Genomic DNA, 144,179 nt, shown 5'->3' on the forward strand with positions numbered 1-144,179 from the left:
CTCTAGTATGCATTGCCGGTACTTCAAATAGCCGGCGCTACATATCCGAGGTGCTGGAGCCAGTTGTCCTTCCTTACCTTCAGGGCTCGGCCACAGCCGTATTTCAACAGGATAATGCGCGACCACACGTGGCACGCATTGTCCAAAGGTTCTTTGTCAATAACCAGATTGAGGTGCTTCCCTGGCCGGCTCGCTCTCCGGATCTTTCGCCGATAGAAAACATGTGGTCCATGGTTGCTCAACGAGTCACCCAGATTACATCCCCAGCTGCCACACCAGATGATCTTTGGCAACGTGTGGAAGCTGCTTGGGCTGCTGTACCCCAGGAACACATCCAACGTCTCTTTGACTCAATGCCGAGACGTGTGGCAGCGGTGATTCCATCAATGGCGGCTACTCTGGCTACTGATTCTGGCAGGAACCACACGTCACAGACGTCTGTAAACGTAATCATTTGATACTTGGTCAACATGTTATCTACAAAATAGATTTTGTTGTGCTACCTCTTGTCTTTCTTGGTGTTGCATTTACGGTGGCCAGCAGTGTATATACAAATAGTAAAACAATTACAATACATAAAGACACAGAAATGTCATATCTTCAGGTAACAAAATAAGGAAACAATTTTATAGTACAATAGATGGAAATTGGAGGATATGCATTTCCGGCATTACAGTACACCATTCCTTGATAAGATATATGGGGCAATCAGCAGAGACATGTAAACAAATCGGGTAACTTATTCAAGCTGTGTGTGTGGGTATTGAACTGGGGACCTATAAACGATGGAGAGGCTTCGTCCCACCGTGGTTCACAAGCCCACAGCAGGCCACAGCAGGCCACACCCACTTCACCGCCGCCCCACACCGAACCCAGGGTTATTGTGCAGTTCGGCCCCCAGTGCCCCCCCTCGGGAACGACGAGTGTAGCCCCAATGTTTGCACTGTAGAGTAATGATGGTGTACGCGTACGAGGAGACAGTCTTTGTGCAGCAATCGCCGACATCAGCGTAACTGAGGTGGAATAAGGGGAACAAGCTCACATTCGCCGAGGCAGATGGAAAACCTCCTTAAAAACTATCCACAGGTTGGCCGGCACACCGGACCTCGATACTAATCCGGCGGGCGGATTTGTGCCGGGCACCGGCGTGCCTTCCGACTCGGGAAGCTTCGTGTTAGACCGCGTGGTTACCCGGGAGGGCTATTCAAGGTGTGGTCATGTGCACGTCCGAAGACGATAGCTTCTACATTTCAATACGTCACGTACCCACGTCGATCCATTCTACTGCGTTGTTTGCAGTCAACCGGCTGTAACATATACACACCACTTTACTGCCGTGACATATGCCAGTGGTGGAGAGTCTTGTCACGCCAATGTAACAGTTCTACACCGTCTACCGTGCAAGAGTGAGTCAGAAACGAGAAGATGCATTCTGCTCGTTGACTTGGCCCCGTTTAGGTGCATGTTGGAGAAATTATTATACAACGGATGCTTACGTAGGAGGGCATGGGGTCCCTGGTATCTCTGCAGTTTTCTTTCTCCAGCCTACGATACGGAGACGTGCTGTTCGATAATAAACGTCTGTTTCATCGTGTACAGCACATCGCCCAGAAAGGGGCGAGGACGGGTCCGCTAATCCCCTTGCCCGGCAGACAAAAGAGTTGAGGGACGCTACCTGGAGGTTTCTGACTTGGGGTTTTCAGCCGTCAGACAGAGAGAGAGAATTAAGTTTCTACCACACACCACTTCAAACTGTAGTAAATACAAGAGATTACATTCTTTTGCTTCACTTGCAGTATCATTCAGCAGTCATTATCAATATCATTTTCATTATAACAACTACTCTTCTTGAATATTCAGAAATATCAAGTGACTCTATACTTGGCGATTAGTAATGTCACTTAATTTTAACTGTTGAATGAGAAGTATAATTGTAAAGGGTGACTCTGAAAAGGGTTCACTTTTGTTTTGGTGTATTGTAAAACACATATACTGTATTTTAAAAGTAATCTGACTTCCATCACACTTTATCCATGCTTTGGACTGGCTAAAGAGCGAAAGTCATTGATGCATGTTTAAAATCAGCTTATAACCATCATCAATATTTTTTAATTTTTATTATTTTTATATACATTGCTATTTACATTTGAACACTATTTTATCTATATACATCTTCTGATAAATACAGTCAAGTTTCTGTAGGTAGGATATGGTTTGAAGCATTCCTTGATCTCACCATCCTCTTCATATTTTTTTACTATTTTTCCCATCCTTTCATCACGTACATATAGACTGTTTTTTTTTTCGTTTACCTTCCATACTCAGTTCTGCCCTCATTAAGGCGCATGCTGAATTTCCTGCTTCTCTTTTCAGACACCTAATAAAGTCATTAATTTTCGAATTTGGTTTAGCAAGCATGTTATTAATTTTGTGGTGCCAACCTTCTACAGAGTTGGTTGTTTGCTGGTGCCGTTTGTAGCAACTCCAAAGGTTGATAGGGGTTTCTTCATTTTCCAACCATCTATCTACCAAGTAGTCAAAAATTCAGAAAATTTGGGGATATCCGGTGTATGTGAATGTATCTCCAGCCAACAATCACATACATCTTCAGGCAGTAGAAACGCCAGCCCAGTACACATGCGAACATGCTGTGTCACTTCTTCGTTTCCTTTGTATTCACGAGTAAGTCCTAGCTCTTGCACTTTTCTCCAGAGACACTTTTTCAAATGGAAATAACATCCATGAACTTCAGTTGTCGGAAATACAACTTAAATTGCTGAAATCGCAGCTGATTCGAAGTCAATGGTCACGTTTGCAGGCTTACATTCTGGAATTTTTTCCATCAAATTTCGCAAAAGACGGACGTACGTCTCTTTTCTTTTGTTTGACAGTAGTGTAAAGGCAACTGGATACATGTTTGTCTCATTATTTGTACTCCCAAAGTCGGCGTGAATGGTGTATATTTGCGAAAACTGTTTGCTGCAGCACTTGAACGTACCATCTGTAAAAAAGTCTTGTTTAGTCCTTAGAGCCTCTCTTTCTACCCTTCCACTAAAAACTATTATCCTCTCTCCTAGTTTGTCGTCGCTTAACAGAAAACTGCTACCATCGTTCATAGCTAGTAAATCTGCCTTTAAGTCAATTTCTTCTCTTGTCGATGGACCTCTCTCATTTCCCTGTGATTTTGCCCGCTGGTAGTACAAAGCTCTCTTCGTTGTTTGCTGCTCTGGCATTTCAGTGACAAAACCATAGCCTCGATTATGCAGGCAACCCAGCTCCTCTGAATATATTTTTGAAATAGACATCTCTTCGTCTCTTGCCCTCTTCTTTGCGTAGTTCAAAGTCTTCCTTACTTCCAACCAAGCGACATCCGGAGGTCCACATTGATGCCCGATTGAGAAAAGCACTGCCGAATCCTTCGTTTTCAGCACTCCTCGGCAGTGGTTTGGTCTCTGTCTTGAACAGCGCCATGTTACTGTCCCACCTTCTTTAGTTCTCTTCACTATGTAAGAATAACCTTCGTAGTGGCAACATGGCTTCCCCTGATTAGTGGTTGAAAATTCCACATCTGAACTACTGTGTCAAAAATACACGAATTGCGCTATGTGAACTCTTCGACAGCCAGAGTGGAGTGGCACTAAGGCTGTGTTTGTGTATCAGACAGTGGGCGGCTGTGCCTAGTACCGGTGGGGGGGGGGGGGGGTAGGGGGGGGGGGCAGGTCCCTGTGTTCGAGGAGCAGGTGGTTTAGTGTCATTAGGATGGCCCGGGCGCGGGTAAGCCCGACACAAAGGGAGCAGGTATTGGGCGCGAATCTCACACATTTCTGGTTGGCCGCGAATCTCACTGGGTGTGGTTTTCATAGGTTTGGTGACGTCCACCTCAAACGAAAGAAATCACCAACTTCTGTCAGACTGTTTTGAGGATCATTCCATGAACATTGCTTGCGTGGCTCCTGAGGTCACATGACCCTGACTTTAATCCTGTTTGTCACGTGCTGTGTAAGGTTTTCCAGCTTTGGGCTCAGATCTGACCAATCAGGGAGAGTTATGGGTGATGGAGGTGTGGTTATGAATCAAGATGGCTGCTCTACGCCTTCTTTGTCTCTTGGAATGTGTGTATCGATAGGTCACAACCGGTATCAGTAGGATCAGGATCCAACTTGGTAGGACCAAAAATTGTGTTTCTCATGTGTGCACATCCGTTGTGTTTCTCTCTTTAAGCGTAGTCAAAATGTCGGCACGTAAAACTTTTTTGATGGTACTGTCAAATCGGCGGGAAACACTGAGTAACCTTTCTCAAAAGAATTCTATTCAACGGTTCTACCTTTTGACCATTTTTCAATACGAAATTCTTCCAGTTTCTCGCAGATTGCTGTGTGATGTTCAACGTTAGTTGTATGAGCTTTCTACGTAATTTATCTATACATGAAACACTGAATGTTCTTAAACCTTCCTCCTCGTGTAACATGGACTTAAAGAGGTCGTATTCAGACTTAAGAAATCGTATTTAACTGCTGTGCAATACTGACTGACTATCTGTTGGCCCTGTTCTGCGCTTGTGAATAGTATCGTGAAACAAAACTTGAACCATAGTGAAATGCTGAAGTTGAAATAATGAAAGTGAACTTAATTAAATCGCAAAAGAAACTAGTTGTGTACTCATGGAAAACTGTTGTACTGAAACTCAATACTGAAGTATGTTATGAAAATTACGTAATATGAAGTGCAATATCTAACTTGAAATATCGACAAAATGAAATATTGTTCAACGTGGAACAAAATAATCGTTTAAGATTACCTTCTCTGTTCACTGTAAATTAATCTGCTTACTTAGCACAACACCTGAAAATTCTGACTTTATGCCGTTTGCTGACAAGAATGCAACGTGAGATCTGCCCTCAAAGGAAAGAAGCTTGCCTCTTGCTCAACGTGCTGTTTTGTGTCTTGTGTATCGACGTTCTCGAAAGCCAATTGAAATCAGCAAATGAAGCAACTAAACAATAGCAACCTACTCGCTACTGAATTTTTCCTTGGTTGTCAAAGACAATCTTTGTCTGCGTGCGGCTTAAGGTGCAATGAACGCAATACAAGACACTTGAAACGTCACTAAAAATGATGGAGGAGTGTTTTAATTCCAACAAAAGCGTTCTTGCAAAATTAAACTCTGATTATTGTTAAAAAGGAGTGTACAGCATAAGATGACTCTAACAATTACGAAATTCTTTCATTAAAAAAATTACTGACATTTAAACCGATTGTGTAATTTGTGACATAATGAAAGCAAAGAGATCAAACCAACACTTATCATGAATACTATTAGTTGTCTAAGAGACAAAAATTTCCTTCAATTAATAGTTCTGACAAACAAACATTTTTTTTCTTGTGCGTGCACAGCTTATCTTGAAATATTCCTTCAAAAATCTTCTCTGTCCATTCACTCAAGAAAATCTTCGTAATAAAGTACTTCAGATAATTTCTCCCAGATTCATAAATATCAGATCTCCTTCTCTAAAACTCAACTGCTGGCTACAGTGCCTCTAACAACAATGCCCTAGCGCTGTACAACTGACTGCCGACCAAGCGCACTACATATTACATTAAACGCAGGGTCAAGAATTTTATCCACTACTAGCGAGCGCGCTTATGCCTCTTTATCCCAGTACAGTGAAGGTGGAATATTTACAATGGTAGAAAACATATGAAAACATTACAACTGTGCGTATCTTTTTACAGAACCATGGCGGGATGGCGTGTATGGAATGTCCTGCACGAGTATATGAGTGGCAAACACAAAATCTGAGGATGTTTATTCACGTAAGAATGATCTGATCGAATTGAAAAGACCTATTTTTAACTAATAATTATGACAGCCGCATCTGTAATGCATGCTAGAAAGATTTGTGATGTTATGTGCAGATTTGTGACGTTAGGAACTTAATTATCGTAATAACGATAAGGAAAGTAAACGGTCTGCTATTTTTGTAGATGTTGCCGCTCGCTGCAGCGTAACATTCGATCACCCCCCCCCCCCCTCCCCCCGTCACGCGCCCCATGAATACCAAACACATTCACTGTTTTTCTGTTCTCCTGCACGTGGGCGTGGAAGAGCACAGGTAGATAGTGAGAGCTGGGTGGAAGGCAGCCTGTAACATAATGTATAGCTATGGATGCCAAACTTACTTGCCCCACTCTGTAGGAATCTTCCCCATCGTTACCCGTAACAGCAGAATTAAAAAGCGTTGTGAATGCGGCAGTTGATATGCAGGAAACCAAGGAAATATCAACACCTATTCTGCCTCAGTTTGGTAAGAGCAAGGTGGATGCAATGTGATTTCTTTTTCCAAGTAAATGATAAATATTTTGAACTGCTCGTATGCGTGAATGAATTCTTCATGTTTCTTGCAAGATTCCTCTGGAAATGATTTTACTATTGTACAAACGAAACATTAAATATGTTTTGGAAGTAAGAATTTACTGGGAATTAAATTTGTCAGGTTCTAAACGTGTATTACGTTAAGAAAGATTGGCAGCAAAATTAGAATTTATCTGCGGGCACATCGAGGGCACGGCAGTTGAGAAAATGCGCGGTGTTGCGGGTACATGCCGAACGTACCAAGGATTCACTCACGCTTTTCTCGGAACGTATTGGTTGCGCGAAATAAAAGACCGAATAAAACAGGAAATCAGTTTGTGTCCAGATCTGGAGGAGACAGAATACAAGAGCCCCACGAAGCTCTTTGAGGCTTTAATTAAAAAGTACCAGTTTCTTGATGTGCCACATAGTGACGGTGAAATAATTAAGTTCTGTTTCGCGAAACTGCCAAGCAACTACCAGCAAGCGCTTGTAGGAAAGTGCGGATCGAATATCGAAACAGTCAAAAGCCTTCTGCCCGAGTGGGAGCTAATTTTTGAAAAAGAAGGGGCGCATGATCGAAGAAAAGGGCAAAATAACTATTTCAATGGCGACTTTCGTGGAGCACCGCGCAATAATAACATCCATCAGCGTAATGGAAGATCCGGGAGGCAGGACTATAAGAGACAAAATTCAGGACGGCAGAATTACTGGCAGAGGCAAAACGATACCCGCCAATACGACACGAACTGCAGGCGCAGAGATTCAGATGAACAACGGGATGAGTCAAGCGAAATACGTTGTCCGAACCCGAGTTCCAATCTCCAAAACAGAAATGGAGGGCGAGATTGACGCCAGGACCATTCGGTTTAGGCTTGCGGAAAATCCGCACAAATACTCGGACAGAGCCGTGTACATATGCTGAAATATGAGGACATATCAGAGTTGCTGCTCAGGGAGCAAGAGACTCCAACCAGAGAGGATCTCTATCTTACGATTACTGTGACAGTAGGGGGCGTGCGACTACACGGAATTCTGTATAGTGGTAGTCATATAACTGCGATCTCTGATGCAGCATTTCAAAGATGCTCGCAGAAGGAAAGCTGGCCCACCTTGGCCATGAAAAAGACGAACATCAAGAGAGCGCTAGCAGAAAAATGCACTGAGGTCAACAAGCAGACGAGGTTTACATGTCAGGGGAACAGGCTACAGACAAATTTCTTAGTCGTTCAAATGGCTCTCAACACTATGGGACTCAACTTCTGAGGTCATCAGTCCCCTAGAACTTAGAACTACTTAAACCTAACTAACTTCAGGACATCACACACATCCATGCCCGAGGCAGGATTCGAACCTGCGACCGTAGCGGTCTCGCGGTTCCAGACAGTAGCGCCTAGAATCGTTCTTAGTCGTCCCGAATCTATCCATCGACCTGATAATAGGCATGGACATTCTAAATGAACGCCAAACTATCCTTGACTTAGGAAGAGGAGAGATTGTGCTAAGGGAAGACAAGATCTGTCATAGTCGCTATTTTTGGCTTCATTAAAACAGCAAATAGTTTACACTTTCAGCCAGAAGGCGAATACTTGTTTATAAAGAATGGTTAATGTATAATAAGGCGTCGCATAGCGACATTGGAATTTCCTAAATCATGTAATTCGTCGTCTTTGAGCGGCAATATAAGAATACGGTTCGATATGCTATCTCTATTTTGTTCGCTGGAGAACAAATGAAACCTTGAGCGCCAAACACTTGTACTGTTTTTCTTAATTAAGACGGGCGCAGATTTGTGGCGATCTGATCGAATTTTTACTAAATGTATAAAAACGGGTTCCGCCTGGGGGCTGTGGCTAAGCCATGTCTCCGCAATATCCTTTCTTTCAGGAGTGCTAGTTCTGCAAGTTTCGCAGGAGAACTTCTGTAAAGTTTAGAAAGTAGGAGTCAAGGTGCTGGCAGAAGTAATGCTGTGAAGACAGGGAGGGGAGTGAGTCGTGCTTGGGTGGCTCAGTTGGTAGAGCTCTTGCCCGCGAAAGGCAAAGGTCCCGAGTTCGAGTCTCGGTCCGGCACGCAGTTGTAATCTGCCAGGAAGTTTCTTAAACTGAGGCTGGTTGACGTCATAAAGCCCTGCTCGAAACTGGAGGGAACGGTCGCTATTGGCGCGAATGATGTTCTGAGACAGTGTGGGGGGATTTTGGAATCAACACTGAATGCTGATTCGCGGTTTTCGAGGATAGTAGGGAGTTGAGCAATCAATGTTGGCTTCGCTCCTGCGTTGCGCGGGTGCAGGGCATTCGGGATCCGATCGTCAGAGTCGGACGGTCTTGCGACTTAGTCGCACCTTTTCGGCTGTACTTAGAATTCTCGCACAGCTTTCGAGACCAGGGTTTGAAACAGAGTTGCTGCACAGCAGAAGTCGTCGCCTACGTCGTCAGAATGCTGCCTACCGACGACCTGGTACAGATTTCAGGATTGGTAAAGTATTTTGCGGCTCCGGCATTGTAGGACCTATCAATTTTTATACTGAAGTCCTCAACAGCACGCGCGCTCATTTTGCTACAAGTCCACCTTGCTTGTTTCTCCATGTGATCCCATTTGAGCTCTCACTACTAATCGCGATACTGCTATATAGTCGGGGGATTTATATTTGATCTATTGCATCATAGAGAGTAGGGGCCCCTTGTTCTCGAGCCAACTTTTATTCTCATAATAGGTTCAGTAAACCCTATCCTTTAACCTACTGTTTGTGTCGATAATCTCACTGTAATATTTAATCCGCATATCATTTCGTATATATATGCTTAAACTCATGTCCTGTAGTTCATTACGACAAAGTTCTCTTTTTCCCCCCTGAGTAGATTACGATTTTCATTAAAATATTGTGAGTGTGCACTCCTTATTTTACCAACTAGCAGGGTCTTCCATCATTTCCTTTCGTTACCATTGTGCGTATAATTAATTATGTGGTAGGTAAGGAGGGGTCGAGTGCATGTCTGGTTGTCATGCAAAATTCGTCAGAATTAAAGAGGTACAAACTCTTCTCCCCCCTGGCACCTTGCAAGTGTTCAACACGATAAATTAACAGTGCATTGCTGTATCGTTAAGTATCGTAAATAGATTATCTGAGGGAATAAAGAAGCATCTTACCTCTTTTTGTAGTGAAGAATTGTAAAGCTCTCAGTGACTCTCTGAAAGTTACCACTGATTAATTCTTATTCATTGAGATAAACTGCTTTCCCTCCAAAAGTGTCATTCTTTTCGCCCTTAAAACATGTTCTAAGATCACGCAACAATGAAGTGAAACTTTTCCTTGTCCTTCTTACAAAAGGAATATCTGTATTCTTTTCCCGTCGAAACTGAGAGAAATGGTACAGTGATTAAAGCATTAAGGTCAAATTTGAGGAATGGGCGAACCGACGTGCTAGTTAGCACACCGAAGTGGCATTTCAGAGAGGCGGCAGTTCACATATCTATCCAGGAATCCAGATTTAAGTATTCCATGGATGATTCCTTCGAAAAGGACACGACCCATTTCCTTCAACACCAATTCCCGACGTGAGTTTATGTTTCGTCCCCAATTTCCTTGTCGTTGTCGACATTAATCCCAAATCTACGTTTCTTCTTCGAATTTAGGAGGACCAGGGTGAAACCACGTCGGGTAATCCAGATCGCTTTCTGTGGTTTCTCTCAGTCACTAGAGAAGAATGCAGGGATGGTTGCAGTGAAATGGACGGAATTTAACTGCGTACGTTGCAAATGAAGTGTCTTTTTTAAGAAGACCGGTTTCAGTGTTTTGTATTCAATATTCTAGCTTATACGCATTATTTTATGTAACATTTTCATATGAATGAGCATTCATAAGCTGCATCCTAATACCTGCGCCTAAAGAAGTCGATAACGTACTTGGTCGTATTTTATGATGTTCAGTGGTTTTCAATCTCTTATAGTTACTGCATTTACGTACATCACACAGACTGTTCTTTTACTTCTTTTCTCATGCATTCGAATTTCACTGTCACAGAGCACATTAAATCAGTACTTCCAATATTGCTACGTTCATTTTTACTATACAGAGTTTTTTTCTTTATTGTTGTTTCATTTCCTCATTCCGATCATGGAAAAAGGTGGTCTGGCAGTGTTACGACATGCTGGTGATCGACCATAAACATTTCTACTCGTAAAAGTGATTTTAAGACGTTAAAAAGGTCAAGAAGACTAAATGAATTCTAATATTATTAAAATGACACCTATATGTTGATACTATTAAAAAATAGCTTTTGTTGTAGTAATAAAATAATTTGTTATAATAATAAAATTGATGAAGCATAAAAACAGAAAGACGTGCACGCAAGGGGTAATTTGGGAGATGACAGATGTACGTACAGATAGGCCTGTATACAGATATTTTTTTGTTTTCTTAAATTACTCTCCTTAAAAGACAGAGTATATCTATCTTCTGATGTGAAACCAGTTCCTTTTCGATGCACATGCTATTCTGATTCCTTTTATAATCCAGTGGTTTCATGACGTCTTACTGGTACCATACTTTATTGTTTCCTTGCGAAAGGAGGTGTTAAAGTTTGATACAAACCCATAAACAACAACATTACAGATTCAGAAATCTGCAACCAGTAACTTTTTTGAAACAGTTATTCATTCCATAAACCGGTTTTCGAGTTTTTTCTGGCTCATCTTCAGATGGTGCACGGGAGGTCTCGTGACCATTTGAAAGCGTAGTGCTGGGTGCTGGTTCTGTGGCAAGATGAAGGAACATGCTTCAGTGCATCAACGTGAGTAATGTTTGTATGGCGATTTGGATCAAGAAAGGAATCCTGTATTTACTGCCACAGTACAGACGGCTCTGTTGTTAATATCGATCTATCAGCTTCCACTGTGATGGACAATTGGTAACACATCACTCAATGTCCACATGATTTGTACGTATTCCTATACGCACCGTAGTTACGGAAATTACTATATTACGTCATAAATTGATTATATAAACCAGTTTTACATGTTAATAGAATGGAGCCTTTTAAGAATTCCCTAAAACTTTTTACAAAAATTTTTTGTTTGAAGATCACTACGATTTCTGATTTGGATTATCCTTTATATATAAATATCAGTGCTTTGAAAGCTCTTTCTTTTCGCCGGCCGCTGTGACCGAGCGGTGCTAGGCGCTTCTGTCTGGAACCGCGTGACCGCTACGGTCGCAGGTTCGAATACTGCCTCGGGCATGGACATGTGTGATGTCCTTAGGTTAGTTAGGTTTGAGTAGTTCTAAGTTCTAGGGGACTGATGACCTCAGATGTTAAATCCCATAGTGCTCAGAGCCATTTCAACCATTTGAAACAGGCAAGCAGCAGAAAATCATGTAAACCTTTTTTTTAAGAATTCAAAAATCCTAAAACTTCTCATGAGGTGATATATTGGAAGTAGTTATGCATGTTAAAAATGTATGCTGCGGAAAAGAAACATTTTTTCTCAAAATAGAACTGTTCACGATTACAGTACCAGGTCAAACAGACATTTTTTGCTAGTCTTTCCAACACCACGTTGTGCCTGTGAAGTGTATAATGGTTCAAATGGCTATGAGCATTATGGGACTTAACATCTGAGGTCATCAGTCCCCTAGAACGTAGAACTACTTAAACCTAACTAACCTAAGGACAGCACACACATCCATGCCCGAGGCAGGTTTCGAACCTGCGACCGTAGCAGTCGCGCGGTTCCGGACTGAAGCGCCTAGAGCCGCTCCGTCACACCGGCCGGCTATCAAGTGTATATCATGGAGAAAGAAAACTGTATAACAAATTACACAGATATGTAAAATCTCTGTCTCAACTATGTACCTTTAAAAAATCTGTGACATCCTACCAGCTGCAAAACTGATTTTATGGAGTCGGTCTTTTGTCTTACAGATGAAAACATGTAATTCATCTTTTTGACTGTAGAAGTAACTTGTAAATGTATTGTATACAGAGGTGACTGAAGTCGTGGAATAGTGATGTGCATATATGGGAGTAGTATCGCAAAGTAGAAAAGGGCAGTATTTTGGTGGAGCTGTAATTTGTATTCGGATGATTCATGTGAAAAGGAGTCCGACGTGAGTATGGCCGCACGACGGGAATTAGCAGACTTGGCACTGGAATGGAAGCTTCAGACGATCCATTTCGGAATTCGTTAGGGAATCCAGTATTCCGAGATCCACAGTGTCAAGAGTGAACCGAGAGCAGCAAATCTCAGTCATTACCTCTCACCACTGTCAACCTAGAGGCCGGCGGCCTTCAGTTATGGACCAACAGAAGCTGCGTTTATGTAGAGTTGTGAGTGCCAACAGACAGGCGTGAAATAACCGCAGGTATCAATATGGGACATAACGAGAACGTATCCCTTAGTACATTGCGGCGAAAGTTTTCGTTGTTGGGCCATGACAACGAACGACCGCACATCGACTGCAGCGCCTGTCCTGGGCGCGTGACCATATCGGTTGGACCCCAGACGACTGTAAACCGTGGCCTGGTCAGATGAGTTCCAGTTTCATTTGGTAAGAGCGGATGGTACGGTTCGAGTGTGCCGTACACCCAACGAAGCCATGTACCCAAGTTGTCGAGAATGCACTGTGCAGGCTGGTGGTAGCTCCGTAATGGTGTGGGCTGTGTTTACGTGGGATGGAGTGGGTCCTGTGATCGAACTGAACTTATCATTGGCTGGAAATGGTTATGTTCGGCCACTTGGAGACTATACTCTGCCATTTATGCACTTCATGTTCCCAGACAACAATGTAAGTTCTGTGGACGACAATATGCTATATAACTAGCTCACAGTTGTACGCGATTGGCTTAAAGAACATTCTGGACAAATGTAGGGAATGATTTGGCCACACAGATCGCCCGACATCAGTCCCATCGAACATTTGTGGGACATAACCGAGAGGTAATTTCGTCCACTAAACCCTGCACGGACAACACATTAGCAATTATGGACGGCTATAGCGGTAGCATGGTTCAATATTTCTGCAACGACCTGTTAAGTCCATGACACGCCGAGCTTCTGCACTACTCTGCACGAAAGAACGTCCGTCACGATTTGGGAAGTATCCTATGAGTTTTGTGACCTCAGTGTATAATCAAATTTGTAACTACACTGTTGTTGTTGTTGTTGTTGTGGTCTTCAGTCCAGAGACTGGTTTGATGCAGCTCTCCATGCTACTCTATCCTGTACAAACTTCTTCATCTCCCAGTACTTACTGCAACCTACATCCTTCTGAATCTGCTTAGTGTATTCATCTCTTGGTCTCCCTCTACGATTTTTACCCTCCACGCTGCCCTCCAATACTAAATTGGTGATCCCTTGATGCCTCAGAACATGTCCTACCAACCGATCCCTTCTTCTAGTCAACTTGTGCCACAAATTTCTCTTCTCCCCAATTCTATTCAGTACCTCCTCATTAGTTATGTGATCTACCCATCTAACCTTCAGCATTCTTCTGTAGCAACACATTTCGAAATCTTCTATTCTCTTCTTGTCCAAACTATTTACCGTCCATGTTTCACTTCCATACGTGGCTACACTCCATACAAATACTTTCAGAAATGACTTCCTGATGCTTAAATCTATACTCGATGTTAACAAATTTCTCTTCTTCAGAAACGCTTTCCTTGCCATTGCTACAGTACTGGCCATTAAAATTGCTGCACTAAGAAGAAATGCAGATGATAAACTGGTATTCATTGGACAAATATATTATACTACAACTGACATGTGATTACATTTTCATGCAGTTTGGGTACATAGATCCTGAGAAATCAGTACCCAGAACAACCACCTCTGGCCGTAATAACTGCCTTGATACGCCTGGGTATTGAGTGAAACAGAGCTTGGATGGCGAGTACTGGTGCAGCTGCCCGTGGAGCTTCAACACAATACCAAAGCTCATCAAGAGTAGTGACTGGCGTATTGTGACGAGCCAGTTGCTCGGCCACCATTGACCAGACGTTTTCAATTGGTGATAGATCTGGAGAATGTGCTGGCCAGGGCAGCACTCGAACATTTCCTGTATCCAGAAAGGCCCCTACAGGACCTGCAACATGCGGTCGTGCATTATCCTGCTGAAGTGTGGGGTTTCGCAGGGATCGAATGATGGGTAGAGCCACGGGTCGTAACACATCTGAATTGTAACGTCCACTGTTCAAAGTGCCGTCAATGCGAACAAGAGGTGACCGAGACGTGTAACCAATGGCAGCCCATACCATCACGCCGGGTGATACGCCAGTATGGCGATCATGAATACGAACTTCCAATGTGCGTTCACCGCGATGTCCCCAAACATGTATGCGTCCATCATGATGCTGTAAACATAACCTGGATTCATCCGAAAAAATGACGTTTTGCCATTCGTGCACCCAGGTTCGTCGTTGAGTACACCATCGCAGGCGCTCCTGTCTGTCATGCAGCGTCAAGGGTAACCGCAGCCATGGTCTCCGAGCAAATAGTCCACGCTGCTGCAAATGTCGTCGAACTGTTCGTGCAGATGGTTGTTGTCTTGCAAACGTCCCCATCTGTTGACTGAGGGATCGCGACGTGGCTGCACGTTCCGTTACAGCCATGCGGATAAGATGCCTGTCTTCTCGACTGCTGGTGATACGAGGCCGTTGGGATCCAGCACGGCGTTCCGTATTACCCTACTGAACCCACCGATTCCATATTCTGCTAACAGTCACTGGATATCGACCAACGCGAGCAACAATGTCGCGATACGATAAACCGCAATTGCGATAAGCTACTATCCGACCTCTATCAAAGTCGGAAATGTGAGGTACGCATTTCTCCTCCTTACACGAGGCATCACAACAATATTTCACCAGGCAACGCCGGTCATCTTATGTTTGTGTTTGAGAAATCAGTTGGAAACTTTCCTCATGTCAGCACGATGTTGGTGTCACCACCGGCGCCAACCTTGTGTGAATGCTCTGAAAAGCTAATCATTTGCATATCACAGCATCTTCTTCCTGTCGGTTAAATTTCGCGTCTGTAGCACGGCATCTTCGTGGTGTAGCAATTTTAATGGCCAGTAGTGTATTTCTGATACGGATCCAATTTGTTATACTAATTTTTATGAAATGTGTGCAAGTCGTAAAACCAACAGGTAAAAAGATTTTCTCTTTGGTATCGTGTGTGCGATATATGTATTGGAAAAGAGAGTTTAAAGACAAGTAAATAGTATAAGTAAATGACTTATTTGATTTCAGGTAATACAATGCTCTGTCAAATTTTGTCCTCATCGCCAAATCACCTATTTGACTTATTCGTGTAGAGTATCTCGTAGGACGCTACCTAACGAGACTGCCGGGTGAGCGAGGCCCTCGTCGAATCCACGTGGCGGACTAAAGCGACCGTCGGCTCGTTCACTGGCGAGCCCGAGTGCAGTTTTTAGGCGACTCCCAACACTCTTTTCGCAAAATGTTAGGCTGACAGCCACCTGTGCTTATAGCGTAAGGAACTTCCAAAAGAAAACATATATGAACATAAATTGTCCTGTTGACCTCCCAGATGGTTAGTTACGCCCCACCTTGAGCCGTGGTAAAAAATGCTGTTTTGAAGAGGGCGCCGCAGCGCGTAGTGTGAAGCAGTCGCCCTCCGTTTCTGGCGGTGGCGCCGCTGTGGCAATCGCAGTTTTGGTGTCTCCCTCTGATGGGAAAGGGGGAAGGTTGCCTCTTCACGTGCATTTAAGGGGCGCTATTAGCTGGCCAGTCTGTCAGTCTGGGTCTGTCTCTCGTCCGCATTTGTTAGGCAGTAAGAGAACTCAGCGAGTGGTCGCCCGGTCGGGGCTTAGTTCCTGCATCTGAGTCTGCGCTTTAGGCCGTCAGTCTGCTCGAGTTTGCTCGGGCAATGGTCATTGGCGGTTGGATCGATCGGTTGGTCGGTCGCGCACTGAGACACGAGATGACTTGTCCGCCTTGAGCGTCGGCGCATGTGAAGTAGCCACGTGAGTCCAGTGGGCCGCGGCGTATAGCGAGGCGTAGTGGCTGCGCGGTCGACACGAGAGCAACAGGAGTCAACCCACGACATCAGTCTGGCCGGCGCGAGCTGCGACGCCGTGAGACGGGAGATCGGCGCGCCTTCCTGCGTCCGTTGAAGCGGCTGGCAGCGGACGGTTCCGGAGAGCGATTTGGGGGTGCTGCGCCAGGTCTTCACCAGAAATCGCAGTTTATTAGAAGTTAAGTGATTGGTGATATGTTGTTTCATTTACTTGTTAAATTCTACTTATTTTCTTGGTGAGGTCACCAGCCGCCTTGTTTTGGGGTCGTCCCACCATTCTTCTCCGTCTGCCCACCCGCGGGAAGGTGGTTATTCATGAATTGGGTCGTCCCTATTTCCTTTGCTGAGTAGGGGTGGGTTAGATCAACCTGCGGTTCGGGTTGTTCGGTAATCTCCCTATGAATCTGCCGTACGTTAATAGCTGCCTCTGCCATGTTTGTCGGATTCGGTGTCTTAACGAATTTATTGCTTGAAGTGTAACGGCCTGTTTCCTGAAATATGTTTTTATCTTGCCTATCATCTTGAGAGGCGGTATATGTGTACCGTAGAGCTTGTTTGGCCAACCTTGTATAATTTTGTATAAGATTGCATTTCATGGGCTTTTATTTAAATGGTCATTTTAGTATACAAAATTGCCACACTTCCACTGTAAGACTTTTCTTAGAAGTTAAAATCAAGTTGCACCTTCGGTGCTAAGTTAAGTTTTTAATTTTAGTGTTTTGTACCATTTCCATCCCTTCTGCAGGGTGCATAGTTTGTGTGCTTGTGTGAATTGTTAAAACTTTGAGGTAATCTGGTGTGTTGCAGATTTGCACCTGCGTACTCTTTCAGAGGTTGTTGTGAGCGGTCGTGACTACGGCCGTGTCAAAAGGGAGCGGCAAGGTTCTCAGCCCGAAAGCTCGTACAGTCAAAACTTGTTTCTTTCTGCCTCTGAATAAATTGTAACTTGATTTTTGGAGGGTGCTTTCTGCTTATAATTTTAAATCTGTTTCTTAAAAAAAAAGGACTTTTAGAAATAAAATTCCCATTTGTTAAAAGCAATTTCATTTTGATTTCATCAGTTACTCCCTGGCAACTACTTCCACGCTCACACAGTGTCATTAAATGTGTTAATGCTTGATGAATCGCTAGTAAATGAAGTAAATTTCTTAAGAGAAAATTTTGAAAGTAATTTCACGGTTGACACCTTCTTCCACTCGTGACTGTTATCCCTGTTAAACACGTATTTTATCAATTGCGTTATTTTCCTAGTCCAGGGGACGTCAGCAGATAAGGAGTATCACACCAGCTGCAGTGGCGCGTAACGTCGGTCTCTTGCTTCACAAGCCGTCGCAGTCAGTGCGTGTGTGACTCCCTTTGAACAGACGTCTCTTTGCAGGGATGGGGAAAGACATCGACAACGGCGAACTGCAAACGTTAGAGGTACTGTGGAACGTCTACCCACGTACAATACATCAAACGCATCCTCCATTACGTGTTTACATAATTGCACACGGTCAGGACTAAAAAGAAAAATTTTCTAATACAAGCTGTTCGTCTCGAAGAGTGACATCCAATGACTCCAAATTCGACCCTCGTGCCCCACCTCCAAGGGTGTGACGTGACAGATGGCGCTGTAATCGACTAAAGTCAAAATGGGTAAAAAGCCGTTGAAAAGTGGTAACATCTCAAGAAGTACACATCAGATTATGGTCCCAGATCGTTAGAAATGCAATCATTTTCAAATCTTTAATGTGAAACCGGTTTTTATATCAAAAATACTTTACTTCTGGACAAATCGCACGATAGTCACTAATTTCACAAATAAGTGTTCTGCATATACTGCATGTGTACAAACTCGAGTGGCATCACTTACCGTAGCATAAGAACCACATGGGGACGACTTTCAAAACCGCTTGAATATTTGCAGTTGGATACAATAACAACAAGCAGCCTATGTAGATTTTCTTTCACAGATACTTTGCTATGATGAAACAAATCGCCAAACGAATAGGTTTAATACGCATTATTGGTAAGTGAAGAATCCCCATTAACTAAAACAAGTCGAGCACCATAAGTGAAAGAAATTACAACAAAAATGTGGACCAAGTAATTGCGTTCCGGAGAATCAAGTCTTTTTTGCTATAAAACCGGTTTCTTATTCAATATTTTAGCATAACACTCTTTCTACCTCCTGGGATCCTGATCTGATGGGTGATTGAACTGTTTTTAACGCAATTCCATTTTTGTCGATTACAGCACTATCTATAACGCACAGAAAAAAATTTTAATGCAAAAGTTACGAATTTTTCCTGGAGAATCCGCAACAGAAACTGGGGTTCCTTTTCCCTGTTTCAAACTTGACCCCCCCACCTCCTGGGGGTGGGATATTGGGATCGAGTTTGGTGTCATTGGATGTCCCCTGTCGAGACCAACAACTTTCATTGCAACCTTTTTTTTAATTCGATCCGTAGTTTTCCGCGTATTTCCAAAAATAGTTTTAAATTCCTGACCCTCTATAGCCCATAAGCCACTGACAGTGTGTGGCCAACATACTTGGTAGCAGCATTAACAGTTTCCAGTCCTCTTCGATTTGCGTGTTGAGCGAGGCAGAAATGACTGTCTGTATGCCTCCCTAAGCGCCCATATCTCTCTCGCCCTTTTCTCATCTTAACAACGCGAGATGTGTGACGGTGGCCTGCACCAACTTCTCCTTCTCTAAAATGAATTAGTCAATCTTTAAATCGTACCTCGCTACAGCTCTTTCTCACCCGATCAACCCCTCCACTCTCTGTTATCCTATAACACAGATGCAAGTAAGTTTAGAGGTGAAACTATGTCTGTACTCCTGAAAAGCACAAAATACAGTAGTCAACTCGCGTGTATCACTGATACCTCAATAGATATACAGTAAAATACTGACTCACGGGAAAAAATTGGCTACCTCCCTGATTTCCCTCCGTTTCGATGTCAACGTTTTCTCGCATCCCACTTGTTGACGCATACTGGATCCCATGTACAAATTGTTTCGCGCGAACCAGAACACACATATGTACTTCTTCAATTTCCCCGCATTTCGGCGTGCGATCAATTTATAGCTATTCCCTAGACATTTTTCGCGATTCTATTGATTTTATGTCAGGTCTGTCCATGCGATCACGGCGCAACCGCTCGTTCTGGGTTCTAAAATTGCCTGCCAACACCTAGCCAAAACGCACTAATCGGGAGGCGTAATGTAGCACTGTATTTGACTGTATCCAGTCACCTCCACATTCGAGGAGCGTTTGCTCTGTTTTCTGTTCACTTAGATGGGTCAGGACTAGGAAAGCTCTATTCTTTCATGAGACGTGGAGTGTAGCGGTCTTCTTCTGATCGGTTGGAGATTAATTCTCTAACGGTGCTGCAGGGCGGGTTGGTCAATGACTGTGTGAGAGTGCTCTGTGACTCCCATACGCAGAGAGATGGATCGTAAATTAAGTACTATGCTCGAGGTCTTAGAAATATGTAGAGCGCTGTGTCTGGTATAGTTTGACGATTTAAGTGTTCGAGAATCAACTGTGAATGGACATGCTGAGTAGTCATCTATCCGTGTTCGCAATGATACTCGCAAAGTAGAGAAGGGGTGGTCTAGCTATGATACTGAAATTGAGGAAACATGCTGTCACATGATTGGCCGGTGTTGAAGTTAGTGTAAAATTGTTCGCGCTATCAAGTTTCAAGTTTATTATTAGAGTACATGGATGGTGTCTTTTGCATCCCATCCCCGCATTGGTTAGCAGATAACGATTGACTGATATTGCTTGTTTGAGGTGGGGAAATAGTTTTCGTGGATGGATGGCAACTTCTGGGGGTTGCTAGCAGCGAAACGGTGATCGCGTACATGAGTGCCATATGAGGAATGAGTCGAAAGGGGACGCATAGTCGTCAGCTATTCCGTCTGTGTGAGTGACGAGTCTAAATGTATAGGTCGTCATTCGCTTTCGGACATCAGTTTGGAGACCTACGCCAACGCCGAAAAAGTCTTCTACGTTCGTTATGTTGTAAGTGGGTTTTTATTTAAAATATGCAGATGTGTGGCGTGTTATGGTAGTTGCAGTAACAAAATAATTTACACCGCGCGATGTCTAGTTTTCTGTGTGAGGCCGTGTATCAGGGCGTCTTAATGTTAGTTTAGAACATGAGACAGGCATGGAACTCGTGGCAAAAAAACGAAATGTATGGCGTTGTACAAAAACGTGTTGGTAAACAGTGTTTGAGCCAACTAAACAGGACCAGATGGAGCGTGTCATACGATAATTCGCCTTGAGAACACGTGATCAGACTTCAAAGTGGCCTCGGTGGTGACTGTATTTTTAATAGGATCGTGTCATAGACGCAGCAGGAGCAGCAGTAGTTCTAATATGTAGCAGTGGCAGTTTGAGGTGAGAGCTGGTAAGGAAGGGGATATACCGCTAGGAATGCTTGGATGGCTGCACGCTACACTATTGTGGGAAGTATTGCGAAATCTGTTTCCCCGCACTGGAGGCCGACCGCAGCTATGCGTCATTGCGCCCGCATCGGTGCCTTGGTGACTTCTAATTCGTATGAGCTGTTATAGTTCGTAATTTTTATCTGTTGGCCTGATTGGTTTGAAAGGACGTGGATCTGTAGTACTTGTATCTACTTTGGGGAACGTACGAAATTGCGTGCATTTCCACCGAATAGTTAAAACACGGTCTTGTTGCGGTAATTCAGGTCGTTCCGTTTCTACATGAAGAAGAATATAATAATTCCAATCCCAAAGAAAGCAGGTGTTGACAGATGTGAAAATTACCGAACTATCGGTTTAATAGGCCACTGCTGCAAAATACTAACATGAAATCTTTACAGACGAACGGAGAAACTGGTCGAAGCCGACCTCGGGGAAGATCAATTTGGGTTCAGTAGAAATGCTGGAACACGTGAGGCAATACTGACCCTACGACTTATCTTAGAAAATAGATTAAGGAAAGGCAAACCTACATTTCTAGCATTTGTAGACTTAGAGAAAGCTTTTGACGATGTTCACTGGAATACTCTCTTTCAAATTCGGAAGGTGGCAGGGGTAAAATACAGGGAGCGAAAGGCTATTTACAATTTGTACAGAAACCAGATGGCAGTTATAAGAGTCGAGGGCCATGAAAGGGAAGCAGTGGTTGCGAACGGAGTGGGACAGGGTTGTAGCCTCTCCCCGATCTTATTCAATCTGTATATTGAGAAAGCACTAAAGGAAACAAAAGAAAAATTTGGAGTAGGAATTAAAATCCACGGAGAAGATATAAAAACTTTGAGGTTCGCCGATGACATTCTAATTCTGTCAGACAGCAAAGGACCTGGAAGAGTAGTTGAATGGAACGGACAGTGTCTTGAAAGGTGGATATATAATAAAATTACGTAACTAAATTTTGTTTATTTATATATTTGTCGTCAAGGAACACAATGAAATCCCCTCTTCACTGTAGAGTAACACGCCGCTGGGGGAGTCAGTACTCTAAGGTAGAAAGGAATTTTGATCGGCAGCAGTGGAATAGATGCAGCTGTATGTGGCCTATCCAGATGACACTTTTAGGCATCTGCATTGGACTGAGACAGTGGTAATGTTTCCGCAGCTTTCGAAAACGAATTACCTTTGAATGCAGAAAACGAATTATGGCACGATACATCATTCTGCGCCATTTTGTTCTGGCTTCTCTAGCGGTGTGCTACGGTACTGTGACACGGGGATTTCATCGTGTACTGGGAGTAGAGACATGTAGCTGCGGACAAACGAAGGAATTATCCGAATGGGACGAAATTCGGGAGATTTGATATACATTTACAGACAAGCAGATTACTACAATTTCAGAAAGTTGGTTGTTTTATCCAAAAGGAGCAGCTTCAGAAATTGAGTATGTCCATAACACCTGAGTCCACCCCGGGTTCGTATTCAAGCAGTTACTCGTCTTAGCACTGACTGACAGGGTTGTTAGATGTCCTCCTTAGGGACATCGTGTCAAAAACGAAATGGCACTGCAGACCGTCACCGCTGGTTGTCGGACGGCATGGCAGGCGGCAATGATGTTGTCTAGGGCGTGGCCACACACATCTTCGTTGGTCGTTGGGGCCCAGTTCGAAGCGGAACTCACCACCAAAGCCAATTTTACTCCAGTGAAAGAGACCTGGTGTTGGTCTGGGATGCCATTTCTCTTCATACCTGGTCCCCTTTGGTTGTCTTCCGTGGCACTCCCGCAGCACTGTGGTACGTCTGCGACATTCTATGTCTCTTTTTGTTGCCCTTCATGGCAAGCTACTCAGGGCTTACATTTCAGCAAGAAAAAGCCCACCCTCACACAGAGAGAGTTTCTGCTGTTTGCGTTCGTGCTTCCAAACCCTACCTTGGCCAGCGGGGTCGCCCGATCTCTCCCCAGCTGAGAGCGTTTGGAGCGTTATAGGCAGGGCCCTCCAATCAACTCGGGTTTTTGATGATCTACAGAGCCAACTGGATAGAATTTGGCACGATATCCCTCAGGACAACACCCATCAACTCCATCAATCAATGCCAAACCGTAAGTTCATAGCATTTTTTATTTATTTATTTATTGATTTATTTAACCTGGCAAGATTAGGGCCATCAGACCCTCTCTTACATCTAACCAGGCATTCTACTTATTTTACATTCATACGTTTTAGTAGGCATGTTAAACTACATCTAGTACAAAAAGTGAAATAAACAATTAGAAAGGTACACCTGGAAAAATACATACATATAGAGTTTATATTCGTAGATCATAAGTACTGTTATAATTAGACATTATTGAAGAGACAAATTTTAGATAGGAGTGCTGGCAGCAGGGAGTATGAGGGAGACTCATGGTGAAGGGAGGAGAGGAATAGACATGATGAAACATAATTAAGGAAATATAAAGGAAAAGAAGATTCCCTGACTAATAGAGATAGATGAAGGGGAAGGCATCTCAGGAGCAAGATAGGAGACGCTAGCTTTGCTATTTGACAGATGAGAGGATTGGCCTGGTACATTAATTTTGTGGAGAACTTTATGAGGATGATAGTAGGAAATGCTTCAACTTCTTCTTAAAAGCAGCAGGAAATTGAATTTTGCTCAAGGTAAGGGGCAGTTTGTTCCAGAGGCGGACAGCGGCAACTGAGAAGGAGTTTGCAGTGTTTGTGAGTGGGTACAGTTAGGATACCAAATAAGAGTGACCTCGTGTTTCTATTATGATGGCATGACAGGTTTTTAATCTCTGAAGCAAGGTACTGGGGTGCTTGCGCGACGAGGAGTCGGTGAAGTAGACATAGAGTGTGGTAGTCACGCAATTTGTCCGGCCGCAGCCACCCTAGCTCGGAGTATGAAGCACTAACATGATCATATCGGCGAATGTTGCAGGTGTAACGCACACAGGCATTCATGGTTAGCTCTAGCCGTCTTTTGTTTTCACTACTCGTGCCTTGTTGAATCACATCACAATAGTGGAGGTTCGGTAGAACGAGTGCTTGCACGAGCTGGCGTTTCAAGTCCTGTGGAAATATGTTCCGAAACTTTTTGAGAGCATAGAGACAAGCAGACGTCTTTCGGCACACTGCGACTGTATTCTCCGCCCAGTTGAGATGCTCATCCAAAGTTACACCCAAGTTCTTCACTGTTTTCTGATATGGTATTGGAGTACCGTCGAGCAGAATAGGAGGTAGCCGTTCGCGGAAATCTGAACTTATTAATTTCTGATGGGCTATTAAGATTACTTGCGTCTTTTTTGCATTTAGTTTAAGCCCCAGGCTTTTCGCCCATGTCACTACCGAAGACAGATCATCATTTATCTGAGCGATTGCAGTGTTTACGTCTTCAGGTCTGACGCTTAGGTAGAGCTGGAGGTCGTCGGCATAGAAATGATATTTACAGGAGGACAGAACCGACGAAATATCGTTGACATATAAAGAAAACAAAAGTGGTTCTAAGACTGATCCTTGTGACACTCCCGAGGAAACATGTTTCCAGGAAGATTTTTCATTTACGCAGACAACACATTGCTGTCTGTCTTTTAAGTAGCTTTCAAACCATCTCATTGCACTATCAGAGAAATTAAGCTGTTGCATTTTTCTGAGCAATATATCAAAGTTAACAGTGTCAAAAGCTTTGCTGAAGTCCAGTAGCGTCAATATTGTTGCCTTTCGATTGTCGATGGCACATTTCAGGTCATCTGTTACTTTAATTAGAGCAGTGTTTGTGCTGTGATGTTTGCATGTTGGTATTCCGATTGATATGGGTATATTTATCGATTGTCATTTTTTACTTCTAGTACACTGTTGCTATTTGAGTTTGCGTACTGTAATTTTTTTCTTTTCGAGACAATCAGTGGAGCTGTGGACGTCAAAAAATGGAGTGCCAAGTATAGAAATCGAAACATGTCGGACATTTTCTTTTGTTTGAGTTAGGTAGAGGGGTGAGAGCAGCCGAGGCAGCAAGACACATTTGCGCCGTATGTGGGGATGACGCCACCGACAGAGGACGGCAAGGAAATGGTTGTCCCGTTTTAAGGAGGAACGTTTTGACATTAGTGAGTCTCCACATTCAGGAAGACCTTCGGGATGTTATGGAGCTCGTTTGAACGCATTTATCCACAACGATCCACATCAGAGTATTCGAGAACTGGTAAATGTGATGAACTGTGATCATTCCGCCAACGAACGACATTTGCCTGCAATCCGGAAGATGAATGGCTATCGCACGAGCTAAGCTAGAGCCACAGAAATCAGCTGTCTACTTGTTCGTAACCACTTGGCTCTTGAACAACACAGCCCATTCTACCTTGTATCTTTACCGGTGACGAGAAATTGTGTCTTTATACTAACATAGTGAGAAAAAAGGAATGTCTGAGCCCAGACAAAGCAGCAACTCCTCGTACGAAGACCTACGCACACTCACAAAAAAAATATGTATCTGGTGGAACAATGGCGGTGTGGTGCGATACGAATTGCTTCCACGAGGTGTAACCACCAATGTTGACATTTATTATCAATAACCGAGACGTATTGCAGACATTGAGCAGCGGTAAAAATTGCTGTTTTGAAGAGCGCGCCGCAGCGCGTAGTGTGAAGCAGTCGCCCTCCGTTTCTGGCGGTGGCGCCGCTGTGGTAGTCGCAGCTTTGGTGTCTCCCTCTGGTGGGAAAGTGGGAAGGTAGGCTGTTCACGTGCATTTAAGGGGCGATATGAGCTCGCCAGTCTGTCAGTCTGGGTCAGTCTCTCGTCCCCAGCTTGCTAGTCTGTCTCTCGTCCGCATTTGTTAGGCAGCTAGTGTCTGTCTGTCGTTCGGAGCTGCCTCTGTCAAGTTTGTCGGATTCGGTGTGTTGACGAATTTATTGCTTGGAGTGCAACGGCCTATATCCTGAAATATGTTTTGATCTTGCCTATCATCTTGGGAGGCGGTATCTGTGTACCGTAGAGCATCTTAATCTGTTTGGCCAACTTGTAGAATTTTATGGGCTTTTTTAAATGGTCATTTTAGTATATAAAGTTGCCAACCTTTCACCGTAAGAGTTTTCTTAGAAGTTAAAATCAAGTTGCACCTTCGGTGGCAAAGTTAACATTTTAATTTTAGTATTTTGTACCATTTCCATCCCTCCTACGGGGGTGCATAGTTGGTGAGCTTGTGTAAATTGTTAAAACTTTTAGTTTAAAGTAGTCTGGTGTGTTGCAGATTTGCACCAGCGTAGTCTTTCAGAGGCTGTTGTGAGCGGTCGTAATTACGGCCGTGTCAAAATGGAGTGGCAAGGTTCTCTGCCCGAAAGCTCATACAGTTAAAACTTGTTTCCTTCGCTCTGAATAAATTGTAACTTGATATTTAGAGGGTGCTTTCTGATTATAATTTTAAATCTGTTTCTTTAAAAAAAATGCTTTTAGGCTCTATTTAAGTAAATAAAATTACCATTTGTTAAAAAGGCATTTTAATTATGATTTCATCAGTTACTCACGGGCAACTACTTCCACGCTCACATAGTGTGATTAAACCTGTTAATGTTCTTCATGAATCGCCAGTAAATAGAATAAAGCATCAAGAAAATTCCTTGAAATTAAACCCACGGTTCAGACACAGTCCAAAAACAACGACCGGGAAGAATGCGCGTGTAATGGTGATAACGCGCGCCCGAAATCCTGATAGACTGACAAAAGACACTATACGCCAGTTGGCTTGGAGAATCATTCCGCATCCACCTTATTCATTTGATATTGCGCCCTCTGATTTTCACCTTTTCCGCGTCTAGGGAACAGCCTTCAACGAACTACCTTTCTAGACGAAAACGTGCTCCGAACTTGGCTCCATGGGTTCTTCGCCTCAAAGCGACGTGATTTCTACACTCACGGAATCGAAAAGTTACCCCAGCGCTGGCAGTCTGTTGTAAATAGTGAAGGAGAGTGTGTTACTGATGACTAAACTGCCTGTTATGTGCATATGTTTTGTTTATTAAACTTACGGAAAGATGCTACGAACTTATGGATCAACCTAGTAACTGCTTGCATAAGGAACGTAGGTGGACCAACGCGTTATTGACTTGCTCAATTTATGAAGCTCATTCTCCTGAATAAATTGCTCAGTTTTTCTGAAATTCTAATCGTTTGTTTTGCAGCGCATGTACATTTTATCTACCGATTTCCGCTTTCCGTCGCATCCGGATTATACTTACCTGGTGCGCCTTTGTTTTCTTTTGTCTTCGGGTGTATAACTGCAACGGCGGAATGTTTGGTAATGTCGAGGTATTTAACGACTCAACGCTGACCTGACAGAGCATATCTCCCATTGTACGTATTAATAATACTTCAGATACCCAATATTGACAAGAGTGAGTCATAGGCATATAAGAATTGAATCCAACAAACAAAAAAACCAAGAATTGGAAGAGAAGACAGTAAATAGAACGGGCTGAATGATTGTACACAGACATAAATAAATGAAACTGATTAAAATATTTTCAAAAGAAATTAACTACTTTTGCTGCAGCAAACAATGAACAATTAATAATTAGGCTCACTACTGTCAATGAGACTTGTAACTTTGCTGCTGTTGGTCACTGGAAGCTGGACTAGATAACTCTATAGACACACAAAACTGTTGCTCATTTGCTCTGCCAGCTAGATGAGTCTGTAGGTATAAAAAAATAAATGTCTGCGTGCTTTGCTGGGAACTCATTACTTTTCCCAGCCAGCGAGGGCGATAGTGAAACCCCTGTTTCATTGTTCATTTACAGGAGAGGACTGAAATTCCAGAATGCAGTAGAAAAACAAAGGCTGCTCCAGCATTCGAGGAGGTCCTGGACGCCATTGGGTCCAGGGGCAAGTTCCAGACGAGGCTGAACATCGTCTTCGTTTGCATTGCCTCATGCTTCGACATGATGAGTCTCAACGTGTTCTACCTGGCTATGCAGACTCCTGATCACTGGTGCTACGTCCCTGGCAGGGAGCTTTCCAACCTTTCGATTGAGGAGTGGAAGAACCTCACCATACCGAGGTTTGTAGTGGTAAATATTTTAGCTTACATCGATCGAATGTTCCGTCGGTTCTTGGTAGAATCTTTAATATTTTATGGATGAAAACACCCACAACTTTGAAGTAAAATTCTACACTATTTATTATTTTTTCACAAACCGATTTTCCGCTGTTATGCAATCATCAGGTACAAGGATAAGTGCGTGGTGCGGTGAAATTTTGTTGCATCATGTACACTCCTGGAAATTGAAATAAGAACACCGTGAATTCATTGTCCCAGGAAGGGGAAACTTTATTGACACATTCCTGGGGTCAGATACATCACATGATCACACTGACAGAACCGCAGGCACATAGACACAGGCAACAGAGCATGCACAATGTCGGCACTAGTACAGTGTATATCCACCTTTCGCAGCAATGCAGGCTGCTATTCTCCCATGGAGACGATCGCAGAGATGCTGGATGTAGTCCTGTGGAACGGCTTGCCATGCCATTTCCACCTGGCGCCTCAGTTGGACCAGCGTTCGTGCTGGACGTGCAGACCGCGTGAGACGACGCTTCATCCAGTCCCAAACATGCTCAATGGGGGACAGATCCGGAGATCTTGCTGGCCAGGGTAGTTGACTTACACCTTCTAGAGCACGTTGGGTGGCACGGGATACATGCGGACGTGCATTGTCCTGTTGGAACAGCAAGTTCCCTTGCCGGTCTAGGAATGGTAGAACGATGGGTTCGATGACGGTTTGGCTGTACCGTGCACTATTCAGTGTCCCCTCGACGATCACCAGTGGTGTACGGCCAGTGTAGGAGATCGCTCCCCACACCATGATGCCGGGTGTTGGCCCTGTGTGCCTCGGTCGTATGCAGTCCTGATTGTGGCGCTCACCTGCACGGCGCCAAACACGCATACGACCATCATTGGCACCAAGGCAGAAGCGACTCTCATCGCTGAAGACGACACGTCTCCATTCGTCCCTCCATTCACGCCTGTCGCGACACCACTGGAGGCGGGCTGCACGATGTTGGGGCGTGAGCGGAAGACGGCCTAACGGTGTGCGGGACCGTAGCCCAGCTTCATGGAGACGGTTGCGAATGGTCCTCGCCGATACCCCAGGAGCAACAGTGTCCCTAATTTGCTGGGAAGTGGCGGTGCGGTCCCCTACGGCACTGCGTAGGATCCTACGGTCTTGGCGTGCATCCGTGCTACCAGTGTTAAAGACTGCGATGGAGCTCCGTATGCCACGGCAAACTGGCTGACACTGACGGCGGCGGTGCACAAATGCTGCGCAGCTAGCGCCATTCGACGGCCAACACCGCGGTTCCTGGTGTGTCCGCTGTGCCGTGCGTGTGATCATTGCTTGTACAGCGCTCTCGCAGTGTCCGGAGCAAGTATGGTGGGTCTGACACACCGGTGTCAATGTGTTCTTTTTTCCATTTCCAGGAGTGTATTTTAAACTAGTGCATCTAGAGAGTATCTCCATTTCCAGACATGAGCCGCGCGGGATTAACCTAACGGTCTCAGATGCTGCAGTCATGGACTGTGCGGCTGGTCCCAGCGGAGGTTCGAGTCCTCCCTCAGGCATAGGTATGTATGTTTGTCCTTAGGATAATTTAGGTTAAGTAGTGTGTAAGCTTAGGGACTGATGACCTCCGCAGCTAAGTTCCGTAAGATTTCACACACATTTGAACATTTTCCAGACATGAAAAATGGAGAAGATAGGTTTAAGAATAAAACAAGAGGGGTTGTTTCAGTGTAAATGCTATGTCAGATTTTTCAACTAAGATAAAATAAAGGACGGGAAGACGAACTATCTCGAAATAATTGAAATTAATAAACATATATCCATCAGCCCAAGCTCAGTACTGAATGACCAGACACAGTTCCCTCACTCGCCACTTCTAACTGCAGATACTTCTCAATATCCCAGCCAGGCCATGTTGCAAATTACCCCCCTCCCCCAACCCCCTCTTACTCACATGCTCCGTTTCCGTCTATTTCAGTTACACAATTTCCTTTCTTGTGAAAGAAAAATGGTTTGTATAACCACAGCTGATTCACTTACCTCCTTAATTTCTCTACTCTATTTTATCGGTTTGTAATTTAGAAACTGTTAAAGAAAAAGTTATTTTGTTCTGCCACACCTTTCGAATATGTAAACAAAGTTTATTGTTCAGTTTATTTTCTTCTGTGAACAACAGTGGTAATTTGTATATGGTCCAGCCGGCCGCGGTGGTCTAGCGGTTCTAGGCGCTCAGTCCGGAACCGCGCGACTGCTACGGTCGCAGATTCGAATCCTGCCTCGGGCATGGATGTGTGTGATGTCCTTAGGTTAGTTAGGTTTAAGTAGTTCTAAGTTCTAGGGGACTGATGACCACTGATGTTAAGTCCCATAGTGCTCAGAGCCATTTGAACCATTTTTGTATATGGTCCATTAATTAATGTGTCACATATTTTGCCTTAGCTAAATAATCTTACATCGCATTTACACCGAAATAAAATCTGTTGTTTTAATCCTAAAACCTGATGTTGACATTTTTCAACTCTGGAAATGGAGATACTCTATAAATGCACTAGTTTAAAATATTTGCCCCAAACAAAACTTCACTGCACCACATACTTATCTTTGTACCTGTAGATCACGTAACAGCCGAAAACGTGTTTGTAAAATAAATAATAAATCTTGTTGAATATTACACTAGCGTTGTGTGTGTTTTCATTCATAATTTTGGCTTTCATCTACTAAAACTGCCTAGTAATTCAATGGAAAGTGAAACACACTAAGTACAACTTGTTATACATGTACGTACCGCATAAGATGATAAAAGATGGCAAAGACCAATCTTGCTTTAATGTTATCATTCAGAAAATGTAGCGAAAACAGAAATTGTTGCACTTTCAATTTGAAAAATAATAAACAGATAGCGCAACTTGCTTACCTATAATACGGTATGTGTGCATAGCGTGCAACTACTTTCTGTGTCAGATCTTGGAGAAAAATGTATTAGAAAATTCAGAGAAGTTACGGTTCTATGACAGATTTTAAAGGCAATGTTCGGATCCAAATCTTCCGTCTAGTTCTTCGCACAACAGTCTTACGTCCAAAATGAGAGTGGGAACATTAATCTCCAAATTTAAAAATGAGTTCCCGTTACGATATTTCTTCCGTAACGATGTCTGACTACCGTGTACACAAAAATAACCACTACCAGTACTGAAAAACTGTTTAGACAACTCACTACGAAGAGAGCTGCAGGAAAAAATTTCTGTTACAAACAACTTTATGGGGAGGGCAGTCACAGTTCAGAGGTACTGTGGATAATAATAACACCAACACTCAACACTCAGTAACCATTCGAATTATTAAAAAAATTATAACAATTAAAAAGTCAAGAATGATGGGTATTTCCAAATACCACACATCTGTATGAATGTGCTTTATTTCTACCATTTCAATCTTTCAATCTGCGATTTGTATTCTTGGCAGATAAACTTGAAATGCGTCTATAGTGACGTGAAACCGGTAGTTGCGAATAAAGCACCTTCATACAGCTATGCGGGTTTTGGAAACACCTCGTCATTCTTGACTCTTTAATTATTATAATTTTTATGATAATTCAAATGGTTGTTTACTGTCGGCTGTTGGTATTGTAAACTCAAACTTGTTTTTATATTGAATAAACAGTGAGAAGTACACCTTTTTAAAGCTTATCTTTACCAAGAATCTCGCAGTAAGAAAACCGATGCACAGATTCTATATCTACATCCATACTCTGCAAACCACTGCATAGCGCACGGCGGAAGACACTTCCGGTTTACAACGTTTTAAGATGTTCCTCTTTTACATTCGCGGGAAAAATCTGCGCTCTCTGTAATTAGTCTCATTTTGTCCATCATACGTAGGAGGTGCAGTATATGCCTAGATTCGTCAGTTAGTAGGAGATCTCGTAACTTTGTATGTAGGGTTTACAGGTATAATTGGCTTTTCCCTTAAGCGTTTTGCCAGCGGCCTGGGACGGAAGTGGGGGTGGGTTGGTATGAGGGTGGGGCGGTGGAGTTAAACACACAAAATCCCCCATACGACTGCACACAGTGTTACCTAAAACGTGCACATGGACCAGATGATTTTATGACCGAGTGTCTAGACCTCACGACCTGTTTCCTGTCTTTACTTGTTCTCTTGTTGCTGCAACCACCAACTAAAGGCTGATCCTGAATTTGTTATTTACTAATTAGCTGGAGTTTGAGGGGGCATATACACAACGAGGACCACAAATATCTGATAAAGACTCACATGTATTCTACCAGTACAACACAATAATGTGGTCTGCACTGTTCACACGAAAGATACAAATCAGTTCGTGCACGACAGTTGGCGTTTTTCAGAGAGTCATGTCCTGGGTTCTGTTGATCACAGAGATAAGGGCTCAAGTTTTCTGGATACTATTCGGCCTAGCGACCATTTGTATACGTACAGGAAGAACGACCATGCTGTAGTTTCTTCTTCTTCTTCTCGTTTTGGCCATGTGAGGACAACATTAATTCGGATCAGCTCGTTTCTTCTGGTCCCTCTCCTTGTCCAATACTGTTTCGTTCTCGTACTTTGCATCCTTCTTCGCTCTTCCGTCCACGATGATTTTGTTATGGGTCTAGCTCTGTTCTCTAAACCCGTGAAAGCCTGCATTTTTTCAACTTATAAATTACTCTGCTGTATTCTCTGGTTCCTTCATTCGCATTTCTTCCAGATACCTTTCACATATTGGGTCCAGCGCACTTTGGTTCTCTTTTTCACCAAAAACTGTACTATTTGCTGTGTTAACCTCCCCTGGTCAGTTATGAGGATGTGTCCGAAGATCACACTCCTCCTTTTCCTGGTGATGTCAGAGATTCTCTCTACCTTGGTGTATAGTTCTTGGTTCCCACGTCTTCTAAACTGACTACCTTCTGTTCTTCAAGGCCCCACTATCCCGCTGAGAATTTTTCGTTCCGCCAGTTTTAGTCACTTACGTACTCCTGTTGTTACTGCTGGACATAAGGCTATTCTGAACTACAGGGTCACATTTAAACCATACACACTTCCTCCAGTGCAGGCAAACTGGTTCTTCTGCTTTAGATGTGGTCTAGGGTGAATCTTACGCAGCTTACAACAGCACCATTTGTTCACGGGCGCTTCCTGAGAAAAACCATGACTTTTCGGTACCAAAAGTACTAGGTGTGGGAGGGACACTTCAGTAATATCTATTAATGGTAGTTCATAGAAATATGTATCATATGTCCTTAAGACGATGGTGTTGGGAAGCCTTGAAACTTTGTTCGAGATCACTATCCGTTAGCGGGATACAGAGGTTCATAGTTACCGTACTTACGCACATAAATTATGCAGTAATATCCGATGTGAGGCATGAATGTAGTTTTAGATGACGTAGTGAACACATGGCAAAGGTTCTAGCACCATCACAATGGTTCTGAGGTCACAAAACAACTATTTTTAGGCAGCAGTTTTTCATCAGTAAAACTTAATGACTTGTTGCTCTGTATGAAGCGCACTTCACGCCCGTGCAAATATGCCCAAAGTGTTACTGCAGTGACAAAAATGGGCTAAAAAGAGTCTTAAAATGGCTGAAAAGAACTTAAAATGACTGCCAAAAATTATGTAAAACTGGAAATGTTGCAAACACAGTCAAATACTTCTACTGATATTTTTTCTTGTCTAAGGTAGATATCACGAGTCGGTCGTTTCCGATGAGTCGCGATCGATGCGCAAAGTATCCAAAAAAAAAATAATAAAATATACAAAGTGCGCAACTTTGCTTCCGCCGTTAACTCCCCAACATTTGAGGCTTTAATGAAACAAATCGGTTACACATGTATCATTCAAAGTATTTTCCATCGCTGGCCACTACTTTCTCCCACCTTTCGGATGGTGTACGAATCCCACGCCGAAAAAATTGTTCATCTTTTGAAGCGATCCACGAATCGATCCAATTTGTGACTTCTCCATGAGATCGGAAGTGTTGGTCAGCCAGGCCATGCGCCATTGATCTAAACAGGTGGTAGTCAGAGGGAGCAGTGTCTGGAGAATACGGCGGGTGGGGTAGGACTTTCCATTTTAACGTTTACGTTTTGACCTCTTTTGCAACGTGGGTTCGAGAGTTGTCGTGCTGCAAAATCACTTTATCTTGCCTCTCGCTATATTGTGGTGGTTCGTCTTTTAATGCTCTGCTCAGACGCGTTAATTGCGTTCGAGAACGAGCAGCTGTGATTGTTTCACTTGGTTTTAACACCTCATACTACACGACGCCGAGCTGGTCCCACCAAATGCAGAGCATGATCCTCGAGTCGTGACTATTCGGTTTGGCCGTCGACGTGGAACCGTGTCCGGGACATCCCCATGATTTTCTGCGTTTAGGATTATCGTAATGAACCCATTTCTTATCCCCGGTCACAATGTGATGCAGAAATCCCTTCCGTTTTTGCCTCTGAAGCAACTGTTCACAAACACACAAACGCCGTTCAACGTCTCTTGGTTTCAGCCCACACGGGACCCAACTTCCTTCTTTCTGAATCATGCCCATAGCCTTGAGACGTTTTTAAATGGCTTGCTGTGCCCCTCCCACTAATAGTGCAAATTCTTCTTGAGTTTGACGCCAGTCTTCACTCAGCGATATCTCCAGTTCTGCACCTTTGAAAACATTCTCTCTTCCACCACTATCTACATCTACATCGGCATGGATACTCTGTAAATCACATTTAAGTGCCTGGCAGAGGGTTCATCGAACCACCTTCACATTTCTCTATTATTCCAATCTCGTACAACGCGGAAAGAATGAACACCTATATTTTTCCGTACGAGCTCTGATTTCCCTTATTTTATCGTGGTGATCGTTCCGCCCTATGTAGGTCGGTGCCAACAAAATATTTTCGCATTCGGAGAAGAAAGTTCGTGATTGGAATTTTGTGAGAAGATTCCGTCGCAACGGAAAACGCCTTTATTTTAATGATTTCCAACCCAAATGCTGTATCATTTCTGTGGCACTCTCTCCCATATTTCGCGTTAATACAAAACGTGTTGCTTTTCTTTGAACTTTTTAGATGTACTCCGTGAGTCCTACCTGGTAAGGATCCCACACCGCGCAGCAGTATTGTAAAAGACAAGCGTAGTGTAGGCAGTCTCCTTAGTAGGTCTGTTACATTTTCTAAGTGTCCTGCCAATAAAATGCAGCTTTTAGTTAGCCTTCCCCATAACATTTTATATGTGTTCTTTCCAATTTAAGTTGTTCGTAATTGTAATACCTAGGCATTTAGTTGAATTTACGGCTTTTAGATTAGACTGATTTATCGTGTAACCGAAGTTTAACGAGTTCCTTTTAGCACTCATGTGGATGACCTCACACTTTTCGTTATTGAGGGTCAACTGTCACTTTTCGCACCATTCACATATTTTTTCTAAATCGTTTTGCAATTTGTTTTGATCTTCTGATGACTTTACTAGTCGATAAACGACAGCGTCATCTGCAAAAAACCGAAGACGGCTGCTCAGATTGTCTCCCAAATCGTTTATATAGATAAGGAACTGAAAACACTACCTTGGGGAACGCCAGAAATCACTTCTGTTTTACTCGATGACTTCCCGTCAGTTACTACTAACTGTGACCTTTCTGACAGGAAATCGGAAATCCAGTCACATAACTGAGACGATATTCCATAAGCACGCAATTTCACTACGAGCCGCTTGTGTGGTACAGCGTCAAAAGCCTTCCGGAAATCCAGGAATACGGAATCGATCTGAAATCCCTTGTCAATAGCACTCACCACTTCATGTCAGTAAAGAGCTAGTTGTGTTTCACAGGAACGATGTTTTCTAAACCCACGTTGACTGTGTGTCAGTAGACCGTTTCCTTCGAAGTACTATGCAGGCCTACGACGTTCAAATCACCGTTCTTGAAGCGTTGAAACCACTGACGCCAAGTTCTTTCACTAATAGCGTCCTTACCTTACGTACTTGAGAGCATTCGATGAGACTCAGCCGCTGTTTTCTTCATATTGAAACTAAACAGCAACACCTCCCGCAAATGACGAGAATTAGGATCGTAAACTGACATTTTCAATCAAGAACAACTTTATGATGCAGACACAAATCGACTAATGTTTGAATGAGGTTATGTTGACTAAGGTCCAAGCTAAATGCCTGACGACTGCGATCTGTTTCTTTCGACCTATACTTACCGTTGTTGCCACCTATCGGCAAACGGCGGAAGCAAAGTTGTAACCTTTTAAATCAAATGATTTTGTGTTAACCTTACCTTGGGAGTAGTTATTTGTTGTTTACTTGTGTCAAAGTATAAAGAATTTGTTGAAGCATATCGATGAAGTATCAAAGTTTTGCTGCCCTATGGAACTGGTTTTATATAAGCAGCACACCTTGCCGTAGAAGGAAAAAAAGGGTGCCAGCGGAGGAAAACCCCTGTCGGAGCTCTAAAGAGGCGGCTCTGTTCCTCTTTAAAAGACTCTGACAGAAGATGTGGGGAACTAGCTGCCTCAACCGTCATTCCGGCTTCCTCATCAAAAATTTTGGCATGCGAACAAAATCATGCACTTTTGTGCTGTAAGAGAGTAGCAGAAAAACTAGATGGCAGTTATGAGTCGAGGGGCACGAAAGGGAAGCAGTGGTTGAGACGGGATTGAGACAGGGTTGTAGCCTATCCTCGATGTTATTCTCTCTGTATATTGAGTAATCAGTAAAGGAAACAAAAGAAAAATCTGGACTAGGAATTAAAGTCCAGGGAGAATAAATAAAAACACTGAGGTTTTTCTGATGACATTGTAATTCTGTCAGAGACAGCAAAGCACTTGGAAAAGTAGTTGCAGGGAATGGACTGTATCTTGAAAAGAGGGTATAACATGAACATCAACAAAAGCAAAGTGAGGATAATGGAATGTTGTCAGATTAAATCAGGTGATGCTGAGGGAATTAGATTAGGAAACGATACACTTAAAATTTAAAATAGTAGAGGAGTTTTGCTATTTGGGAAGCAAAATAACTGAGGATGGTCGAATTAGGGAGGATATAAAATATAGACTGGCGATGGTAAGAACAGCGTTTCTGAAGAAGAGAAATTTGTTTACATCGAGTATAGATTTAAGTGTCAGGAAGTCCGTGCTGAAAGTATGTGTATTTAGTGTAGCCATATATGGAACTGACATATGGACGATAAATAGTTTCGACAAGAAGAGAATAGAAGCTTTCGAAATGTGGTGCTACAGAAGAATGTTGAACATTAGATGGGTATATCACGTAACTAATGAGGAGGCACCGAACAGAATTGGTGAGAAGAGAAATTTGTCGCACAACCTGACTAGAAGGAGGGATCGGTTGGTAGGACACGTTCTGAGGCATCAAGGGCTCACCACTTTACCACTGGAAGGAACCATGGGTGATAAAAACCGTAGAGGGAGGCGAAGTAAGCAGATTCAGAAGGGTGTAGGTTGTGTTAGTTACTCGGAGATGAATGGGCTTGAACAGAATAGAGTAGCTTGGAGAGCTGCATCAAACCAGTCTTTGGACTGAAGAACGCAACGACAACAACATTGTGCTCGAACATTATGAATTACCTTGAAGAGAATGGTCTATTGACACACAGTCAACAAAGTTTTAGAAAACATCGTACCTTTGAAACACAATTGGCTCTTTTCACACGACAAATGTTGAGTGCTATTGACAAGAAATTTTAAATTTATTCCGTATTTACAGATTCCCAAAAGGCTTTTGACGATATACCACATGAGAGGATTTTAGTGAAATTCCGTTCTTCTGGAATATCGTCTCAGTTATGGGACTGGATTTATGTTTTCCTGTCAGACAGGTCACAGTTTGTAGTAATTGACGGAAAGTCATCGGGTAAAACAGAAGTGACTTCTGGCGTTCCCCAATGTAGCGTTATAGGCCCTCTGCTGTGCCTTATCTACATTAACGATTTAGGAGGCAATCTGAACAGCCGTCTTAGGTTGTTTCCAGATGATGCTGCCGTTTATAGTCTAGTAAACTCATCCGATCAAAACAGATTGCAAAACGATTTAGAAAAGATATCTCTATGGGGCAAAAATTCGCAATTGTCCCTAAATAATGAAAAGTATGCGGTCATCGAGATAAGTGCTAAAAGGAATCAGTTAAACTTCTGTTACACGATAAATCAGTCAAATCTAACTGTCTTAAATTCAACTAAATACGTAGTAGTGAGAATTACAAACAATTTAAGGAACACGTAGAAAAGTTGTGGGGGAGGCAAACCACAGGTTGTGTTTCATTGGCCGAACACTTAGAAAATGGAACACATCTGCTGAAGAGATTGCCTCCACTACTCTTGTCCGTCGTCTTTCGGAGTACCTCTGCGCGGTCTGGGATCCTTACCAGATAGGACTGACGGAGTACATCGAGAAAGGTCAGTACAGAGCAGCACGTTTTGTAGTATCGGGAAACAGAGGAAAGACTGTCACGGACATGATACAGGATTTGGGATGGACACCATTAAAACGAAGTCGTTTGTCGTTGCGGTGGAATCTTTTCACGAAATTTCAATCACCAAGCCGGCCGAAGTGGCCGTGCGGTTAAAGGCGCTGCAGTCTGGAACCGCAAGACCGCTACGGTCGCAGGTTCGAATCCTGCCTCGGGCATGGAAGTTTGTGATGTCCTTAGGTTAGTTAGGTTTAACTAGTTCTAAGTTCTAGGGAACTAATGACCTCAGCAGTTGAGTCCCATAGTGCTCAGAGCCATTTGAACCATTTTGAATCAATCACCAACTTTCTCCTCCGATTGCGAAAATATTTTGTCGACGCCAATCTTTATAGGGAGAAACGATCGTAGTGATAAAATAAGGGAAAACAGAGCTCGCACGGAAAGCGTTAAGGGTTCGTTTTTATCTTTTTCCAAGACACCTCCGTATAGCCGGATGGGAATCTGAACTTCCGTCCTTTCAAGTGCCACTGCAATGTGCTAAACATTGCATCATGTCACACAGTCGGGAACCTCTTCATGAGGAAACTAACTACCTGTTACAAAGATCAAGAAGTATGTTTTCAGTTACTTTCCTTTTTTTATCACTTTGTTGGCAACGAAACCTTCAGACTCGCACCAGTCGGTCAGGTTGATAAAGAAGAAGATAGGTGTTGACGCAACGACTTTGCGAGTGGCATGCGGATATTTCGAGAAAACCTATTACCCAGGCCCCTAGTACAATCCAAGTCGAAACAAAATATCTATATGAAAGCAGAATATGGCTAGACGTTTTGTCCGTTATCGATATTTGTCGAACAGTTGCTGTTCATCGTGTGGTACGTTATTGCAGGAAAAACAAAACAGAATGACGCTAGAGTCCAATAGCTCTCGCAGACGCACGACCACGAAGCTCTCGCTAAGTTAAGTGATTAATATTGAAATAAGAGCTAATTTAGTTAGTATTACATTTTAGACTAATGCATTTACTTCTTCGCTAGGATATCTATTTAAGATTTCGCTTTTCTGAGCGTATTTAATCGAGAAGAAAGTATTTCGTAAAGGCCTATAGTCGTTAGTTTTGTTTATATTTTAGGCGTAAATTTCGGGCGAGTGTAGATCTTTATTTTTCTGATTAGACTTAGCGGTTCAAAGTTAAACTAATTCGTGTCTGTTATACAGAGTTTAGGTTGTTAATTACAACTTTCGAAAGTAAGTTTAAAAGTTTGTTTAAATTAGCGTTTAGTTACGTATTAGTACAGGTTACGAAACTTCAGTGATCTTGTGCCAAGTTATACTCTGCTTTTGTGTAAATTTTGTGTAAATTTTCCATCAAACCATTTGTGACCAATGTGGTGGCTGCCGTAGAAACCTGAAGGAGGGGGTGTTATGTGAAGACTGTAGGTTGTGGTTTAATTGGGGTGAATGTAGCGGCGAGGAAACGGGGCTCTTCCATGACAATGTAGGTTACGTAGAAAGGACAGAAAAATCGCTGAACAGGATGCTAACATTTGTGTCCTTAAGGTTGAATTAGGAAACGCCAGTTTCGAATTATGTAGGCTAAGAGAGAAAAAAGAGATGAAGTGCTGGGAAAAGGTAGCAAGCAAAGGGTGAAAAAGGGAAACTGTTGAAAAAACTTTAGAAATTCCGTTAGCAAATCAGTTGGGCTTGCTATCTGAAGTAGTATGTAGATGAAGCAGAATATTAGCTTAAAGAAAAAAGGCAGGTTGGATAAAATCAGAACAGGAAAAGAATGATTCTACCTTTAGGTAGCAGTCATGGGACGGGTGTAGGCCAGCAGCTCCAGGAGAAATTAGGTGAAGTGTACCAGATCACAAGTTTTGTGAAACCAAGTGCTAGCCTTACCCATGTGACAGAAAACTTAGGCCAGGTATGCAGGGAGTTTGGGAAGGAAGATCAGGCAAGAACAATTAGGGGAGAAGGAAGCAGCTTGGCTATGAATCCAAGATATAGTATTAGGAGTGACCTGAACAAAATAGGACAAGAAACAGGAAACACAAGTGTGGGGTTTGTGGAGGTCTTTCATCGCCATCATCGCCCCTGGGTAGACACTGCTATAAAGCATGTTAACAATGAGCTGAACAGGATGCTCCGGACACTGGCAAAGTCCCACATGAGTGTTCTTTCAGTTGATGCTATTGGTAAGTGGAGATACACTACACATGGCTTGCACTTAAATAGGAAGGGGAAAGGCAAGTTAGCTATTCTGTTAGCAGTCACTGTAAGGGGGGCCACAGTACCACACAAGGGACGATCCCTGTGGTTAATGGGATCAGGCAGACAGGTTTTATAGGTTGAAGCCAAAGTCCAGACAGACAATAATCAAGAAAAATAGAATAAAAGAAGCTTCACGAACAGTAAATAGGGATAAAGCTAAGGGTAGTATCAATTTACTTCATCAAAATGTCAGGGGAATAAAAATTAAAGTTGATGAGCTGTGTTTAGATGATCTCAAAAATAAGAACGAGGTGGATGTAATTTGTCTGTCTGAACACCATGTAACTGTGGCGATGGAAAGTGTCAGTATAAATGGATATAATTTAGCATCTGACACTTGCAAATCAAGCATGGATAAAGGAGGAGTTGCCATTTACACAAAACAAGGCTATAAGTACAAAACTGTAGAAATTTTGAGTCGATCTTTGAAGTTTATGCATGTGTGCTACAGCTAGATAATGTAGTTTTGGCATTAGCAACGGTGCACAGGTCCCCATTAGGAGACTGGGAGATATTCACAAAAAGTTTCACTCCCTATTATGCTGTCTGTCAGACAAAAGGAATGAGTTATAAATCTGTGGTGATTTCAATGTAAACTTTCTAAGCAATTCTGATAGGAAAAGTAAACTAGAAGTGATAGCAATGACATGTAACTTAGAATCACTGATCAAGTTCCCTACGTGTATAGCTGAAAACAGTAGCACTCTAGCAGATAATGTATTTGCACAGCAGACACATGCTCTCCCCGTGACAAATGTATTATCAGACCATGATGCACAACTGATTAGTTTACAAAACTTAACATTGTGTACGGATCAGAAATCATTAAGTAAAAGTGTAAGGCTGGTCAACCCAGTATCTATAGGGCACTTCAGAGAAAGTTTAAGAAACATTAATTCGGGAGTTGTATATAATGAGCCAAACGCCGATGATAAATGAACCATATTCCTTTTGCCCCAAAAAAATTACTAAATGTAACGCCAAACAGTTTTCAAAGAAATGTTGGATCACTACGGGTATTAAAGTATCTTCAGAAAGAAAAAGAAAATGGTGTGAGGCAGCAAGAATTAGTAAAGACCCAGAAGTAATTTTACAGTATAAAAATTATTGTAATGTACTGAGAAACGTTGTCAGAAAATCAAAAAACCAAAAAATATATACATTAGAGATGAAATTAACAGCTCGGGGAATAAAATAAAATTACTATGGAATATTGTTAGAAGAGAAACATGGATATTAACCATTGGGGAAGGTAGTATTACTATTAAAGAGAATGAGACCATCTTAACCACAGTACATGGGTAGGTAATGTACTTAACAGCCATTTCTTAAGCGCAGGTGAAAAAATTAGTGAGAATAGTTCAAAAGAAAAAGCCAAGTAGTACATGGGAGAGTCACTTTTGAGAAAGCCTTGTCAGATTAATTTTCATCTAACAGCTTTTTGTGAAATAAGGAAAACCATTAAATCCTTGAAAAATAAATTTTCTGTTGGAGTAGGTGGCATGTCTAACAAGATATTTAAACAATGTGGAGCAGCTACAGCTGATGTTCTGAGTCACATCTGTAGTGAATCAATAACTCAAGGTATTTTCCCAGACAGGTCAAAATGTACCATTGTCAAGCCTCTCCACAAAAAAGTGCACACCACAGATGTCAATAATTACCAGCCAGTATCCTTGCTCACAGCATTTTCAAGAATTGTCGAGTAAGTAATATACTGAAGAGTGGTTAGCAATCTCAGCAGTAATGGGATATGTAGTAAATCACGTTTTGGATTTCAAAAATGCTGTTCCGCTGGGACAGGACTATGCAACTGCACTGCCCATGTGATAGAGTCTTTAAATAGTAACATGTCACCAACAGGAGTTTTCTGTGACTTGTCCAAAGCATTTCATTGTTTGAACTATGACACTGTGTTACATTAATTACAATCCATGGTATAAACGGAACAGTGTATGAGTGGTTTAAATGACACCTACAGAACAGGAGGAAAAATGTTCCTTTATATGGTTTACGTGGTATAAGGAAGCTTCCCACTTGATCTAACTGGGGTGAAATTACATCAGATGTTCCACAGGGTTCGATCATGGGTCCCCTTCTGTTCTTGATATGAAAAGAGAGACTAAACAGACGATGTTTACTGATGATACAAGCATCATTACTAATCTAGTAAAAGAAACTCCAATAGAAAATGACACAAATAATGTCTTTGGAAAAGTTATTGATTGGTTTTCTGCGAATGGGCTTGTTCTGAACTTTGATAAAACACAGTACATCCAATTTTCTACTGCAAGGAGTATAGTTCCTTCAGTAAATATAACACATCAACAGAAGTCAGTAGCCAGGGTAGAGCATACTAAGTTTTTGGGTGTACATATAGACATGGATCTTAACTGGAAAATTCATATTTTGTATCTCCTAAAGCGACTAGGTTCAGCAACTTTTGCTATCAGAATAATTGCTAGAGGATATAAAAATTAGCAAGCTAACATACTTTGCATACCTTCACTCTATGATGTCATACGGAATAATATTTTGGGATAACTCAACACTTAGGCAAAAAGTATTCACTGTTCAAAAAGAAGTGGTTAGAATAACATGTGGGGCTCATAGTCGCAAATCTTGTAGGCATCTGTTTAAAAGGTTAGGAATCCTTACAACAGCCTCACAGTACATTTACTCAGTAATGAAATTTGTCCTGACATTCATGAGTATAATACCAAAAGAAAGAAAGAGTTACACTATCCTCTACTTAAGCTATCATTGGCACAGAAAGGGGTAAAATATGCTGCTGTAAAGCTTTTAAATAAATTACCAAATGACATAAAATGTCTGACAGACAGCAGTGACAGTTTTTAAAAAAATTGGATCATATCTCCTTGGCAACTCTTTCTATACCACAGATGAATTCTTGAATAGGAATAAATAAATCAGTAGGTACAATACACACATCAGAAAAAGTTTTGCATCACCTCGGTTCCGAGAGTTCTGCAACCTGTACAGGAAAGTGGAAAAGAGATCAACACAAACATCATTTCCGCCCTTTTTACTGCTCATGAAAACCACGCATTGCATGTTGTAGTACCATACAGCGAGACCTAATGCGGTGGTGGTCCAGATTGCCGTACACACCGGTACCTCTATTACCCAGCAGCACGTCCTCTTGCACTGATGCATGCCTGTATTCGTCGTGGCATACTATCCACAAGTTCATTAAAGCACTGTTGGTCCAGATTGTTCCACTCCTCAACGGCGATTCGGCGTAGATCCTTCAGAGTGGTTGATGGGTCACGTCGTCCATAAACAGCCCTTTTGAATCTATCCCAGGCATGTTCGATAGGGTTCATGTCTGGAGATCATGCTGGCCGCTCCAGTCGAGCGATGTCGTTATCCTGAAGGAAGTCATTCACAAGATACGCACGATGGGGACGCGAATTGTCGTCCATGAAGACGAATGCCTCGCCAGTACGCTGCCGATATGGTTGCACCATCGGTCGGAGGATGACATTGAGGTATCGTACAGCCGTTACGGTGCCTTCCATGACCACCAACGTCGTACGTCGGCCCCACCTAATGCCAACCGAAAACAGCAGGTAGCCTCCACCTTGATGCTGGACAGTGTGTCTAAGGCCTTCACCTGACCGGGTTGCCTCCAAACACGTCTCCGACGATTGTCTGGTTGAAGGCACATACGACACTAATCGGTGAAGAGAACGTGATGCCAATCCTGAGCGATCCATTCGACATGTTGTTGGGCCCATCTGTACAACGCTGCATGGTGTAGTTGTTGCAAAGGCGGACCTCGGGAGTGAAGTTTCGCATCATGCAGCCTATTGCGCACAGTTTGAGCCGAAACACGACATCTTGTGGCTGCACAAAAGCATTATTCAACATGGTGGCGTTGCTCTCAGGGTTTCCTCGACCCACAAACCGTAGGTAGCGGTCATCCACTGTAGTAACAGCCCTTGGGCGGCCTGAGCGAGGCATGTCATCGATGGTTCCTGTCTCTCTGTACCTCCTCCATGTCCGAACAACATCGCTTTGGTCCACTCCGAGACGCCTGGACACTTCCCTCGCCGGCCGGGGTGGCCGAGCGGTTCTAGGCGCTACAGTCTGGAACCGCGCGACCGCTACAGTCGCAGGTTCGAATCCTGCCTCGGGCATGGATGTATGTGCTGTCCTTAGGTTAGATAGGTTTAAGTAGTTCTCAGTTTTTAGGGGACTGATGACCTCAGAAGTTAAGTCCCATAGTGCTCAGAGCCATTTGAAACATTTGAGCCACTTCCCTTGTTGAGAGCCCATCCTGGCACAAAGTAACAATGCGGACGCGATCGAACCGCGGTATTGAGCGTCTAGGCATGGCTGAACTACAGACAACACGACCCTTGTACCTCCTTCCTGGTGGGATAACTGGAAGTGATCGGCTGTCGGACCCCCTCTGTCTAATAGGCGCTGCTCATGGATGGTTGTTTACGTCTTTGGGAGGGTTTAGAGACATATGTGAACGTCAGAGGGACAGTATCTATGATACAATATCCACAGTCAACGGCTATCTTCAGGAGTTCTGGGAACCGTGGTAATGCAAAACTTTTTTTGATGTGTGTATATGCATTTTGTGCCATTTATGGCAGTGAGGTAGCAATTAAAAATTTGCAGCTTTAAAAAAAACTTTCATTCCTGTGTGCATATCTTATGCACTTAGCACGATCCACATCATAAAGGTTATCGTGAGATTGATCAATGGAACACGGAACTAACTAACTGAAGACACTTTTCTCAAAGAGTCAGGGCAACTTCAGCAAAAAAAAACTTAGCTAAATATAGCCGACCTTCGATTGGTTATGAAAATAGCGACGCAGGTCACATTATTCACATAGATTTCGGAATAGGAGTTCGGGACTGAACCATGCGGTCGACTGAGAACCAAAATATGACCTTACGGAGTATCTTCACAAAAATATGATCGGTCGAGGAGTTTTAAACCACTAGAACTCAACACGTCGTATTGGATTACGAAACAAAACATGAGTCTACGGAATATCACGCCAGTTCTAAATGAAAAGTAGAATTAAACGCATAGGTTCTTAATTGCACAAGCAGGCACACCTGATATTTGTCGACTACAGCGCCACCTATCACGAATAGGCAACAATAGTTTGAGTAAATCGGACATACTATTTGGTGTATAATCCGAATATGCAATAAGAATGGGGCGTTTCTGGTTTGAAAATACGAAATTGATCCCACTCGTGTCGGAAGAGTTGTTAGAAGGTGGCAAGTTGAAGCAAAGCCTTATTAATACTAACTTTTCGCCAATAACATTTTTTTCGTACAATGCCTCGTTTTCGAGATATTTTGCTGTCTCAAGTTAAAACAAGCAGCCTGTATAAAAACGGCCTAATGGATAACATCACAAGTTCCACGAGGCATTTCGCGAAAGATGCTGTTGTGTACAGAAAAGAAGCAACGTTAGAAAAGTGGAGTGAAATGAAGGAAAACCTGTAGAGAATCAACGTTTGGTGGAGGGATTGGTGGTTCACTGTGAACGTAAGTAAATATAGCGTATTGTGCATAAAAAGGTAGAAACACAATTTATTGTATGATTACACGATTGCAGAACAACCACTGGAAGCATTTGCATGCATAATGTATCCAAGAGAATGCGTACGGAGTGATTTGAAATGGAACGGCCAAAAAAAAAAAAACTAATCGCAGATAAGCCAAACCCCAACCAAATTCATTGAAAGAATACTAGGAAGTGCAGTCAGCCATTATGAAGATAGCTTACAAAACCCTCGTTCCACCAGTATTTGAATATTGCTCGCCAGTTTACGATCTGAGCCAGATGTGGTTGATGCAGAAAACGGAGATGATACAAAGAAGAGCAGCACGTTTCGTTATACATTCATTAGCGCAAAAGCAAATTGGAGATGCTCAGACAGCTACAGAACAAGGCTGTCAGCCGCCCGCTCTCTTTCGACCAATATAATTAGTGCTAAATATTGCGTTCTAATAGCAGAGAATGGGCTAAATGTGTAACCTCAGAGGTTTTAGGTTCGATAACTTGTCTAAACGTTGGTTACGCTTCGCTTTGTTTATGACCATTTGGCCACTTGGCTGTAGAATCGTTCGATTTTGTTGACTTATCTAGTAAATGATGGGAATTGCAAAATACGGCAAAGTACTATAGCTAAGTAACTGGAGACGACAGGTAGTAATCACTGAAATTAAATTAAGTTTCTTTTAACAAATGAAGTTGTATCACTTGAGATTTTCGGCCTTAGAATAAAAGAAATAAGACAGAAAGGGATTTGATAAGAAAAACTCGTCGGCAAGAGTCATCTATGTGTGAAGAGAAGCTAACATCACAGCTGATCTGAACAAAGCGAACTCCTGTACCACGGAGACATTACACATGGGCGCTTAGTTTCGAAGTCCGAAGTCACCATAACTTCAGAAAAATCAGAAATTAAACATCCTTATTTAACTGAAATAGATAATAACACGGCCAAATAACATCTATTTAATTTCTCTTTAGCGCTGCTAGCTAGTAACAAATTAATTTAAACAGAGTTTAGTTCTCTGCAGCACATTGCGACATTGTAAAATGTAATGTTTCAACTCGCTTCAGAGCCTTACACCTATCTAAAGTTAGAGTTTTCGCAGTCCGCCAACATCTGTCAGCCGTCGATGCTGAATTAAGTTGAGAACTCAACACAAAGCGTAAAACTTGGTCTTTCACGCACGGAGTGGCCGATACGTCGCACAAAATCTGTCTCTAGCACTGCCTATTCCGAACTCACCACCCAGACCACACACGATGGAAATTCCTTTTATGGCCATCATTCAGATACGGCAAAGAGAACGTTTTTACAGATAGCTCTCTTTTTTGTGGTTATTTGCCGCCTGGAAACTACATTATACGTCTTACTACTTAGCTAGTTATTGTCAAATACGTGGTGCATTCAAGTTCTAAGGCCTCCGATTTTTTTTTCTAATTAACTACTCACCCGAAATCGATGAAACTGGCGTTACTTCTCGACGTAATCGCCCTGCAGACGTACACATTTTTGACAACGCTGACGCCATGATTCCATGGCAGCGGCGAAGGCTTCTTTAGGAGTCTGTTTTGACCACTGGAAAATCGCTGACGCAATAGCAGCATGGCTGGTGAATGTGCGGACACGGAGAGTGTCTTTCATTGTTATAAAAAGCCAAAAGTCACTAGGAGCCAGGTCAGGTGAGTAGGGAGCTGTTGCGTAACGTTAGCTCGATGTGCAGGTGCGTTGTCTTGTTGAAACAGCACACGCGCAGTCCTTCCCGGACGTTTTTGTTGCTGTGCAGGAAGGAATTTGTTCTTCAAAACATTTTCGTAGGGTGCACCTGTTACCGTAGTGCCCTTTGGAACGAAATGGGTAAGGATTACGCCCTCGCTGTCCCAGAACATGGACACCATAATTTTTTCAGCACTGGCGGTTACCCATAATTTTTTTGGTGGTGGTGAATCTGTGTGCTTCCATTGAGCTGACTGGCGCTTTGTTTCTGGATTGAAAAATGGCATCCACGTCTCCTCCATTGTCACAACCGACGAAAAGAAAGTCCCATTTGTGGCGTTGGTGTGCGTCAACATTGCTTGGCAACATGCCACACGGGCAGCCATGTGGTTGTCCGTCAGCATTCGTGGCACCCACCTGGATGACACTTTTCGCATTTTCAGGTCGTCATGCAGGATTGTGTGCACAGAACCCACAGAAATGCAAACTCTGGAAGCGATCTGTTCAACAGTCATTCGGCGATCCCCCAAAACAATTCTCTCCACTTTCTCGATCATGTCGTCAGACCGGCTTGTGCGAGCCCGAGGTTGTTTCGGTTTGTTGTCACACGATGTTCTGCCTTCATTAAGCTGTCGCACCCACGATCGCACTTTCGACACATCCATAACTCCATCACCACATGTCTCCTTCAACTGTCGACGAATTTCAATTGGTTTCACACCACGCAAATTCAGAAAACGAATGATTACACGCTGTTCAAGTAAGGAAAACGTCGCCATTTTAAGTATTTAAAACACCGAGCGAGGTGGCGCAGTGGTTAGACACTGGACTCGCATTCGGGAGGACGACGGTTCAATCCCGCGTCCGGCCATCCTGATTTAGGTTTTCCGTGATTTCCCTAAATCACTCCAGGCAAATGCCGGGATGGTTCCTCTGAAAGGGCACGGCCGACTTCCTTCGCCATCCTTCCCTAATCCGATGAGACCGATGACCACGCTGTCTGGTCTCCTTCCCCAAAAACAACAACAAGTATTTAAAACAGTTCTCATTCTCGCCGCTGGCGGTAAAATTCCATCTGCCATACAGTGCTGCCATCTCTGGGACGTATTGACAATGAACGCGGCCTCATTTTAAAACAATGCACATGTTTCTATCTCTTTCCAGTCCGGAGAAAAAAAATCGGAGGCCTTAGAACTTGAATGCACCTCGTACACATTGGAACCTTTAGCAACACTGGTTTACACAAAGAAAACATGTTTGTAAATTAACATAAAAACTAAGGAAACAGTTATTCCGAAACGCCTTTTGACGACCTTTCACCTCATGCCCTCAAAATTTATAGTGCATGCCCCATAGGCTAGTTACATAGCAATTCATTAATGGCAAATTTAAAGAAAGTTAATATAATTACCGAGGACACTGAATATTATACAATAACTAAGGCAGACAACAGCTTGTGGATGTACCTACACCGTGCTGACTTCATAATACGTGTTACAGTGAAGAGTTGCGTCGCGCTCTCAAATTATAATACGAGTATAAACAAGCGTATTTCATTTGCCACGTTGTCTGAATTTGTTGCACCTCAGGTTCTCGTACAATTAATTCATTAAGGAATTAATTTAAATGACAGTTATTAATTTTGCTGTAACTTTCACAGTTTTTAGCATATAAAAATATTCTAAGTGGTGATGGACTCACCTCATGAATATGCTCAGTTTGGTGGCTTTGAAGTTAATGTAACGTTACTGGACAGTGTGACTCTAAATATCCAAGATTTCTAAGTAGACATACTGTATTTTATTTCAGTGACAACTCTCGCCATATTTCTTCCGTTCTGTGCATGCAGCAGTGCGGTATTTTGGCGGCAGAGAAATCCGCCACGTGTTGAGGGTGTGTTTACGCGAAAGCCGGTGGTTCTGCTTAATCTGCTGCCCTTAGGCTGGACCATCGGCACCGCAACTGCCAGGGAAGCGAGTTTGAAAACGTGTGCTCCTCGGCATGTGTTACAAGACACTTCAATAAAAGCTTTGTGTGCTACGGTTGGGTCACTGTTAACATTTTGAGAGCATACGTTTCTAGAAGGGAACCAGTGTGTTGCTTCCTTCAACGAATACCTAAAGAAAAGGTCACAAAGGTAAAAATGGTTCAAATGGCTCTGAGCACTATGGGACTTAACATCTGAGGTTATCAGTCCCCTAGAACTTAGAATCACTTAAACCTAACTAACTTAAAGACAGCACACACATCCATGCCCGAGGCAGGATTTGAACCTGCGACCGTCGCGGTCGCGCAGTTCCGGACTGAAGCGCCTATAACCACTCCGCCGGCACACAAAGGTAAACCTAGATAGTTTTGCCTCACACACACGCTTCCCAACTACCGACTTTTCCACGAACCATTCGTGACCGGAGCAGCAATTGCGTAAAGTAACATTGGTATACAACGTACCCTCCTCCACATACAGCAAAACGGCTTGCAGTGTGTAGATGTCGATGTAGATGTAAGAAACTTATAAAAGGAGACTCTACTTTTGAGAACCACCTCCTTAAAGAAGGCCATAGTTACAAGAACAAGATGAAAGAAGAAGCATTACATCACATCCACAAAGGAAGGAAGATGAACTGTGTTGAAACTACGGTCATTAATAAACACATGTCCATCGACCCGAGTTTAGTACTGAGTTTCCTCACTCACCACTTCTAACTGCAGAGGCTATTCACAGTCCCATCCAGACCATGTTGTGAACCACCCCTCTTACTCGCACGATCCATTTTCTTTTTCAGTTACTAAAGTTTATCTTGTTGTGTTAAAGAAAATTTTACTTTGTGTATTCGCAGCTGCATCACTCACCTGCTTAATATCACTATTATATCACGTCTGCTAATAATTTATGATCTGTTAATGACAAGATTATTTTGTTCAACAATATCTTTGTAATGTGTCACCAAAGCTTATTGTTAAACTATTTTCTTTTATGTACAACTGTTGTAATTTGTAGTACACTGGTTAATATTTCATCTTACTTAAATAATCTTACATCACATTTACACTGAAATGACCTCGCTTGTTTTATTCCTATTCTCACAATCCTTGATCCAACAAAATTTCACTCCATCACATAATTATTTTTGTACCTGATGATGGCGTAACAGCCGAAAACCGGTTCGCGTATCAAATAATAAATACTGTAGAATGTTACACCAGTGTTGTGCGTGTTCCATTCATAATGTAAGAATATAGTCGTTTCTCCGACGATTCAACAACTCTCTTAATTTGTTCACTAACGACGCTGTGTCTGCAGGAAAGTGTCATCTCTGGATGACTGCAGTACGGCCGACATCAGAGCGAATAACGGCATTGTGAGGTAGCATCTCGGACAACATATGTACCCATCTTATTATTAATTTGTAACCTACATAAAATGGTATGTTATGAGCCGCTAACAGACCAGCCATAGCAGGGCTGTGGTAGTCGGCCACTGGGCTCCGAGTACTGGTCGTTGAAAGTCGGCATCGTTCGGAACACTTCGTGTCGACTTTCCCCTGTTCCACATTGCCGCCACCTTCGGCGACGCCAAAGCTGTGACACTGTAATCGCCCGCCAAAGTTTTTCCGTGTTGTCTGCGTGGGCGGGTGATTAATTTGTTAATAACAGCAACGGTACTAGTATTTAAATGCATTATGTAGTATCAGACACGATCACAGACGTTTAATAAATGTTTTTTCAACATAAATTTCAGTCATCAGTTGTAAGTAAATTTTATTATCTTTACCGGTTCGACAAATTAATTCGACGAAACCGGTAAAGATGATAAAATCTATTTGAAACTGATTACTGAAATTTATCCTGAAAAAATAATACTACAGTTGCTGAAAATTACAGCCATGAATAAAATAACTGAATGTTTTCGATGTCATTTTCCTTCTACTCATTGCGTTCCATTACAACAGCCTTCATTTCATATTCCTTCCTATGAGAAAAGTACCACTCTTGAAGATGGCCGTCTCTGTAACGACAATTCGCAAATCAATGTTAGTTTCGTGTCAAAATTTACACCACAGCTGCCGACCATAATGGAACATGCGTGCCCATGATTTGACATTACTGAAAGACGAACTATAAAACATCGCCCTCTCACATCCTCTAGCCCTGCAGTGGCTGCCCTACTTACCCATCCACCCCTGAGTTAAGCGGCAGCCAATTTTATTTAGATGTTTTATGTAATGCATCATTTAAACAGGATATCTTGGCAGAACGCAGCTATAGCTACAAAAAGCACCAAATACCATATATTAGGCTCGTAAACACTTAAATCTGTAAGGCAACTGCTTGGGTTGGTTCGGACTAAAACAATGAACAACAACATTCCGCGGAGAGGAAACTTCGGTTTCTGATAGAAAAGTACCTTAAAGAAAACGAAATTCGTCTCTAATATTTATCAAAGTATTTAAAGAATTGCTCTGTAACAGTACACCTCACGCGCCGATCGCTTATTAATACTATTGATCTAACCTGCAGGTTAAGGTACACTTTGCGGTGAGTAAATGACTTACGCTGTTGCACAGTGGAGACTTCTTGACACTTCGATGGAATAACGTTCTGAACAGTGCTTTCAACTCCTGGCATAGGATTTAGTTGGAGTGGGGTTAGGGATGGAGGCTGTGCAAACGTAGCTTCAATTTTAACTTATCAAACATGGAATATTCTTCTTGCCAATACAGTATTATGAAATGAATAATTGCTACTCACCACATTGCGGAGTTGCTCAGTCGCAGACAGGCACCTCAAAAAGTCTGTCGGAAAGTAAGCTTTCGGGGAACACGGCCTTTGTCGGCAATAGCCAACATATCCACATACACTCACGCAAATGCAATTCACACACACATGACCAAAGGCTTAATGGCTTCAGCTACCAGAGACTGTGGTCATTTGTGTGTGAGTTGCGTTTGCGGGAGTGTGTGTGCGTGTGTGTGTGCGTGTGTGTGTGTGTGTGTGTGTGTGTGTCTGTGTGTGTGTTCTCTATTTTGGACAAAGGCCTTGTTGACCGAAAGCTCACTTTCCGACAGTGTTTATCTTGCGGCTGTCTGCGGTTCAGCACCTCCGCTACATGACGAGTAGCAACTATACTTTTCATGATGTTGTTACATTCCACCCTGGATTTTCCACTGTTTGATCTTGCCAGTACAAAAATGACAACAAAACAGAACTTATTTACAGGCCAGTGTATTTCTTGGAGGCAGGGTTCGACGAGAGAGAAACAGCATGAAATATCTTTAGCACAACGTAAGCAATTTCAACCAATTAGTAAAACAAAGCTACTTCAACCATTTATAGGGCTCCCTAAGAAAATTCCTCAACTCAGTGTTCTGACAATGTGACGTACAACACAGATCACCGTCACAGGTTAAAATAACAAAATAGTTTCCAGTAAACTGGCAAAAGCAAAATGTCACGCTCACAGCGTAACAATAACAAGGCCACATTCTGTACAATGGCACATACAAAATCAATCTCACTCACGGTGCATAAACAACAAATCAATCGGGCTCTCACATCTGCACACCCAGCGTACCTCAACACGACTACCATAACATGCTAAATCGTAACCACAGACCTCCCGTGTGTAATAGTACTGATCATCCAGTACACTCAATGCATAGCCTATTCTCTTTACTGTACATTGCATGCATCACTCGACCGACCAAAATACTACTGTCAGCCACTAAAGCAACCAGCTAGAGCTGCTCTTGCAATCTGAAGGCCTTCGTATACACCTCCACTGGATTCGCTGGTCTCTCAGCCGGGAAAAGGCACCAATCAACCCACTCAGTTGTTTGAGTCCACAGGGCAGCCACACCCCGCACGGACCGTTAGCGAGGCACTGTAGGCAGCTCCTTCTTGTACCAGCTTGGAGAAGGCTTCCTGTTCTTGGCTCCCCTCTCCTCGACTGCACCCATCCACAGCTCCTTCACCTCAGCTTCAGTGACGCTATTACCAGTCACACGTGTGGGGACCCCACCCTCTTGTAGTACAAGCGCGACAAGCTGCCTCATAAGAATTAGGTTTGCTAGACTATTAACTAACCACTTTCAACCACTTTTCATAGTCAGTTAAGCAGTATAGTAACCCCATAGTAGGTTATTAACTTTATCGTGCAGTGCAAGAGTTTGTCACCTTCTACTGGCAATATTAACTTATTTTATTGTACAACAAAAGTTGACGTATAATACACTTAGTCCCCTACAGGACCCAACACACAATCCATTCTGTATTTGTAAATCATAGCTTCCAGTCTGATGATAGTTTGTTCTTTAGCCAAGCTAAAAGTTTCTCGCAGGTGCATATCAAGGAAAATTTATAAACGCAATAAGATATCATCATTGTTCACTCCTGTGCTTGTGATTTGAAATACAAATTTATTATGCATGTTACTCTAAAACTAAATCTCATTGGTATTGAACCGGCTATTCCAACTTTTTTTTTATCATAGTTCATAATCACACTGTTGTTTTGTTGGTCCAGTTCATGCACACAGAAGTCATGGTTTGATGTTAGGTAGTCACATGTCTCAATTGTGTTAAAAGTCCCAGCAAAATCTTGCGTTAAACCAAGATCCTTAAGGTAAGTGTCATGTACATGAAATTGCTACACTATCCCAGGCAGCTCATCGTGTAGAATTTACCTCGTAGATAAGCTTTTTTAACATTGTACGCCATTCTTTCTCTAATTTTTCTTGTCAGTCGGTGAGTACACAGTTGTCGCACTCTGACAGCAACCTGATACATGTGCGGCCCGCATCCCTGTAATATGAGAAGTAAGACACGTACAAGTTTTAACCCTTTAACGGGAGCATTTTTTGTGGCGACTCAGCGAAGCTATTTTTTTTTTTTGCATCGAATTAGAATTGTGATCAATTTATTATATTATTTTTTGATAATTTTATTTTTGTGATTTAGGTCTAAAAATTATTGTGGTAAATATATCACCACAGCACTTTTTTAAATCTTACATTTTCGGTGGTAATCCGATTTCCCACTTGTGAGCTTTACACTTTGGTGGGAAGAAGATATCCCATTTCCATTTTATAAGCTGTAACATGTTGGCATTTACATGTAAAAAAATTTTAAGAAGACGGTGATTTCTTTTTATTTTACTTTATTTCAAAAATATTTACATTACAAATGTACAAGTAATAATTCTTTTTCAACAAAATGTTCAAATGATTGTTACATTTTCTTTTTATTTTCCATGAAACTGTCGGAAGAACGGTTCGATACACAGGGGTACGTTGCAGGAGCAGGATACATATTTTGTTCTCTTGTCACGAGCTTTTGTTGAACATTTTCGGCACCGTCTGTAGGTTCTTTCTAAAACAGACATATGATCGCCTACTTTTGCCAGTCGAACATGATCTGGTACGGTGTTCTTGTTTAGAATGGTTGCTGGACGTCCTTTTTTTGCGGGATGTAAAACCATCTATCAATTGTTTTGCGAGTAGTAATCGAAAGTTCAATTGATCATCATATCCCTCTTGTCCTTTATTAGTTTTGTACAATATAAAGGAATTTACAACGTCCATGTCTAATAGGAAATAGAGAATCCGATGCCACCACTTACGAGAACGTCGACCTATTGCATACCGTTCTCTAAGTTGATCAAAGTGATCTACACCTCCTAGTATGGTACTGTATGTTTCCACAGCTGTGGGACACGTAACCATGCTGGTTGTGCCATCCATATTCTTTCTTGAGACAAGTGCGGTTTCTCTAGGATTGTCTGAAGTTGTCAAAATAGTGACAGGTTTATTTTCCATCCATTTTATAGCTGCAATGCCACATTTGCGTTGAATCTGAAATTCTCTTCTTTTCAAGGTACATTTATCTTTCATCATTGAAGGAAGCCCTTTCCAGTTTGCTCTGACAGTCCCTATAGAGTAGATTCCATTGTTCAAAAGCATTTGCATTAGATTCACTATGGTGAAGAACTTGTCAAACGCTACTAAACTGTTATTATATTTCAGGTCTTGGTTGAGGCTAATGACTACACGCTCTCCCAGAGAATTTTCTGTACATCTGTCATTTGATTTTCCTGTGTAAATATCAAATTTTATGACATAGCCAGTCTTTGAATCTGCTTAACACCATACCTTGTATCCTCGTTTCACTGGCTTGAGAGGCATACACTGCTTGAGTGAAGACCGTCCCGTGAAAGGTATCATGCTTTCATCCACAGCCAATACCTTACTAGCAGTGTATGGCTTACGAATTGTGTTGTTCAGAAAGGTTATAAGAGGTCTGACCTTGTGAAGTTTATCGTGGTTTGGATGCCCTCTTGGAGGATTCAGCCTGTTGTCATTTATGTGAATAGTTTCACATATCTCTTTGAAACATTTGCATGTCATAGGTTTCGATATGTAAGGCTCACCTAAGGCAGGTTCTGAACTCCAGTAGTGCACTACACTTGGCAACACAACCACGCTCATCAAGATATTCAATCCAATCCAGGCCTGTAACTCCTCTACAGATAAATTTGTCCAGTTATTTGTTGACTCACTTACAGTCTGACCAGATTGCCGTTTTTGTTTCTGTTGCTCTGCATACAGATTTGTCTGCTGAACCACATACTACAGTATCTCATTGGTAAATAAAGTAAGGAAGTAGTCTCTGTGCTGTGTTTTGTCAATGGGTTGTTGACAACTGGCTCTCCTTTTGTATCAACGCGAAGAAAGTCGAAAACAGCAGTGTCATCGGACCATTCCCCATCTGCCAATGGCTCTTCTGCACTTACGGTACTGTCACTAGAAATATCGACGTCCATGGAGCAAGAATTGTTTGCACTGTTATTGATATTAGGTTGTGGACCAAACACGGATCAACGTCTGAAACAAATTCATCTTCTGACGCTTCATCACTTTCTATTTCAGAATCCTCAGGATCGCTAGGCAGTGAAAATAGCAACTCCGATGCTTCTTCTGGTGTGTATTTCTTACTATAGGCGTGCTTCTTTGACATTTTTGCTATGAAAAGCAAAGAAAGATTTTGAGGCGAACAATAAGTGATAATATGATATTCCAATTATATTTGCCACCAATATTAAAATGTGAAAACAGTAAAGCTATGAGCTGATAATAGTGACACAGACATATACTTCAGAAGCGAAGCAAACTCTTCCGACAACAGTAGTGATCCCGAGATACACACAAACCGATTGTGTACTACCACAAGATGTCAGGCAAATACAGCGGTGGTAATATTCCCAGAAGCATTGTGGTATCTCGACGTTTGTGGTAAGTATGCTTCCCAAGGACCACAAAAGACATTGTGGTATATATACTTCCCGAGCCCCTTTCAGAAACGACTTTTGGTGGTATGCATACTTCCCAAGAACCCTGGGAACATCATTATTTGGTGGGATATATATACTTCTCACAGCCCTAAAAGCTATGTTCAGCAACAAACAGAAACGAGGGGTAGTGCAGCGGACTACCACTAGGGGCCAGGAGCGTACGGAAGTGGGGAAACGTATTTCCATGAATGCAGTAAAGGAATACCATTAGTGGGAAATATATCTCTCACAGTTGCGAAAGGGTTAACACGTCAACAAGTCTCGACTTGTCTGGGGCCTTGCTGACGAAACAGATTTACGGCCCCCTTACATAATCATGATGTCACTTCCGATTATGCCATGTAAATTTAGAACAAGTCTTGACTCGTCTCAGAGCCTGCTAAGAATACATACACGTCTCAGCGCAGTTCCCTGTGACACGAGTGCGGGGAGAGGGATGGGGAAGAGATGGGGGAGAGGGGCAGCGAGTCTCAAGACCCACTCCTCTCCAGTTTCTGGAATCACGGTATGAAGACGTGTTAGAGGTGAACAGCAGGACTTATTGTTGAAGGGGGTCTGAATGCTCGACAGCTTGTACCACAGACAGTAAATCATGTTGTCATAACTTTCATGATCAGGGTTCCAACCCTTCAGGAGAATGGGAGACCCCACACTGCAGTTCACACCATAAACACTTTGAGAAATATACTAATCCCATAACGGCTTGCTGGTCCCCTGATTTGTCACTTACAGGGCACGCCTCGAACGTCATGGAAAGACATATACTTCATACCAAACTCTAGCCTCCAAATTATCATTTCTCATACTGATGTTAATGATTTACATCAATTCCGAATGGAATAAAAGATCAATCATTTAATTTTGTTGCTTGATGAACACCTCCACCGTCTGATATCGGAATGGTGCTTCATGATGTAACATTTCCCTTCTAGGTCAGTACATAAAAATGCTTTTGTTGCTCCAGTAATGTCTACTGTAACTTTTATCAGACATCTATCTGCATACTGGGTCAGACATTTTATGACGTCCACCAGATACCTACATTTGCGAAGAAGAAACAATGCTGCTCCCACTGCTAAGAAACTATTTCTCTTGGCGGGTTAGTCTACGATTATGTTTCCATTCCCGGTTCGTTGGTTGCGCTGCGACTAATCTGAACTTTCTCCGTCAACTCAGTCGCAATGGAAGCGCCTTTTACTATTAGCGTGTCTTAAGCTCATCTGAAAAAGAGCGTGTACGTGGGCTGAAAAAAAAATGTTCAAGCCTAATATTGAGACTTTGTGTACTTAGAAAATACGTTTAGTTTCTTGTAGATGTACCCAAGCTATTACCCATCTCCCTCCACAGACATTTACATTTTTGCGTGTACCATTGTTCAAAACATTTGTGCATTTCACAGCGTGAAGAGGCAATTCAAGGTCACAAAATAGTCACGTATTAATATGACGTGACAAAAAGTTCTTCAGTAATATCAAGAATCTCTCTACTTGTCTGGATGTAATTATTTCGGATATTTAGTTTTCCACTGTTTTCGCGTCACATGAGTACGCAGTGAGCCCCTCTTTTATGCCCTACCGCTATTTCCTCCTTGTTACAGGGAAGGGGCCTCGTTCAGCAAGTGCCTGATGTACAACCAGAGCGATGTGACTGACTTCGGCGGCAGCAGGGAACCTGTGAAGTGCCAGCACGGTTGGGAGTACGACGACACCTGGTTCTCCTTGACGGTGACGTCACAGATGAACTGGGTCTGCGACAACCAGCAGGCCGTCAATGACGTCTTGTTCTACTCACAGGTTATTGGAGTGGCGCTGGGGTTACTGTTTGGCTACATAGGCGACATGTGCGTAGCTGTTTTTTTAAGGCTGGTTAAATCCATCATGAATCACTTAATAATTTTGATTAATTCACGAAAAGACACACTCATTATTTTCAGTATATAAGAAGTTAAATTATTTTTGGAATTTATGACTGGTTTTTCAGTAGCGACAAATACGTAGTACATTCTTCACATGTCGCTACCGTTTGAGTCACTATTATAAGAGTACATTATTATTATTATCATATTAAAATGTAGACTTTCACGGCAGGAAATATTACGTCCATTATAATCATCCGGGCTGTTATGCCGTGGTCGGTTGATGAATTCTGTGTCAATTCCCAACTTTTCGTCTCCGACTGCGGGAGACATCTTCAAGGGGGTCCGTAGCTCGATGGAAGGTCCAACACACCCACTGGCCTTCTACTGACTGCCGCTAAATTCCGTGTCCGGGCGCCCCCGCGCCGCGGCGTGACGTCACGTGTTTTGAAAACGTCAGTGCAATTGGCCGCTGTCCGTCGCCGTCGATCGCCGTTGCCATCACCCAGTAGTGGGCGGGTGGTACACATCTTCTTTAACACCGGCATTCATAAATAATTAGGCCCGTAAAGAGCAATAAACAAAGTTTGAGGCGAAATTGTTTATAAAATTCAATAGAAAATTCATAACGTAAAGAACGCCACTATATAATATTTTGGGTAGCATCACACATATTTTAAACTAGTTAAGTTATACACTTAACTTGCAATAGTTTTCATTGTTTGCAACTTATTATTAACATTTATCGCCCATAATTAATTAATTATTATAGACATGAAGATTTTGAGTAGCGCAGTGTGTGGACCGCTATAGATTACGTCTAAAATCGGTGCTATATGCAGTTCTATGTTAAAACTTTGCAGCACAGATGTCAACAAACAAATTTGCGCTAAATGGCGAAATTTTGCAAAAACTAAAACTTGATTTATGGGCGATAGAATAATCCTAGAAATTAATGTAAAATAGCAAATGAGATGTACTTTTTAGCGCGGTGCCGATGGTGTACTTATTTCTGTCGAGGGATGTATGTATCAAAATTTGTAACCTTAACTGGTGAGATTGGTACTTGCATAACCAGGGGGGGTGGACATCCGAGCCTATATAAGCGAGTGGCCATCTTGGCCAGAGGTCAGTCGTTGCTCAGTCGTTTTGGAGGATGGGTGGCCCATGCGATCGTTTGAGAATTCTTTTTTGCGTCGATTTATTTCGACAAAGAGTATTGTTTAGTAGTGCAAGTGTGCAAGCATATATTTGATGAACTGGAAGCGCTACGATTATTTGTGGAGTACGATTTACGAGGTATACATCGTCATAAGTGAACATGTGGCGATCTGTGATTTCGCGCCAAAAATGTTAGAACAATGAGCACGATGGGAGTTGTGGTTCTGTTCGAATTGATTGAGTAATTTTCATTTATAACAGCCTACATTACTACTACTGGGGGCTCGGAGTCAAATTATTATTAAAGTGAAACTGTAAACCGTCTCACCAGCGTTAATTTCATTGTGTGAAAGAAAAGGACAACGCCAATAAATAGTAACTGAACTGTGTCGTGAAAAACTGATTTTGCTATAATAATCGCCTAATTTTTGTTCCCTAGCATAAACTGTACTCATGTCTGAGTGAATAATTAATTCATAAACAATAACAGTGTACCAATGCACCAAGTGTGGAAAGCATCCCCTGAGACTTACGTGAGAGCCACAATTTGCAATAACGTTTTTAACCAATATTTGTATATGCACACTCGTGAGAACTCTGCAATCGCCCTTTCTCATTTACCGCCCTGTCGCAATCTGTATGCAGTTTAGGCGTTTTGCGCCAGAGATTCGTGCTGCTCCAAGTAGTTGGAACTTTGGAGTCACTTCACTTCAGTCGCACGCTTTGATGCACCTTATCCGTACCGCAGCACAACTGTGTCTGCAGGAAACACGGAACATAACACTCTCTTCTGACAGTGTGCCACTCTTGTTTTCTAAAGTCCCTATGTGCTGTCCTTACAGCTTCAAGCGTCGGAACTGCCACAATCTCGTGGTGGGTGGTGGTAGTAATGTTCTGGCTCGTCACTGCAGATTCAACTCGTGATGGGATGTTTCTCTGCTTCTTGTTCTTCTTCGTCTTTTGTCAATAAGTAATGGCATTACGCTGAGGTGACAAAAGTCACGATATAGCAATATGCACGTATAGAGATGGGAGTAGTATCGCTTACACAAGGTATAAAAAGTCAGTACATTGGAGGAGCTATCATTTGTACTCTGGTGACTCATGTAAAGGTTTCCAAAGTGATTAAGGCAATGAGAATTAACAGACTTTGAACGCGGAATAGTGGTTGGAGCTAGACCCATGGTAAATCGTTTGAGAATTGAATATACAGAGAACCACAGCGCCAAAAGTATTCCGAGAACACCAAATTTCAGGCACTGCCTCTCACCAAGGACAACGCAGTGGCCGACGGCCTTCACTTAACGACCGAGAGCAGCGGTGTTTCCGTAGAGCTGTCAGTGCTAACAGACAAGCACCACTGCGTGAAATTATCGCAGAAATTAATATGGGATGTACGACGAGCGCAACCGTCGAGACAGTGCGGTGAAATTTGGCTTTAATGGGCCAGGGCAGCAGACGACTGACTTGAGTGCCTTTGTTAGCATCACGACATCGTCTTCAGCGTCTCTCATGGGGTGGTGACATTATCGGTTGGACCGTAGGTGACTGGGAAACCTTGGCCTGGTGAGATGGGTCCTGATCTCAGGTGGTAAATGGTGATGTTAGGGTTGAGTGTGAGCAGACCCAACGAAGCCACACACCCAACTTGTCAACAATGCACTTTCCAAGATGGTGGTGGCCTCACATTTGTATGAGTTGCGTTTACATGGAATGGACTGTGTCCTCTGATCCAACTGAACCGGTCATTGACTGGAAATGGTTTTGTTCGGCTTCTTGGAGACTATTTGCAGCCTTTCACGTATTTCACGTTCCGGAACAACGACGGAATACTACAGTTGTTCTCGATTGGTTTGAAGAACATTCCAGACAATTCAGACGAGTTCTCCACCCAGACCGCCGGACATGAACCCAATGGAACTTTTATGGGACATAATCGTGAGGTCAGTTTGTGCTCAAAATCCTGCACCGGCAACACTTTCGCAGTTATGGATATATATATAGTCCCAGCATGGCTCAGTATTGATTTCCAACGACTTTTTGAGTCAATACCACGCCGAGTTGCTACGCTCCACTGGGGAAAAGCATGTCTGACATGATATTAGGAGGGATCCGACGACACTTGTCACCTCAGTGTAAAAGCACTCCGTCTTCAGGCCACAAGTGGCCCATCGGGACCATCCCACCGCCGTATCATCCTCAGATGAGGATACGGAGAGGAGGGGCGTGTGGTCAGCACACTGCTCTCCCGGTCGTTATGATGGTTTTCTTTGACCGGAGCCGCTACTATTCGGTCGAGTAGCTCCTCAATTGGCATCACGAGGCTGAGTGCACCCCGAAAAATGGCAACAGCGAATGGCGGCGCGGACGGTCACCCATCCAAGTGCCGGCCACGTCCGACAGCGCTTAACTTCGGTGATCTGACGGGAACCGGTGTTTCCACTGCGGCAAGGCCGTTGCCCACCTCTGTGTAAGTGGGGCGCAATTAGGGAAAGCCACTGATATAGCTGACTCAACAAAGTGCATACTGTTATGACACTACACCTGGGAACGAGCATCTTGGAAACAGTGTAGCAGGTCAGCTGTTCACATGCTGCTGTTGTATATACGGAAAATGGATGAATGACTGTAGAACCAGGAGTAGGTGACAAGGTTTCGAATGTCCATATCTTGTCACAGAACACAGACGTTGCAATCTTGCCATAAAGCAGAATGGAATGTGGGAGATTTGCCCATAAAGCAGAATGGGCAGCGATCTGCGGGAGATCTGAAGACAGAGCGTAATGGTGGTGCAGGCACGAGGTTTTGGAGGATACCATGTAGCGTACATTGCTGAACATGGATTCTCTGTAGTGGGTGACCTCTGTGTGTTCCCAAGTTACTCCACCAACATCTTCAACATACCGTTCCATGGATGCAGGCTGGTGGAGGTATTACTATGCTACAGTGGACACTGATATGGGTTTTCGTGGGACCTGTGGCACTGTCGAAGGTATCGTGACATATGTGGATTGCATGTTTAGTGCTGTGGGCCATCTATATCCCTTCACGCTTATTGTGTTCCCGGACGGCAACGACATCTTCCACCAGGATAACTGTCCTTGTTACAAGGCCAATATCATACTGCAGTGGTTTCACGAGCGTGATTGTGAATTCATTTTGATATCTTCGCCACAAAATTAACATCAGTTCAGTGGAAAATTTTTAGTATACAATTGGGCAAATACATGCCATGCAGAATTGCTTATGTATGCGTTCGAAAGGGTGATCATGATAATATTCAACAGCTGGTCTTAACGCTTTGGCCCACCAGTCCAACTACAACTGTAAGCTTCATTCTGTGTTCTGCATCTTTTCTTTGAAATGAAATGAAATGTGCGTGTAACACTGTTGGCCGGAAATCCCATCCTGAGAAGTTCGGCCGCCAGAGTTCATGTACTTTTTTTTTGTTTGACGCAACTTCCGCGACTTGTGCATCACTGATGATGAAATAATTATGAGGACAATCCACGCGCACCCAGTCCCTAGTGGGAAAAATCCCCGACCCAGCCAGGAATCGTCCCAGGGCTCCATGGTCGAGAGTCAGCATCGCGAAGCAGAAGACCGTGAGCTGCTGACCGTAATTGTCGAGGAGGGGTAGGGAGTAAATGGAACAGACTAACAAAGATAAAGTTTTATATTATCTCACAAATAAAAACAAAAAAATTAACTTCACAAGTGCAAATTCATTTCATATTCAATGACAAAAAATGATGACTTGTAATTCATATATACTTATAATTTGTCTTTGTACGATTATCTGGTTTCTTTCCTTATCGGCTTCCCAGTCTCTTTCTTTCCTTTGCCAAAGCGACCTTCACAGTAGCACGTGGTGTTTCCTTTGTTGTTCTGGAAGACGACCAAAATTTCTATCCAGGCTAGAGGGTGCTGTTGGTTCCAACGATCGAATGTCTGCTCCCGCAACTAACAACTCATACTAACTTCCTTTTACAAATTATACTAGAGGTGTCTTCTGGTTGGCGACATTCGCGTACAAAATAAAAGCATTCACAGTAGACGTTAGGCAAACGGAAAAGAAAAGTTTTTTCGCCACTTCATTGTGTTTCTCGCGACTGGGTAGTAGCTGTGAAGCTGGCTGACACACGCTACACCGGCCTTGTCCATGATGTTTGCCTCCAGTGTTTTTGTACTTTTCCAAAAATAAAAAGAAGGAAAAAGACAGAACCTTTAGCTTCCTTGCTCTGAAGCTCGTTGGAAGACCTTCCTGTTTTTCATTTCTTCATGAGAGTTTACATGCACACTTATAACTCTGCTGCATCTAGAAGGCAAGATATGAACAGCTACAGCCATCATACAGTCGAAAGTCGTGGAGCACATGGGAAAGCACATTCCAGCAAATGGAAAAGCTGCGCGCCGGCCGCTGTGGCCGTGCGGTTATAGGCGCTTCAGTCCGAAACCGCGCTGCTGCTACGGTCGCAGTTTCTAATCCTGCCTCGGGCATGGATGTGTGTGATGTCCTTAGGTTAGTTAGGTTTACGTAGTTCTAAGTTCTAGGGGACTGATCACCTCAGTTGTTAAGTCCCATAGTGCTCAGAGCCATTTGAACCGTTTGGAAAGCTGCGCCGTTACGGGGTACAGGAGCCGTCCACACGGCCGACACAGGCGCCCCTTTAGCGTACGGCCACAGAGCCTAAAGTGTTAACAGTCACTCGTAAACTGTCTAAGGCCTTGGCTACTCCAGTCTCTGCTCTTTTCTGTCCCAACTACAAAGTCCATCAACATATAAGTGGAATATATCCTTTTATAAGTAGCAGCGCATAATCGTGGGAGTGTATCTGTTAGCTGGACTGCCCAGGACCTCGACACACGGGTTGAGCTGACTCTTGCTGACGTCAGGTACGGCCGACGCCCCCAGCAGCTGCTGTGCCTGTCAGCCCACGTGGTCAGCAGACTGCTGGTCGTCCTCGCTCCACACGTGCTGCCCCTCTTCATCCTGGCAGAATCCCTCGTGTCAGCTGCGGCTGGGCCCATGGTAGAATCGGTCTTGTCTGTCGGTGAGTGTTAAAAAAAACTGACGTAGCTGTTACAGTAATCTCGGCAGTACCAGGAAATCTTTAGAAACGTTACGGCAGTTTGCTCATTCCAGAACCTGGGAAAAGCACTTCAAATGCCTGAGAAGAAATGTAACACTCTCAAGGACTATGTTTAGCGGCGCCATGGTACAGGGTGTTTCAAAAATGACCGGTATATTTGAAACGGCAATACAAACTAAACGAGCAGCGATAGAAATACACCGTTTGTTGCAATATGCTTGGGACAACAGTACATTTTCAGGCAGACAAACTTTCGAAATTACAGTAGTTACAATTGTCAACAACAGATGGCGCTGCGGTCTGGGGAACTCTATAGTACGATATTTTCCACATATCCACCATGCGTAGCAATAATATGGCGTAGTCTCTGAATGAAATTACCCGAAACCTTTGACAACGTGTCTGGCGGAATGGCTTCACATGCAGATGAGATGTACTGCTTCAGCTGTTCAATTGTTTCTGGATTCTGACGGTACACCTGGTCTTTCAAGTGTCCCCACAGAAAGAAGTCACAGGGGTTCATGTCTGGCGAATAGGGAGGCCAATCCACGCCGCCTCCTGTATGTTTCGGATAGCCCAAAGCAATCACACGATCATCGAAATATTCATTCAGGAAATTAAAGACGTCGGCCGTGCGATGTGGCCGGGCACCATCTTGCATAAGCCACGAGGTGTTCGCAGTGTCGTCTAAGGCAGTTTGTACCGCCACAAATTCACGATGAATGTCCAGATAGCGTGATGCAGTAATCGTTTTGGATCTGAAAAATGGGCCAATGATTCCTTTGGAAGAAATGGCGGCCCAGACCAGTACTTTTTGAGGATGCAGGGACGATGGGACTGCAACATGGGGCTTTTCGGTTCCCCATATGCGCCAGTTCTGTCTATTGAGGAAGCCGTCCAGGTAAAAGTAAGCTTCGTCAGTAAACCAAATGCTGCCCACGTGCATATCGCCGTCATCAATCCTGTGCACTATATCGTTAGCGAATGTCTCTCGTGCAGCAATGGTAGCGGCGCTGAGGGGTTGCCGCGTTTGAATTTTGTATGGATAGAGGTGTAAACTCTGGCGCATGAGACGATACGTGGACGTTGGCGTCATTTGGACCGCAGCTGCAACACGGCGAACGGAAACCCGAGGCCGCTGTCGGATCACCTGCTGCACTAGCTGCGTGTTGCCCTCTGTGGTTGCCGTACGCGGTCGCCCTACCTTTCCAGCACGTTCATCCGTCACGTTCCCAGTCCGTTGAAATTTTTCAAACAGATCCTTTATTGTATCGCTTTTCGGTCCTTTGGTTACATTAAACCTCCGTTGGAAACTTCGTCTTGTTGCAACAACACTGTGTTCTAGGCGGTGGAATTCCAACACCAGAAAAATCCTCTGTACTAAGGAATAAACCATGTTGTCTACAGCACACTTGCACGTTGTGGACAGCACACGCTTACAGCAGAAAGACGACGTACAGAATGGCGCACCCACAGACTGCGTTGTCTTCTATATCTTTCACATCACCTGCAGCGCCATCTGTTGTTGAAAATTGCAACTACTGTAATTTCGAAAGTTTGTCCGCCTGAAAATGTACTGTTGTCCCAAGCATATTGCAACAAACGGTGTATTTCTATCGCTGCTCGTTTAGTTTTTATTGCCGTTTCAAATATACCGGTCATTTTTGAAACACCCTGTATAATATGTGCATACTAACGGCTTGTAGTATTAATGAGTCATTTGTCACGGTCTTTGTCGATAAGATAGCGCCCAGGAGGCCTATATGTGCGTCCTCAGCCTTGGCTCTGCAGGCAGTAACTGTGCTGAGTTTCGAGGTGAGTAGTGTTTGCAACATTCTTCATATGGCACAACCACGCCCCACTCACGAGAACGTACTCCACTTGAACGGCTTCAGCCTATTGAATGGGGTGCCATTGTGGGGATGTGGGAAGCTGAATGCATGTCTTGCCGGACTGCTGCACATGTTAGGCACAATATACCGATGGGCTGTCGCTGCTTTCATCAGTGGTCTCTGCGACATTCCCACACCTGTATACCGGGTTTTGTACATTCGTGCAGGGCAGACACGCGTCAAGATCGACGCATTTTGCGAGCAGCGGCGGACCCCGGAACATCATGCAGGGCCGAAATTGTGGCACACGTTGCACATGCTGTATCATGAGGCCTCATTAGCAGCCGTCTGCTTGCAGCAGGATTAAGTTCACACGTGTCTCTGGCCACTCTTGTGTCCTGGAAGAGTTGACTGCCGAAATGATTGGCACTCTGTTGTCTTCAGTGATGAGAATGGGTTCTGTCTGCGTGTGAGTGATGAAGTGTGGCGTAGACCCAGTGAGCTGCCTATTCCAGAGTGCATTCTGCCACATCACACAGGTCCCATCCCAGGCTTCATGGTGTGGGGGAGGTGAGTTACAACTCGCCATCACACTTGGTGTTTCTGAAGGGTGAAGTAACCAGCGCCCGCTACATCGGGCAGGCTATTATCCTTGGGCTACTGCCATTTCTACGACCCCTTCCAACAGGACAATGCACGGCCAGATGCGGCGGCTGCGGCGGCAACACGCTTCTAGTGGTGTAAAACAACTTCTCTGGCTAGCAAAATCACCAGATGTATCGCCAGTTGATCTTGTAAGGAACGTGTTGTAACTTAATCATTCTCCAGGATCTACAAGAACTATTGCCGAACTACAACAGAAGGCGCAAAATGCCTGCAGCAATCTATCGCTGGATGCTATTCGGCACCCTTATGATCGTTTTCATGCGAGAATACACGCTTGCATTGCCGCCAGAGGGGACACACTATGTATTGATGGAAATGTATATGCACCGTTTACTGTGTTATGTGTGTTTCATTTGGTCTGAATTTGTTATCATATCATATTGTCATACACTCCTACAATGGTCAACTACCCGTCACTTGACTTGTCAATTAAATGATGTTGATAGTGATGCATTTCTTCTGGCAGCATATATTGGAGGCCGGCCGCGGTGGTCTAGCGGTTCTAGGCGCTCAGTCCGGAACCGCGGGACAGCTACGGTCGCAGGTTCGAATCCTGCCTCGGGCATGGATGTGTGTGATGTCCTTAGGTTAGTTAGGTTTAATTAGTTCTAAGTTCTAGGCGACTGATGACCTCAGAAGTTAAGTCGCATAGTGCTCAGAGCCATTTGAACCATATATTGGAAAATACTATATGAAAGAGCCTTCTACAAAGTTGTCGAGCCAGAAACTCATAAAAAATTTTAAAATATATTTGAAATTTTTCTACACACTTTTATACTTAGCAGATAATGTACTGTAACATCCATTCAAACAGCAACAAATGGCGTTGAATTGCTTTAGAGATTTCCATAACAGGTTTAAGAAGCATTTCTATCTTAGGTATAACTGCTTCAAAAAGCAGCTGTTTCTGGGGCCTCACGCCCATAAAATACCCAAAAATAGTTTTTCATCACCTAAATCCGTGTTAACATGCATGGATTTAGTTTCTACAAGATCAATGAATAAAAGAATAAAAACCTAAGAAGGAAACATAAAATACTTATTTTATCCCTGCCACTCATAAATTATTAACAAGTGAGAAAATTTTTTTGAAATGAGGTTTATATAGTAAACAAAAATGTCTGCTACCACAAAATGTGAAGTTTTACTCAAAGTTGCTATTTACAAACAAAATACAGACATGTCCACTGGAGTGAACAGTATGCACGTGACAACTCTTGAGTCCTCATCTGTTAATTATTTCTTTTTTTCTTGGAAACTGAATGCAATTTGGGCACAGAGGTTCCTTACATGCAATATAAACATACTTAGCTTTCCTTTTGCACATTTCATAACGACATCCGTTTGCATTTTTTATGTCCAAAAGTTTCGGCCAATGATTCTGTTGCTGAAATCTCACTTCAGCTGCCGCTTTACAAACTGGTCTCTTTTTCTGGGATCTTGGTGTAGAAACAGGACTTCCTCTCCTTCCTGGTGCCTGTCCGTGTTTTCCCAGGTTTATGGAGGATCGTGTCACTGACGCCTTGAAATAAAGGTGACACATGTCATTTCTTGCCTGTCTATATTCATGTTTTCCGTGTATGTGTGAAAAATATCATCCTGCAAATTCTGTATAAAGCACATTCGACGATTAATCGTACATTACCCTCATATTCTGGCATATTGTATTAGCGAGTAAAGTTATTCACATTTGTATTTGACGATATCTGACTCGGGCTTTCCAAGCCTGTCCCTCGTCCTTGAAACCTGTGTCTGCAGATCAAAGCTTCCAGATGGAAAGCAGTTTCGGTGCCTTACCCGATTGCAGGCATATTTTCGTGAAACCATTATGTGTGCGGTAGTTTAGTTCTAGATAATTATAAATACAGTACTTGTTGCGACAACATATATTAGCAAATACCCAAATAACGTTGGAAATTCAGTAAAGGTCCATGCAAATACACTTGTCTTTTCATCACATTACCTTTCAAATGTAATATGTACGAAATAGTATGACTACTGTTTTGAAAAACATAAATTAAAAAAGTAAGCGGCGTTCGGCCCAGTGATTAACCGATGACGGAGCTCGAACACTAACCACATGACCACAATTATATCATGGTCAGAGTCGCAACGCACTGCTACATCACTGACGGGTAAAACATCTCTCGCCGTTTTCTCGAAATTCCCAAGTAGTACGCCTTACTATTTACACATTATGCTCTCCTAATGGACTACTAAAAGTGTACAAAGTTTGAAGTAAATCCACGATACGAACGTCGTGCCCTCTCCTTGTAACTTTAAATACAGATTACGCCTAATATAAAAGCCAATCATGTAAATGATCAGTATGAACCTGTTGACTTCGCAGTATATCACAGATGTGACCAGTGCTATATGTCAAGAAATAAACCAAAATTCATGAAAACTGATGGCAACTGGCTGCAAACACAGTAACAGTTTCAATGTGCGATGAACAAATGCCCTTGGCTTAGTAAGCGCTTCTCGTTTACGGCTTTAGGCTTTCTTTAAAAGTTAGTTATTGTGAAACCACTCATACTGCTATTGTGTCTATCCCGCAAGTGAACTACTGAATCGTCTCCGAAACATCTTTAAAGTGACGTCTGTGTTATTTGATACCTAAGATTGAAAGGATTTGACGGTGCTTCCTCGTGTTTCAGGTTTGGAGCTGACTGATGTCAAGCACCGCACTGCAGTCAACCGCTACCAGTGCTTTAGTGAGGCCGTTGGAATGATGCTTGCTGGTCTCGTGTCATGGGCAGTGCCCAATTGGAACTACTTCGTCTCGATTGCTACCCTCTCTTGTTTTGCGTTATTCTTCTTCTTCAGGCAAGACACGCAAAATAAAAGATGCATGGTGATGCGTAAAGATACAATAAATATTAACATATTATATTCTGAACGGAATGAACAACGGACGACGAAAATACACAGCTTTTCTTTAGTCGGCGAGTCTTGTCTACGGGCAGAAGTACGCCAGGAGATTATTTTTGCGAGTCAAGCGTGTAGAAAGCTGTGATGTGAAGCACTTAACGAGATACACAGCGTATCCGACTGTGTCGTATTATTGTAGAATAGAGTGTCCGTTGGTGCGTGTGTGTAATGGGACATTGCTCGCAATTAATAAAACTTTTCTCTGCATAATCTGCAGGGGCCAAAGATGTGTTGGCGTTGGGTATTCCCAAACAGCTGCCACGTACGTCATCAGCCATATAATGAGAGTTACATACATGTACTAGCCAGGCTCCTGTTCAGTGTACTTTGTCAGATGAGCATTGGGTAGTTTTAGAAAAGACTGACTTAAGCTCTGGTTTCAGTTTGCCCACAGTACAACTAAAACCCGAGGCAGCTAATTCTCACAGAAAAATGTTTGTGTAATGTGATGTCTCTACACTGCTTGTGCTTGTAAATGTGTGTGTGTGTGTGTGTGTGTGTGTGTGTGTGTGTGTGTGTGTGTGGGAGGAGTGGGGAAGTGGGGCACTGCTTGTAAATACACTACTGGCCATTAAAATTTGCTACACCACGAAGATGACGTGCTACAAACGCGAAATTTAACCGACAGGAAGAAGACACTTTGATATGCAGTTGATTAGCTTTTCAGAGCATTCACACAAGGTTGGCACCAGTGGCGACATCTACAACATTCTGACATCAGGAAAGTTTCCAACCGATTTCTCATACACAAACAGCGGTTGACCGGCGTTGCCTGGTGAAACGTTGTTGTGATGCCTCGTGTAAGGAGGAGAAATGCGTACCATTACGATTCCGACTTTGATAAACGTCGGGTTGTAGCGTATCGCGTTTGCGGTTTATCGTATAGCGACATTGCTGCTCACGTTGGTCGAGATCCAATGACTGTTAGCACAATATGGAATCGGTGGGTTCAGGAGGGTAATACGGAACGCCGTGCTGGATCCCAACGGCCTCGTATCACTAGCAGTCGAGATGACAGGCATCTTATCCGCATGGCTCTAACGGATCGTGCAGCCACGTCTCGATCCCTGAGTCAACAACCATCTGCACGAACAGTTCGAGGACGTTTGCAGCAGCATGGACTATCAGCTCTGAGACCATGGATACGGCTACCCTTGACGCTGCACGACAGAAAGGAGCGCCCGCGATGGTGTACTCAACGACGAACCTGGGTGCACGAATGGCAAAACGTCACTTTTTCGGATGAATCCAGGTTCTGTTTACAGCATCATGATGGTCGCATCCATGTTTGGCGATATCGCGGTAAACGCACATTGGAAGCGTGTATTCGTCATCGCCATACTGGCGTATCACTCGACGCGATGGTATGCGGTGCCATTGGTTACTCGTCTCGGTAACCTCTTATTCGCACTGACAGCACCTTGAACAGTGGACGTTACATTTCAGATGTGTTACGGTTCAAAAAATGGTTCAAATGACTCTGAGCACTATGGGACTTAACATCTGTGGTCATCAGTCCCCTAGAACTTAGAACTACTTAAACCTAACTAACCTAAGGACATCACACACATCCATGCCCGAGGCAGGATTCGAACCTGCGACCGTAGCAGTCGCGCGGTTCCGGACTGCGCGCCTAGAACCGTTAGACCACCGCGGCCGGCAGATGTGTTACGACCTGTGGCTCCACACTTCATTCGATCCCTGCGAAACCCTACATTTCAGCAGGATAATGCACGACCGCATGTTGCAGGTCCTGTACGGGCCTTTCTGAATACCGAAAAAGTTCGACTGCTGCCCTGGCCAGCACGTTCTCCAGATCTCTCTCCAACTGAAAACGTCTGGTCAATGGTGGCCGAGCAACTGGCTCGCCACAATACGCCAGTCACTACTCTTGATGAACTGTGGTATCGTGTTGAAGCTGCATGGGCAGCTGTATCTGCACCCGCCACCCAAGCTCTGTTTGACTCAATGCCCAGGCGTATCAAGGCCGTTATTACAGCCAGAGGTAGTTGTTCTGGGTCTGGTTTATCAGGATCTATTCACCCAAATTGCGTGAAAATGTAATCACATGTCAGTTCTAGTGTAATATATTTGTCCAATGAATACCAGTTTGTCATCTGCATTTCTTCTTGGTGAAGCAATTTTAATGGCCAGTAGTGTAGAATTAACTCCCACTTACTAAACTCACCATTTCTCCAACCAAGACCCGACAGTTTTCAATGCTGTCTGTAGGCTAAGACAGTGTTTGATGATTCCCAGTATTGTGCCAGGATAGCTGTGTGCCGCGCGGGTTAGCCGAACGGTCTTGGGCGCCTTGCCATGGTTCACGCGGCTCCTCCCTCGGGCATGGGTGTGCGTGTCGCCATCAGCGTATGTTAGTTCAAGTTAGATTAAGTGGTGTGTAAGTCTAGGGACTGATGACCTCAGACGTTTGGTCCCATAGGAACTTACCACCACCACCATCAGCTATGTCATTGGGGTGGATGTCTACCATCAAGGGGCTATTGAGGCTTCGCTCGTAGTATTCCAGCGCGCTTCCCTGAGGTGTTCCCGCCTATTTACCATATAGTGCTGACTGCTCGCCCCTATTCTCTTGAAGCTTTTGTCAGTGACGCAGGAGTTAGTGACATGTATGTACCCGTGCGGTATTATAGTGCCGTTCAGTTTTTACTCAACAGCACTGCTGAAAGAGTCCAATAGGGTGACGTTTCTGTAATTTTGTGGGAGGGAGTTGTCTTTCCCTGCCTTCCTGAACATCAAGAGCTTGGCTACATTCCAACGTACAAGGAAATTGTGGTGTTTGAGGATAGCACTCTTCATGTCTTTAAAATATTCTCATGTTGTGTGAATAAGCTGGGTTATGAATGCTGTCTGGACCAGTTTCTTTCCTAGGATGGGATACTTGATAGTTACCATGGTACGCCTGTTTCTGGGTGACCCTATGCTGGCGAACTGCGAACATCATGTTTCTCGCAGATACACTCCTGGAAATGGAAAAAAGAACACATTGACACCGGTGTGTCAGACCCACCATACTTGCTCCGGACACTGCGAGAGGGCTGTACAAGCAATGATCACACGCACGGCACAGCGGACACACCAGGAACCGCAGTGTTGGCCGTCGAATGGCGCTAGCTGCGCAGCATTTGTGCACCACCGCCGTCAGTGTCAGCCAGTTTGCCGTGGCATACGGAGCTCCATCGCAGTCTTTAACACTGGTAGCATGCCGCGACAGCGTGGACGTGAACCGTATGTGCAGTTGACGGACTTTGAGCGAGGGCGTATAGTGGGCATGCGGGAGGCCGGGTGTACGTCCCGCCGAATTGCTCAACACGTGGGGCGTGAGGTCTCCACAGTACATCGATGTTGTCGCCAGTGGTCGGCGGAAGGTGCACGTGCCCTTCGACCTGGGACCGGACCGCAGCGACGCACGGATGCACGCCAAGACCGTAGGATCCTACGCAGTGCCGTAGGGACCGCACCGCCACTTCCCAGCAAATTAGGGACACTGTTGCTCCTGGGGTATCGGCGAGGACCATTCGCAACCGTCTCCATGAAGCTGGGCTACGGTCCCTCACACCGTTAGGTCGTCTTCCGCTCACGCCCCAACATCGTGCAGCCCGCCTCCAGTGGTGTCGCGACAGGCGTGAATGGAGGGACGAATGGAGACGTGTCGTCTTCAGCGATGAGAGTCGCTTCTGCCTTGGTGCCAATGATGGTCGTATGCGTGTTTGGCGCCGTGCAGGTGAGCGCCACAATCAGGACTGCATACGACCGAGGCACACAGGGCCAACTCCCGGCATCATGGTGTGGGGCTGTACACCACTGGTGATCGTCGAGGGGACACTGAATAGTGCACGGTACATCCAAACCGTCATCGAACCCATCGTTCTACCATTCCTAGACCGGCAAGGGAACTTGCTGTTCCAACAGGACAATGCACGTCCGCATGTATCCCGTGCCACCCAACGTGCTCTAGAAGGTGTAAGTCAACTACCCTGGCCAGCAAGATCTCCGGATCTGTCCCCCATTGAGCATGTTTGGGACTGGATGAAGCGGCGTCTCACGCGGTCTGCACGTCCAGCACGAACGCTGGTCCAACTGAGGCGCCAGGTGGAAATGGCATGGCAAGCCGTTCCACAGGACTACATCCAGCATCTCTACGATCGTCTCCATGGGAGAATAGCAGCCTGCATTGCTGCGAAAGGTGGATATACACTGTACTAGTGCCGACATTGTGCATGCTCTGTTGCCTGTGTCTATGTGCCTGTGGTTCTGTCAGTGTGATCATGTGATGTATCTGACCCCAGGAATGTGTCAATAAAGTTTCCCCTTCCTGGGACAATGAATTCACGGTGTTCTTATTTCAATTTCCAGGAGTGTATATTTTGTTACGTAGACATATACACAGTATGTATAATATCTATTTGTAAGCGGGTACTTTCCGAGAATATTTGTTATTAGAATTTAGATAGCTTCTCAGTTTGTGCGGAAAAGGTAAGAAAAAAAGAATAGTTTCGCAGTTTGTGCGAAAAAGGTAAGGAAAAAGCCTCAGAGTAGTGGTTGCTTTTCGATACTAAAGCGTAGACCAGTGATTTGCTTTATAATCAATCCCAGAGATGTTGTTCAACGTAAATTGATAATTTGTAGTCTCTGATGTAGTGTGCACTGATATATGACGTTTCCCTTCTCTCAATAAAATTTTGCGATATTTGGATATTCGTCAAGTATTTTATGTTTGAGGTTTTCCTGTAGTATGCAGTTGACTAGTCCTAGCTTATGCTCTTTGGTTTTATGTATCTCATAATTTATAAAAACGCCTTTATTTAACTTCTTTCGGTTTTTTTTCCGCAAAGATAAAAACTAGAAATTTGCAGAAATATTTTATTCGTATCATTTAACTTCTTCACGTTTCCAAGATAAAATATTATTTTTCAGATTTGCAGTATCATAAACTCAGGCACAACGTATAGCTTTTGTGTTCCATCTTGGTTCATACGACAAATAAGCTTACACAACGAAATGCAAATGGCAAGTGAACAATGTAAAAGTTTGATTCATACATTTTTTCATGTCTTTCTTTTTACAACTACGATAATAATAGTCGAAAATAATATCTTCCAGCGATCGCTGGTTTTCGTGAAAGGTGTCACTCCAGTCCCAGTTCTTTCAGCATGGAACATAAAATACTAACATTTTATAATTATTTCGCAAAACTGCAACGGTTTAAAACGCTTTAATTATATTGTAAAAGAAATATTTACCTTATAGACAGCAGTGTGATCGAAACACAGTCACATTACATAGTCCATTTGATTTCAAGTATAGTTTGTGTGACGTCAACGTGGCGTGCCTAGGCAACAAGTGTAGTAGTTGTGTCTGATGGGTCAAAACTGCCCTGGAAGACTGTTCCGCCGGGTTCAAGAAGACTGGGATTCTATCTCCACTTACTGGTTCACCGTCCCGCCAGATTAAACACACTTCGGCAGGTGGCGTCCAACCCAGTGAGTGTCTGACCCCATTGTTCCACACGTCAATTCACACTGGGGGGTTTAGCGATAAGGTTTCCAGCAGCAATGGCACGCGCCGCTATATCGAGTACTCTATTTTTTATTGCCCTTGACAGGTGTAGACACTGATCTCTCAAGTTCCGTCACCTCTATTCCACTGTCTTGGGTGGCCGTTTCTCGATCGGTTCTGTCAACCTGTCGATCGGTACGACAGACGAAACATCTGATTATCTTAAACTGTCTGCGAGGTTCCGATAGCGTATGAATCACTAACTAGTGCGTTGCGTGTGTTCTTCTGATTGCTGAACATGATCGCTTCGAACCTCTTATGAAATATCACATTAGCATTCTGAAACAGGACCTATGTTTCCCTGCTAGAATGTTGTCCATCGATCCGTGTGAAGAGCGTTTTGACGAGTGTTTCGCTTGATAGCCACCCTTTACTAAGCTCAGTCACAAGCAGCTGTGTGATGAGAGAAGCTACTCTAATGACGATCTTCTTCATTCTGAGACTAGGAAAAACGTCTTCAACAAGGAATCCATATCTATAAAGTGATGAAGAACCCAACATAGAGATTATCTGATTTGCTACAGCTGCATGTGAAGTTCGATCACATTTTCAGAATAAACGAGTGGTAATTCCTGTAGGTCATCGTCTTCTTTGAACATAATCAGTATCATTCAGCATATCCTGATATACTTCAGAGTGATTCATATGTGCCAGGAATGATCTTGAAATAACTTCCACCCATTCCAGCATAACTCCCCAAGGGGTGTGGTCGGTATGTCTCAGAGAGACTCGAATTTATCGTTGGCTGGTGAAAGGCATTATGGATATACGTTAACACAAGGATTACAGAACATGTCACCAACGCTACTACTCATAGCTATGTCTAATTTAGCTATCTTCAATTCCTACAGTACAATACAACTTGAGAGTCCTGTCTTTCATACTGTGTGCTAAACCTCAACGAAATTCTAATTGATGAGTAAGTAATAAACTAGAAATGAACACGAAAAAAAACAACATCACTAATTTCAACTTATAAAGGAAATATAACACTTTAAAACGACATGTACACATAGATTACGCTACGAGCATAAAATCTTTTAGATTGACCGTAAGCTGGAGTGGTAAATTCACTCGAAGATACTAGCAAACAGAATACAGACACGGTGATAAGCAGTAAACCCAAGTTCGAGTCCTGGAAGATTTTCATTTGTCGCCACATATTCATTAAATTGCATGTTCTGCGAATCAGAAATGTTCAGTCTCAGATATTTTCACCTCATTGTACTGACACTGGTTTCTTCCTCAACGATTTATTCATTTAATTTCAATGAATTTAATTAATTTAAGAGAGAGTAGCATCTTATTACTGTGGAGTTCTGTGACCAGTGTGTAGTACGCAATGCCCTGTGGACACACAAGAACTCCATACGCTCTCAGTCCTGAAAGATGGAATCCTTCTTTTCAGGATTAAAGGCATAAAATAAGAACACAATTTTGATATTATGTAAGTATAACAACAATACAAAAGTGAGCTCTGTAATGATTACTTCAAAATGTTGGGTTCTCTAATGTGTCTTGTGAGTACCAGTTGATAAAGAGTATTGAGGAAAATTTTAGAAACTATCACGCCAACAGCTCTGTCCATCACAATAGGACAAGAGCCACAATGAACCTTCAAAATTTTCAGATGACAGTTGTAAAGCATTTGTTAAATAATTCATACCATACCATAATGAATTATTTACACAACATAGTGCAACCACTTGTAAAAATGTAACATGAATTTATAATACAACACCTACTTCATTCTACAATATACTTTCTATAATGCACACTCTCACTGGAGAATGTGACATGATAGGTCTGTCTTATAATAGTAATAATCTTTCATCCTCCTCATAGTGAGAGGACAGCTGAATGGTTTTAATAATGGAGTATCCAGTCGACTGCTTTTTGTTGAATCGTTTTTTTTTTTCAATCAAATGAAACAACCAAATTAAACTAGTCTCTGTGGCCGTGTCAGCTATATCAGTACTTTCACTCTCTCTCCATGTCTGAGTTATTTAACTTCATGTGAGACAATGGATTAACACAAATCTCAAACGACTACATCAGCCATATTAACGTTTTTACTCAGTCTCTAGGTTTAAGAGATTTCATGTGCATACTTTATCAGTATTTTCAATGATTCATGAGTCATCACTAGTCTTGCCAAATATTTTAGAGACAAATATTGCACCTTATTTCAAGAATAGGCAATAAAAAGTATATGTCTAAAAATGAGGTATTTTCAAAATCTATGTCTTTATTTACTTACATACCTAATTTTCGTTTTTATTGCATTAACCATGGATATTTTGGTTGGTTTTAAACGGTTAACGACTGGTGATACATTATACATTTGTACTGAAACGAATTAACAATAACTTTTTTATTTAAATTTATTGAAACTCTCTCTGTCTTTCTCTCTCTCTCTCTCTCTCTCTCTCTCTCTCTCTCTCTCTCTCTATATATATATATATATATATATATATATATATATATATATATATCAATGGACCACCCTGTGAATATATACTCTCATTCAACTGACAACAATCTTTGTAACTCTGAAAAACTCTGTAGACATTCGTCAGTAACAAAGCTAGACGAGTTTGGTTGTTTGTGGTTTTCTCGTTTGACGCTTATTTCGTGAGATATTTGGCCCGGTCTTTATCAGTGGACCACCATATATATATATATATATATAGAGAGAGAGATGAGATATGAACAAATAACAGAACATTAGTTTCCATATTAAGCTCACTTTGTTTCGTGTATGAACATACTAAAATACTAAAGACCATTGTACACAATCGATAAATTATCGTTAAGCCCGAAATGTAACCGTTCAAATGTCCAAATGTATAAGTTAAGTTTTCATTCGGTTTTCTCTTTATATCAAGCTAGCAGCTCTAATATTGTTGTATAACTGATCAGTGGACAAATATTCTACTACTACTACAACTACTACTGTGATTAGTACTTACAGGAGACTTGTATTTTTTTGGTGACAGTTGGTTCCCCGAGTCTCCACGCTGGCTGGCGTGCAGGGGTCGCGAGCAGGAGGCGCTGGCTGTTCTGCGGCGCATAGCAGCCACCAACGGCTCCACGGTGCCTCCGTTCGCCTTGCAGGTGATCCAGACCGTGGCCAAGAGCAAGACAGACAGGAGGGGCTTCCTTGGCATCTTCTCCAGCTGGAACGTCTTCAGGAACACAGTAATCCTCATCGTTGCCAGGTGCTTACCAAATAACTTTCTGACTCCTCTATTCTACTAATACCTATCAGCTAATGACTAGCACACATTATCTGCAGTCTTTCCAATTTGCTGCTTCAAGGGGAGTGCTGTGGCGTCCTGAAACACATGAAACCTTCCTCATTTCCTTGCAATCTGTTCAGAGTCAAAAATGACTGAAAACTCTTGTGTCACCGGGTGACAACTTCCAACTCCAGTGCTGTATGTGGGATGTTTCTTCCTGTACTGTGGCGGGCGTGGAATTAGGAACGTCAAGAGCTAACTGCACATCATTTATTGATTGATGCCTCCGTACAGCAGTACGGTTGGCAATGCCGTGGTGCGACCACTGTCGCACAGACAGTGTGTAGCGCAGCAGACGACTGCGCCGGCGGCCTTGCTCAGTATATAAGAGCTGTGTCAGCTTATAACTAGTTATACTTTACATGTCTGTAACATTTTAACTGCGACACGTATGCCTAAGATTCCGCCATAAGTGGAAACAAAGTATCGAATCCAAGGATCAGCAGTTACCGGTATAATACGGATAGTTACAACCTGATCGCTATCGCATGAGTGTTTCCTACAACGTACAACAACTATCGAAATGTAAAAAAAATGGTAATAGCCTAAATTAAAATCTCTCTCTAGTTAGTCGTAATTCAGAATGCTAAAATATGATCTGAAAGAATTTAATGAATCTGAACTGAAGAATAAAATGGTCGCCAGCACCAAAAACGAGCGAAAGTTAATTTTAGTAAATGACTGTAATGACTTCGACACGATGTGAATATCGTGTGGCAAAGACGAAGCAGTACCTTGACAAAATCCACGAGCGCTTGCTTACATGTAAAAGACACGTGTGACATGAAGACAAAAGACGTTAATATGGAATGCAATGACCTCAGTTACCATAATGATCACGAACCATAACTAATGACTAGCTACTCTTTATGGAAACCATACCGTATTATGTAACTGTTACATTACGATAACACTGTCTGAAAAGATGCTTAATCGTGACAAAAACTGATTATTATTCTTTCCTTGTTATTATGCACCTGACTGCTTTTCAAATAGATGCCGCAAAAACTTTCATTCACTGCAACAACTATTTTTCACTACCAATGTGTGTAACATATGAACATTAATATCATTTACAAAACACAACACACAATTTTAAAACTACTTTGACCACATGAAAGCCAGTATACTTCTATCATAGAATACGAATTTAATTTTAAATCACTTTTAATTTGAGCTGACTGTCTGCAGTAGTAGTGCAATAGTACACTCCTGGAAATGGAAAAAAGAACACATTGACACCGGTGTGTCAGACCCACCATACTTTCTCCGGACACTGCGAGAGGTCTGTACAAGCAATGATCACACGCACGGCACAGCGGACACACCAGGAACCGCGGTGTTGGCCGTCGAATGGCGCTAGCTGCGCAGCATTTGTGCACCGCCGCCGTCAGTGTCAGCCAGTTTGCCGTGGCATACGGAGCTCCATCGCAGTCTTAAACACTGGTAGCATGCCGCGACAGCGTGGACGTGAACCATATGTGCAGTTGACGGACTTTGAGCGAGGGCTTATAGTGGGCATGTGGGAGGCCTGGTGGACGTACCGCCGAATTGCTCAACACGTGTGGCGTGAGGTCTCCACAGTACATCGATGTTGTCGCCAGTGGTCGGCGGAAGGTGCACGTGCCCGTCGACCTGGGACCGGACCGCAGCGACGCACGGATGAACGCCAAGACCGTAAGATCCTACGCAGTGCCGTAGGGGACCGCACCGCCACTTCCCAGCAAATTAGGGACACTGTTGCTCCTGGGGTATCGGCGAGGACCATTCGCAACCGTCTCCATGAAGCTGGGCTACGGTCCCGCACACCGTTAGGCCGTCTTCCGCTCACGCCGCAACATCGTGCAGCCCGCCTCCAGTGGTGTCGCGACAGGCGTGAATAGAGGGACGAATGGAGACGTGTCGTCTTCAGCGATGAGAGTCGCTTCTGCCTTGGTGCCAATGATGGTCGTATGCGTGTTTGGCGCCGTGCAGGTGAGCGCCACAATCAGGACTGCATACGACCGAGGCACACAGGGCCAACACCCGGCATCATGGTGTGGGGAGCGATCTCCTACACTGGCCGTACACCACTGGTGATCGTCGAGGGGACACTGAATAGTGCACGGTACATCCAAACCGTCATCGAACCCATCGTTCTACCATTCCTAGACCGGCAAGGGAACTTGCTGTTCCAACAGGACAATGCACGTCCGCATGTATCCCGTGCCACCCAACGTGCTCTAGAAGGTGTAAGTCAACTACCCTGGCCAGCAAGATCTCCGGATCTGTCCCCCATTGAGCATGTTTGGGACTGGATGAAGTGTCGTCTCATGCGGTCTGCAAGTCCAGACGAACGCTGGTCCAACAGAGGCGCCAGGTGGAAATGGCATGGCAAGCCGTTCCACAGGACTACATCCAGCATCTCTACGATCGTCTCCATGGGAGAATAGCAGCCTGCATTGCTGCGAAAGGTGGATATACACTGTACTAGTGCCGACATTGTGCATGCTCTGTTGCCTGTGTCTATGTGCCTGTGGTTCTGTCAGTGTGATCATGTGATGTATCTGACCCCAGGAATGTGTCAATAAAGTTTCCCCTTCCTGGGACAATGAATTCACGGTGTTCTTATTTCAATTTCCAGGAGTGTATATTAGAAGCTGTAGTTACGACTGCCTTTTATAACAAGTTGAAAATGAACTACAAATTCGTTTACAGTTGGCTTATTTTGACCATTTGTTTCACTTGCGACTTTCTCGGAATTTACGGTGAAAGCATAGCATCTTGCTGATGGTTAATGTGTCGCGTAAGTAAAGTTCATCCAGACAAACTTGTTCTTTGACTAAACACAGTTAAATGTTCCAAAAAGTTACTAAGATTACACAACTACAATATACTGGCAGGATCTTTCTTTGCGATGCATTGCTTGTGTCTCGAAGTAGTGCTTATCATGAGATCTATTATTGGCAACAGGCTCTTCTTGATTATCGAGTAGCTTTAATTAATTTCGGCCACGCAATATTCTTCATTACTTCCAAAATCTTCTTGCGACTATGTGCTTTGCCCACATACTTGCAGATACGCTTATAATTTGCATGGCCACACATTACAACATTTTTACGCAGAACACTCTGGTATTTACACACCAACACATGCGTCTGTTCCACACTACAGATGCTTTGCAACTAATTCTCTGCCTTCAACTCTACGACTGCACGCACTCTCGCCAACGATGTTATTTCTACACTGAAGATGTTCTCTATGGTTTATTCAATAAAAACTTCCCTGACGTGGCCAACGTATTTACTACAATGATTTGACATGAATAATTCTCACTTGTCCTATCAAAGTACATTACATTTGGGTCTAGTGAAGCAGGAAGCAGGGGATACAACCAGTCGGCAGTGACCAATGACGTCAGAATTGGCCAGAGAGCATGTATTACACAGATGAAAGAGCTGACAAGACTGTTCAGAAACGAAGGAATACGACAGACGAATAATATAGTTGACATATATCAAGGCAAGTAGTATTTTCACGTTAAGGATATCGCGTGTTTGTATCGTATTATTTCTGTGGAAAATGAAGGGGAAAAATGGATGGAAATACTGGTCGCATAGAATTCGTACCTCACGTCACATATACGTATATGGGTTGTATCTCGAACCTCATTCGAACTGTATTACAAGTTCAGCGTACGTCGATTTCTTCGTTTTCATTAGCATTAATTCTGTTGATCAGTTGAACTATATTGGTCAACTGAAGCACGGGATACAAATTTTACATGTGTTGTTTCTTTCGCCTCCGCTATCACTAACAGTCTGTTGTTACGTAGATATGAGTTCTACCGATGGCAGAACGAGCTACGTCCATAATATTTGTACCCCGTACTTCCGTTGACCTATATATACGTACACTGCTAACGAAAACGTGGAAATGGACGTACGTTACATTTGCAGCCTGTACCTCAGTTGAACTACATGAAGAGGCAGTAAGATGACACACACACAATTTGTATCCCGTACTTCACTATGAGGTACAGTTTTTTTTCGCCTTTGATGCTAATAGTGAAACGTCCCCTTTGAACAACTATACATGACTGTGCTTAAACTGACACACAATATTTTGTTAGCGCAACGCAATCTGACTTTCAAAATTCCCTACAAAAGAATGGCCCTGACTAACATTAAACTATACCTTTCACAAATCACTTACCTCACAAAAATCTTCGCTGCTCAAGCTACTGCAATACAGCGAGCGCCACTACTGCCAGCTAAATAAAAGATTCAAACTATGGAAGGCACTAACTACTGATAGGGATAGTTAGCAAATGAAAGATATTAATAGAGAACAAACAATGTATTTACCTTGATATCATCATATATAAATATAGCAGTTCATGACAAATTTCAAAACTCCGCCATCTCTCTCCCCACATCCACCACTGCTGGCTGCTCACCTCCAACTGCGCAACGCTACGCGCTGTTCACAGCCAGCTGCCTAACACTACAATGGCGAGTATTACAACAATGCAAAGCAGCCACAGACTGCACACAGCACAGCCACTGATTTTCATACAGAGGTGGCGTTACCAATAAAAAAACCTAAACAGCCTACTTACATAGCCCCCATGCTCCCCACAAAAAATTTTTACAAATTGGATTGGGCAGTGGCCAATACAGATTTGAAAAATTTTTTTCATAATTACAATAACAAAGAAATCAAATGCACACACTTATTGATACAACATTGGTCAAAAGCTAAAATTTTGTCACAGTCCATAAAGACAGTCCTGATCATTCATTACGGTAAAATATGCAGTGTTTTTCTCAAAGTCTGAGCAGTAAAAGAAAATGCACACGGAAGTAGTGGATTTCCATGCAGTCTTGAAGAAGTAGTGTTGTCCTTCCAACGGAAAGACAGTGCTGACTCTTGACATGCTGACAGATAATGGGCCACAACAGAGCAAACCCACAGCAGAGTCAGTCGTAGTTTGGAAGAATATTGGTAGGTAGGTCATCATAGAGCAGACCCACTGTAGTCCTGGTAGAGAGTATGGTATTGGTGGGCCACCAGAGGTGCAGACCCACTGCAGACCTTGTAGAAATAATGGCGTTGGTGGGTCATCAAAGATGCAGACCCACTGTAGTCCTTGTAGAAATAATGGCGTTGGTGGGTCATCAAAGATGCAGACCCACTGTAGTCCTTGTAGAGATGGCCAGCAGCCATCTGTTGTGACTGTGCAGGTGCACAATCACCACTGAAGAGTCTTGCGGATAATACAGAAAGTCCATAAACCACCACTTGTGCACTCACAAAGTTTTCGGAACTGTCCTTAGAACCAACAATGCTGTTATCCAGTCTCTTGCTGAATTATTAACACACGTGCAAACACTAACAGTCCCTACTTCTCACATATTGTCCATATACTATGACCAACAGAAACGTGTGCAGTGAAATGTAACTAACAAGTTAATAATATCATCAACTGGTGTCAATTACAATTTTATAACATAAGAATACAATAACAAAGGTACAAAATACATCATTAAAAACATAACAATACAGATAACATTTGTAGTAATACAGGCTTTACAAAAGATTCGAAATAACATATACATCAGTGTTACAGGAATTATAAGTACCTACATAAAGATCAGAATAGCTTTGGAAACAACAACTTCACACATGAGCATTAAAACAAAACAGAATAAATAATGTCTAAACATCTTTACAAAGTAAATAACATATTATTGATGCAAATTATATTTGAGGATAACAGTATTCCTCATCATAGTTCATGTAGCTAAGTATGAGAAAAATTCTACAACATAAGTCTTATGAGGTAAACATATAAAGACAGGAAGAACATATATACACAAGGGTACCCAAACACATAGTGGGATAACACAAAAGGAAAGGACAGGGTTTGTTTCATTGTAGTATTTTGCAAACAAAACTTTCTTTGCTTCTTGGAGATCTCCCTTCATTCATCATTATTCCCAAAAAGTCCTATCTAAGCCTGCTTTCTGTATTCTGTTCATATTTCTTTCAAAATAATTATTTCTGATTGTACAATACTCATTTGGGCCCAAATCGTTTTCATATAACTTCGCAATGCATTCTTTACCTATTCTCCATAGTCAGTTTCTTATACAGTCTACCCCCTCTTAAGCTAACTTAAATCTACTGAGCTCAGATGCTAAACTAAGGAACGAGGCAGTGCAGCAGCACAAAATAAGTAACACAAACAACAATGACCAAAAAAATGGAAAATTGCAAAGCAAGCTACAGTAAATCTAAATTACCAAGCAATGCAACATTACAACTAATATGAACCAATGTGCAGCAACAATAAAAATAAATGAGAAGTAAAATTGGCTTAGCAGAGTAATACAAAGTCAAATTCAGTAACACTACGCCTGGCAAACAGCAGTAACTTATACCTAAACATGACATAGCTCAAGCAGAAAAAATATTACAGTAAAAACAACAATGCAGATAAGGGAAATGTATATTCACATCTTAATATCTATGTAATTAAAGTGGTGCACCACAAGAAGTTATTCTACCAAAAAGTTACCAATTACTTGAAAAGAAAATTATGAATGCAGTTCCTGTGAAGGTAAATGTCATTTTGTGCTCCCTCATTTTTTTGAAATATATCACAAAACTATTATTTACTGGATCTGTAGACAGAAAATATTTATATTAGTACATCTATAAAATTTTATTTGAACCAATGCAGCAGTGCAGCTAGAAACTAGATATCAAATGAAATAAGCAACTATGTACACAGCAAAGCATAAGAACATCGTTCAATAGCCATGTGGCATTTCATAAGTTAGTAGAAAAATCTCTCAACTAGAGAGACAGTAGTCATAATCAGGTGTATAGACATAAAAATATTTCTCGTCATTTCATTAGGCATCCAGTGTAATCATATGTTTTCAAGTTCGACCGTGTCGTTTTTGCGATGCTTTCTACAAAGGAATGTCAGAAGCGAGGTTAATGGCGTCTTTTTTTTTTTTTCCTGTGCTCTGAAAGGCACGCGCTAATGGCTTTTTCTCCAGGTGTCTGACACAGCTGGGTGCCCACGACGCATTACGTGCAGGTGGTCACTTAATTTTCTTACGGAAATATTTATGACAACAGTTTCCGCTACAGTGGGAGTCTCATATAAAAATATTTCACAGGTCAAGAATTAGCGTTGCAAATCTGTAGAAAGAAAATCCTATAAATATAAGTGTCCAAATAAAATATTCGTCAGCATTGTGATACAGTCACGCATTTACGCACATTTCATAACTCTTAAAGTACGATTCTTGGTTTCCAACATACTTCTTATTCCTCATATACGGTAGCATCATCTTATTGATCATAAACATATCTCAACAGCATAGTACACATCGTCGTCGCAATAATAACATCATAACACCTCAGTCAAATCTCAAAAAGGTCGTAGCTTTCTGTAATAATTTCAAAACCTAAAAAAAATTCTCTGCTCATTTCAATAGTGTCATCTACCTCAAACGTACTTTAAAAATCATTCATCCATACCAAATACATCATTCAAAGCTCTCATAGTATCACAATGGTTCCGAAAAAATATGAGCATTTCACAAAGTACAGACAAAATACAATTTCATAAGTGTGAAGTTATCCAACTGTGTAATTGCGTAAACATCTGTCACTGATGTAATAAAAAAAGTTTATCTCTCAGTTACATGATCAGATAGCTGTGTAATTTGTGTGTTAGAGAAATATGGTACCGATGTGTAAAGTTGTATAAGCAAATACCATATTAGCTAGGGTTCCTTGTGGTTGCCAAACACATGGTACACAAAGTAGGCGTATACTCCCCTGAGGATTAATGTAATTATACCCTCAGGTGTTACAGATTACAGCAATGGAATGAAATGTATTACGGAAAACCTTTGTATCATTGTACTCCAAATATCTTTAAAAAATAAATGTTTTAAGTACAAAATTAATCACTCAAATGCGTGTCCTGTAGCGCTAAATGTGCGTCTCGCTGTAAGATAATTCTGTGGAAGTGTCGTACTTATCGTCCTCCGAAAGCTAAGTTCTGCAGAAGTCAATGTACTTACCTCATGATAAACAAAAGTGAAATGCTTTGCGTATAGATATCGTAGTTATTATGCTTATTGGCGTGATGAAGAAAGTACTGTACAGTAACGTATTGTTATGCCACGAAAAAGGCTGTCTCATTGTTGCTATACCACAAAAGTTACTACTAAAACATGTTTTTCTTCCTAGAAGAATTCAGAAAACTGTGCAGATATAAAACAGATACACTGCAAAAGCAACATTGTAAATTGTCACTCATTAGTGGCGTCGTGATAACATCGTGTAGCTGTCACATAAACTAACCACTGTGTCCTCTGGTATCTCACAGAAAGTACTTTAAACCCAGAATGTATTTTCAAGTAAACCAAAATGTTGCATTAAAATCTCATTAGCAGTACCAGTATGTGTCCTAAGTATGTAAGCCTGATAGTCGTTATGTAATCGTGCAACTAACAAGCAAGAATGTACAACTAACAACACTGTGTCGTCTGTTCATTATAACAATGCATTCGTAATTTCTGTTTAAATAAGTTCTCTTGGTTCTTGACTGGATATTTCACTTCAAACATTGTTGTATGTTAACAGACTCTAAGTCTGACAAAGCATACTAGAAATGTGAAGTGAAAGGTTTTATGGCAAAGACAAAGTTAAAATGCAGATTATCTTTCAATAAACGGTTTTACATTTGAAATGTGGTACAATCTTTTACTCTTCAAAGTATTCAGAGTTTCAGCTTGAACGCAATTATCATGCAGTATACGTCGGTAAAGAATGCTAAAATTTTTCTCCAGGCTAGCGTCTTATGTTATTTTTCTCGGAGCCAGCGGGCGCACGCGGCTGCCTGCTGCATGCGGTGTGAGTCATAGTCTGTTCCTTTGTTGGCGCGCGCCGTTATTGGGATTTGGAGACCTAAGTTCTACAAATTCACCGTGACGAGAGGGCCCTGCCCTGTTTAAATCCCGCCAGTTCTGATGCAATTCAGGTCTGTCGTTACGATCACATCGTCTGTCGTCATGTCGGTAGTTCCTGTAGTTTCTTTCTTGTCGGTTAAGTGGTGGAGAATTTCTCCCTGAATCGTAACTGCGCGCTGGACCGTTGCGTCTAAAGTTATTCTGTCTCCCTTGATAATAATTGTTTTGGTTCCCATATTGTCTGTTTCTCTGATTGTCTCTGTGATAGTCATTACCGCGGAGAGGTGATCTTTCCCTGTAATTATTACTACTCTGCCAACGGTTGTCATACGGGTGGTGTCTGTTTTGGTCACGATTTGTGTTGTGAGAATAGCCTTGTCGCGTCCAGTCATTATTTCTGTCGTCACGGAATTGTGACGGATGTGACCTGTAGTGATTGTTTTCCTGTTTTCGCATTCTGCGATTGTCAGTGTCAATTTCCAATTCTTGTAACAGTCCCTGAAAAGCTTCAATGTCGTCTTTGCAACGTCCTGCTAAAATAATATGTCGTAAATGTTCAGGCAATTTGAGTAAGCAAATGCGGATGAGTTCTGAGGGGCTGTATGGGTTTGAAAGATATTGATTCTTATGCAACATGTCTTCAAAATATTTGACATGACTGGAAAATTGAGATTGTTCAAAGTGTTTCATCATCATGATGCTATGTTTTACACGGTCTTGTGTAGCTTGAGACCAATATGCTGAGAGGAAGGCATGGTAAAACTCTCCTTCACTGTGGCAATCGTGAATTACGATCGCATTCTTACAGCTGGTTCATTCTCTAAGTAGCCACACATAAATTCTAATCTGTGTTCCAACGACCAGTTGGGAGGAAAACAATGAGAAAATTGATGGAGCCATGCTTGTGGATGAATGTCGTTGCCAGAATTCTTAAATGTTTTGAATTTACGTGTAGTAATGAACAGCTTATAGTCAAAATCATCATGTCGGCGAGTCGCATATCGGTCATTGTTAGGTCGTGTCGGCCGTTCCATCTCAAAATTCGGTGCACATTGCCAATTTCTTTCATAACTTCCGAAATGCCCTGTGTTATTATTTTGCGGCTTTTCCGTATTTCTAAGTCCCTCTTCCCGTGTTAGAGCGCGAGTGGCCTCTGAAATACGTAATTCTTGTATTACCTGAGTCAGCTGGTCTTGTACTTCCCGGATTTCTCTTTGGTGTTGCGTATTAATTTGATTCTGATTTTGTTTGAATTTCCTAATTTGTTCGCACTCTTCTGTGTCATTGAAGACTACCGGTTTTGTGTCGTTCAGATTATCTTCTACCTTCGTAGATAAGTTAGTGAACTGATCCGAAAGTTCGGCTACTTTCTCCGATAGTGAACACATTTCCTCAATGTGTTTTTCTGAACCAAGTTTCAGATTGTCCATTTGTGTTGAAATCGAATCTACTGTGTTCTTTAAGTTTTCCTGAGTTTTTGCAAGTTGCGTAACCGAATCGGTAGATGCAACTGAGTCAAATTTAGCTTGCAAGGTCTCATGATTTTCATGAACAATAATTTGCAGTTCTTTTATGGCTGCTTCGTGATTCTGTAATGCCTTTTCATGCCGCGAAAAAATAGGTTGAAAATGCTCACAAATTTGAGTTTTTACGTCATTACAGACTTTTTGACATTTCGATTCAATGTTATGTAACTCAGTAGTTAAATCTTCACACGTTTGTTCAAGAGTTTGTTCCAATGAGTCTAACTTTTGAAGCTGTTGCTGTGTTTGTCTCTGATTTTGTTCCAGTGTGTCTAACTTTTTAAGATTTTGTTCCACTGTGTCCAATTTTTTGAGATTTTGTTCCACTGTGTCTAACTTTTGAAGCTTTTGCTGTGTTTGTCCCATTTGTTGTATTAATTGTAATAACAATGCATTGGTGTCTGAAACATGTTCCTCAGTGCTTTTCGGCAGTGAATTTACACCGGAAACATTCACATTTTGACAAGCAGAAAATGTGTCTTGACTTATTTGAGAAAACGGTGAGGATCCAAAACCTGAATCTACAGTATTTGCGAGATCGTGTCGTGTCATTTCGGCTTCCTGAGGCGAGCTTTTGCCGACCGATCGATCGATAATGCTTCCCTCTTCACTAATTGTTTCACTGTCCACGCCATTGTTTGACGCCCGCTCCATTTCCCTGTGCACAGTTACCAAATTACTACTTTGAACATTAGTTAATTCATTACTCTGCGGCGCTGATAAGCTACGCTCGTCGTCACTATTATTTCTCAGTTTAGTTTGGAGCCTAGTGTTACGTTTTTCACACGCCATAATTGTTACAATATTTCACACGATAACACAGAAAAGCACAATTTGAAGTGCAAAAATAGGAGAACACATTAACATAGCACTGAAAATAATATCTAGTTAATTGCAAGCGTAGCTGCGAAATACTTGGTGCAAATCTACATGCATGCCACAACTGTTTTACTGTACAACAATGAAAGGCTACAACTACAAAGGAGATTCTCTCTACAATTACGCGCTAGCAATAAACAAAAGCTACACTAAAAACACAAACTACAAGAAAAAATCAGAAGATTCCAGTGAGGTATCCTAGGCTAAGGGTCGACATATGAAACGTCCCCTTTGAACAATTATACATGACTGTGCTTAAACTGACACACAATATTTTGTTAGCGCAACGCAATCTGACTTTCAAAATTCCCTACAAAAGAATGGCCCTGACTAACATTAAACTATACCTTTCACAAATCACTTACCTCACAAAAATCTTCGCTGCTCAAGCTACTGCAATACAGCGAGCGCCACTACTGCCAGCTAAATAAAAGATTCAAACTATGGAAGGCACTAACTACTGATAGGGATAGTTAGCAAATGAAAGATATTAACAGAGAACAAACAATGTATTTACCTTGATATCATCATATATAAATATAGCAGTTCATGACAAATTTCAAAACTCCGCCATCTCTCTCCCCACATCCACCACTGCTGGCGGCTCACCTCCAACTGCGCAACGCTACGCGCTGTTCACAGCCAGCTGCCTAACACTACAATGGCGAGTATTACAACAATGCAAAGCAGCCACAGACTGCACACAGCACAGCCACTGATTTTCATACAGAGGTGGCGTTACCAATAAAAAAACCTAAACAGCCTACTTACAATAGTATCGACTGAAAGTTATAGTTTTGATATTCAGCAGTGACAATAGTATCCCATTGTTTAGTTGAGCTGTATAGCTATACACAACATTTGTATCCTGCTCTTCCAGTTGACATACATAGGTAAACCTCATCAGTGTTACATACGTCGTTCTTTTCGAATAGGTGGTGTCAGTGTAAAGGTCAACTGAAGGACGGGATACAAATTTTAGTTGCGTCGGGCGTTTCGCCTTTAATATTGCTAGCACGATCCGGAAAAATTGTACTGATAGTAGAGCTGGGAAACGAAAGGAAAGCGACAGCTGCGAAATTTCTATTACGTAGTGGAGTACACGAAAACATACGTAATGGCGCAATAAAAAATGAAATAAGTCAAAACAGTCAAATGCAGTAAAAGAAAGAAATAGAAAACTGAACTTACCAGACGGGAACTTCTTAAAAGAACCGAAGCTCGGCTCGCCTCGAAAAACGTCAACAAAAATCACATACCCACATACACAACAAGCAAAACATTACGAAAACACTCACACACACACACACACACACACACACACACACAAACACACGCATTCACCCCACCCCCATCCTAATGTGAAATTAGCTAACATACGGGTACCGGTACTACTTTAAACACCACATCGTCACATTCTTGACCTGAATCCACAGCCCCCCCCCCCCAAACCCATAATCCCACCAGAGGTTCCCCCCTGTTGTACTTCCTTTTGCCAAAATGCAACTCGTCATTTTCGACCATAACACACGGCCCCCTATATATCGCGTATTCCCTGCAAAAAGAGTACCAATCCACAACTGTACGCTTACTCACACAACATTCATGGACACACAGCCACGCAGGATATCTCAAACACCATCAGTACGTGATTTTCATAATGTCTCTCAAGGCGAGCTTAGATTTTTCTAACCACGTCCCTCGTCTAATGGACCGCCACAACCGATCTTTCCTGTAGCGCCATACGAATAAGTCGTGAGTACGGCGACAAGATACACTTGTGAGGCGCATATGTTCGCCGCACTCACGACATCGAACATACTCGGCAACGAGACCACACATTTGTAAAAAACAAATCGTGGCCAACATGTCTACGCCCATAGCTTCTCTCAAATCATCTATGTTCATCGGAACGGATAAATCAATAACTACTAACGAAAATGAGATACTAAAAATTGTCCTAAAATGAGAAACTAAAATTCCAAATTACCTCAATATCACTAAGAATGAAATAAGTACGGAATGAACTGCAAACAAACAATTATTTAAATAAATGCACACCAAGAATATTTTGAGCAATATGTAGCGATCTCTTTTAAAATCACATTCAAATATTTTAATGTACAGTGATAGCGCTTATCCGGAACACAGAACTGTTCCATTATCTATGGCCGAAAGTTAAGGCATTATTATCTACGAATAATGTAAGACGTTATGGGAGCCTTTATATTTAATGAAGTAACAGCTTTTTCATGAGATGAGAAAACATTTTATTTTCCAAGCACAGATCAAAAACTCGCAAGAATAAACAACTCGTAACCAAGCCGACTACGGCAAAGATAAATATCTATCAGCTGCAGCTTTCACCCGCTGTTTTTGGCGCAATGGATAAATGACGTCGCCACATCAGCCCCCCTCCTTTTGAAACCGGGTGCACCAGGTATGTTGGGAAACTTGCACTTGATTTTTCTACCAGCTCTCGTGAAAACATCTGGTGCAGGCAATGGCTGCTCCTGTTCTGCACTTGCTGCTTCGTTGTCCTCTTCTGAAACCGAGGGCTCGGCGAGACTATCTGCTGTTTCTTTGGCCTCCACGTTTGAGGGTGATTTTGCAGACCGAGGAAGGAGTGTACACTCTTCGGTGCAAGCAGGTTGAAGCCGGTCAATTGAGACTGTCTCTTCTTTACCATCCTTATCGATTTTGAAGCTGTGGCTTCCTCTTGTGATTACCCTGTATGGTCCAGAGTAAGGCGAAACAAGCGGCGGGCGCACCGTATCATCCCCAAGCCACACGTGGGACGTTGCTTGCAGGTCTTTATGTACAAACACTCTCCGGTCTCCATGTCTGACAGGGTTAGTGGGTTTGATGTTTCTCACTCTAACGCTGAGTTGTCTCGCGAATTGCGTGCATAGCTCAGGGGCGAACGGCTGTGTAGATGCTGGAACGATAAATTCTCCAGGAACCCTCAATTGCTCGCCATAAACCAATTCTGCGGAAGAGCATTGTAAGTCCTCCTCCACGGCCGTTCTCAATCCGAGTAGGACCAGCGGTAGTGCTTCAGGCCATGAAGTGGAACTACACATTAATGCAGCTTTGAGCGTGCGGTGTAGTCGTTCCACCATTCCATTACTAGATGGATGATAGCTTGTGGTGCGTAGGTGGTTGCACCCGCACAGTATTTTAGTAAAAGTTCATTGAAAAGTTGGCTTTCAAACTGCCTCCCGCGATCTGTTGTTATGTTTTGCGGAACGCCAAACCTGAAGAACCATGAATGCAAGAGTGCTTTTGCAACCGACTCCGCAGAAATGTCTTGTATTACAACTACTTCTGGCCACCTGGTAAAACGATCAATGATTGGGAGCAAATAGCGTTTTTCTGAAGAGCATGATAGCGGGCCCACAATGTCCACATGTATATGTGTAAATCTCGCAGATGGCGTCGGGAAGTCAGCAATAGGTGCAAAGACATGTCTGCTGATTTTATTACGCTGGAATGTTAGGCATGCACGCGCCCATGCACGACAATCTTTTTGTATGAAACTTCCTGGCAGATTAAAACTGTGTGCCCGACCGAGACTCGAACTCGGGACCTTTGCCTATCGCGGGCAAGTGCTCTACCAACTGAGCTACCGAAACACGACTCACGTCCGGTACACACAGCTTTACTTCTGCCAGTACCTCGTCTCCTACCTTCCAAACTTTACAGAAGCTCTCCTGCGAACCTTGCAGAACTAGCACTCCTGAAAGAAAGGATATTGCGGAGACATGGCTTAGCCACAGCCTGGGGGATGTTTCCAGAATGAGATTTTCACTCTGCAGCGGAGTGTGCGCTGATATGAAACTTCCTGGCAGATTAAAACTGTGTGCCCGACCGAGACTCGAACTCGGGTCCCGAGTTCGAGTCTCGGTCGGGCACACAGTTTTAATCTGCCAGGAAGTTTCATATCAGCGCACACTCCGCTGCAGAGTGAAAATCTCATTCTGGAAATCTTTTTGTATTCCAGGCCACACTACTTTGGAGGAAACTAACTTGGCTGTAGCTCGTACTCCTGGATGTGATAGGTTATGTAGTGCACTATAAATCTCGCGACGATATTGTTCTGGTATGTAAGGTCGCTCCTTTCCTTTTGCTACATCACACCAAATTCCGCCTGGAACATTTGGGACAGACACACGTCTGAGCTGCAGCGCAATTCTCTGCTCCTCTATTAGACGGCGCAAGAAAGGATCTTCTCGTTGTTTAGACGCTAACTCGGTCCAACGAACTGAATTTAAACTGGCACAATTCCTAGACAGGCATTCTGCGACCAGGTTGTCTTTTCCTGAAATGTGACGCACGTCAGTTGTGAACTGTGCAATGTACTCGACTTGCCTGCACTGACGTGGTGAATTGAGCTCTGTGTCTCGTTGAAATATAGCTACTAACGGCTTGTGATCGGTAAAAATTGCAAAGTGCCTCCCTTCGACAGACGTGCGAAAATGCTTTATGGCTAAGTAAATAGCAAGCAACTCACGGTCAATAGCACTCCATTTTTGCTGCTGTCGAGTCAGGTTTTTAGAGAAAAATGCGAGCGGCTGCCATCTGCCATCAACTTCTTGCTGTAGCGCTGCACCCACTGCTGTATGGCTCGCATCAACCATGAGCGCTAAAGGAGCGCTCAATCTTGGATGTCCCAGTAGTGTTGCCCGAGAAAGACATTTCTTTAAGTCATGGAAAGCTGCTTCAGAATCTGGACTCCATGGAATTTTACGATTTCCTGTTGTATTTTTACCTGCAAGTAACGTTGTGAGTGGCTCTTGGGCGGCAGCTAATTTAGGTAAGTGACGTCTGTAATAGTTGAGCATGCCTAAAAATCTGCGAAGTCCTTTGTAAGTTGTGGGAAGGGGCATCTGTTGTACTGCTTCAACCCGCTCAGGCAAAGGTGACAGGCCTGCTGCTGAAACCAAATATCCCAGGAACTTAACCTCGCGTTTTCCAAACGTGCACTTTGTTTCGTTAATAATTATGCCATACTCTGTCAGACGGCGGAAAAGCTGCCGCAGATGTTCGACATGCTGATATACAGAACCAGAGAATACTAAAATGTCGCCCATATAACAAAATACGAACGGTAATTCTCGAAACACCTCATGCATGAATCATTGCCATGTTTGGGCAGCGTTTCTGAGGCCAAATGGCATAAAATTGTACTCAAACAAACCGAATGGTGTGATAACTGCTGTTTTTTTAATGTCAGATGGAGCCATGGGAATCTGGGAAAATGCTTTGGCGCAATCAATCACAGTAAATATTTTGGCATTGCTAATCGTACCGTTAAAATCAGTCACATTGGGTACTGGGTAGCGGTCGGGAATTGTGCGGGCATTGAGCGCCCTGTAGTCCCCACATAGAGGCAGACGCCGCGGGCGGAAGGCAACGGGTTGACCTTGTGTCGTGCTGATGTGGTGTTGAGTATTGTGTCTGCATTTCCTGGTTGCGTTGACGGGTTCGGTAAGTGCTGGAGGGTCTTGAAGCGGTTTAAGAAAAAGTGATTCCTCCGACAGTGCTCTGATATTGCCTACAATGTACGCATCGTTACGACTGTCGGGTGTCTGCTTGCGTGACGCACACGTGTGCGCCCCGCTTAGTTGCGGGTACGAACTCGTATCACAATATCCCGACGCGGATGACGCGGTAGAGGAGCCGGAAATCTTCGTGCGGAAAGACACGGGCACATCGCACTGCACTTGAACCGACGCGGAAGACGCAGTAGGCAATATCCGTTGTGTGTGAACTGTCACCAAACGACGGTTAACCAGGTCGGGCATAAGTCGGTAGTTCCGTAAAAAGTCCGCTCCAATTATAGGACTCGGCACATCAGCAACCACAAAAGTCCATTTTGGATGGAAGTTGGAATTCAGATGTAATGCCAACTGTTTCTCACCATAGGCAGATATTCTGGAATTGTTTGCCGCAGTCAGCACATGTTGCGTTGTTGTCGTGAGTATATCACCTCTCTTTCTTGGATGAACACTGACTTCTGAACCTGTGTCAATCAGAAACTTCTCACCTGAAGAGAGGTCCAACACGAACAATCGGTGTGATTGGTTGACTGCAGATACAGTGGCGTTTCAACCTCTTTGAATCACGCTATGACTCGGGCGCCTATGTTGTTGTTGACGAACGTTAGCGCCCTTTAACGCCCGCCTTTTAAGTTTGGGTAGCTGCAGGGTTGAATACATTGACGGGCAGTGTTACCGAAGCGTCTGTGGTACCAGCGCCATTGATCTGTCAAATCCTGTTGGATAGCATTTCTTCGTCTTTTCCAACTGCGACTTCGTAGCTGCTGGTGGTGTGAAGTTACTTGCACGTTGAGTTTTGCCACTTGAGCTGCCAGTTGCTGCATGGTGGGTTCGGTCGATGAGCACTGCTGTTGGGGAGTATTATTGCATGTTCCTGGCTCACTGACGTCAGATTCCATCACACTACACGTTCTTGGGCCTCTATCCTGGCTGTAGTTGAATTCGGAACACGCAGAAACTTCGGTTAAGGTGTTTGCGATGGTGTCTAAGACTTGCAATGGTAAGTCTGTTTCTGCTGCAATGACGTCACGGATGTTGGCAGGAAGTTTACAAAGCCATATTAGACGTAAAGACTCTTCAGGTAGGAGTTCCGGGCCGGCTAATGTACGCAAGGCTTCGAGTACTTGTGACGGAGTCTTGTCGCCCAAATCTTCGTATGCGAAAATTTTTTGTAGTCGCACATCTGGTGACAACGTATAATGCTGTATGAGAGCTTCCTTTAGCACAAAGTAATTTTGTTGCGACAAGGTTTCTTCTACTTGCTCTATCACTTCTAAATTTAGATGTGAAACCACTATATTAAATTTGTCAATGTTGTTAGACACCTCACTCTGCCGAAATATGCATTCAGCCTGCGTAAACCAAAGCTGGGGGCGCGTCAGCCAGAACGCGGAAAGCTTAACATTTCCGTGTCGCGCGTAGGTACTCCCATCTTTTGCGTTAACATCTGTCGTTCCGTTTTGTGGCGAATCAAAGGGCGTGGACCGCGATCCTGGGTCGAACAGACTGTAGTCTTCAATCTTGATTCCACTGCCCCATGCTTTTGTCTCTGAATTCATTATTCTCGTCGGTATATATATTTTCTTTATGCTTCTGCTACGATTTTTCTGGGTCACCACTATGGGAGCCTTTATATTTTATGAAGTAACAGCTTTTTCGTGAGATGAGAAAACATTTTATTTTCCAAGCATAGATAAAAAACTCACAAGAATAAACAACTCGTAACCAAGCCGACTACGGCAAAGATAAATATCTATCAGCTGCAGCTTTCACCCGCTGTTTTTGGCGCAGTGGATAAATGACGTCGCCACAACGTCATTGGTCAAAGCCGACGGGTTGTATCCCCTGCTTCACTAGACCCTTACATTTTCATAAACAGTAATTACTGACAAAATTCATCAAGACATGTATTTACAAAAAATGGTTATGAACTCGAGAAATCATGTAGCTGAAATATACGTGAGGTAACGATTCAAATGTTTCTGAGCACTATGGGATTTAATATCTGAGGTCATCAGTCCCTTGGAACTTAGAACTACTCAAATCTAACCAACATAATGACATCACACACATCCATGCCCGAGGCAGGATTCGAACCTGCAACCGTAGCGGTCGCGCGGTTCCAAACTGAAGTCACACCCTCGGGGAGTCCATCCATCCGTGGCTGCAGAGGCGTAGCATCACCTGTATCGCGACGCTCCTTCCGGCCAACTTTCGCGCCATTGTTACCCAAACAAGGGAAACACCCATCACCCTCCTATCTCCTTTACACCAGTCTATTTCTCGATCTTGGTAGATACACAGAAGTGGAAACGTCATACTCCTTGCCATCCCACTTCTTCCTTCTCCCTCCCCACTCCCCTCTCCTTCGCCCCCCCCCCCCCCACCATACCCGTTAGCAGTTAGAGATCGAATCCTGTACAGTTGGTAAAGACTGGCGTGTCGCGAAAGGTTCGAGTAAGATCAATGTGGGCAACTGTGTTACGAGTAGGATGCTGCAACTTTTACTTGCTGCTGGCCCTGGTAACGGGCATAAATCTCCTTTTCGTTTTCCCTTCCTGGATGTAAGAAATGGTTTGCGTAAAATTACGCACTCATGCTCCATTTTTATCTCCTACAGCTTCCTCAAATGGTGATGATATCTTCCGGTTCAGCTATCTAGTATGCCAAGAACTTCATGCACTCGTGTGCCTTCGAAATGTACGCCGCTTCTGCGTAAGGTAGCACAGTATCCCAGTAATTATTGTGACATTATTACTCAGCATCTTCCCTATCGTTATGTCAGGTCCATAGAACAATAAGAAATTTGTCATGTTCTGCAGTTTACTTGTTGGTGTTAAACGCTTGTCCATAATTGATGCCGTTCGTAATTAATGACCAAGATGTTTTATTAATTCGAACTTGAATATACACTCCTGGAAATGGAAAAAAGAACACATTGACACCGGTGTGTCAGACCCACCATACTTGCTCCGGACACTGCGAGAGGGCTGTACAAGCAATGATCACACGCACGGCACAGCGGACACACCAGGAACCGCGGTGTTGGCCGTCGAATGGCGCTAGCTCCGCAGCATTTGTGCACCGCCGCCGTCAGTGTCAGCCAGTTTGCCGTGGCATACGGAGCTCCATCGCAGTCTTTAACACTGGTAGCATGCCGCGACAGCGTGGACGTGAACCGTATGTGCAGTTGACGGACTTTGAGCAAGGGCGTATAGTGGGCATGCGGGAGGCCGGGTGGACGTACCGCCGAATTGCTCAACACGTGGGGCGTGAGGTCTCCACAGTACATCGATGTTGTCGCCAGTGGTCGGCGGAAGGTCCATGTGCCCGTCGACCTGGGACCGGACCGCAGCGACGCACGGATGCACGCCAAGACCGTAGGATCCTACGCAGTGCCGTAGGGGACCGCACCGCCCCTTCCCAGCTAATTAGGGACACTGTTGCTCCTGGGGTATCGGCGAGGACCATTCGCAACCGTCGCCATGAAGCTGGGCTACGGTCCGGCACACCGTTAGGCCGTCTTCCGCTCACGCCCCAACATCGTGCAGCCCGCCTCCAGTGGTGTCGCAACAGGCGTGAATGGATGGACGAATGGAGACGTGTCGTCTTCAGCGATGAGAGTCGCTTCTGCCTTGGTGCCAATGATGGTCGTATGCGTGTTTGGCGCCGTGCAGGTGAGCGCCACAATCAGGACTGCATACGACCGAGGCACACAGGGCCAACACCCGGCATCATGGTGTGGGGAGCGATCTCCTACACTGGCCGTACACCACTGGTGATCGTCGAGGGAACACTGAATAGTGCACGGTACATCCAAACCGTCATCGAACCCATCGTTCTACCATTCCTAGACCGGCAAGGGAACTTGCTGTTCCAACAGGACAATGCACGTCCGCATGTATCCCGTGCCACCCAACGTGCTCTAGAAGGTGTAAGTCAACTACCCTGGCCAGCAAGATCTCCGAATCTGTCCCCCATTGAGCATGTTTGGGACTGGATGAAGCGTCGTCTCACGCGGTCTGCACGTCCAGCACGAACGCTGGTCCAACTGAGGCGCCAGGTGGAAATGGCATGGCAAGCCGTTCCACAGGACTACATCCAGCATCTCCACGATCGTCTCCATGGGAGAATAGTAGCCTGCATTGCTGCGAAAGGTTGATATACACTGTACTAGTGCCGACATTGTGCATGCTCTGTTGCCTGTGTCTATGTGCCTGTGGTTCTGTCAGTGTGATCACGTGATGTATCTGACCCCAGGAATGTGTCAATAAAGTTTCCCCTTCCTGGGACAATGAATTCACGGTGTTCTTATTTCAATTTCCAGGAGTGTAGTACCTTAGTCCGTAACTAAAGTCTCCGCAACAGAATACTCTGATGACAGCAGTCGGCCTGACGTATGCGTGGTACACAGTTCCTCACATACCGCAACACGTCCTGTCTGTGTGTCCACCACCAGTAGTGTTGGGCTATACGTCACCTTGTTGTTGTACAGACTCAGCGTCCGGCCATCACAAAATTATGCGCTTCCTTTATACACTTCATTCCACGCGTGACTGGTACCACAATACAAGGTCCGAGTTTTGTTTCTTTACATACGACTTTTCACGCCCAGTGTACAGTGGTTGCGCTGCAAATAGCTGGCTGTCCACTTCAGCAGCTTGTGCCTTTTGCCATTCTGCAAAAGTGATACCCACACATCGTTCATACATACCTTCCTACTAAGACTACTGGAATTTTCATGTGCCTTAACACGTCGATGAGTCACCTGAAAATGAAGTTGCAAGACGGGTGTTTAGTCTTTTCTTAACTATCGCTTCCTGACCAACTCTCAGGTAAATAATTTCTTACTTCCATAACTCTGGAAGCGTTGGAATTCTCGTCGTACTGCGAGTGTTTATGCCAAAGCGTGCTGTACAAATGTATTGGGAGAGGTTGCACGGTTACGGGCTGGAATTACGGGTAGGTAACAGTTAAGAAACTTAGATATATTCTTCAACACAAATGAAATTTGAGGCAGTGTTTCAATTATGGGAGCCACTAATCCACAATGCTGCGTTGTCAATGGAAGTACCCTGTTGCGCACCCGAAAATATTTGAACTGAAAAAGTTTTAAAGAAACAGACAAGTTCGCTTATTGCATTTTAAAATGGAATGACAAGATGGAAGCAGATAAAGCTGCCTACCTTGCTTTTGTAGGAAACAAAGAAAAGGCTCGAATTTCAAATGCACTAGGGGGTAAACAACATGCAGAGGGAATAAAGTAGCCGTGAGAATTCTAGAGATTTCTTTCAGGACCCCATAGACCGTAGCACTCACAACCTTTTCGTCCGCCCCGGTAGCTGAGTGGTCAGCGTGACAGACTGTCAATCCTAAGGGCCCGGGTTCGATTCCCGGGTGGGTCGGAAATTTTCTCCGCTCAGGGACTGGGTGTTGAGTTGTCAAAATCATCATCATTTCATCCCCATCGACGCGCAGGTCGCCGAAGTGGCGTCAAATCGAAAGACCTGCACCAGGCGAACGGTCTACCCGACGGGAGGCCCTAGCCACACGACATTTCCATTTTACCACCTTTTCGACAGCAACTCGTAGGATCGACGCCAGGCGCGCGTGGCATAAACTCTGACGTCCGTCTATAGCATATTCTCATGATGTGATGAAATTAAAAGCAAAGCTGAATTCTACAAGTCTAACTGAAAAGGTAATGGAGGTTAGCAAGCTGTTCGTAGCACGGCTGCACTCCGTCACGCCAACGTTCCCATTAACACAGGACGAATAAGCCATGAGAAACGAACGAGGATGGAATGAGGCATGACTGAGCAACGAATGAGATGGAGTACTCTGTCTTCATCCATTTTATAACCTTGCTAGTGTGCCTCCACACCTAAAAGCACCCCAGCACCTCTTTACTCACACGAAGTGTTGAAAGCTATTGACAAGGGATTTCTAGTTGATTCCGTATTTCTAGTTTTCCAGAAGGCTTCTGACACTGTAACTCACAAGTGGCTTGTAATCAAACTGCGTGCTTATGTAATACCGTCTCAGTTCTGTGACTGGATTCGTGATTTCCTGTCCGAGAGGTAGCAGTTTAGTAATAACTGACTGAAAGTCATCGATTTCTGACGTTCCCCAACGTAGTGTTATAGGCCCTATACTGTTCCTCTTCTATACATGGAGATTCAAGAAGATATGCAAATATTTTAATATGTTATTCTACAAGTAAAACTAAAGAAAAAAGTTCATATAAACATAAAAATGGCTCTGAGCACTATGGGACTTAACATCTAAGGTCATCAGTCCCCTAGAACTTAGAACTACTTAAACCTAACTAACCTAAGGACATCACACACATCTATGCCCGAGGCAAGATTCGAACCTGCGACCGTAGCAGTCCCGCGGTTCATATAAACATAGATCCGCAAATGTTTAAGGAGTTACGGCTAATCAAAGATTTTGCCTGAATATTAGCAACTTCGATAATATGAAGCCATCGCAAAACTGTACGAGATTAAAGTAAAGCACGATTTCCATTTATTTTGTTGTCATTGATCTGGTGAATCTAATAAAACATATCCCAGACGTGTACCTGCATTAGTTTTCCAGAGTATCCATAGAAGCAAAGATTGTTATTCAAGTAAACTTGTTTACTTTCCATTAACAATGTAGAAACGTTTATGTCATTGTTAGCAACCGTCAGTGAGTTGTTTGTCATTTAATAACCTTGAAATGAGTTAGTTTTCTGCATTTTTCAGTGAAAGAGCATCATAACAACAATGTATTTAAGGGAAACTACACAGTAACTGTAGTAGTTTGCAGATTATTTATGAAATAGGGATGCCTTTCAAATTTACGACGGAGGAATACGCGGCTATGGTGTTTATTTATGGCAAATGTGATGGTAATGCTAAGGCTGCAGTTAACGAATATCGCGTACGTTATCCAACTGCGAGGATTCCGAATTCACGAACCATTAGCGGAGTCTTTCGAATGTTATGGCAGACAGGTTCTCTGCCTAGCGTTCATAATCAGTACGAGCTCTCGATACCTGAAGACGATGTTGAGGAGATTATGGATGCAGTTCAACATTGCCCTGGCAGCAGTACAAAAATTTTATTCTCTATAACTCCTGTTGAAAACTTTGTGCAATTGTGTGCAATTTAAAAAATAAATTGGGCCAAGTAGATAACGAATGAAAAATTTTACGAAATTATGTCTTTGCTTCGCTGGAGGTTCTGGAAACCAACTGCACATACACGTGCTTCACTTTAACGCCGTACAGTTTTGTGATGGCTTCATGTTAGCGAAGTTGCTAAATTTCAGGCAAAATCTTTTATTAGCCGTAACTTCGTAACTAAACATTTGCGGATGTATGTTAAATGAACTTATTTCTCTAGTTTTACTTGTAGAATAACATACTAAAATATTCGCATATCTTCGTGAATCACCCTGTATAAACGATTTAGGAGAATTTGATCAGCCGCCTTAGGTTGCCTGCAGATCATGCAGTCGTTTATCGTCTAGTAAAGAAGATCAGAACAGATTTCAAAACGCTTTGGAAAAGATATCTGTGTGGTACGAAAATTCGAAATTGACCCTAAATAATGAAAAGTGTGAGGTCATCCGAGTGAGTGCTAAAACAAATCTGTTAAAGTTCAGTTTCACGACAAATCAGTCAATTCTTAAGCTCGTAAATTCAACTAAATACCTAGGAATTACAATTACGAACAATTCAGAATGTTATTTTGACTCTGCAGCGGAGTATGCGCTGATATGAAACTTCCTGGCTGATTAAAATTGTATGCCGAACCGAGACTCAAACTAGGGACCTTTCCTTTTCGCGGGTAACTGCTCTACCAACTGAGCAGGAGAGCTTCTGTAAAGTTTGGAAGGTAGGAGACGAGGGACTGGCAGAAGTAAAGCTGTGAGGACGGAGCGTAAGTCGTGCTTGGGTAGCCCAAGTGGTAGAGCACTTGCCCGCAAAGGCAAAGGTCCAGAGTTCGAGTCTCGGTCCGACACACAGTTTTAGTCTGCCAGGAAGTTTCATATCAGCGCACATTCCGCTGCAGAGTGAAAATCTCATTCTGGCTATCTGTCTGTCATACTACACCTGGACCTGCATCTGGGATACAACAGCGTGCATGTCCCATCTCTTTTGTCGCGTACAAGCTTCCCAATTTTCTTTGTATGATGATGGTAAAATCGCATATTTAAGTTCAATTTTTATACAAATATAGCTTAATGACAATTTTTAACCAGACGTTACATTAAAGAATGTGTCATAAGTCCATTTAAAGGAGTCTGTGCATGTTGATACTTGTTAGTGGATATAATGTGCGCATTTCTGGTTGTTACTAGGTCGGTGTACCTGCTGACTATGTTCTCACCAGTGATAGCGGTGAGCCAACTGAGTGCGAACCCTTTCCTGGGGATAATGGCTCAAGGGGCGGCCATTTTCGCTGCCTTCTACGTGGTGAACTACTTTGGAGCGAGGTTCGGTCGCCGCTGGCCCGGTGCAGCCAGTGCACTCTTGGCCGCACTGGCCTGTCTTCTCATCTTCTGCCTGTTCACTGGTGAGCTGTGTCCATGTGTCTCTGCTGATTTAGCCTCTATCTTATCTAAAAATTGGATGAAAATCGTAAGAGATTACAGTTAGTTAGTGGTCTAACATTCAGACAGGACCGCCGTGGTAACCAGCTGGGTTAACGATGAGGTGAGTAGAGGTGGAGAAAAGCCAACATACAACCATCTTGTGTAGAAACTGTGATGGAGTGATACTGACAGATTGGAGGTTGGTAAAACTGAGAGAGAAATAAACAGATCCCTTTGTTTTTAGACAATGTTCGCTTTTTTGCTGCTCTTAGACTGTCACAACAACTAATGCGACATGTTAGACACTGACAAAATTCAATTATAAATGGCCAAGTACAGTAACGTGTGGTGATGATTAATGTACGCTGTTACACAATCGAAGGTTTAGTATGCCAACCCCTGCACAAATTTGGTGAGGTGCAAGGTTTCTCCAGTCTTTCATCCTGCTTGAGATAATGGCGTAGTGGAGAAAACTATTCTGCTCTCAGCAAAGAGTAATGCACTTAGTTTCCTATTAAGAGGAATAATTCATTGTGAGTAATTGGGTTGATCATGAATGGGATAGCAGATCTTTAGGGGATGGAGGGGGCAGGATACAATACAACAAGTGAGAAAACGATATACTGCCTTAAATGGACACAATAAATACTCAAATATGCTGATAAATGCAGTGTGCAGTTCTACAGCTAATCCATAAATTTAATCAGCACGAATAGAACGGCAGAAATGCCGACAATATGATCAACAGTGATCTAAATTGCAAGTGCAAGTAATCGCTATGTCAATATTCAGCCACTTTGTTGAGAACAACCATAAGGCCATAAAATAAAAGTAAAAACATATCAGTTATCGAAAAAGGCCATTTTGTGGTGCTAGATGTTAGTCTTAGTGCTTTACAATTTCTGCTTGTTGCCTGCTGTTGTGCACACAGATATTCTTGTACATGAAACGAAATCTTTTTGTAATAAAACTCATTAATACGATTTATTTGAATTAACACCATCATTTACCATAATCAGCCCTATAATTTTCTTGTCCATTATCAGGGGAACATGGCATTTGTGAAAGTAACTGTTTGACGTGAGCACAATATGTAGCTGCAAAATCTAACCAGTATTAAAAGTGGAGACCATCCTCAGCTTATAATTAAAGTGAATCCCAGAACCATGGGTTCAACCCAAAAATCCTTGCTGAGAAAATGTACAAAAACGAATAATTTAGAGTTACTTCTATTGTAAGCTGCTGAGGATGCTTATTATAACCATACATAAAATGGTTGTTTAAGAAACAGTAAGAAATTCTATTTCATGAGATGAACAACAGTTATTCTACTTTATGAGTTAAGCACTGGTTTGTTTATAACCAAGGATAAATGCTCACATATAGCATTAAACTTTCACGTAATATGCATCTGCTTGAAAATAACGACTACCACATCCAACTTGCTATGACAATCATTGAGATACATACTCGAAAGTAATAAATTTTCTCAGCTAACTTCTCAACGTTGGAACCTATTTTATTTTAGAATACACTTTAATTAATAGAAGTGTAAAGATAATTTATGTTTAAAAGATGCAAAATATCCATTGTGTATTACATCATGCTAAGCCATTACATTTATAGAGGCTCATTCTCGCTGTGTGTGCTGAAACAAAAAATTGCGATCAAATGTGGGAGAACCACACAATAAAATTACAAGAACTAAATGTTATAATTCGTTCCTTTGTACCTATTTTTAATACTGAAAATGCTTTAGAATCTATGCAGAATATATGTTATTCCTACATCATTCGATCATAGGTTTATTTCTTCACATTGTATTAACACTTGTCAAAAATACATTTAAAGATAGTACCTTCCAGTCAATGTTATTACAAGTTTTGAACTTCATGATACGTTGAAATACAAATATAACAAATTTATACGTTTTATACTTATAAATTAATTACCTAGTTCAATGAACACAATATTATTTTATTTTAAGGTAATTATTTCTTTTTAGCTCAGAATTTGGAGCTCTTGGTAGCATTAAATAACTTAGTTTCTGTAGTGGACTGACAAGACAGCCAGTCCACAGTGACGGGTAACCGAAAGGCACGCGCTTAAACTCACGTAGGCTGGCGTGAGGTCTGAAACAGGATACGTAATGAATGCTATAAAGAAAAGTACGTAGCTGCTGGAATACTTAACTTTAATCCATCATTGGTGTACATCGCTCTTGGCGATACAAGTTAGACTCTTTAGATACATGCAATATACTGTTAATGGCGCCTTGCTAGGTCGTAGCAATTGACTGAGCTGAAGGCTATGCTAACTATCGTCTCGGCAATTGAGAGCGTAATTCTCGGTGAACCATGGCTAGCAACGTCGGCTGTACAACTGGGGCGAGTGCTAGTAAGTCTCTCTACACCTGCCGTGTGGCGGCGCTCGGTCTGCTATCACTGATAGTGGCGACACGCGGGTCCGTCGTGTACTAGCGGACCACGGCCGATTTAAAAGGCTACCACCTATCAAGTGTGGTGTCTGGCGGTGACACCACAGTTTCACTTAGCAAAAGTGAAAATAGTTGAAGTAAAAATGGAGAAGAAGTGAAATGGTACATCTGCTTTAATTTTAAGTTTAATAGGAAACAGTCTCCTTCAAAGTATGACACTATGACTGCCAATAACAGAGACACAATATAATGTAAATGTAAAAATAATATTTGGGGAATTTCAAACAAATTCACTTAAGATGGGATCTATTAAAACAACAAAGGAATGCAACCATTTGACAAACTGTGGAATCTTAAATTGGAAATTTGTTTGACAAATCTGTAATGATCACATTTCAATTCTTTTCATTACATTATGAACATACATCACAAACTGCAAGAAAGTAAAATAAAGGGTCAAGAAGATTTGCATATGTCATGAATTACAGCTTGAGTATATTTTTCAGCATGGTGTTGGCCGACGTCTTCTCACAGCCTTCTATGGTCTATCGTTCTCGTAACCTCCCAACAGTTTACTTCTGTAACCTCGGAGTAATAAAATGTGACTACCTTCTCAAAAAAAAAAAAAAAAAAAAAAAAAAAAAAAATTGTGGCTCACATGTAACCTTTCAATAATTAACTGACTGTGAATTTAAACTGGTAAATTTTGGACATCAGCAGTGCTGCGTTATGGCCCTGGAAGATCACACTGACTAAATTGAAAATTCTTACCTCAATGAAGTCGCCGAACAACGCGTATATATCTGCTCCTATAAGAAATTTTTCTGGCACAGCCCAGTGTAATGCTGGCCGCTAGATTTTTCATGTGTAAAAAGAAACAACTGATTTTTATTTACGATAGTCGGGATGACCATGGACAAGAGAATTAGTAATACACTCCTGGAAATGGAAAAAAGAACACATTGCCACCGGTGTGTCAGTCCCACCATACTTGCTCCGGACACTGCGAGAGGGCTGTACAAGCAATGATCACACGCACGGCACAGCGGACACACCAGGAACCGCGGTGTTGGCCGTCGAATGGCGCTAGCTGCGCAGCATTTGTGCACCGCCGCCGTCAGTGTCAGCCAGTTTGCCGTGGCATACGGAGCTCCATCGCAGTCTTTAACACTGGTAGCATACCGCGACAGCGTGGACGTGAACCGTATGTGCAGTTGACGGACTTTGAGCGAGGGCGTATAGTGGGCATGCGGGAGGCCGGGTGGACGTACCGCCGAATTGCTCAACACGTGGGGTGTGAGGTCTCCACAGTACATCGATGTTGTGGCCAGTGGTCGGCGGAAGGTGCACGTGCCCGTCGACCTGGGACCGGACCGCAGCGACGCACGGATGCACGCCAAGACCGTAGGATCCTACGCAGTGCCGTAGGGGACCGCACCGCCACTTCCCAGCAAATTAGGGACACTGTTGCTCCTGGGGTATCGGCGAGGACCATTCGCAACCGTCTCCATGAAGCTGGGCTATGGTCCCGCACACCGTTAGGCCGTCTTCCGCTCACGCCCCAACATCGTGCAGCCCGCCTCCAGTGGTGTCGCGACAGGCGTGAATGGAGGGACGAATGGAGACGTGTCGTCTTCAGCGATGAGAGTCGCTTCTGCCTTGGTGCCAATGATGGTCGTATGCGTGTTTGGCGCCGTGCAGGTGAGCGCCACAATCAGGACTGCATACGACCGAGGCACACAGGGCCAACACCCGGCATCATGGTGTGGGGAGCGATCTCCTACACTGGCCGTACACCACTGGTGATCGTCGAGGGGACACTGAATAGTGCACGGTACATCCAAACCGTCATCGAACCCATCGTTCTACCATTCCTAGACCGGCAAGGGAACTTGCTGTTCCAACAGGACAATGCACGTCCGCATGTATCCTGTGCCACCCAACGTGCTCTAGAAGGTGTAAGTCAACTACCCTGGCCAGCAAGATCTCCGGATCTGTCCCCCATTGAGCATGTTTGGGACTGGATGAAGCGGCGTCTCACGCGGTCTGCACGTCCAGCACGAACGCTGGTCCAACTGAGGCGCCAGGTGGAAATGGCATGGCAAGCCGTTCCACAGGACTACATCCAGCATCTCTACGATCGTCTCCATGGGAGAATAGCAGCCTGCATTGCTGCGAAAGGTGGATATACACTGTACTAGTGCCGACATTGTGCATGCTCTGTTGCCTGTGTCTATGTGCCTGTGGTTCTGTCAGTGTGATCATGTGATGTATCTGACCCCAGGAATGTGTCAATAAAGTTTCCCCTTCCTGGGACAATGAATTCACGGTGTTCTTATTTCAATTTCCAGGAGTGTATCTTTAAATTCAGATTAATGATGGTCAAAAGTTATTTTTATAAGAAAGATTATTATTAAAAGATTTTTTTAAAAACATGTACGTGGTACTTGATATGACAATAGTGCAAAATCAATTGTTACAAATCACATATGCGCGCGGCTATGAATAGTAATACTTGGTTTCACATCGCCCAGGCAACGCCATCGCTCTTCACGACTGCGAGCTACTACTCGTACTGTTGTCGACACTACTCTCTGGTCTGCGATTCTATTGTAGCTTACATATCGCAGGCAGCGCGTGGACATTCAATCGAAGTTGCATCTGCTCGAGTGCGCTAGCAATAAATTCCATATTCACGGACCTCTTAGAGTCTCTTTCTCAGAACTGAATGTACAAAAATTCTCTTTCTGCACAGCACACTTCGAGGGCGCACCCGTCGTGATGGGGACCTTGCTGATGCAGTTCAGCACCACTGCCAACATGAGCATGACCAACCTGCAGAGCATCGAGGTGCACCCCACATGTCTACGCCAGATCGCAACCTAGTGTCGAATGGGCTGTCGCCGGGGTTGCCATGTCTGCTCTGCCCTATTTGGCGTTGATGGTACCTGAAATGTTAGGTGTAACACATCAGTAGCCGGAAAAAAGCACTATTGATCTATTACAAAGTTGCTCATCCAAGTTCAGTCGCAGATGCTGCAACGGAGGTATTTTGGATCATACAGAGATGTACTGTCAGAATTTTGAGAGCACACGATCGAAGAAGCACCAAGTACAATGTTAGTTCCTCCGACGGACACTACCTGAACTATCGCGACACCCGTCTGTAATGCGAAATTGACCACTAGATATCCAGAGAGACAGACGATCCAGTGTTAAACGAGGTGGGGAGTATTGTGTGGTCAGTAGAGAAGCAAGAACAGCAGAACTGTACTGTCAGAAGAACTCATTGACCTCGAACGTGGAATGTCACTTCAGTTGCCAGAGGTTACAACAGCTAAAATGCCGCAGAAGTTGAAACTTAGTTCTGCCTTTAGTTCTCTTAAACTGAATGTTACTCAGTTTGAAAGCTCGTCCATCGGTTCTGTCTGGTACATTGTGATACCCAGCATGTCGTGCAAAAGTAGAGGCTGATAATGTTTTTCCTGTGATTGATGTCTCAGAACACCCCTAACCTCATACTGTAAGTATGATTCATGAAATGTCGATCTGTCGTAAGATGAGTAACTACCCACTCGAAGCGAATCATATCTGGAAAATTTGCTGTGTAAGAGAGACAAGTTTAAAAAGTTGTACAAGAGTACAAGAACTGGAATGGTACACAGCATTCTTAACGATGTGTGAAATTACCGTTGGCGCATGTTCATTCCGTCTGGAATATTATCTTTCAAGAATATCTCTCGTAACCGATCAAAAGCTAGCTTATAACCAAACTTCAAATAAAATTACCCTCCCTCCACTCTGGAAAAAACGATCACGAGAAATTTGTAGGTCTATATTGTTGAGGTCAGTCTGTTGCAGCATGTTTCACTCTTGCGAATTTGGACGTTTATGGAGCAGAAAAATCTCCTGTTTAAAAATGAACGAGTACTCCGTAAGCGGACATCTTGCGAGACACAGCTCACTCTGTTCCGTCATGAAATCCAGAGTGTCTATGGTGATGCCATTTCACTGACTTGTACAAGGCACTCTATATATTTCCGCAATGTCTTCTCGTGAACCTGATTCAAGACTTGCACGTAGTACTCAGCAAATGGTTCTTAAGAGGACAAAATCGACCTAAATGGAAAAGTAATTTCTGGAATACCTAGTGTTATAGAGCCATTACTACTTAAAATGTGTAGAAATGTTTTAGAGGACAACATAGGAACCTCTTTGAATCTGTCTGCAGATGGTGCTGTTGTCTATAGCAAAACTGGAACCCAGAACCCGCATAGCATAGACTAATGGTGCATGGACTGGAATTTATTCTGAAACTAAACTATTGGTAAAAAGTTTTCGACCGCCCATAATAAAAACTATATACTTTATTCCAATATATAAACATATCGCACAAAGTAAATATTATTCACTGAAACAGTATTTAGAACCAAACAGAACACATGTAGTAATGTTTCACAAGGTTTATAAGTATATTATTTTTGCATGTTTTAGAATCAAAGAACCTATTGATGATGGCGATATTGTCGCTAAAAATAGTTTGGGAGTTGATAAGTAAATAACAAAAGTGTTTTGCTTCAAGGCGAACTCACAGTCCCATACTTCTGTTCCAACTAAAAACATATATTCTCGTTCTGTCGTTAAAAATAATACAACATGGTTTAGATTTTTAGCCTTTTCTCAGTGTCTATCCTTTCTCTCAGAACAGCTGCACAAACTTTTGCCATTCTGGAGATAAGATTTTGTACTGTTTTTGAAGATATTTCTGCACTAAACTCCTGTAAATAATTGTACACATCTTCAAAATTAAATGACCTTAGTTTCTGACCGCTCCACGAAGTTCATTCCGTAAGACTTCAGTGGGATTTAAGTCAGGCGACTGACTTGGCCAAGTCATATTTCCCAAATATCCCTTTTCTATTGACATACCCTCTGCACAATTTTGAAGCATGTTTGGGATCATTGTCATGTTGCAGAACAAACCCGCGACCAGTAACTCCCTTGCTAGATAGAACTGCATTGTTGACCAGAATCATGTGCTATCCTTCCTTCGTTAATGTTTCCTTAATTCTCACTAGATCACCGACCTAATCACCTACAAAACACGCCCACACCATGACCAACACTCCATCATGACTCACCTTTGGTGTCACACACTGCTCATCACTAGTTCTCCACGAAGTCGGAGAACAGTCGTTCGACGACGGCTGTAAAGTAATTCTCACTTAGATTCGTCCGCGAGTAACACCTTGGACCATTGCTGCACGCTCCAATCATTATGTTGCCGTGCTCATTGCAATAACTGTGCCTTGTTTTGTTTCCTTAATAAAGGTCGTTTGGCCGCTATGCATCCCTTTGAACGTTCTTCACGAAGACGGCGTTACACTGTTAAGAGAGGGGTTGGAACTGCTCGCATACATACTTTACTCCCTCACAAGTTTTAGGTTCGGTAAGAGTCCATTGACGTTTACTCTGTACACATGTGAGCTGATCTTCCCTGTACGATGTTACTCGGGGTCTTCCCGATCGCGAAACAATTGCACTGGCTGCAGTTTGCTTCAACCACTGCAGAGTACACACCACTGTAAATCGGGCTACGCCAAACTTTGTAGCTATTATCTCGTTAGAACTGCCTCCAGATGCAGAGCTACAATTACAGCACATTTTGCGATGCCATTCGCCTGCTTCCCTCCCAGTTTCACCTAATAGGGTATGAACCTTATCAGTGCATACAAACACACCGCTAGATGAACACAATGTACTGTAAACCAATGGAAAGTGATTGCTTCACAGAGAGCTGAAGAAATAGAAACGTCTTAGCTAATGGCACGTCAGAGTTGTTGTGGATACCCATCAACGCCCCTCTGTGCGAACAGCCAGTCAGATACACAACAGACGCACTTAGTTTTTACATGTTTACACTTGTTCTATTTTCAAATGGGTGTATGAAGAATATTCAAAACAAATTTCCTCTTTTAAGCACAAATCTGTAGTTGTGGCAGTTGACTGAAAACTTTTGAGCGGTAGTGCAAATAAATACAACGTACTGGACTGTACGATTGCGGTATTGGTAACAAACAACTCGAAACAGTGACAGTAAGATTGTAGAGGTAACCATCCAGAACGGCGTCAAGTGCAATGACTGCATAAAATTAACTATAGGAAAACCCAATGTCAGGCTGAGATTCATTGGAAGATTATTAAGAAAATGTAATTCATCCACGAAAGAAGTGGCGTATAAAAGACTTGTGAGAGCGGTTCTCGAGTATCATCCATCAGTCTAGGAACCTTACCAGGCTGGATTAACAGATGAAGTAGAAAAGTTCAAACGAAGAATGGCACGTTTCACCACGGAATCTTAGGGTAAACACGAGAACGTTAGCGAGAGCCTCAAGAATATACACTACTGGCCATTAAAATTGTTACACCACGACGATGACGTGCGACACACGCGAAATTTAGCCGACAGGAAGAAGATGCTGTGATATGCAAATGATTAGCTTTTCAGAGCATTCACAAAAGGTTGGTGCCGGTGGCGACACCTACAACGTGCTGACATGAGGAAAGTTTCCAACCGATTTCTCATACACAAACAGCAGTTGATCGGCGTTGCCTGGTGAAACGTTGTTGTGATGCCTCGTGTAAGGAGGAGAAATGAGTACCATCACGTTTCCGACTTTGATAAAGGTCGGATTGTAGCCTATCGCGATAGCGGTTTATCGTATCGAGACATTGCTGCTCGCGTTGGTCGAGATCCAATGACTGTTAGCACAGTATGGAATCGGTGGGTTCAGGAGGGTAAATCGGAACGCCGTGCTGGATCCCAAAAGCCTCGTATCACTAGCAGTCGAGATGACAGGTATCTTATCCGCATGGCTGTAACGGATCGTGCAGCCACGTCTCGATCCCTGAGTCAACAGATGGGGACGTTTGCAAGACAACAACCATCTGCACGAACAGTTAGACGACGTTTGAAGCAGCATGGACGACTATCAGCTCGGAGACCATGGCTGCGGTTACCCTTGACGCTGCATCACAGACAGGAGCTCCTGCGATGGTGTACTCAGCGACGAACGGCACGAATGGCGAGACGTCATTTTTTCGGATGAATCTAGGTTGTGTTTACAGCATCATGATGGTCGCATCCGTGTTTGGAGACATAGCAGTGAACGCACATTGGAAGCGTGTATTCGTCACCACCATACTGGCGTATCACCCGGCGTGATGGTATGGGGTGCCATTGGTTACACGTCTCGGTCACCTCTTGTTCGCATTGACGGCACTTTGAACAGTGGACGTTACATTTCAGATGTGTTACGACCCGTGGCTGTACCCTTCATTCTATCCCAGCGAAATCCTACATTTCAGTAGGATAATGCACGACCGCATGTTGCAGGTCCTGTACGGGCCTTTCTGGATACAGAAAATGTTCGACTCCTGCCCTGGCCAGCACATTCTCCAAATATCTCACTAACTGAAAACGTCTGGTCAATGGTGGCCGAGCAACTGGCTCGTCACAATACACCAGTCACTACTCTTGATGAACTGTGGTATCATGTTGAAGCTGCATGGGCAGCTGTACCTGTACATGCCATCCAAGCTCTGTTTGACTCAATGCGCAGGTGTATCAAGGCCGTTATTACGGCCAGAGTTGGTTGTTCTGGGTACTCATTTCTCAGGATCTATGCACCCAAATTGCGTGAAAATGTAATCACACGTCAGTTCTAGTATAATATATTTGTCCAATGAATACCCGTTTATCATCTGCATTTCTTCTAGGATAGCAATTTTAATGGCCAGTAGTGTACACTGACAGGGGCTACAAGAGAGGCGTCGTATATCACCGAGAGGCTTTCTGTTTCAAGTGTGACAAGGAACCCCTTGAGTTCGAGGTCGCAATTGGCCAATAATGTTTACGGCGTTCGACTTCCCACATATTGTCTACCACACAACCACAATATTGGTTGCTAATGACAACACGGAGCGGGACTGCAGGTATTGAATGGTGAGCACAGCATGAGTCTACGGGGCGTAGTTGAGCTGCTTAGGCGACGAGTAACTCGCAACAGTACTATAGTGCTAGTGGTGTTCATACAAAGCAGAACAATGGCAAAGATAAACAAAGGAAACATTGCATTATATCTACCACAACAGTTTCCGAAGTTGACATTTCGTCGGAAAGGAACCCAGTGAATTTCACACAGTGAGATGGAAGTGGCAGCTGAAATATTAGCGTATTTGCAAGATGAGTCAGTGGAACGTGTGGTGTCGTATATGCTCGACCTTGCGGAAAATACACATGAGGAGTGTTCACCATCCATGGAGCCACATATCCCGTCTCCAGTGAACTTAACTGTTGCCCACGGAGCGGGTAGCGAGCATAATTACGTAGATGGAAGATCGTCGACAGTGCAATAAAGAACAACTATGAACTGATTTCGAATAGGTCCGCAGTCTGAGCGTTTGGAGCATAAGAAAAACTATGGATATTCAAGGAGGTAAAAAATGGAAACGAGCGTTTGGCGTCATTGGCCGGGAGGCCCCTTGCGGGGCAGGTCCAGCCGCCTTGGTGCAGGTCTTACTACGTTCGACGCCACATTGGGCGACCTGCATGCCAGATGGGGATGAAATGATGATGAAGACAACACAACACCCAGTCCCTGCGTGGAGAAAATCCCCGACCCAGCCAGGAATTGAAACCGGGACAGTAGGACGGCTATCCGTGACGCTGACGACTCAGCTCTCGGGGGAGGGGGGGGGGGGAATTCAATGGAGGTCACGGGGCACTTGTTACAAAAACTGGTGTTTGAGCGTTTCAAGGATGCTCGATACAATTTAGAGGATGTGCATGTTAGCGACGTACCACAATATGCACATCAAATTGCGTGATACATTCATTACGGCGATTTCAAGGAAGGCAGGTTGACGCTTATATAACTTCAAACAGTGCTACAGAACTGGAAGATGTAAGATGACAAAATTTCAAGCAAAGCATCATGATGACGATGTACAGAAAACTGCGGAATTGGTCAGAAAATTCGTAGATGAGGTAAACAAATTTTCTTCGTTCAGCAAGGAATTTGTTTTCAACAACGACTAATCGGGATTTGAGGAGGATACGCAAATAAAAACAATCTTGGAAATTAGAGGTATCAAGAGAGCTGTATCAAGATCAAATAACATCAGTGCCTTAGAACTTTCATCCACAATTATGCCCACTGTTAATGTGGAGGGTAAACTGGCTGGAAAGTTATTTACTGTTCTGCGAGGAGCTGAAGTGTTCTGTCCCCTACGATTCTTTTATTGCGTGCCTGATCTTGCAAGGGCAATAGTGAATATTTACGTCTCAGCCATTAAAAGTGAGAAAACGGGCTTAAGAGAACTACAGCTATGGTACGAGCACTACTTTGGCCAACAGCCGCTCAAAATCACTTGCTTTTGCTCCATTCCCGGGCTGCTTGTACTCCTTTAGAGCAAACTATCCCTCCTGAAAAGTGTGTGACATTGCGGTTCATACCACCTGGAACCACTGAACAAATTCAGCCTCTGGATGTTTGTTTGTTTCGTACCTACAAAGCATATTATCGCACGGTTTGCAGCTGCGCTTTAAAGGCTAGCCATTTTCTCAATAAGCTCCAAGACCACAGTTTCATATTGGGTTGCATGCCATCACATTCCGTCAAATCTCACCATCCCGTGACACCAATATGATGTTGCTTGAACTCTTTAAGAGTGGGTACCTAGCTGAACGTCCTTCACAGTTTGTAACTCTCAAGGTGTTTGCCTTAGATCTTAACGGTGCGAACCTTTGTGATCACTGTGGCCCGCCGTTCTTCGTTCGGCGTTTATTGTGCAAGATAATGGTATGTTTCAAACATTTCATGAATGTCGACGAAGTGTAATACACACGTTACTGTAAATGAAAGATAATTGGCAAATCCTAGAATTTACCGGTGAAAAGATTTACCATCACGGCATGTAAAAGTACGAAATTTTTCATTATATCTATAGATTTCGAACATTTACCAAGAGACATTGGTAAATTTTAGGATTTACCATTGCAAACTGGTAAAAGCTGGATCGAAGACTCCCGCCTCCGTTGTGCAGGTACAAACAAGTTTCATTGTTGCCAATTTTGTGTTCAGATATGTTTCTTTGTTGGCAGTTATGAGTTGTCAGTCCACTAACCGCTGCGTAGTTTCAGCCAGTGTCGAGCATCGTGTGTACGGTCATGTTTGCGACTCATTGCGACTCTCCAGCTTTGCATCAGAATAAGTGATGTTATGCGTAATAGATTTTACGAACTTTTAATCAGTGAGTAAGAAGAAGGACAACAATTTTTATGTAGCTGCTGAGCAATATAGTATTCTCTTAAATGAGGTAAAAATTGCAAAAATCGTTTCCAATAAAAAATATGTACACTACAGACGTTTGAAGCGATGTGATGTTCTGATCATCGGAGGTGAAGAGAAAGTCATTGCACCGGTGTCTACTGGTAAAGAAGAAATTCATTATTACGTTCGTTTTGATGAACTGTTTGACGAGTACATGAGACCCACATTGCTGTAGACCACAGCGGCCGAACACGGGTGACTGTAGAACTGAATCGTATGTACAAGAATGTGACTACTGAATCAATTGTTACTTATTTGAGATTATGTGAACCATGTCAGGAAAAGTAAAAAACATTGAAAAGGGGTTTTGCAGTGAAACCTATCATACACAGTGAAATTAATTCGATACCAAATTGCCTTAATCGACATGCAGGCAAATCCAGATGGTAAGTCGAAGTTCATACTTGTATACCAAGATCATTTGAAAAAAACTGTTATCCTTCACGCACTAACTTCGGAAAGAGCTGATGAACTTGCATATCATCTTTTGGATATTTTTACCACCTTTGGGGCCCCAAGTATCCCTCACTTTGATAATGGTAGAGATTTTTGTAACCAAGTCACTGAAAGTTTACGTGGGATGTGGAGTGATATGAAGATAGTCCATGGGAATCTGAGGCACAGTCAGTCCCAGGGATCGGTCAAAAGATCAAATCAAGAAATCGAAAATATTTTATCTACTTGGATGGAAACAAATGAAACTTCACAATGGTCTGAAGTGCCATGTTTTGTGCAGGTTATGAAAAATAGGACTTATCATGAAGGGATCAGATGTTCACCATTAAGCCATGTTTGAGGTTCAAAAATGGTTCAAATGGCTCTGAGCACTATGGGACTCAACTGCTGTGGTCATAAGTCCCCTAGAACTTAGAACTACTTAGATTTGTTGGTTTTAACTTACGGAGATTTCTGCTTGGTACCTCGCCAGCAGGGGGATAACGACGACTTCCCCCAACGCTGGATTGTTGCCAGATTAATTCAAGATGGCGGATCCAAGACGGCGATCATAGATATGGCAACCGTCAGATTGACGTCATGGTGCGAAATAAAAATTTTGGTGAGAAAATAGGTCAACTGAATGGCTCAAACGGCTCTGAGCACTATGGGACTTAACATCTTAGGTCATCAGTCCCCTAGAACTTAGAACTACTTAAACCTAACTATCCTAAGGACATCACACACATCCATGCCTGAGGCAGGATTCGAAACTGCGACCATAGCGGTCGCGCGATTCCAAACTGAAGCGCCTAGAACCGCTCGACCACTCCGGCCGGCAGGTCAACTGAGCTACCTCCACTAACCTAACCCCACCCCCTCTCCCCCTCCCCTCTCCACCCCCCTCCCCACTCCCTCACTCACCCATCTGCAAACTGGCGGGAGAAATACTTGGTCTGTGGTGAGCTGCACGTAGAATAGACATAAATCATTATTTGGTATGCATCTCTCTCTTTCCCCTCCCCTCGCCCATCTGGGAATTAGTAGGGAAAGGACTCAGTCTGCACTGGGCTGCCAGAGAGGATGCACAGAAGTATGCATTGTTTATTTAAAAAATATGAGTTGTCATAGACGGTAGCTCTATACAGTGTCATCACCATGAGCTCCAGAGTCCAGCTGACCTAGTTCACAACACCACTACCAGAGACCGCTTTTGGCCCTTCCCTCACTCCTCTCTCATGACGAAATCCAAGATGGCGGTCTAGCAAAAAAATTGCAGGAAAAAGACTCAGTCTGTGTTTAGCTTCTGGACTGGGGAATGAACATAATTGTTTACATTGCTCAACGGATGACATGTCTATGCTAGAGAAGGAGGAGGTTAACAGGTATATTAGCTGTAATCATGCATCTGAGGACTCTGTCGAAAGCAATGATATTTGGTGAAGATGAATTCGCTTCGTCAAATACTGAAGATTCAGCACGATGGGGCTAGGTTACTCTTCGCAACTCATGCTGATAAATGCGTGTGCTGTAAATGTAGATCATTCGATAAAAGCCAAGGCAGTCGTCCGAAGTGCAGGAGGCAAGACGTTCACCCCAGAGTCTCCAGTCCCTGCGGGAAGAGAGGCTACACGCCGGGCTCCCTGCCCCAAGAGTCTCCACGTCTGCTAGGAGAGGGCCGTGTGCTGAGCAGGAAATAACGGCAGTAGTCCTCCATCTCAGCCCCAGTGCACGGATGCCCTTTTTAGTTGAACAAGAACTGTTTTGGAAGTTATTACATCTGGTGTCTAAGTAATGTGCGGAATACTGTCACATACACTATTGGCCACTAAAATTGCTACACCAAGAAGAAATGCAGATGATACACGGGTATTCATTGGACAAATATATTATACTAGAACTGACATGTGATTACATTTTCACGCAATTTGGGTGCATAGATCCTGAGAAATCAGTACCCAGAACAACCAACTCTGGCCGTAATAACGGCCTTGATACGCCTGGGCATTGAGTCAAACAGAGCTTGGATGCCGTGTACAGGTACAGCTGCCCATGCAGCTTCAACACGATACCACAGTTCATCAAGAGTAGTGACTGGCGTACTGTGACGAGCCAGTTGCTCGGCCACCATTGACCAGACGTTTTCAATTGGTGAGAGATCTGGAGAATGTGCTGGCCAGGGCAGCAGTCGAACATTTTCTGTATCCAGAAATGCCCTACAGGGCCTGCAACATGCGGTCGTGCATTATCCTGCTGAAATGTAGGGTTTCACAGGGATCGAATGAAGGGTAGAGCCACAGGTCGTAACACATCTTAAACGTAACGTCCACTGTTGAAAGTGCCGTCAATGCGAACAAGAGGTGACCGAGACGTGTAACCAATGGCACCCCACACCGTCATGCCGGGTGATACGCCAGTATGGTGATGACGAATACGCGCTTCCAATGTGCGTTCACCGCGATGTCGCCAAACACGGATGCGACCACTATGGTTCGTTAAACAGAACATGGATTCATCCGAAAAAATGACGTTTTGCCATTCGTGCACCCAGGTTCGTCGTTGAGTACACCATCGCAGGCGCTCCTGTCTGTCATGCAGCGTCAAGGGTAACTGCAGCCATGGCCTCCGAGCTGATAGTCCATGCTGCTTCAAACGTCGTCTAACTGTTCGTGCAGATGGTTGTTGTCTTGCAAACGTCCCCATCTGTTGACTCAGGGATCGACACGTGGCTGCACGATCCGTTACAGCCGTGCGGATAAGATGCCTGTCATCTCGACTGCCAGTGATACGAGGCCGTTGGGTTCCAGCACGGCGTTCCGTATTACCCTCCTGAACCCACCGATTCCATATTCTGCTAACAGTCATTGAATCTTGACATGTCGCAATACGATAAACTGCAATCGCGATAGGCTACAATTCGACCTTTATGAAAGTCGGAAACGTGATGGTACGCATACCTCCTCCTTACACGAGGCATCACAACAGCGTTTCACCAGGCAACGCCGGTCAACTGCTGTTTGTGTATGAGAAATCGGTTAGAAACTTTCCTTACGTCAACACGTTGTAGGTGTAGCCACCGGCGCCAGCCTTGTCTGAATGCTCTGAAAAGCAAATCATTTGCATATCACAGCATCTTCTTCCTGTCGGTTAGATTTAGCGTCTGTACCACGACATCTTCGTGGTGTAGCAATTTTAATGGCCAGTAGTGTATATAACTTGAATATATCACAGGAGCTAAACGTACCATTGCACAAAGAGAATGAAGGAGCTTTGCAGATGACGCAAGAATATTTAGACAGTTACATGTTTTGCTCCTAGGAATACCACCACCACCTCCCTTGAACGCAGACCAAAAATGGCCGCTGCAAACTTCTGAAATTGTCCCTGAGGGACTTTGCGCCCTTCTGTAGGAAATACCCTCGTTTTTGAACACGAGCTCCTTCAGGAGTTACTAAATCCAATTGAATATGTCTCTAAATACACTTTCAAAAAAGGTCACTGCACTTTGCGTCAATTTTGCGATGAGTGCTGCCGCACACGAACACAGTCTCTAAAAAGATCGCACCATATTTGTGAAACCTGCCTAAGGCACTTCATACGCTTTTGTGTGAAAGAGATCTCGAAACCAATATCAGCTACAATATCTGACTTCGCACACCAAAACGACAATATTCAAAATAAATATCTCTGTAACTTTAAAGGGGATGCTCATAACTTTTCGAAATTTAGCAGATTGTTTGAAGGCACTGTCAGAGAGAGAAACATTTCTGAATTCTACAGCCGCTGTGGCGTTCATAACTTTTCTGAAATTGTGTGTGGGCTTAGTTAATACGTGCTTGTGCTGGAATCAGGGTCGTAATTTTCCCCACTTCTGGAAGCTTGCCTCACTAGTCGAACTTGTCTAAGCACAGACGGGAAAATCAAAACCATTACACAAACATAATTCTAAGCACTGTCCTACAGACGAGAAAAACGGCTGAATTGTCCAACAGATACTGCTCTGGAGATGCTTTAAAGCCACAATGGCGGGTGAGGGTCATCGTCCCACCTGTCAGAACCAGAGGAGGATGGTCTGTCAGGACTTGTCAGGGGAAATCCAAACAGAGAAGTCATCACGTGTCTCTCAGACGTCACAAAGTACTTTCCTCCGATACCATGCTCCCACCTTGTTTGAACCAGTCTGTCGAGGCTCCAATGCCACACACAAAGGATGATTTGTGTCTCTCTGAGTTCACGGAACCTCTTATGAATGGCCCATTCTGTTGGTTCTTACTGAGTTTACCTGTCAAACTGCTGTTGTCAGTATAGGATCACTGTACGCCAACTTCTGCAGGTGGACGAATTACGAGACTTTCAGTGGCAAAACAATTTTTTAGAGATCGAAAAAAAAACATATGGCAGCCATATTGCACTGACAGTTAAACAGCGCAAAAGTGGCCTACAGATGATAAAACTAGCGCCAAAGACACTGCCTCAATTACTTTGGTACTGTCGAGGAAAGCTCGCATTGGCTGGCTGTTGTGGCTGAGGGGTTCTACGCGCTTCAGCCAGAACCGCGCTGCTGCTACGGTCATAGGTTCGAATCCTACCACGGGCATGGATGTGTGTGATGTCCTTAGACTAGTTATGTTTAAGTAGTTCTAAGTTCTAGGGGACTGATGACCTCAGATGTTAAGTCCCATAGTGCTCAGAGCCATTTTTTGAAAGCTCGAATTTTTCAGTGTGAAACCCATCTCCAAGCGCGCTATATAACCACATACCATACCAATGTAGTAAACATGATTCTTATCCTGCACCTCACAAACATCACTTCTGCATCCTACATGCACCTAATATAGTCCGCACTGCACTAGATATTTCCCCCGAGGTCGGTCAGTCATCCATTGCAGCCAACGGTCACGATTCGACTGCCCCCCCTCCCCCCCCCCCCACACACACGCTGTCCTGATATGCGACCAGAGCCCCTTCAGCAGAACATGGTCAGTCTCTGAGCTGGTGTACAAACGCTGTGTTGCTTCCCCCTGCCATAAAGGCTTTACTGTTTCCGCTCCTGAGCTGCTTGCTTACTTGCTACCATCCTTTCTACAGCCATCTCCACCCTCTAGTATTACAAATACATACGTATTTTCACATATTTTGTTAGAATATCATACCATTTACTCGATAGCTCTCGATATCAAGCACATAGCAGTATGCTACCTATCGCTTGCACAGTATAATTCCGACGATAAAGACTGGAAATTATATCCCTAGAAACATGAATCTTAAGCGAGTGTAGCGATGTGGGACGTGCTGCAAAATCACTGAGTAACTAGAAACTTATCTCGTCCTCAAAGAACTTTACGTGAAAACTCGAAAATAGAGGAAAGTGGTTGTTCCACTGGAATTATTTTTATCGAATACCGATGTCAATGACACAACATATTGCAAATGATCCATTTACTTTACAAAGTCAGCTAAGGTGTTTCTCATATCTAGAGAACCAGCAAATGTCTCTTACAGCTGTTTTCACAATCAAGATGCAAACAACACTGAAACGTCCCCTTTCAAAAATTATGAATGACAGCGCTGGAAAAACTCTTACGTTATTTGATACAGAGACAGCTGAGTAAAACTGAACATACTGAGACACTTCTCTCTTTACTTATTCTGATCATCACTAAACTGACACACAATATTTTTTAGCGCAACGCAATCTGACTTTCAATAATCCCTACAAAAGAATGGCCCTAACTAACAATAACCCATACCTTTCATGAATCACTTACCTCACAAAAATCTTCGTTACTCGAACTACTGCAATACAGCGACCGCCTGTATTGTCAGCTAAATAAAATATTCGAGCTACTGAAGGCTCTAACTACCGATAACCCCTTACCATCACGCCAGGTGATACGCCAGTATGGTGATGACGAATAAACGCTTCCAATGTGCGTTCACCACGATATATATATATATATATATATATATATATATATATATATATATATATATAGGGTGAGTCACCTAACATTACCGCTGGATATATTTCGTAAACCACATCAAATACTGACGAACCGATTCCACAGACCGAACGTGAGGAGAGGGGCTAGTGTAACTGGTTAATACAAACCATAAAAAAATGCACAGAAGTATGTTTTTTAACACAAACCTACGGTTTTTAAATGGAACCCCGTTAGTTTTGTTAGCACATCTGAACATATAAACAAATACGTAATCAGTGCCGTCTGTTGCATTGTAAAATGTTAAATACATCCGGAGATATTGTAACCTAAAGTTGACGCTTGAGTACCACTCCTCCGCTGTTCGATCGTGTGTATCGGAGAGCACCGAATTATGTAGGGATCCAAAGGGAACGGTGATGGACCTTAGGTACAGAAGAGACTGGAACAGCACATTACGTCCACATGCTAACACCTTTATATTGGTCTTTTTCACTGACGCACATGTACATTACCATAAGGGGTGAGGTTCACGTACACGCGTGGTTTCCGTTTTCAATTACGGAGTGGAATAGAGTGTGTCCCGACTTGTCAGGCCAATAGATGTTCAGTGTGGTGGCCATCATTTGCTGCACACAATTGCAATCTCTGGCGTAATGAATGTCGTACACGCCGCAGTACATCTGGTGTAATGTCGCCGCAGGCTGCCACAATACGTTCTTTCATATCCTTTGGGGTTGTAGGCATATCACGGTACACATTCTCCTTTAACGTACCCCAAAGAAAGAAGTCCAGAGGTGTAAGATCAAAAGAACGGGCTGACCAATTTATGCGTCCTCCACGTCCTATGAAACGCCCGTCGAACATCCTGTCGAGGGTCAGCCTAGTGTTAATTGCGGAATGTGCAGGTGCCCCATCATGCTGATACCACATACGTCGACGCGTTTCCAGTGGGACATTTTCGAGCAACGTTGGCAGATCATTCTGTAGAAACGCGATGTATGTCGCAGCTGTTTGGGCCCCTGAAATGAAGTGAGGACCAATGAGGTGGTCGCCAATGATTCCGCACCATACATTTACAGTCGCTCTACCTGTCTGAGCCAGCGAGGACTGTCCACGGACCAGTAATGCATATTCCGTAGATTCACTGCCCCGTGGTTTGTGAAACCCGCTTCATCGGTAAACAGGTAGAACTGCAACGCATTCTCTGTTAATGCCCATTGACAGAATTGCACTCGATGATTAAAGTCATCACCATGTACTTGCTGATGTAGCGACAGATGAAACGGGTGAAAGCGGTGACGATGCAGTATGCGCATGACACAACTTTGACTCAGTCCACCGGCTCTCGCAATGTCCCGTGTACTCATGTGTGGGTTCATGGCAACAGCAGCTTACACACCAACTGCACCCGCTTCTCCTGTGACGGGCCTGTTACGGACCCGTTTGCGTGCTACGACCATACCTGTTGCATACAGTTGGCGGTAGATGTTTTGCAATGTGCGGCACGTTGGATGCTCTCTGTCCGGGTACCGTTCTGCATACACCCTGCAGGCTTCAGCTGCATTTCGTCGACACTCGCCATAGATGAGTATCATCTCCGCCTTTTCAGAGTTCGAATACACCATGGTCACAGTTCTTACAACACTACACTATCACAGACGTCTGGTAACACGGTGTACTACAGCTGGTCTGCGTGCGGAGACGAATGCAGAATAGCAATAGCAGCAAGCGCTACATGCGGACACTGCGACAGCTAGACCAAACCACAACAGTGCAGTACAGCCACACTCGTAAACACGGTCGTCATCGTAAACATGTCCCTGCAGATGCTGCTCGCCGACCGTGGCCCGTGTTTGTTACAACACGCAACTGAACGTCGGAGGTTTCAAGCGTCAACTTTAGGTTACAATATCTCCGGATGTAATTAACATTTTACAATGCAACAAACGGCACTGATTACGTATTTGTTTACATGTTCAGATGTGCTAACAAAACTAACGTGGTTCCATTTAAAAAAACGTAGGTTTGTGTCAAAAAACATACTTCCGTGCATTTTTGTATGGTTTGTATTAAACAATTACACTAGCCCCTCTCCTCACGTTCGGTCTGTGGAATCGGCGTTCAGATCGTCCGCTCAAAACTCTGGCACCTGTCTTCCCACACCCACCACTACTGGCGGCTCATATCCAACTGCCCAACGCTACGCGCTGTTCACATCCAACTGCCCAACACTACACAAGCGAATATTCCAACAATGAGTCCAGCCAGCCACAGACTGCACACAGCACAGTCAGTGATTTTCATACAGAGCGCTACGTGGCGTTACCAACATAGCAACCTAAACAGCCTACTTACAGGTAATGTGCAGAAGCTGTCAATCAGACATTTTATATGGGGCGGGGGCAATAACTTCCCAGTGCAAATGAACATCCATATTGAATCTGTTCAATTTCCGTGGAGAACATACACGATCAGGAAAGCTGTCCAACGCGTAATGAGTTAGGCCATTCCTGTACCCCAGCTAACCTCTCCATTCAGAAGCCTCCCATTGTAAACCGGAAATGTCAATCGTTCCAGCCACACCCCACTTCAGCCACGTACTGCCCAGACGCCAGGCAGAATCGTCCTAGGAAACCAGCCACATACATTTTATCACTGTACTTACAACGAAGTATTACGATTGCAATGTCACTCTGACAACATTCGACGATGAGTAAAGTATCAGAACACCCCCTCCCCGACGGCGTGGCTCTGGAAATATAAACATCTGTACCGTTCATATGACTGGACATAATTTTCCACGTAAAAAAAAAAAATCTTTCACCCCATTACAGCTATCGCAATGTTCCACATTAAATCCATACCTTCCTTACGACAGGACACAGTCATTTCCTTTGCATTTGTCAGATCATTGACCACATCCACAGATACTTTATAGCCCCATTGGCTACAGCAAATCAATCACACATCCCCTACTATGAATTATACTTCGCTAATGACTGAATGCTGGTGACATCAAACAATATTGAGCGAAAATCCACGGTGGATGGATATGTCTCATTCGTTTTTTCTTGCGAGTGCAACCAGTGTGCCTTGTGAAGAGAGACGTAATCATCTTACATGCCACCAGATGTTAAAAACACGATCGCAACGGGAGCAGCCTTGGTCCTATAGGCGCACACAAGTATCGTTAATGATATCCATGTTAAAAGCTATACAAGCTTTATAAATCGAGGTATGGTATTGCTACCTAGTGAAGTGGTCTTCCACACAAATACTGCTACGTCGAACACAGACGGTGATCATAGGGTATTTATTACAGGCCCAAAGTGTGGGTGTATGCTGCTCCATCTGTCTGGAGATCCAGCATGTATGAAAACCACACGTTTTCTTTTTCGTAACCATCTGTTATATCATCACAACACTGTCAGATCTGCTATACACCGATAAGGGATGCTAACCTCTTCGACTTCAGCGCATCTGGAGAGATTTTGTGCACTTGGGATGGGTGCCGTGAGCAACATTGAAGTGGTACAGCAGTTACTGGCCCAGCTCACTTCACGAAACGCTGCATGTAGCCGTCTACTTCTGGTCAGCTGCAAATTAAAGTGTCAGTGTTGCAGGGACGGTTCGTTAAAGGCAATGCAAGTGGATATTCCAGTCTCTAACTTCATCCTCAGAATACGAGTATGCTCTGTGACTCCCATCCACATAGGGAAAGATGTGCAATCGTATTGGCAAGTTATGCACTGTGATCGAAGTGCCAGAAATACATAGGTCGCTGTCTGGTATACTTTGGTGTACATGTTCACAAATTAACAATGGATGGACGTACTGAACAGTCATCTATCTACATTCGCAATGGTACTCGCAAAGCAGTGGAGGGGAGGTTTTAGACATGGTACAGAAATCGGGAAACATGTTGCTGCACCATTGGTCAGCGTTGAAATTAGGATAAAACTGGTAAAATTGCTAAAATAGATCACACCATCCACTTTGATGCTTGTTACAGTACATTGATAGTGTCTTTTCCATCCCATCTGTCCAGTGGTATGCTGTTGATTACCACATAACGATTGCCATCCCTTACAGGGAGGTCAAGGATCGAAACAGTGATCACATACGTGACTGCAATATGGAGAATGAATCGAAATGGAACATCAAGCCATCAGCTGTCCCATCACTGTAAAAGATGAGCTTAAATGTAGAGGTCAGACTCCTGTTTGGAAATGGTCCACAACATCGCGAAACTCTTCCAGTTCCCATAAGTTGTGACTGTTTTTTATTTAAGATCAACCAGTGTGTGCATGTTATGGCAGCAGCAACATAATTTATACCATGTGATGCCCAGCTTCAGTCAGAGTCAATGCATTGACACATGTTGATGTCAGTTGAGAACCTGATACAGACCCCTAAGCCATGGTGTAACAAACAAAATGCATGGCTGTGTAAAAAGCTGCAGTCATACACTGCTTTGATATGTTACAACAGAAAAACAATGTGTCAAACAGCAGCAGAGAGAGACAGGGGCCCTCTCTTGCGACTGATACTCAGTGAGATGTGGTCCTCCTACAGTACGGGCAATGAAACTTTACACTGGTCTTTGCAGGCGACTTCGATCAATAAGTATATATTTAACAAGATCACCACATATACTTGATGCCAGCCTGCAGATGTATTTGTTTTCCATATGTGTATCGGACAACAGGGCTGCAGTAAAATCTCTTCGAGTTCTCTGTTGGATGACGTTAGCAGAGATTTTATACTCCGAACCTTTTTTTCTCTCCACTGGATGGTACATGATATAGAGAATGTTTGGGTGAGCGACGTGAATGCAGCCTGAAAGAGAGAGACCTCATGCGGACTTCAGTAACTGTATGTAGTTTGGAGACATATTGCAATGCAGTAGCAAAATCATAGTCCTTCTCCCAGTTCCCTTAACTGCTTGTACTCTCTTTCTCTACTACTACCTCCTATTGCCAGTGAAAGCTTCATTTGACGCTAATCTTACACATCATTACATGGCTGGTGGAGCTATGATAACATGTTCCTATTTGCATCAAGTGGTCAAAACACGATCCTGTCGCATTAACTCAGCTCAACATGTTTCTAGGTTGCAGAAGGTGGTAGATATAGCGATCTCCAACTTCGCTCAGTTCCGACACAAATTGGAACAATCAGATGCACAAAACTGCAGGGGTGGCGGGCCAGAGACTGACGAACAGTAATAACATGCATAGGGAGTGTCTAAAACTGTAGAATATAAATTCGAAAGAGGCGACTTGTTTCGAAATATGAGAGTGCCATGAATATTATATACCAGTGGTTGTAATCATTAAAGACATCTCCATAGGATCCGATGCACGTATGTGGTTGAATAGAAAGACTTGATTCCAAATTGCAGACACGATTTCTACCACAAAGCTTAACACTATAGATCTGAAAAAGCCAGTGTACATTTCTTGCAACGAGAATATAGCGTTGAATTTTTTAAGTGATTGGCTATATAGCACACCATCTACTGTATGTGATCATTCTCAATCAATCATATAAACCTAGTGGCTCTATCACGGAACCTGTGACACAGCATTGGGATAGAATGCGTTACGAATAGTGCAGAAATATCTAGCGGGTGCATGAGGGAATTGCGAATACCGACTTCACACCACGTTTCTTATCAGATCACTTTCTAAATTGGGTTATTTTATTACGAGTTTACTCGGCTGGCGACGTGCACTCAAACTTTTGTTGCCGGCCGCGGTGGCCGAGCGGTTCTACGCGCTTCGGTCTGGAACCGCGCTACCGCTACAGTCGCAGGTTCGAATCCTGCCTCGGGCATGGATGCGTGTAATGTCCTTGAGTTAGTTAAGTTTAAGTAGTTCTAAGTTCGAGGGGACTGATGACCTCAGATGTTAAGTCCCATAGTGCTCAGAGCCATTTGAACCATTTGAACAATTTCAGTCTGTTAATACACACCCCGCGATCACTATCTATATTCAATGACGTCGTTTTTGTGTGGAAGACCACTTCATTCGGAAGCAATACCATACCTCGATTTATAAAGCTTGTATAGTTTTTAACATGGATATCATTAGCCATACTTGTGTGCGCCTGTAGAACCAAGACTGCTCCAGTTGCGATCGTCTTTTTGACATCTGGTAGCTTGTAAGACGATTACGTCTCTCTTCCTAAGACCCACTGGTAGTACTCGCAAGAAAAAAAACGAAAGAGACGTATCTACCCATCGTTGATTTTCACTCAGTATTGTTTGGTTTCACCAGCATTCAGTTATTGCCATAGTAGTATTGATAACGGGGAATGTGTGACAGATTTGCTGTGCAAAGAAAATGACTATATCCTATCGTAAGGAAGGTGTGGATCTGATGTGGAACATTGCGATAGGAGGTGAAACATTTCTTTTACATGGAAAATTATGTCCAGCCATATGAATGGTACAGATATTTATATTTCCAGAGCCACAGCAATCGGGAGAGGGCGTTTCCAAAACTTCACTCATTGTCGAATGTCGTCAGATTGACGCTGCAATCGTAATACGTAATTGTAAGTACAGTGATAAAATGTATGTGGCTGGTATCTTATGACGATTCTGCCTGGTGTGTGGGGAATTCGTGGCTGCAGTGGGATGTGGCTGGAACGATTGATCGGTTTACAGTGGGAGGCATCTGAATAATACTCAGCATGTGTTGGGCAGCCTACGAGATCGTGTGTGTTCTCTGTGGAAATTCGAGAAGATTCAGTATGGGTCTGTGTTTGAGCTGGACTGTTATGCCGCCATCTAAACCGTCCAGTTGACTTCTGCTTCGCATTTCCCATCTTTATTTTGTTGAGAGAACCTCGGTTGTGGTGTTTACTACGTATTATGTGCATGAGAAACGCCTTAGTCGACTTTCTGAGGCAGAGGAATGACTTGGAGAGTCTTACATCATTGACATCGGTATTCGCTCAAAAAAAATCTTCACAGACAGGATAAGTTTCTAGTTACTCATTGGTTTGCCGCTTGTCCCAGTTCTCAGCATGTCGCTAAACTTTTGGGTTCCTAGAAATGTAGTTTCCCATCTTTATCTTCGGAAGTGTAAAGTGGAAGCGATTGGTAGCATACTGACATGAGCTTGATATCAAGAACTATCACGCAAATGGTATGATATTCTGGCAAACCTTGTGAAGATAGATGTTGTTGTTGTTCTGGTCTTCAGTCCTGAGACTGGTTTGATGCAGCTCTCCATGCTACTCTATCCTGTGCAAGCTTCTTCATCTACCAGTAGTTACTGCAACCTACATCCTTCTGAATCTGCTTAGTGTATTCATCTCTTGTTCTCCCTCTACGATTTTTACCCTCCACGCTGCCCTCAAATACTAAATTTGTGATCCCTTGATGCCTCAGAACATGTCCTACCAACCGGTGCCTTCTTCTTGTCAAGTTGTGCCACAAACTCCTCTTCTCCCCAATCCTATTCAGTACCTCACCATTAGTTATATGATCTACCCTTCTAATCTTCAGCATTCTTCTGTAGCACCACATTTCGAAAGCTTCTATTCTCTTCTTGTCCGTACTATTTATCGTCCATGTTTCACTTCCATACATGGCTACACTCCACACCAATACTTTCAGAAACGACTTCCTGACACTTAAATCTATACTCGATGTTAACAGATTTCTCTTCTTCAGAAACGCTTTCCTTGCCATTGTCAGTCTACATTTTATGTCCTCTCTACTTGGACAGTCATCAGTTATTTTGCTCCTCAAATAGCAAAACTCCTTTACTACTTTAAGTGTCTCATTTCCTAATCTAATTCCCTCAGTATCACCCGACTTAATTCGACTACATTCCATTATCCTCGTTTTGCTTTTGTTGATGTTCATCTTATACCTCCTTTCAAGACACTGTCCATTCCGTTCAACTGCTCTTCCAAGTCCTGCCGGCCGAAGTGGCCGTGCGGTTAAAGGCGCTGCAGTCCGGAACCGCAAGTCCGCTACGGTCCTGCCTCGGGCATGGATGTTTGTGATGTCCTTAGGTTAGTTTGATTTAAATATTTCTAAGGTCTAGGGGACTAATGACCTCAGCAGTTGAGTCCCATAGTGCTCAGAGCCATTTTCTTCCAAGTCCTTTGCTGTCTCTGACAGAATTGCAATGTCATCGGCGAACCTCCACGTTTTTATTTCTTCTCCGTGGATTTTAATACCTACTCCGAATTTTTCTTTTGTTTCCTTTACTGCTTGCTCAATATACAGATTTAATAACATCAGGGAGAGGCTTCAACCCTGTCTCACTCGTTTCCCAACCACTGCTTCCCTTTCATGTCCCTCGACTCTTATAACTGCCATCTGGTTTCTGTACAAATTGTAAATAGCCTTTCGCTCCCTGTATTTTACCCCTGCCACCTTCAGAATTTGAAAGAGAGTATTCCAGTCAACATTGTCGAAAGCTTTCTCTAAGTCTATAAATGCTAGAAATGTAGGTTTGTCTTTCCTTAATCTAGCTTCTAAGGTAAGGGTCAGTATTGCCTCACGTGCTCCAATATGAAGATAGATATGCTCTCGTAATCTGAGAGTTTGGAGATGGTTGTAGAAAGCATGGCAGCAAGTAAGCAAGCAGGTCGGGAGCAGAAACAGTATCGCCTTTGTGCCAGGGGCAACCAGCCCAGCATTTGTACACCAGTTCAGAGAGTAACCACAGTCCTATGAGGGCGTTCTGGTCGTATATCCGGACAGCGTGTGTGGGAGACAATTGAATCACGACCATTGGCCGCAGTAGATGACCAATCGGCCTTACAGGAAATATCTAGTGCTGCGAGGAATAAACACGGTGCATGTGCTTATGTTTTTTGGGATTTTGTCTCTTTTTGTGGTATGTGTATGAGTGTCTGGTGGTAGATAGCTATATGCAGGATGCAGAAGTGATGATCTTATATGGTACAGGATAAGGATTGTGTTTACTACATCGATATGATATGTGATTACATAGCCCGGTTGGGGATCGGTTTCACAACGAAAAATTCGAGCTTTCCTCGACAGTAGCAGAGCAGTGTAATCGAGGAAGTGCCTTTGACGGTAGTTTCCGGATTTTATGTTCTGTAGACCACTTTTGCCCTGTTTAACTGTCTACTCAATATGGCTGCAGTATTTTTTTTTCGATTAGGACAAAATAGTTTTGCTGCTGAAAGTCTCATAATTTGTCCATTTGCAGAAAATGGTGGACAGAGCCTCCATACCGCAGCAGCAGTTTGGAAGGTAAATTCTGTACAAACCAATCAGATTGCTCCATTTACAAGAAATTCCATGAAAGAGAGACACCAATCATCCTTTGTGTGGGATAGATGAGCCTCTATAGAATGGTTGGATCGAGAGGGGGGCAAGTAGATATTGAAAAGTTCTGTGTGACGTCTGAGAGTCATGTGATTTTTTCTTCTTCTTTTGAGTGTTCTGAGACAACTGCCCGCAGACCATCCTCCCCTGATTCAGTCAGGCGGGATGATGTCCCATTGTGACTTCAGAGCTTCTCCAGGTCAGTCTGCAGAACATCGAAAATTCACCGAAAATTCAAGCTGTTTTTCTCATCTGTTGGACAGGGTTGGGTTAGTTGAGGTAGCCCAAGTGACCTATTTTCTCGCCGAAATTTGAACTTCCCGCCATGATGTCAGTGTGACTTTGCCACATCTAAGGGCGCCATCTTGAAGAAATCTGGCAACAGTGCAGTGTGAAGTGATGTCGGTGTTGTCCCCTTACTCTCGCCTGTATCAGGGAAAGCCATCTGCTAGCATGTCTTTGATGTCTTTGTTCTTTAGACTCTGATACTTGGCTAATTTTTCGTTGTTCTGCAGAAATATGCTACACAGCACACTGTTTTCGCACATCACTGTTCCCTGTTTGTTTTTATACTTCAAAGTGTTTATTGTGTTTCTTTATTTTTATACTGCTAAACATTTATTGTGTTTTGTGCTGTTGCCAACATATCACTGTCACTAGTTTGTCTGTGACCTATTGTATGGGTGTTATTCTATTCCATTATGTTGCTCTGTATTTATAATACTGTGTAAGAGAAATGAAGGAATAATGATGGAGCTTTTTTAATAGGTGGAGGACGGAGAAGCAAAGATGAGGGGACACAAGTGCATAGTAGTGTGACAGTGAGTAAGTTGGAGGAAATGGTGAGGAACAAGAAGTGAAATGAAACTGGGGGAGGGGCTATGTAGAGGAGACCATAATGGATGAAAAATGCTCTTTCCTTTTTCATGTGATTGTTTGAACTATTTCATATAGTGCCTGTTTTCTAGCATTTATTTGGGCGCTGAGCAAGTGTTTATTTTCTGTTAATGCTTTGTGTATGTGGAAAATTCCTTGGAAAGGAGGTGGAATCTGTCTTCACTGATTCATATGCTGACCATACTTTTTTTCAACATTGCTTGGTCTGTGATATTCCTGTTATAGATGACTTGCAAATGTTGATGATTAGTACTGTGTTCCAGTACTGCGATGTGTTCCATATATCAAATGTGTCAAATGTTCTGCCAGTCATTCTAATGCCAACTGAGCTGATAGAACTGAGCTGGTAGATACCAGATTTCTTGTATCTGTCTGATTTTGATTTTAGTTTTGGGATGTGCATCTTTATTGAGTTGTTTGTTTTTAAGCAATGTTTATCCCTTGTTTTCGAATATGTTACCTGTTTTATTTGTGAATTTGTTGTAGTAGGTCATTGTATGCTATTTTTGATGTGGTACAGGTTATATGTGTTGGTGTGGTTTGGTTAGATTTTTTCTATTGCTTGACTTTATTTTTCTGTTTCATTTATCTACCATTTTATCTTTGTATCAATTTTTGAAGATTATTTTTTACAATTGCCAGCTCTATTTAGTAATCAGAAGTATTTAGAGGATCCTGTTCAGTCTGCTTAACAAGTAACTGATTGTAGACTGTTTCTGAATCTGTGGGTGGACCGAGGGTGCATTTAAGATTGTGGCACTTGTTGTGGGTTTTTTGCATATGTCAAATGTGTGTTTGTTATTGTGTTTTCTAATGGTTATGTCTAGAGAGTTGAGTGAGCTTTCTTGTTCTCCTTATGTTGTGAGATTTATGTTTTTGTGTACAGTATTTGTGTCTTGATGTATTGTATTTTTAGGTTCAATTACCATGCTTATTATGTTGTCCGTGTATCTGTACTAGCAGATTATTATAATTACATCTTGAAATACTAATTTTCCTTTGTGAGTCACGTAAATGTTGGCTACTGTCCCTTAAGTAGATGAACCCATAGGTAAACTTTTTTGTACGTAGTATTCTTGATTGATTTCAAAATAATATTATTGTGTGATTAAAGCATTATGTAAATATTGCAAATCTCAAGCTGCACCACGCAAAACCACATAACAACAAACACATTCAACACACGATTTGTATCTAAAGGTGGTCATTCTTATAGATGTAACACTGAATGAAAACGAACGACTGCTCTTTGACAAATGTTTGCTACACATTGTTGTCTACAGCAAATGAATGAAAAATAGCACATCTCATTACAGACTCTGAATGTACAGAAGAAGAAAATGGCAACAGTAACGTAAATACAGGAGTAATGAGCGTATGAATAAAAGAATAAATACAGGGGTAATGAGGGTATTAATGAAAGAATAAATTTACAAACATAGTAACACAAGTTAAAAAAGGAAATAAATTGAAAAATAATGGTTATGAAACAAAACTTAAAAATCTAAAAAAGCTGCAATTGGAAAAATCATTATAACAAAATCTAACAACGGTAATATTTGATGACAGGTGAAGATATTAAAAATTAGTACTGCACTCTCACTAAAAAGATGAAAAATGTGAACCATGAATAATCTTTTGGAGAGGAGAATGTCAGATGCTCTGTTCAGTTGTAGGTATGGCTGTAAGAATAACTTTCCATTTGATGGCATCTGTGGAGGGGAAGGTAAGTGTTGCGGTGGACAGAGGGAAGACAGGCAAAGAGGAGCAGCATGACGCGTGGGTGGGGCCATAGAATGAAAAGGAGAAGGGGCAGGGGAAGATACAGAACGGAGTAGGCGGAGCCCTCATGTGGGTTGCGATATGTCGGAAGAATTGTAGCTGTTACGTCGGATAAATATTGGTGGCAGGTTTTATTTTCTGGGAGAGAGAGGGATAGCCTCGAAAATTTGTTTGGGAATGGATATGGGGTTATGTTGTGATGAAATACAGAGCGATTCATATACACCTGGTCTTCGTCTGGAAGTTCGTAGGTATGGGGAAGTTGTTTTAATGATCTCAACGCCTGTGGGAGAACTTGAAGTACTGCTCGTTGCTTGCAATTTGACTCTTGTTTCTGTGCATGTTGCCCTTTGCCCCGCTTGCTCGGCTCATGTTAGTACAAGTATATAGCCTCGTTGGCCGCGCATTGTGAAGTCTGTGAGTGTGTAGTTCGGGTCGCGCGACAATAACGAGCAAATTAGTAATTCGTTAGCAGTCTTTAGCTGGCATAAACATTCAGTACACACTTCGAGAGCAGGTTTTTATTGTGAAAACACACTGGAGGACAGACGCATTGGTTACGACACGACGTACATTCCAGGGAGGATTCAAAGTGCGCGATGTTCCAGCAAAACTAAAAACTTTTATCAATTGTAAGAAAGTAGTAGACAACTGTTGAACTAAACAGCCACAGTTGTAAACATAGACAATCATTGAGTGCAGATGTCATTGACAATGTTCGGAGGCGCTTGAAGTACTTTCCAAGGAAATCGTAGCGTCGATTGAGCCAGGAGACAGGCATTTGACATGGCTGGCACATGTCAGAGAGCTCCGATGAAATCGACACTGCGACCATACAGAGTGCATGTGTTACAGCTCATGAGAAAGAGGACCGTTACTGTAGATGGTTTTGGGGGTTTCTTATTCAAAAATCTCTCCATCGCTTCGTTTACAGATGATGCATGGTTCCATCTGTCAGATAAACGCACCAAACAGGAGATAATGGGCTAGTGTAAACCCTCATATCATTCATGAAACATCAATGCATGATGGCAGCTTCCAGGATTATTGGCCCCATTTTCCGTAGACACTACAGTTTACATGGCATCTTCAATACATTTGTGGAGCAGGTGGGTGACTTCGAACTCACGGAAGATTATTTACAACACGATGGAGCAACATGTTAGACATTTAGCGCGTCCATGCAACTTGTAACAACTTTCTATGGTGACCGAATAATCTTAAAAAAATTTCTTCCCATCCCCACAAGTCCCCAATCACCAGTCACCTGACTAATCACTCCCCCCCCCCCCCCCCCAGATATTTTAATGTGGCGTATCGCGAAAGCTGTGTGTACAAGAGCAGACCACGGACAACTGCAGAATTTCGTAAGGCCTTTACACACGAAATAAGCAACACTGTCGAGGATGGAAGTCAAAGTACCACGCAGAATGTGGTGAAACGAGTACAGCTGTGCATCGACGCTGGTGAAGGGCACTTCCAGCGTTTGCTGTGAGGATTTTATATGTGTTCATGTATGTGTGTATGTAATCTCTCAGTTGTATCTTATCTCCAAAAATTGCAAATGTGTCCTATTATTGGTTCAAATGTTATGATTCATTAAAAGATTTAAGGTTTATACGGATCGCACTGAATGTCGGTCTAAGGATGTACTAGGTCTGCAAATTAGAGAGGGGGGAATAGAAATGCTGAAGTCGAGTTTGCAGACAGTGTAGGATCTGCTTAAGTGTCCATTGTGTCAGGAGTGGTGTGGAATTTGATGAGGGGGTAAAGGATCCATATGAGGGATGCTCAAAGATGTATAGAGAGTAATAGAACGTTGGTGGAGAGTACAACCATTCAACACTGGCATAGCAGACGACAGGTCGTGTCATGGTACATGTGGAGGATAGTGCAGGGGCGCAACCCCCACGTTCGCCCACTTAATAGGTTTCGTAGTTTCAGTCTGGTGTGGACTTACTGTTGGATGCTTGGCAAGGGGTTTTGGATTCGTATTAAATCAGGTGGAAACATGTCCGTGGTTGATGTCTTTCATTCACACTACTGGTAAATGTGATTTTCTTCCGCAGGATGAGAAGCGACTTCCCTTCGCCATCCTCGCAGCTCTCAACTTGATGGTAGCGTTTTCCGTGTCGTTCCTGCCGGAATCTGCGCTGCAGCGATTGCCAGAGACGTTAAGGGATGGTGCCGTCTTTGGCAGAGGACAGCGCTACTGGAGCTGGAAACCCAAACCAACACCGGAGTACGCCAAGGGATAAAAGAGTTCCAGAAGTTCCTTTTAGTTTAGAATGAATGTTAAGGCGACGCTGGCAATCTTCGACTTCTGTTTACTGACGGTGCACATGACTTGCGTTACCAACATAAAAACCTAAACAGCCCACTTACACTATTTACGATGCCATAAAGACTAATTTAAAAGCTAATATCTTCACTCTCACAACCCAAATACTACACAATCGTAAATTTATTATATACCGAAGTCTGGAGCTATATTTTGTGCTATTGAACTAAAAGACGCTTTAATGTAGCTGATTTCCTTTATTGAATGCTACACTCCATCTGAAATCATGCTTCCACCAGATACCTTTATACTTCCTTTCTCAAATCCGCTGGTCAAGTGTTTAAAGAGATTGAAGAACAATCTGATTATCTGAGTAGGCTTCTAGCATTGCATTAATTTCCACCATTTTTAGAATAAGATGAGCTGCTGTGAAACCACAAATCTGCCTTTCACTAATTAATTAATGAGTGTTTACTCACACACAAATTTTATCCATGCACCATACAGTAGAAACATTGTCTACTTGCACCACATATTGTTTGTCTACGATAAGTTGACGTTTGGCGCGGTGTGTGTCTGGAACTGCCCTGCCCCGCATTAAGACTGCCGACTGGAGATGAGCGGTGATGGGGGAGGCAGCATCGGTTGCCTGCAACAGTGTTGGCACGACTGTCCCAGTAACACGAAGTCGGAGGCGACTTGGGGATATATCGTGCGCTTAAGTGGCACTGCTGTCAGATCGGGAATCACCTAATTTGTCGACATTTTCATGCTTGAGAGTTTTACCTACAATTTATGTATAGAAAACAATGAAAAATGAAAGCAGATAAATGTACAACTTACGATTCTATTAATTGAAAGTCAAAAACTAATATTTTTAATCTGTTTGCACATTGCATTTATTAAACGAAGCACAGCAGTAATATCTAGGAAGCGTAATTAACTGCGCCTGAAAAAAATGTCAAAATGATGTTCACTAAAGATTACTGTCATTTCTGTTTGATTCAAGTTCATCATCATCACCATCGATTGAGGGCGTGGTACTGTTGCTAACTTCGTCGATCTCCGTTTCTATTATTCCATTTCGTCTCCAATACTCTTGGTCTAGATGCTGCACATTCCTGCGGTAACCTTACCAGTCTTACTTATGCAGTAATTGAAACGAAAGCGGCATTAGCAACATTCTGCAATCCTCCCTTCGACACATCACCAGTGGCATTGTTCTCCCTGAAATCGTGTTTTATTTTGGCCTATTTCAATCCTCTGAGATTTAGGTTACAGCTGTAGGGCGGTAAACGCACTAGTTTGTGGCTTCTGTTCTCAACGAGTTGACCCACGACGTACACTTCCACGGCTGGTTTGTTTTCCTGTATCGCAGATAACAGTTCAGCCTTTCTCACCGCGTCGTTGCAGTTTATTTCCCCGTCTGGCAACCGCTCTAACATCCTAATCCTGAAGCCGTGTTTATTAGCTGTGCTATGGTGCAATGATAAAAGATAGAAACGGGAAAGATCTGAGTGAAGCAGAGGATGTTAGGGAAAGATGGGCAGAATATGTAGAAGACCTATACAAGAAAGAACTGCATAATGACAGGGCTACTACTGCTGATGTTAATGTTAATTTAGAACTGGAGCCACATAATTTGGAGAGCGAAATCCAGTGGGCCCTTGAACACATGGTTGATACCAAAACTAGTGGACATGATGAGATACCGGCAGAACAGTTTAAAGTCACTGGAAAGGATGCAGTGAAAGTGCTGCACTGTCAAAAAATATGGATCACGCAGCAGTGGCCAGAAGACTGGAAAAGATCAGTATTCATCCCCATACCAAAGAAGAGAAGTTCTAAAGTATCCTCAGATTACTGAACAATCGCACTTATCTCACATGCTAGCAAAGTCATGTTGAAAATCTTACAAAATAGACTTCGCCAATATCTAGATCGAGAGCTACCAGAACAAGCTGGATTTAGGAAAGGAAGAGGAATTAGAGATCAAATTGCTAACATTCGGTGGATTATGGAAAAAGCAAGAGAATTCCAGAGAGATGTGTACCTCTGCTTTATTGACTACCCCAAAGCCTTTGACTGCGTCGATCACAACAAATTATGGAACGTACTGAAAAACATGGGTGTACCAGATCAGCTCATTCATCTGATATGGAGTTTATACCTTGACCAAGAAGCCACAGTGAGAACTATGTATGGAACAATGAAATGGATAAAGGTTCAGAAAGGGGTCCGGCAAAGCTGCATACTGTCACCGTACTTATTGAATCTGTATGCAGAACACGTTATGAGGAATGCGAGGCTAGATGAAGGAGAAACAGGAATTAAAATAGCTGGAATAAATGTAAACAACCTCAGGTACGCCGATGATACGATCCTGTTGTCAGAAAGTGAAGAAGAATTGAGAACACTCTTGCTGAAGGTGAAAGACGAAAGTAAAAAGGCCGGTCTTAGGCTGAATGCGAAGAAAACGAAAATTATGGCAACTACACCGACCAATTCGTGGGATATAGCAGGAGAAACCATGGTGGTAATGACAACATTCAGTTATCTCGGTTCCCAGATCTCTGCTGATGGCGACTGCAGCCATGAAATCCGGAGACGCCTGTTGCTCGGTAGACAGGCGATGTCAAACCTTGACAAGGTTATAAGGTCCAGAGATATAACACTAGCAACAAAGATCCGTATTGTGAGGGCTATGGTCTTTCCAGTTGTGATGTACGGAGGTGAGACCTGGACCATTACAAAGGCTGAATGGCGAAGAATTGACTCCTTCGAATTGTGGTGTTGGAGGAAACTTCTTAGAGTTCCATGGACTGCGAAGAGAACCAACAGATCAATATTGGAGCAAATAAAACCAGATTTCTCCCTGGAAGGTCTAATGTTAAAGCAAAAGCTGAAGTACTTTGGACACACAATGCGAAGGCATGCCTCGCTGGAAAAAATAATAATGCTGGGGAAGATTGAAGGAACTAGAAGAAGAGGACGTCATAGGATGAGATGGATCGATGGCATCACAGAAGCAATGTGTTCCAACCTGGGAAGTCTACGCGAGAAAGTGCAAGACAGGAGAAAGTGGCGTGATTTGGTTCATGGGGTCACGAAGAGTCGGAACCGACTAAACGAAAAGAGAGAGAGAGAGAGAGAGAGAGAGAGAGAGAGAGAGAGAGAGAGAGATGGTGCATTATCCATACAATCACAGCGTTGGATGGAATATTACGGAGCACCATCTCTGCACCCTCTCCCCGTCCCGTCGACCTCCGCTAGTTTCGTCAAATTCATGAAAAGGGAAACAGTTTCTTGCATGAAACTTCATGACAAATTAAAACAATGTGTGAGACCGGGTTCCCAGGTTCGAGTCTCGGTCCAGCACACAGTATTGTCAGGAAATCAGCGCACACTCCGCTGCAGGGTGAAAATTCGCTCTAGTTTCCAGCATCTTGCTGCAAGTAGTTGCCGAATTTGTCTTTTCGTAGCAGTGCTCAAATTTACAGAAGTTTTATGTGTTCAGTGCCGGTTCGAAAACGTCCGTTAAAATAGATAATCAGCACCAGCCAAGGAATTGCGAAACGAGTTTACCGATCAATTTGTTTCACCAGAAGGGAAGGTAGAATGGCAGCACAGACGTCTTTAAATTTTAGCTGATTTTTTTTAATGTTACCCTAAACATAAATGCACTATATTTGTGATAAAAGCAATAAATACTGCTTGTAAAAACAGGAGCAATTATAGTGCAGAGTCTTGTTGAGATACCGCGCAGTATTTTTGTTTACTGTTATCGAACATTGCAATAGACAAGAGATGTTCGAAATTTGCATACAACATCCTCAAAGTTTTTGGACTAGTCAAATCCTCTGATTGTAGTTAAATTGAATAGTGCTTCTTGATAACGTCAATATGTTCTCCTCTAATATTTTTTCAATTTTTTTTTATTTTTGTTTCGTCATGATTTTTATTCATTAATAGTAATGCAACAACGGTGGTGACTTTACTTGTTTTTAAGAATAACTGCACTTCTGTCTCAAGTACTAGCAGTGAGTTTCTGAAATAAACTTGTCCCCATGATTTGAAGAAGTAAACTTAAGTAAGTTCATGTCCTTACGGAAGTGTTTACAGAAGTTACTTACTACAGGACGCAAGCGTTTTTTTATTACTTCGCGTCTAGAGTCAGCTTTATGCTGGCAGCGCTCGGAGACAAATGAACGTCTTTAAAGTAGTGCCCATTTTCTCTGCTTCTCGCAGCACTGGCGAAACCAACAAGTAATCGTGACCAAATAGTAGCTAAACCATTTTCTGCTCTTAACCTCATTGACAATACCGTTATACACGGAAGTCGCACGTCCTACCGCTATAGCATTATAAATCATATTGGAACAACGTGTTTTGGGGAGATATTAATGCGGAATATCATGGGAATACGTACGAAAATGAAAACCATCAAGTAAGGCCTGTTACATTCAAAGGTGGGGAACTTGTCTGACGCTAATCGGTATCGGCAGAAGGAAAGTGGTGTTAGTGAACCACAGAAGAAACTATCCAACTGGAGTAAATATTTGTAGGCCAAATAAGTTGTTTAAACATTGACACGATAACAAATTATTATTCTTCATATAAGTGAGGTAACAAGAATAATACAAATGACTTATCTTAAATGAGACGACACAAAAGCAAAAGTATTTTTACTAGAAAATAACGGAACAAGCTTCCTCTGTCAGTCTCTCCGACAACAATGACAGTGCATGTTAGTAGCAGTGTGACCAATTCTCGGCAGGCAGCAGCGCCGACTGACCACTTTACCACACACACACCTACTGACTTACTATTAATTGGTAAATTAGTATGTTATGTTAATAACAGGGATTGCAATATGAGACACGATCGCAAACGTTTCGGATGACATTATTCTTTTGCTGATTACATTGCCTTACTTTGATTGCATATCAGTAGCTACAAACATGTACAACCCTTGAAAGACGACCGTCTCTATAAAGCGCGTTCATGAATCCATGTTACTTACGTTAGACATTTACACCATAGCAGCTGATCGGTACTAGCTGCGCATGCTTGCGAGTCGCCAGACTGGAAGACAAACAAAAAAATATTCCCCCAAACAATAAAATATTTCCCCTCTTATTTCTCTTAACCGTGCTGTTGGAACGATCCGTAACGCTCCGCCCCTGATGTAAGCGGCAAACTTTACGTAATTCATGGTCGCATTCACCAAATCAATTAAAATTAAGCACAGGTTAAGGAATTACTTCCTCAGCAAGTATTTTTGTTCGTTACTGAGCAACAAAAATACACTCTCAGGGAGCTCTTAACGCTAGTTGAGGATTTTTTGAATGCGACTGTTAGTTGCTAGGTGCATGTTATTATAAAATATGGCTGAGAAGCGCTGGCAGCACGAATCCCTGATTCGGGCCGCATGTGGCCCACAGGCCGCAGTATGGCGACCACTGAATTAGTGGAAGGACACCGCCGCCATCTTTAAGAGACTTTAATTCTAGG

The 144,179-nt window shown here is 43.1% G+C and overlaps 2 protein-coding genes and 1 pseudogene across 2 annotated transcripts; 2 read left to right on the plus strand and 1 right to left on the minus strand.

The window, feature by feature from the left end:
- The first annotated feature begins 17,727 nt into the window (after window positions 1-17,727).
- Window positions 17,728-58,864, plus strand: LOC124789253. Its single transcript, XM_047256549.1, has 3 exons — window positions 17,728-17,815; window positions 27,626-27,895; window positions 58,811-58,864. Exons 1-3 carry the CDS (start codon window positions 17,774-17,776, stop codon window positions 58,862-58,864), a joined length of 366 nt encoding a protein of 121 aa, XP_047112505.1. The 5' UTR covers window positions 17,728-17,773.
- A 3,708-nt stretch (window positions 58,865-62,572) lies between these two features.
- Window positions 62,573-62,690, minus strand: LOC124790853 (annotated as a pseudogene).
- Window positions 62,691-65,258: 2,568 nt separating this feature from the next.
- Window positions 65,259-110,492, plus strand: LOC124789254 (solute carrier family 22 member 1-like). The gene is made up of 5 exons (XM_047256550.1): window positions 65,259-65,283; window positions 70,481-70,649; window positions 79,334-79,555; window positions 104,936-105,150; window positions 110,362-110,492. Exons 1-5 carry the CDS (start codon window positions 65,259-65,261, stop codon window positions 110,490-110,492), a joined length of 762 nt encoding a protein of 253 aa, XP_047112506.1.
- Window positions 110,493-144,179: the final 33,687 nt, after the last annotated feature.

The sequence above is a fragment of the Schistocerca piceifrons genome, chromosome 3 (genome assembly GCF_021461385.2).
Source record: "Schistocerca piceifrons isolate TAMUIC-IGC-003096 chromosome 3, iqSchPice1.1, whole genome shotgun sequence".
Lineage (NCBI taxonomy): Eukaryota > Metazoa > Arthropoda > Insecta > Orthoptera > Acrididae > Schistocerca > Schistocerca piceifrons.

What these genes read in the sequence shown, in the direction of transcription:
- LOC124789253 (XM_047256549.1), top strand. Translation starts at nt 17,774, where the DNA reads ATGGGGAAAGACATCGACAACGGCGAACTGCAAACGTTAGAG. An exon ending in GCGAACTGCAAACGTTAGAG is followed by an intron (nt 17,816 to 27,625) that starts GTACTGTGGAAC and finishes GTTCATTTACAG; the next exon opens with GAGAGGACTGAAATTCCAGA. An exon ending in CCATACCGAGGTTTGTAGTG is followed by an intron (nt 27,896 to 58,810) that starts GTAAATATTTTA and finishes TCCTTGTTACAG; the next exon opens with GGAAGGGGCCTCGTTCAGCA.
- LOC124789254 (XM_047256550.1), top strand. Translation starts at nt 65,259, where the DNA reads ATGGTAGAATCGGTCTTGTCTGTCG. An exon ending in AGAATCGGTCTTGTCTGTCG is followed by an intron (nt 65,284 to 70,480) that starts GTGAGTGTTAAA and finishes CTCGTGTTTCAG; the next exon opens with GTTTGGAGCTGACTGATGTC. An exon ending in GTAATCCTCATCGTTGCCAG is followed by an intron (nt 79,556 to 104,935) that starts GTGCTTACCAAA and finishes GGTTGTTACTAG; the next exon opens with GTCGGTGTACCTGCTGACTA.